The sequence below is a fragment of the Vanellus vanellus genome, assembly GCF_965231255.1.
Source record: "Vanellus vanellus genome assembly, chromosome: 7".
In the NCBI taxonomy this organism is placed as follows: domain Eukaryota; kingdom Metazoa; phylum Chordata; class Aves; order Charadriiformes; family Charadriidae; genus Vanellus; species Vanellus vanellus.
In genome coordinates this window covers 15,855,565-15,999,743 of record NC_138912.1, presented here as the reverse complement: position 1 = coordinate 15,999,743, position 144,179 = coordinate 15,855,565, and the positions used below count along the sequence as shown (strand labels likewise).

Below are 144,179 nucleotides of genomic sequence, written 5' to 3'. Positions count from 1 at the left end.
AAGCTGGGAGCGAGACAGGTTTACCATAGCGCGAGGTGTGCGTGGGGCTGTGGCACCTGGAAGGGGCACACTGCCACTGCCGCGTCCTTGTCCCCTTCCCTGGTGGACTTCTGCCACCGCTGTGCAAAGTGAAAACAAGAGAGGGCGCCAAGAGGACCCATTCCCGGCTGAAATCACCCTTCCCAGGCAGAAGATGTCCTGGGACTGTGCCGAGAGCCTCTCGCTGCATCCCAAAACTACTCATCTAGGGGGGTGTTCCTGATTTTGGGGGTGCAACCTTTGCTCTCTGAGTCACTTGTGTCCTGGCAGTTATCACCACGAACACTGTCTGTGGGTCTGGGTCTGGCCAGGCTGGTGGCAGAGAGGGAATGGTCCCAGCTCCTTGCTCCATCATTTGCCATGTCCTCCTCCTTCGCCACTTTTTCCTCTCCCCTTCTATGCTCATCTCCCAAACCACCCCTGGGGTGCCTGGGGGCAGCTCCAGTCCCTTGCTTTAAGCTTTGCCAACCTCAAAATACAACCAGGACCTCTTTAACCCCTGCCTGGGGGCACCGGGGAGGGCAGAGGGACTGGTGCAGAACAAACCCTGTATCCAAAGGGAAGATGTTCCCTTCCCTTTCCCCCCCTTCATTCTTTTACTGAAGGTCCATTTGCACACAGGGCTGTGATGGGGGTGTGTGTGGAGTGCCCCAGTGCGGGCACTGGGAGATGGAGGATCCCATCCTGCAGCCTCAGAGCCCCTGTGAGCATCGATGCTGAGCTTTGGCGGGGGATCAGCCTGCCCATCACCGTGGGTTGATGTGCTGTGCCAGATGCACTGTATCCATGCTGCCGTGTGACCCCACAACTGGGTTCCCCCTGCTCCTGAGACGAAACCGGAGAGGGCTGATGATGGAGCCACACTGGCTCCTCTGCCAGCTTTGCCCTACTCTGAATGGCCCCAAATGCATCCCGGGCCCAGGCTGCAGACACAGGGGCTGTTTACAAACTGACCTTCACCTGGGCAGTGCCCTTCGTGTCCAGTATTCTCCCGTGGCTGCAGCACTGGAAGCATGGCTGAGGAAAGTGTTCATGAACCCACCTGGATGAAAGCCAGCCTGGGCCAGGAGATGTTGTGCCGGAGGCTCAGCCCTCCACCACAACACCTCAAGTTGCTTTGTGGCCCTCAAGGCCAGGGCATGAGGCTGCGGTGCAGTTTTGTGTACCATTGAGCAGCAAACTGCCTTACGGAGCTGCTCGGCCCTGGAGCCTCTCCTCCATTGGGAAGACAAGGTGGGGACCAATCCTGTACCCACCTCCCCAGTGCAGAGGGGTGCTGCCCCAGCTCCCCTTTCTCCATGCAGACGGGGGCAGGAACAGGGGTTTCACCCTGCTCAGAGCACACAGGAACCGCATCCCACTCAAAAGTGGTCCCTGATAGAACCTCTGCCATTAGGTGAGATTGTGGGGGAACGAAGGCACCCCTGTTGGGGTGACAGGGACAATTTGCTGTTAGGGCACCTGGTGAAACCGGTCCAGGAAGGTTTCAGCCTCAGAAGCTTAGTGGGTCCCCATCATTAGCAGCATCCATCCCCCAGGACCCCATGCCTGTGGGAGCCATAGGGATCATGAACACTGGCAGAGTGCGCATGCTCCTTGGCTTATCCAGCCACAGCCTGGGGACACGTGCTGCCTCACCAGCCACCAGTGCTGGCACAGGGACACCAGGCTGTGTCCAGCAAGGTTTCATCAGCTTCCCAGTCAGCTTTCCTGTGGGATCTGGAGATATCCAGTGATGGGCCACCACCATTTCCTTGAGGAACCCACTTCTAAGTACCTGGAGAGTTCAAACTGGGGCCTTCTTTCTCATTCCAGTTTGGCTGGGGTGAGTTCCAGCCATCCGTGTGTATACCTCAATGGTTAAACTCACCCACCCTTTAGCATCGGGTACGTTACAAGAAGGCACTTACGCGTTTGGAGAAAGTCACCTTCAACTTCGTTTCTGCAAACTTTAAGAGGATCAGGAGCATTTTCAGCCATCAAAGTAGTTTCTCAGACTCTTCTTTGCACCTTCTCCAATCTTTCGAGGTCTGTTTGGACACTGCTAGAGGATACAGCCTTACCCTCACCAAACAGAACCAGTGCTTTTGGAGGCCTGAATCCAGAGAGCTGCTTTGGACATGGGGAGGCATCTTGGAGCCTACCCAGCCATATCCTTCCCAAGAAGCCTGCAGTGGAGTGGCTGGGAATGCCTCCCTGGGCAGGGCAAGCAGAGGGGAAGACCAAATTCTGCTTTTGCAAGAGTACCAGATGTGGGGGCAAGTGGGGAGAGGAGATATGCAGTTTGGACTGACAGCCCCAAACAGAGATCCTGCCCCAATATCCTAAAGGAAAAGGTGATGAGAAGCTAGTGACCCATGAGCATGGGGTTTCCGTGCTCCAACCCTTCCAGGTCCTGCCCGACAGAGGATGGACATGTCCCTTGGCACGGTACCCTCACAAGGGTCCCCAGGAGCAAATGCACCCAAAAGGTACCATAAGATTTTGCCAGTGACCTCCAGTCCTTGGAAAGAGGGGCATTCTGGCCCTGATGGTGTCTGAAGCCCTGGCAGAAATGGGTCCTGACCCCATGTTTCCCAGGTCTGCCCCATCTCCCCAGCCAGCACGAAGCAGTCCTTGGCCATAAGGCAACACTCTGGCTCCTCGGCCATGCCAGGACCCTGGGATGGGGGGGGCTGCTCCAGGGGGGCCATTGCCTCCCACATGGAGGGCAGGGGGCATCTTCCAAGCTGCCCCGCATGCTGGGTGGGAGAAAGAAATAAATACCAGAATAAATAAATACAAGTGGCAAAGAGGCCTGAAATGATGCTGTCGTTTGCTGGGAATGAGAGACACAAGTGTAATTTAGGTTTTGATATTATGAAAGTCTCGCTGCTCTAAAACAGCAGGGCACTCAGTGCCTCATTAATAAAGGATAAACTTGGAGTCTATTTACAATGCACTTTTTGGGGTTATTTACACTCCATTATACATATGTAATGCTGCACATATTTACCGCTCTGTTCTGCTGCTGAGAGCAGCCGAGTCGGGAGGGAGACAGAGTGGGAAGCGGCTGATGCTGTGGAGCCATGACCCCTGCTTTGAGTGATGTCCCTTAGGCAGCTCGAGCTGCAGGAGAACCCCAAGCCGGCTGCTGAGGATGGAGGGGCTGGGACCAGGCACTGGGGGACCCAGTATGGCCCAGTCCCTGTCCCCATTGGCCCAGCACGCACCCACCCACCCCTGGAGGCACCCCGAGGCTTTACCAAGTGATACAGAAAGGGTGAGCTCCTCGCATGGGCTGGAGCCTAGCACACCAACAAGTAACCACAAGCACCAAACGTCCAAGCTGTGGGCCCATCATGGACTGGGGAGCTGGAAAAAAAGAGGGCTAAATTACCTGCAACAAAATAAATCATGTCTGTGTTGGCACCAGAGGGTTTTGGCCACGCAGCCCTCTCCACCACCCAGCTTTTATCTCCTCCCAGAGCAAAATATTGTGGTTTCCCTGCAAATGGCAGCTCCCTGAGGAGCCCCTAATACCATGATGTTCGTGGGAGCTGCTGCGATGGTCCTGGGCCAGGAAACAGGGTAGCCCCCCACCACAGGATCCAGGGCAGAAACGTGGAAGACGTCGTGCTTGGAGAGCACCCAAGGGTCACAGCAATTCATGGAGTGCAGCAAGGGGATGTGGGTGCACCCGGAACCCCTTTGTCCTCAGCAGAGTTTGGGAGGGTGCAGGGGTCCCGTGGGAGCACTCAGCAGGGCCAACTCAGCAGGGCTGGGAAGCGCGGGGCTGCCACCAGGCTGGGGGGGAGGGCACAGTGGCTGGATGGTCACCCCCAGCTCTGAGCTGCTCCGTGGCCTTTCTGCAACTCAGTCTGTGTTTGGGTGACCAACATGGAGTGAGATGCAAGAGCCCAGGAGACACCCTGACCACCCATCCTGGGAAATGGGTGACTCTGACCTTCCCACCCAGGCACAGCAGGGAGGGGACCAAGGTCCCCATCCCATCTTGCTGCTCCCCAGTGCTCCCCAGCACTGGGGAAACACCCACCCGTGCCAGCACGTTCCAGTTCGCTGCCATCCCAGGTCATGCTTGCCAGACACCAGCTCTGGAGGCAACGGTCTTTATTAAACACCTTGTGTGGGCAGCTCTTGGCAAGTCCCTGTGCCCGGGAGTGATGTGGACACCCTGCCCCCAGGAGGTCCCCCTTTCTCTGGAAGGCATCTCTTCCAGCACGGGGGTGACGCACAGTGGTTGGTGCAACCCTGGCACATGATTGGAGTTCATCCTGGCCGCAGGCTACGGTGTGGTGAGATGTTCTGGGAGATGCTGAGCTGATCGAGTCCAAGCAAACTGGCCCTCACTTCTCTCCCCACCGCCGAGCCTCCTCCACCTCCACCTCCACCACCCCTGTCCCCCACAGCCTGCCCAGGGCAGGGGTCCCACAGTGGGACATGGGGGCAGGTCAGGGCAAGCTGGAGCCTGAGCCCTCCAGGGAGCTGCTCTCCAAGGCTCCATAGCCATTGAACTTCATCATCCCGATGAGGTCAGCTGGGATGGAGAGGAAGGAGCGGCGGCTGGCAAAGATGTGGCTGATCTCCATGAAGGTTTTATTCTTGGTCTCGGGGATGATGAGGTAGACATACAGGGCCACCAGCAAGCAGACACCACAGAAAACCAGGTAGCAAAAGGCACCAGCTGACATCTGGGGACAAGAGAGCAGGGACGGGGCAGAGACCAAGGCAATCTCAAGCTGGGCATGGCACGAGGCAGTGTCCCCTCCTGTCACTCTTCCCTGGGCTGGCTCCGGCCAGATTCGAGCTGAGCCAGGAGCATGGGCATCCCTGGGGTTAAGTCTGGCTTGGCACCCTGTCCTGGGGGAGCAACAATGCCACGTCCATGACCTCCCCACTTCCCTAGCCCCTCCGGACCTGTACCTGCAAGAAGGGGAAGATGAAGCCAATGGTGAAGTTGCAAAGCCAGTTGAGAGACCCTCCCACGATGTAGGCAGCTGGGCGGTGCGACTGCGTGAAGAGCTCGGCTGTCATCAAGAAGGGGACACCAGCTGCAGAGGGAGGGTACAGGTCAACAGGATGGGGGACAGACTGCCTCAGGCACCCCCAAGGTCAACAGGTTCTGCCTGTCTCAGCCCTGCAGCCACAGGGCTGGAGCCCAGCAGGACCCACAGGTCAAAGTGGTGGTGTTGAGAGGGCTGGAAGAGATGGGGAGCATGGGGATGGGTGGACCAGTGTCCTGCGCTCAGTCTCCCTTTGGGACCCATATCAGTTGTTGAGTGACATCACCCCGGCATACCACAGCTGCACCTAGCTGGGCGCTGAGGCCAATTTCACAAGTTACTTGATTGCAAAATTTCAGACTGAGTCAAAGTCAAGGTGGAACTTTTCATCTGGATCCTCATTTTGCAATAATTTGCTTAATACTGATATATTAAATCTCATACAGATCATAGGCACAGGGAAACATGTTTCTGGTGCCATCCATAATGCCCTTTCCAGCCTGCCTTGATCAAAATGGTTTAGAAAATTTCCTTCTGTCAAGCAGTTAAAGGCTTGGACACCGTGGCTGATTTGGACAGGAAAGAAGCAGCCACATTTCTGAGCATCAGAATTTCCCGCAGGACACAGAAATGCCATTTACCAACTGGTTCTTCCCAAGTTGTACTGTGAAAAAAACCCAGAATGACTAAAGATGATTGCCCAAGCCAACTTGGCTACTAAAAACCGAACAAGGGTTGCAGCTACTTCTCCTAGAAGGACTCAGGCCCTCCTGCCATGTGTCACTGAGCTGGCAGCCCTGGGTCCCAGGACTGCCCCTTTGCTGGAGGGCAGGATCCGAGGTCCAGAACTCATCCCAGGGCACATGGGGGTCTGGCAGGGGACTGTGTTTGACACGGTGACATGGGTTGGGTCCCACTGCCTGGGACAGGGTTGACTGGGACCTCTTTATAAAAGATGGTCCAAAGACAAACAAGAAAAAAAGTCCATAAGTGAGGGAGAAGTGGAGCCCCTGACGGACTCTTACTCACAGCTCGCCCAGAATAGAGATATATATATTTTGTTTTAAAACTCCTATTCATCATTGTTTGTGAACAATGAGCCATTAAAATCCTAATTAAAGATGTAATTACAGTGAATAAAGTCTGGGCTGAAGATGAATTATAGATCTGTTAGCAGCTCTGCTAATACATCAACTGGGTAAACCAGTCCAGGTTTCACTCCTTGCTCTTCGAGCCCACTCTCGCACCAGTGCTCGGTTAGGGGCAGGACAATGCTCATCAGCTGCCCCGTGATGGGACCAAGTGACACCTTCCGAGAGGCATGGGGATGGCTGCCAGGGCTTTCTCCTGGGCTTGGATGGGGAGCAGGGATGAGGAGGAGGAGGTGGACCATGCCCTGGGGACGTACGGCACTAGAAGGACTTGTGGTGGGGTTATGCTTGAGGGGTGCAGCACAGTAAACCAGGGTCTGGCCACAGGGAAGGGGCCAAGGCACCAGTCCTGCCACCTCCCTGCAAACGCCACTGCTCCCCCAGGACCCCGATTCCCACACCCCGCTCCCGCTGACCCCAGACCCACCTGGTCCCACGCAGAAGCCGGCGATGATGCCGACCACACAGGCGACGCTGACGTAGCGCATCCAGGGCAGGGCAGTCTGCGAGGGGACACGGGGCTGGGGGATGCTGCCGAGGTGGTGGCCCTGAGCTTCATGCCCAGCGTCCTCAGGACTGGACTTCAAGCCTGCCCCTCAGCTTGGCGGCGGCCCTTGGGGACAGTGGCCACGCAGGACACATGGGGGAGATGCAGACAAGCAATGGGTGGTTTGTGGCAAAGCTGGTGAGGGTCAGCCTTGGCAAAGCTCAGAGACTCGTGATGCTGAGATGTTCCCAGAGCTGCAGGAGCATCCCCTGGGAGCAGGCAGCAGAAGAAAGTCCCTGCGGACCTCTCCACCTCCCCTGGTATTTCACAGCCACTTCCCTGGGGACAACTAATTCTGTAGAAAAGCTACCAGAAGTAGCAGGATTTTTCTCATGTGGATTTGGGTTTTCTTTTTTTGTTGTTCTTTGCTCTGAATTTTCCTCCCCTTTAACTTTGAAGGGAAAACATTGCTTGGAAGACCCAGCTCGCCCCTCATTTCCATGCGCGCCCCCTCCCCTGGTGTGATACCCACCCCTACGTCACTCAGCCCCAGCCATGTCAGTGGCCCAGGGGGACAGCAGTGGCCAGATCCTACCTGCAGCAGCAGGGAGACAGTGATGCCAGCCGAGCAGATACCCATGGTGCAGAAGCCAGTGATGATGAGGGGCCGCCGGCCCAGCTTCTCGATGGTGAGGCACTGCCGAGGGAGAGCAGAGACTGAAGGGGTGGTGGGGCGCTCCCCACCAGGACAGTGGCACCCCCTGTACCCCAAATCCAGCTGAAGGTGGAAGGATGCTCCAGGGTTGGGGTGGGGACATGGGAAGAACCAGGACTTCGGGGTCCCAGGGTCAGCATGCACCGGATGGCAGTGGGGTCCTGCAGAGCCCTGTTAGGGTGCAGGGTTGGGGCTGGCTGGGGTGTCCCCACGGCCTCATTTGCACCGGCGCGGAGCGGAGGTGCTGGGCTGGGCTGGGCTGGGCTGTTTGCAGGGCAGCGGGCAGAGGAGGCAGGGTGCGGGCAGGCGGCGCGGAGGTGGCTGGAGCAAGCAGGGTATTGACAGCAGAACAAATGCCTGTAATTTTATAACCAATCTCGGCACGTCCGTCGGGGGCCGTTTGCGGAGCTGCTCCCGAGCAATCCGGCTGCACACCGGGAGGCTGCCGGGGGCTGGGGCGGCCCCATGGCCAGGGCAGGGGAGAATGGGGCACCCTTTGGAGGGCCAGGGCGTTGACCGAGGGGCCCCACTCTGCCGTGGGTTGAGCTATGAGGAGAGGGGAGCAGCCCCCCACTCAGCCCCAGTTTTCTGGGAGAAGCCACCCCCTCATCCATCTCTCTAATTGTCAGGGAGCGGATTTAGTGCCGAGTGCCTCGGGCTGGCCCCGGGTGACACTCGCAGATGGGACGAGGGCCATAAATCTGCCTGGCCCAGTGCTAACTCTCCAGCTAAATGAGGCCTGGCTGGGGGGGCCAGGGCTGCTAGCCCCGGGCCAGGCTGGTGCTTGGCTGGGGGGGCAGATGGGGACTCCGTGCTAACGGAGTGACCATGAAATTGGGAACCAGAAGGAACTGCTTAGCTCCCTCTATCACCCCCAACCTGCTCCTTGCCTGGCATCTCCCCCCAACCTCCCTGCTACCCACTCACCCCAAAATTCTCCAGCCCCTCCTAGATGTGACCTGACAAACTGAGACCCACTCATCCCATCTCCCCACCCCATTTTTGTGCCAAACGCTCTGCCCTGCAGAAAAGGGGCTGTGCTGTGGCATGGACAGCATTTGGGGTCCAGCCAGAACCCCCTGTTTGGTGGTGCTGGGAGCTGGGGACTCAGCTCAGGCACTGAGGGGCTGCATTTGTCTGTCCATCCATCACTCACCCCGATCAGCCCCGCGACAACTTCAATGGCACCAGTGCCCACGGTGGTGTAGGGGGTCTGGGAGACGGGGATCCCGGCGTTCTCGAAGATGGTGTTGGTATAAAACCAGATCTGCCAAGGAGGGGACGCAGTGTGAGCCGGGGGGATGGAGCCAGGGGGCACTTGGTGAAATGAGTTGCCAGGTCTCAGCTCAGCCTCTGCAAAGGCAGTTCCTGGGGGGAGGACCCTGCAGGGCTTACGGCATCGATCCCCGAGAGCTGCATGCCGGCGTTCACCACCACCACCGAGAGGGTTTGCCAGCGGACGGAGCGATCTCGCAGCAACTGCCAGACGGAGACCATGTCCACGGAGGAGAGCGACCACTGCTCCTCCTTCATCTCCTCAATCACATCCTGCACGTCACGTGTCCCCAGGAACCAGTGCAGCGCTGTGGGGAGAGTGGGGGTCACAGGCACATGTTTCCCCATCACAGGGTGGATGCTCATAGGTATGGCACCGGGCAGGGGCAGGGGCTTGGTTCTGCCCTGGCTCAGCCTCCCCAGGGGACCTCCCTGACCCATGGGGCTGAACATCCATAGGAACTGAGGAGATGCCTGACACCACGGTGATGGGCACCCTGGAAATGCTACAGCACAACTGGATAGGAGCGAAGGGCTGAACCATAAAGACTATGGTGGGCTGTTGGGTCTGGGTGTAGAAGGATGCTGTGAGGATGCACCTTGGTCTCAGAAGACCTTGGACAAGCACACAGCACCTCCCAGATCCTGTCCCCACCCCAGAACACTTTCTCACCCTCAGTGGCCCTGCAGACATCGTTCTTCTCTATCAGCAGGTACCGTGGGCTCTCAGGGAAGCAATGCAACAGCAGGAGCTGGAGGGAGGCAGGAACGACCACCACCGACAAGAAAAGAGGCCAGAACCTGTCCTGAGAGCAGTAGAAATGGGATGTGTCACAGGAAGGACAGAGCAGGGTCCAGCACACACGTGGGCCGGAGTATTGTGCTCACCTCACCCAGCAGCTCTGGGAGGCCCAGGACCTGCGCGAAGAAAATCCCCAGGCAGATGAAGATGCTGGGCATGAGGCCCAGGAAACCCCGCAGGTTCTTGGGGGCTATTTCTCCCAGGTAGAGGGGCACCACGCTGAGACAGATACCTGGGGTGGACAGGAAGGACTGGGATGGGAGAGGCAGCCCAGCCAAACCCTCAGTGCATCTCCTCCCATGCCCAGCACCATCCACAGTGGGATTCATGGCCAGGGAGGTGACCCTGTCTGTCCCATGGAGATCCTCACCACAGAACCTGTGGCCATGGGGTATATGAAGTCATCTCCAGCCCCCGGGGAATGGGCTGTAGGGGACCAAGCCATGAGGAAGGGGCCATGCACAGCCCTGCAGCGCTTACCTGAGTGAAGCCCCGTGATGGAACGGCCAATGATCACCATCTCAGGGGATCCCAGCTCCCGGCTGAAGCCCATGAAGCCACCGGCCAGGAGGACGAGGAGAGCACTGCGGCTCAGCGTGCCGTTCCTAGCAGGGCACAAGCAGCAGAGCAGCACCTCCAGCCCCATCGTACCCCTCGACCACCCTGTCCCATGCCACCCCCTTACCTGCCGTACCGCTCCACCAGCACCCCCACCAGCAAGGAGCCCACCAGCCCACCCAGGGCAAAGATGGAGACGGTCAGGGAGTAGAGGAGGGTCAGGGGGCCAGAGGCCAGCCCGTGTCCATACCGCTGGGACCATGTGGCATTGTAGAAAGCCTTTATGTGCTGCGGGGCAGAGAGAGACACACAGGCACCAAATGCGTTGGAAGAAAGGGGAAGATGGGAAGACCGGCCCCATAGGGAAAAACACTGTGGGTTTAACAGCATTGCAGGAGAAGCAGGGCAGGACATGATGACTGGGATGTGCTGGTCTGGTTGCTCAGCCACCCTCAGCACCAGAGGGCTTAAGAGATGCCACAGGCAGAGCTGGAGCTGGAGCAAGGAGGTTGTGGGGAGCTTTCCCCAGCCCCTGCCTTCCCAGGGGGACCAGTCTGAGGGGTGTACAAGAACACAGGCTCCCATGTCTCTCCCATGCCGCCCCTCTCCTCGAACTGCTCTCTGTGGGCGAGTGCCCGAGGGAAACGCCATCATTTTGATGTGGGGCAATCCCTCCACCCTCCCAGGGAGGGAAGCAGAGCCCCTTCCCCTGCTCCCAGAGAGATTGCCCCCCCCTTACCACCGCTGGCGAGTTCACCACGGCCAGGTTGTAGCCATAGAGCATGGAGGAGCCGAAGGACACCAGGAGGGTGACAGACAGCAGGGGGAAGGTGAGGTGCTGGGAGAGAGGAAGAGGGATCAGCACAGGTCACACATGGCATGAACTGTGTTGGTTCACTGCCCCTTTTCTAGTAGGGATGTCCCTGTCCCAGAGCAAAGACCCCAACGCAACGGAGCCCTGTGCTGAGCGCTGCTTCATGCCACCACCCAGCCCAGCTGATCTGGATTCCCTGTGGCTGGTCTCGTGGCTGTGGCTTGAGACTTTGCCTGGCGACAGCCCAGCTCAGGCCGCTTGTCCCCGCTGCCTGTCCCGGGGACCCCTGCCCTGGAGCTGGGAGGGGGAAGGGGGCAGGGGGCAGAAAGGGGCAGGTGGAGGAGGGAGAGACACCCATCCCCTCCTGTAGATGAGGGCACCCAGATGCCACTGCTGCGAGCTGCCCTCCCTGCCTGAGAGGCCCAGAGCTGCTGAAAGGTGCAGTTCCCCATGGCGGGTCCCAGATTCCCCCCCCCCCCCCCCAAAGGCCACATGCAGTCACTTCCTAAACTTTTGCCCCTACCTGTGCCTCCATTACCTTCTCCAGCTGCAAGGGGGGGACCTCGCTGTGGGGAGCCGATGGCTGCGGAGGGACACCCTGCAGCCCTGACCCATCCCAGGGGGTCGAGACCAGCCCACCGGGGATCAGGGCACCCAGCAGGACCCAAGAGGCATTCAGGGTATCCCACCCCATCAGCCGCAGGGGCACCCCTGGGTGCTCCACCCGGCTGTCTTCCCTGGAGCAATAAGCATCCCACAGCCCCACAGCGACAGGGCTGTGGCAGGGTGAGCCTGCGTCCCCCGGGAGCAGCCCCGCGTCCCCAGAGCCCGGCGCTCCCCGCAGCCCCCCCAGCACGGTAGCCAGATCCGTAGCACCCAGCAGCTCCCGGCTCACGCACGGCAAATCCCCGCTAATCCCATCAGGAATCCCGAGCCGGGAAAGGGAGGTGTTGGGGGGGGGATGTCAGGCCAGGGGCTGGGGGGGACGGGGACGGACACCGTGGGGCAGACGGGGAGCGGGGATGGGACAGTCTCCCTCCATCCCGTAGGGAGCTCACCCCAGTGATGTCCCCGCCGGGCTGCGGGGTCCCTTTCCCGACCGTCTGGGAGAGGCTGGAGCTGGAGCGGGGGGAAGGAGGAGGAGGAAGAGGAGAGGGGGAGGAGGAAGGCAGCCCCGGTCCGGTGGCCTGGCTCGTCTCTCCCATTTTTAGATGGAAGAAGGAGGGGGAGAGGGAAGGGAAGGGAAAGGAAGGCAGGGCAGGCAGGCAGGGCAGGGCAGGGCAGGCAGCCCGGGTGCTACCGGGGCTCATTGGAGGCGCCTGAGCGGCCGGAGGAGGAGTCCGGGGGCCTCCCCCCCTTCGCCGGGAGGGGGGTGGGGTGGGGGGTGGAGAGGCAGGCCAGCACCTCCGGGCTGCCCAGCCCGCTGAGGGGCTACGGCCAAGTCTGGGGACAGCGGGACCGACGATGTGATGCTCCGTCACCGTTGAGAGCCTTCGCGTATCCCCTCCAAACGGGGGTGGTCCCCCGTGATGCATCCCTGCATCACCCCGAGGCTGGGGGCGAAGGGGCAGCCCCACATCACCCAACACCCCCATCACCCCCCGGCCCCTCTCCAACCTTGTCAGACGTGTGGGACAGATGTGCCCCATCCCTCTGCCACTCGGGTAGGAGGGCTGGTACCCACATGGCCATGGCTAAGGGCAGCTGCCTTCCCCGGACATGGAGGGACATGGAGGGACACAGGGGCACAGCCCCCAGCTCCAGAGTAGAGAGACTCGCTCACGGCAGCTCAGAGGAATCCAATTTTGCTGCGGCCAGGAGCTGCCTCCCCTGCTGCTAATGAAGTGCCTTTAATTAGCAGCCTAATAGCAAGCTCTTAATTTGCCAAACAGCCAGTTGAAAGGATGGGGACCCCACTAAGCCACGGCTGGCAACAGCTCCAAGGACTTAAAAGGGACAGGCCCTGGCTGGCCCCACCTCGGGAGGGGTCCCACGGGGTTGGGAGCAGCGAACAGGGCTGGGAGAGCCCCACGGGCACGGGCACCTCTGGGCCTGCCGTGCCCAGCCCCAGCCGGGGCTGTCTCGGGTGAGGGAGAGCCTGGGCGCCTCATCCTCCCACACAGGGTGCTCCAGCTTCCTTCCATCTCCTCCCTCCACGAGCCTCCAGCTCTCCCCAAAAGCTCTGTGCCCTCTCCCTGAGCCACGAGCCATTCCCAGCCTGCCAGCATCCAGCTTTTCCCAGGGCGGGCACCTGCTCAAGAGCTCCCGTGTCTTGCTCAGACTCAGTTTCTCCATGTCTCAATCGGGGCATCACCTTTACCTCTATGCAGGTGTGCTGGGCAGCTGCAGAGACCTCAGTGATGGGGCCATGGTGGGGAAAGACCTGAAGGGAGCCATAGTCTTTCAGGGCACGTTCCTATTTTGTTCCCAGAGCAGCACAATGAAGATCCATTTATCAGCGATGCCCATGGGTGAGATGACCTGGCAGGAGGAGGACATGCAACCTGCAGGTACCAGCCATGCCTGCAGCAACCCCCAGGACTCACCCCAAGCCCTGTGCTAAGACAAGGCAAAGCAGCAAACCTGGGACAGGTCGGTAATCCAGGCCATGCTGTGTCCCATGTCATGGTCCCACTCTGGTAATTCAGGTATATAGCTCATCTCTGGGACCAGCAACTGGAGGGTTAAATGTGCCCGGTCCAGTGGTCTTTGTCACAGGGAGAGGAAGAAACAGCAGTAGCCATCTCTCCCCCATCCTTGCTGGGATGGCTCATCCCAGCAAGTACTCACCTAAAAATCCTCCTGGAGCTTCCCAGCCCCTCCACGCTGAAGCCCTTAGTGGTCCCCAAGCCCAGTGCTTGGCCCAGCAGCTGCGGCTCCCCTCCCACCACACAGCCTGATGCTGGGGACCGAGCCGGGATGTCCTCAGGACTGTGGTCCAAGCCAATGGGTGGCCACTGCCTTGATTTAGGGAGTAAATCTGGGTTACTGCCACCAGTTCCCAGCAGTGACGGATGCTGGGAGCAGAGGTTTAGCAGCAGATGTACAGGTGAGAAACACGTGCCAAGGGAGGAAGGAGGAGAAGGAAAGCCTGGGGTGCCAATTAAGGGCCACCAGGGAGCTGGGTTAATTGGAGACACTCCTGTGACCTGACCCGGTGACGGTGGCACATGCTAAGACAGGGATGAGTGCCGGCGAGAAACACCCACTGTTCCGTGCTGTGAGGGAACTTGTCTCCACAATTTACAGCTGTCCTTGTTACTTCCCTGCCTCAGTGCAGGGACTCCCTGGCTAAAACATCCCCCTTGGCTGGGAAAGCAGCTGTGAGCCCACAAACCACCGCTATCCCCTCCCACTGTCACTCCCAGGAGCTCCCATCCCACTCTTGCCTTGCTGCTGTCCCAGTCCCCAGATGCAGCACTGGATCTGTCCCAGTCTCAGCGGTCCACATCGTGGGATGCTCACACGCCTCTTCTCCTCAAGGCATCGCACACACAGTGCTTGGGGCTCGCAGAGAAACCCAGGCGGGCTGGAGAGGTGGAGCAGCAAGAAGAGCTGTTTCCAGCACGCATCCTGCGCAGAGCAATAACGTTTGCCAAGGCCAGGAGGACAGAGACGCTGTTGGGAGCCCCGCACTCTCCTGAGGGCTTCCCCACAGCTTATGATGTCACGGTTTCAGCTGGGATGGAGTTTTCTTGGAAGCAGCTGGCACAGTGCTATGTTTTGGATTTGGGATAAGAAAAGGTGTTGATAGCACACCGGTGGTTTTGGTTGTTGCTGAACAATCAAGGCCTTTTCTGCTCCTTACACTGCTGTGCCAGCGAGCAGGCTGGGAGGGCACAAGGACTTGGGAGGGGACATAGCCGGGACAGCTGATCCCAACTGACCAAGGGGATATCCCATACCATACGATGTCATGCTCAGAATATGAAGCTGGGGGAAGAAGGAGAGGGAGGTGTTTGGAGTTATGGTGTCTGTCTTCCCAAGTGACCGTTACGCGTGATGGAACCCCTCTTTCCTGGAGGTGGCTGAACACCTGTCTGCCCATGGGAAGCGGTGAATGCATTCCTCGTTTTGCTTTGCTTGCGTGCACGGGCTTTGCTCTACCTACTAAACTTTATCTCAACCCACAATTTTTTTCCCACTTTTACTCTTCTGATTCTCTCCCCCACCCAAACCGGGGAGATGAGCGAGCGGCTGCGTGGTCCTACCTGCTGGCTGGGGTTAAACCAAGACAGATGGTGCGGAGCTGTGCAGGGTTCCAGCAGAGCCGAGCTGCCCCCAGTGCGGGCAGAGGCAGGATCCAACCCGCCCAGAGGGGTTTGTGTGTAGGGGAAGGACAGAGCCAGCCCCGCTGCAATGGCCGAGCGCCCGGTGCCTCCCACCCCCCTGCCCAGCTCCCCAGGGCCAGGCACGAGCCAGCCATGCAGGACCCCACACCGAAGACATAAAACACTCACAAAAAAAGGGTATGAGGATTTCTGCAGGACTATAGGGAATGCAACAGCGGGGAAGATACACCGGAAGAGTCCATCCCCTTTTCCAAGATGAGCTGGAAATCCCTCGGAGAGGTCGTGGTCTTCAGTGCTGCCTCTTGGTGTTCGCCCAGCACCATCTAGTCCAAACTGGAACAAAGTCCACGAGGGAGCAATAAGCAGCTCAAATAAACGTAGGCGAAAAGATGCATTGCTCAGCAGCCACCGACCCCTTTCCCCGCGCCGGAGGAGAGGGAACTCGGGCGCACGGGCGCAGCAGGCAGAGCCGCTTGCAGACATGGCAGCAGCCTGAAAGGTCAGAGCAGTTTGCCGGTGCTGCCCTTTCGGAGTTGACACGGCAGAAATGGAGACGGTCCGGCGGCCTCTCTGTCTCGCTGCCCCCTCGGAGGAGAAGCCTTCGTTGATCTGCCTTTGTAAATGCCACCAGGGTGCTTTGGGCACGGGACAGGGAGTTTTGGACACATCAGCTGCGTGATGTTAACCAGGGGCTCGAGTTTTCTGCAAACTGCAGTGGCCTCCAGAAGAAACTTGGCAGTGTCCCTCATGAAAGCGCTGCTCAGGCTGCTGTCTCTGCCTTGTTGCACTAGAAAGCCCATCTGACCCCGTTGCCCAGCTGTGGGAAAGCTACTTACCTGTACAGGTAGGGCCTCTTCGTGCCCAGGCTTTCCTGGTCATATCCCTTATCCAATTTCTATTGTCCCCGGCAGATCAGCCCCATAGCTCACCAACCTCTCTGCTGGTTTGGAGGTTTCTAGCTGCTCCTACCAGCCAGGTCATGTCAGCAAAGCACTTGGGAGACAAAGCTCAGGATGGGAAGATAACACTGGTGAGAAACAAAGAGTATCCCTTGGGCATACAATGAATGTGTGTTCAAGCTCTGTTAGGGCAGAGCAAAGTGGCTGGTACTCACACACACGCACCGTTGGGAGCTTGCTAGAGCAGCATCACGTCCCTGTCCATCAGATGTCCTCAGCTGTTCTCACCACGGAAGGATCAGCCAGCAAAGGGGACGGACGGGCTGAAACCTCAGATTCCCACATATATTAAATTTGCATGGAATAGCTGGCAGAAGCAAGATCTTATTTTCCTCTGCTAGTCTTCTCCTCCAGCAGCGCCCTGGGACAGCGTCCTGGGCAGGGTGCGCGTTGGCAGTGAAGCAACTTGAGCACGTGGAAAGAGAGAAATCTTCTGCGGGCAGAGCTAGACAGACAGAGCATCAGGCTCTCACGCCCAGGAAGGGCACCTTATTCCCACCAAACGTTGAATCGTTTCCACACCCTCCTGGGCGCTGACAGGTCTGCCATTGCACGGGGGGAGCTCCACCACACACGGTCTTCGAACAAACAGGGCCAGGACGCTGCCGGAGCCAGGCACAGCCCGTACCCCACCGGCTGCCAGGACAAGGGGACAGGTCACCAGCAGAAATCAACGGCAGCACTGGAGCATGTCTGTCTGCTCAGGGCTTTTGTCTCCCCAGCCACGCTGCCTCCTCTGCTGGGAGCTTGCCATCCTAACCCTCCTCAAACCGGCGCAGCACCACCCAACTGCTGAATTCACCCTCGACAGTTTTTTGTAAGAATTACATTAATTCTGGCCTAGCAGGTGTAAACTGGCCAACTTCCCCTTTCCAAAACCGAGCTTACTACACTCTTGAAAGTGTGTATGCAATATAAAAAAAAAAAAAAAAAAGCCCCAACAGAAGATTTCATTTTAAAGCTGTAGGTTGATCAAATGCTGTTAATTTGAAGCTATGGTAAACATTACTTTCCTCCTTCATTTGAAGTGGAAATAAGGCACACATTTTTAAACAGAAAGGGTAATTAACCACTGAATCTATTTAAGATAAGCTGTCTGGTGTTGATTCTTTTCCAGTGGAAATTTACAATTGAAATTGCTTTTCTTTCTCAGAGCCTCTCTTTAGTACTTGAGTTTTTGGATGTGATGGCAGAATTCCTGGGAGTTTTCCAGCCCATGCCCTGCTGGAACATCAAGGAGAAGTGGGAGGACTGGCTAAGGACTGGCTAGAAATAACCCACAAGGAGAACCTGTTTCACGTAGGACTGGGTAGTATGTGTGGTGTTTGGCTACACAGAGAGACCTGGGACTGTGAGTACGAAAGGTAAGAGCTCTCGTTTGTGTGTGCTGGCAGTCACTGGTTGTTTAAATCAAGCTGCATCCTGTGTTACAGACCGATCCAAAACGATGGATGAAGTCTGTCACTGCAATCCCTCTTCCAAATCTATTAGCTGATGGGAGGAAAGAGCAGGGAGGGAACAGAAAAGGTTAAAGCGGTGTAAATATATATATATATTTATATATATATAAAGTATATATATATACTTACATAAAAACCCCAAAGCCTTGCCAAACAAAGCACACGACTGCTGGGAACGCTGTCACAAGGAGAGACAGGGATTGGAAGTGATGGGAATCCTGCTCCCAGCGCTTCAGAAAAGCAGGAGCCTTTGCAATCTCCAGTCCCCCGCTGGCTCCCAAGAATGGAGCCAGCAGGGAGAGAGATGGCGGGAGCGCGGGGTTTGTTTGTTTTCTGACCACCCCAGGAGTCAGGATCTTAAAACTGCGGTGGCCTTTGTTTTAAAAGGGGCTGTTAAGTAAAACGGAAAGATCCAAGGCTGCTATCCGAGGAGCATTTTTAAGAGAAAGGTATTCTGAGGGCAAGGGTGCTTGCGTTAAAATTCGGGCGAACCGTAAGCGTGACAGCATCCCCAGCCATGGAGCTGCGTGGCAGTGCTGCGATATGTCAATTACTCACTCATTATTGAACAGCAGGATTCTGATTAGCTTATAAAACAAATTTGTGCTTCTCCTACCAGGATCTTGCAACAGTACCCAGAAAAAACACAAAGTCTTTATAGCTTCTCCCCCCGACTTTTTTAATGGGCAGGATGGCTCCAGCTCTTCCGTGTCAGTTGCATCCATTCCCTGGCTTACGGGGCGGACTCATTTGCCCCAGCCAGAGGCTATCAGCTATGAATGGAGAGTTTGTTAATTAAAAAGTATACTGTGGTTTTAGGAATAAGTGTTTCTTCCGCCTGCCAGAGCAGTTTTTTATGCTGCATTCATCCATGAGCGGCAGCTCTGAGCTGGGACTGGCTACCGCAGCCGCTGTGTGTCCTGCGAAGCTGCATCTACCCAGACCTCGGGGCAAAGCTGTCCACCTTACGGCCGCAGCACTTCCAGGCATTCATGCTGCAAATGTCATGTACAGTGCACGTGTAGCAGAAGTGTGACTCGCGTACACGTGCCCCGAGGAAGACACAGGCTCGATATTTTGACAGTTGTCCTTCACCCCAAAAGGAAAACAGGAGAGATTCGCGGCTTAATCTTTGTATTTGTATTTAAGTTATTTTCTGAACAGTTAAAAAAAAAAAAAAACAAACAAAACCACACTGTTACCATGATCCTAGCTCAAGTGAACATTAGTACATCAACTACACATCACCGTAACATAATCACAAAATTCAAAGCACTCATTACTTAAGAATCCAGATAACAAATATAGCAGAGTAACAAACAGAAAACTCTGGAGAAACCATGTTCTTTCTCACTTCTCCCACCTCCACACCCCCCTCAGCCGGAGCGGGGAGGAGCGATGCAGCACGGGCTGGCCTGGCAGGCATGCAGCTCTCCTAAACGCAGGGACGCAAAATGACCGGGAGAAATGGGTTCTGTTACACTTTGCTGAGGTCCACATTAATTTTTTTGCCATGCTAAAACTGTGGCTAGGCTGAGCCCCGCAAGGCCTCACATGATAAAGACGAAGTAGCCGAAAGCAAAGTTTTATGCTCGAAAGCAGCTCCAGATTTTCACACTGAATTGCCAAAAAAATTTTCACAGCTAGCTCCTTGTAAAAGCCATCGCAAACAGCCCGGGACAGGCTGGCCTGCCTTCCTCCTGCACACGGAGCTTCGCTCAGACATAAACCAGTGCTTGAGTGCCAGCAGATTAAAACACTTTGCCTGCGAAGGCGACAAATTGTTACTCATCATACAGGCAGGAGCAGAGCTGCTCTGGGATGAAGACTGATATTTCATGCCGATTTTCTGGCCACAGCTGGGCTTGGCCCCTGCTTGAGCAGAAATCAGGATATCTTTAGGGTGACAGGCTATTAAAAAAAGGGACCTATTTAGGAGTTGGCTACAATATCTAAAGGGCTTGTTGTGCATCCATGTACATCAGCATCCCTCTGATTTTGAGAATATCAACTTAACATCACTAAGGATTAACCAGTGTTGCCAACTCCCATAGGATGTCCACTGGACAACAAATGTGGAAAGCCCAGCAGTCTTTGGGAACAAGCACAAAGTCACGGGAAGCATTTTCTGACAAGCCAAAGGATGATCTATTCTGGCAGTGTGCCAAGGCCTGGGAGATACTTTGGGAATTTGCTGGTAGTTTAGCTACACCTCATTTTAAAAAAAATGGGGTGAGGGGGGAAAGGAGGGGAAGCCAAACGCTCAGCCGCAGCAGGCAGCAGTTCCTCTCAACCTGCTGCTGGGGGTGTGGAGAAGGAAGGCAGCCAAGGGACCTGCTGCTTCTGTAAATCTCGGAATTAAAAGTGGGGACAGAAAGACTGTGGCCCCCTCATGTCAATCAATCTGGTACAGATTTGCTGGCAGGAGAACAGAGGGATTTCATATGGAGACCTCTTTTGGGGACACCTGGGTCACTTGCTGTTCCCCCCTCCTTCTGGGAAGCTGCTGCTTATTGCTTTGGGGGGAACAACAGTAGGGCAAGGCTCAGCATGTCAGATGCATCATGCATGCCACTTGGAGACCCTGGCAAAGTTCATTCTTCTCTTGGCAAATGTAGTTTAGACCATCCCTTTCTCCTCATGCCCCCAGCGCAACCTAAAAGTGGCATCAACTGTCAAGTTCAACAGTTGTAGGCCTTACTTGATTACCTCCTGATGACTTTTGACGTTCTCATAGGAACCCTCTATTCTTCTGAGTAAACTACACGAGCTAAGAGATCTATTTTCAGCATTGTCCCCACTTCTGTAGAGATCCATCTCCATCCCTGCACCCCTCCTAGCTTTCAACCATTTGGGTTGTCTCCTCCTTTTCCTCCCATAATTAGGAGCAAGCCTGCAGTAGGAACGCTGTCTGCTCCTTCATGTCCACTTCTCTAGCTAGGAAGAGCTGCTAGCATTTGTGATTTATCAAACAAGTATTCCCTCCAAAGCTAATTTAGCCACAAAAGGCAGATCTAAAATGGTGCTAAAGGAAGCTAACAAAGTTAGGCAAAGAGCCCAACCTGGAGATGTGCTTCCCATCAGAGCCAGGATGCCAAAAAACTCAGAACCAAGCCTGCAGTTCTGCTCAGACTGAGAAAGGAACATGTGACAGGGGCAGGAAACACATACCTGGGAGTGGAGAAATGCACATGATACTCTCCAGCTTTTTCAGTGTTCAAAAAAAAATTAAGGAAAGAAAAAAGGATCCTTTGGAGCAGGAGCAGGTGGCAGGTAGGTGGAGCATGGTGGTCCAACTCAGCTTTCAGTTTAGAAACAAGTGTAAAGCATTTCAATGTTTCCGATTACCATAGACTTCTCAACTTGTCACCTGAATCCTTCCATTGCAACAGTGGACGTGTCTGTCCCTGAACATTAACGGGGAGCAGAGAGAGCCGCTACAGAGGAGACAGCCGCAGAAGTTTTCTTGCTGCAAATTTCTTCATGCTTCTATTTGCATATTTTAAAGCAAGCTGTATTCCTCTGAGGATGAGAAATATTTGCAGCAAAACTGTGCCCTATTGCAAAGGAGTCACAAGCAGGAGATGGTGTGGCCATAATGGATTGTCCTGCTCTGAATGTCCCACACCTCCAGTACTTTCCATCCCATAGTCCAAGGGGGAAGGCTAGCGTGAGCTTCCTACTTGTGGGAGAAGTGCCGATGTCTACGCAGCAGAGGTATTTCATTTCATTTCAAAGCGATGTGCAACACTTAAAGCCCACAGACACTTCCAGCCCTTTTTAATCTCCTTTCAGCAGGCATGTTCTAGTTATTTTCATTATAGACTCTGCAATTACTCCAACCTGGCTGAGGGATTATCCATCCAGTTCATGCTGAAACGTCTCTCTCACATGCACTCATGCACTCTTGCACACTCACACACACACATATTCTTAAGGGGGGGGAAGTTTGAAAAAGCCACTTTCCTCTGACATTGGAAGATCTACTTACCAGATGGCTCCTCCCTGGGTGCACAATAAACACTACCAAATGTCAGGCTGTGGCAGTTTCAAGTTCAAGTTAGATCAGTTAACTTCAGTTTCCTTCTTAGCTATCAGAAAATTTGTACAACTCGGGGAGTGGGGTAGGAACCCTCACCCTTCAGCGGTTCTGTATGAAGTACCCAGACACAGTCCCTTCTTGAGGGTAAGACACCATTCTTACCATGTGCCAAAAATGGATTTCAGCTGTTGCTCACTAACTGTACCTTAAACAGCTCTATACAGCAGAGTTCAAACTATGGTACCAATTGAAGACCCAACAGTGCTTAGAAGTTACACAATAGCAGCATGGAGCAGCAGGGCTATGATAACCAAGGATAATCTGCAATGGTGGTGTCTCCACGTTTGGCCAGCCAGTCTTCCCGTTCTCCCAAATTCTCTCAACTAGCAAAATAAAATGCATCCTTGCAGATATTGCCCACAAAGATGCCATTAAAATATTAGGAAGTTCTGCAGCCTTCAGAGGCTGGAGTAACAAATCATTGTTTTCTACAAATAACCTAAATATAAAAGACAGAGGATGACCAAACTGAGGAAAATAACGATTAAATCTGCAGCCAAGGTCATATAAACACCTGCTGATATGCAACCACGCTGCAGACTTTGTAATACCTGAACTTAGAGGAACAGTGTTAAAATAACATTAAGACTCAGAACTTCAACTCAGCAAAGTTTGGGATGTAAACTTCGATTCTCTCTGCTCCCTTGCCGCTTTGGCTTTGGGACTGCAGTATGCCTGATATGTAGAGCTGCCTGAAATCCAAAACAGCCTTCCTAGACTTAAAAGTAGTGCCAAAATTAGTCATGGGTGAACTTACCATTGTGACTCAGAATTTTTATGACTCTGCAGAGGTAAGTCACACTGCCAGTGTTACCTGAACACAGTCAAGTTGTTAACCTGTTTGACTCTTACAGTAATAGTTCAAACAGAAAACAGGAGTGTCACCACACGCCCCGAGACGCTCTTTAGAACTGATGTAGTCTCTAGGCTTATTGAAAATACAGGGAGCTGAGTGCTCAACATTGCTGCCCACGTGCTTCAGGAACTGCACTAGGTACTCCCCAAGCACCAGCTTTCCCTTCCTCCATAACTCCATCGCCTTCTTGTCTGTCTTAGCTGTCACCAAAATGATTTAAGTCCTCTGGACTGCTCTTTGGGGACTCCTGTCCCAGCTCCTTGCAAAATTTCATTGGTGGAAAAAGCGCATCCCAAGCAATTAGAAACAATGCAACTGCTTCCCCAGCAAAGTGAAGCTGATGAGAATAGCTTAAAAAAAAATTCCCATCTGCCAAGTTCCAAGTTTAGAGGGTTTTAACAAAGCCTGTTTAAAACCCCTCCAGCCCAGAGACGAAGGGCCCTGATTTCCTACTGTGGGATTGGAGCAACTCCCCACTAAGGCAGTGGGGGTTATTCAAAACCTACAGTGGAAGATCTGGGCCCAAACTCGGAATGGCCAGGGACCGCTTTACACAGTCTTTCCTGATCCAAATGCAGGCTTGCTGCGATTCCAGCTCTGTAAAAAATGCTGTTTTCCCCCAGACCTCTCTGTCTAGTTCAGAGACATACAGAACTGTTTCTCATGTCACTCCTCTTCAGGGCTATTTTTATCTTCTAAACAATGGCAATTTGCAAAAGCCTCAGCTAGGAAGCAAAGATCCAGCCCAGCTATCAGCAAAGGGACTAATCAGCCTGTGTCCCTAAACCGCAATGCAGCATGCACGTAGGTTAGAGAAGCGCATCAAAGGCTCTCCCTCCGAAAGCTTTCCAGCAAGGCCAGCCCCAGAAATGCTGCAGGACTGACCTGGAGCCACTGCTAACTGTACTAACTGTACTCATGGCCATACCCGTTTTACCCATCTGCCATCACCAGGGGACTGTGCCCCATTGGTGCTCATGTGAGCAAAATCTTATTGTCATGGCCAGGACATTTGTGTAGTGTCTCCACTCTAGGGTGGCTCGACCTTGACAGCTCCACAAGGATTTTAGCAACTCCCTCTTCCAGCACCCAGCTACAGCCTCTCTGAGGGGAGGAGGAATGGAAAGAAAGGAGCAATGCCAGCTGTCCTCCTCACTCCAGCCTCAAACTTCCTCCAATTTACAGAATGATTCGTAAGCCATCAGCAACACACTGTCTCGAGGGAGAACAGCAGGAGGAAGATGGTACAGACAATTCCTTTGCTAGTGAAATACTGCCCTGGGCCAACGTTTCACCCAGGGTGGGGGTGGATGGGATCTCAGCCCCAGTCCATCATGCTTGGAACTTTGGCAGAAGAGAGTTTAACTTTTCACTGACTAGCGTTCCCCAGCCGAGCAGATGTTAAGGGAGACTACAATACACATCCAGCTTCCAAAGGGTTAGCAGAGCAGGCAGGAGAGGAAAGAGATGGATTTGGCTCATAATAGTCAAATTTCAAGGGTCCTCTCTCCACAAAAAATAGGTCTGCAGTCAAAACAGCCAAAAGCCGCAGGGAAGTCGGGGTGGGAGGGCAGGCTGGTCTGGCTGTTGTAAGTGTTTCTGTTGCTCTTCAGAGCTGAATGCTTTTTCAAAGGCCTAGCGATGGATATTGATTTCAGTCTGAGATTAGCAGCCTCCTTCCCACTGACCCTCCCACCCACCCTGAAGTGACTCTCTCAGCAGGGTGCACTGTGGCTATAAGTCTTCTGCTTAACAGCAAAGCAACACATTCTGGCAACATCTTAAATATATTCATAGGACATCTGTGACTGGGTTTGGAGGGGAACCAAACAGGGTAAAGGGAAGAGGAGTGAACAGGAAGAGGGGGAGAAGGGAGGCAAGGGATGGGAAAGTTTAAAAATGTTAACTGTTCATGAAAGATAAAAGTAATCTTCTGATATAGCAGCACTTCAGCAGTCAGCCGCGCTGAGTAGACCCTGTCTGAGATCAACCGCATGCCAACTTTGTTCCAGAAACAAGTCTGAGAGCCTCTCTCTTCAGCAAGTATTGGTTACGTGGATAGTTCTTTTGTCCTGGCATTGGCAGATAATTTAAATACTGCAGCTTAAATGAGTCCTGGGAACAAAAAAGAGAACAAACCAAACAAACCCCATTCGTACTAAACCTTTTAGTGATTTAGAATAACATCTGATTGACCAGAGTGTTTGAGAAAATTAAGATGGCTGATCTAACAGCTCTGGAGCATCACTGTATATTTACCAATCAAACAGGATACAGGATGTCCCCCACAATGGAGCATTTTCATGGGAAAATGTCACTGTGGACAGCCCCCTGCAGAAGCCTGTCAGCTCTTCTGCCATTTTTCTCAAGCTACTAACAGTAATGGTGCATGTACCCACCAAAGTGGGCAACCACGCTATCCCACTCCACTCATATACATCAAAACCACTCTACAACTGATCCAAATATATGAAACATTATGTCTTCCCCACACTGTGTTGGCCAAGACAAAAGGGTAATGTGATGAGCAAACCAGCCAGGCTCTGACATGAACAATTTAACACCCGTGCTGTGCTAGAGAGAACAAGGGCTAGGCTCTATCTGTAAATGATTTTGCACATTGATGCATCTCGATTTAATTTGCCTGGGCTTGTGCCTCAGTGTCTCCTCCCCTAACCACACTGTTCTCTTGAACCAGCTTGCTGCAGAGTGAGAAGAATGGTCACTACTTCAGAGGGAGGGAATAAAGCTGATGCTTCTTGGCAAAACCCTCCCGCCTGGTGACAACTGCCCAGGGTCAGGCCATCTGCATCCCCTTGTTAGGCAGCAGCTGCTCTACTCACTCTGCAGAAACCCTCTTCCTTCTGTACAGCAGTGATAGCTGATTTAATTATTGATGATGATGGACAGAGGAGGAGGAGTTCTTCAGGACAACTCACAGGCACCACACGCCACAAATGCTAAAATAAAGTCCCTACTCTAAGGTATCAAAATCATTCCTGTCCTTTTACAGGACACTGCAATTACTGTCCAACCAAGATGAGAAATATTGATAGATCCAGCTAGTTATTCAAGCAGCATGCTCACACTACATCCAGTGCCACCTTTGAGTCTCTTTCTAGTTTTTTAAATTTTTTTTTTACCTGTGCGAGTGTGAGGTACAGTGTAGTGTTATTTATCTTGAGATGTAGGTGTATGTTCTGGATGGGGAACGAGTGGATTCTGCTTGGGCAGCTGGGTCATTCAGAAAATCCCAGATGAGGATGGTGTCATCATGTGAGCTGCTGACGATCTGGAACTCATCAAACTGAAGTCGAAAGACTCTTCCAGAATGCTCCTAAATGCAAGTGGGAGACACAGCATGTTACTTCACAAACTTGCTGGCACCTGGGATGGAATGGGGAAGACAAACTTGGGCTTGGATTCTAGTGTTACAGTCTCAGTAAACCCCACATGACACACTGTGCATCACCATCACATAGCATAAATTAAGCCCTCTTTCAGTGAAAAGGGTTTGCCATATCTGAGTACTTGGCTCACAGGAAGTTTACGTTACAGTTATCCCATTACTTCTTAATCCCAATATCGGATACGCACTGCGCAGAACAAACCAAGCTCCCTCCACCACACAATTCAGTCTGCCAAGGCTGACAGGAGCACTGTCTTTCTTGCTCCATGGTGAAACTCCTTCCCGAAATCACACCATTTCCAGATCCAGCAGGTTATGGGGGAGAGATGAGAACTTTGCATTCAAGACTTGGCACCATTGCCACTGCTGAAGTGGAAAGAGCTTAATACTGGAGGACACTAAGGAGCCTGTTGTAAAGTCCAGTGACACAGTAATAATTCCTCTTAAGCAGTTCTAAAAATATGAACTAGAAAGGGCATTCTTTATAGGCAGTTTGCATTCTGCTCTGAGGCTGAGTGGAAATGGCATGATGATTTGGCAACAGTTCAGACTGTAATTAACAGGCAGTAGTGGCAAGATCGTGGATATCACAGAGCAAATCCACTAAGCTTTCCCTTTTGGGTTGCCTGTTTTTTCGTGGTGCTTACACTGCTGCAAGAGTGAGCAGTGGCCTCCGCGGTCAGAAGGGAACAAAACCCATGTACGTAGAGTGAGCATTATCTCGTCTATTAATGCATATTTCTCTTTAGTGCTCACATGTCGTAAGGGGCCTAGGGACAGGAAAAAAACATGCTTTAAAATATTTTAGTACTGAAAATACAGGTTTCTCAAATATTTAGAGAAAAGAGAGTTGTTAGCTACTAAATGGGAAGCCTCTGTGTCTTATGGCTCAGGACTACAAAAATACAGCTGTTTGCAGAGCACAACAGCTGCTTTAAAGTGAAATTGCACATTTTTTAATGAAAATTAACCAAAAATATACACACGCAAGTCAGATTCTATTTTTAAGATAAATTTTTAAAAAGGTCCAGTAATTGGAACCTTTCTGATCTTCTAACCATAACTCAGATTTGTCTTAAAAACACTTTATGGGTTTCTATCTTCCCACCTATTCCAAAGAGAAATGTTTTTCCAGAGTGTGTATTGTAGCAGTGAAATAAGTGAAGTTCTTGCTAAAAAATATCACTACAGCAGTCAGATTCACTGAGGCACTGCTCACAGAGACACCAAAACAGAAAGAGAGGTACTTCCAAAGCCTGTTTCCAAAACTCCCTATTGTCTCCCAATCACTGTAGGCTAAGTAAGGTTGCCCTAGAAGTTCCACACAGCACTTGCCCTTTGCTGTTACAGTGGCAATAAGCAGACTGCACACCCTAAGTTGAGGCCACAAGGACCTGAACCTCGTAAGGAAGGCTGAACTGTGTGCTTATTCTATGCCTGGAAAGCGTCTGTCGAATTCACGTGGCCGCTGTTGCAGCTAACGGAAGACAAAACTGGAAGGGACCTGGCATGCAGCGAGCATTTGTTATCTGTGCACTTTCCTCCTACTGTTTGAAAATTGAACACGAGCAGCAGGAGACTCACGATGTTCATTGTGCAGCCAGGTTTAATTTTGGAGGCCAAGGGAAGAGAAAAAAACCCCAAACCACGGGTACGTGGGTATAAGGACGTCCTGTTGTCATAAACATGAAAAGTCCTAAAAGCACCACGACAGCCTCCTCTGCTCCCCCTCTTCTGGCCCCCTCCATTGCTATCAAACAGGGATTTATGAGTATCCATGTGTTGAGATTCCTACAGTGTTTCCATCCCACCGCTTCTGATTTATAATATAATTAGCTGGGGCACTTTGGCTGTCCACTGCTGGAAAACGCAGAGGAAATCACACCAGTTAAATTAAGTCTACAGGTTACTAGGCACACATTTGTCTCAGGTTGGAGCAGGAACACTGCTAATACCAAGCTGAAGTCTTAGACTCTCAGGATACATGCTCATGAGCACAGAGTTGTTCCATAGTTTGCAACTGGGTGGCTGATGACAAAGGTTTTTTCTGGATTTCAGCCATGAAACTATTTGCAGTTCTATTTGGCTAACAAGAAGGTTTTTCAACATAGTACCTGCAGGCATCCAAGGCTCTCACAGACTCTTACTCTGCAGCTTATGGTCCAAATACATGATTGGAAAAGAGTTAGCATGGCTTAATGATCTAGTGCCTGTCAGCTGAGTCACAGTAACCCTCACAGCCTGCTCCAAATGTGAAGTAAAATACTTTAGCGAAATCTACAGCAACAGTAGCAATTCAGGTGGTGAATGTGCAGAAGGTCAGCTAGCACAGCTCAGCTGGAGAGAGGTAACCACACTTTTAGAGAATCGGACAGCCTCGGTACGATCTTGGTTTAGAGCACAGACTACAATCACATGCCACAGCAGGGAAAGGTCTAACATATACCAACTCCAACACTGCCCAAACATTTCTTATCTAATAAATAAATAAATTTAGTACTTCTCTTTCAATGAGAATTTGGTACTGGATTGAAATCTTCCTTTATCCCCATGGCAAGTGCTGCCAGAGCAGCAACAGAATAGGGTTTTTGGGGTGAATGTGACAGAGGAATGTTTCCCGGAACCATCCCATGGCCTTGGCTGCGCTGCCGTTTTTATCACAACTTCCTCAGAGGCACTGTTAAGCATGACTGTGAACGTTGTTAACACTCACACAATAACATTTTAACCACACCATCATCAGACCCGCACTAAATACCAATGGACAGCATGAAGGTAGTAGTTGCTGTTTAAGGATGAGGCAATTTCACTGTGTTCCAGTCCTTACCTACTTTTTCCTTAAACACCGAAAACCCAGTTAAAAGCAATCCCAAGGGTGTTTTTATTCTTGTTCCTCAAATTTGGAATGTACCACTTTTCTTTAAGAAATTTGATGACAACAGTTTAGACACCTTACTACTACACCATGAGGCATGCACAGGGTAAAGTAAACCCACTGGCACATGGATTCCAAGGACAAGTCTCAAAAATGGATTTAGTTATTAACTTCAAATCACAGAACAAAACTGTTAAAAAGTGAGTGAAAACTACACAGGTTCTAACTTTTAATGCTTCATAGCTTGCAACATTAAGAAAAAAGTTGGACACCCAAAAAAGCCAGACCCCTAGAAATGATTTCTAGATCCTGCAGACTGGGGCTAAGCTGACTTGAGTTTTCATAGCTCAAGATAGCCCTGGATCAAGCACACTTTTCTGCCCCCTCCCCCCCCCAAAAGCTCTTACCACAAGGGTTCGCAAGCAGAGGGTCCCTGCTGGAGCACGAGGGTCCAAAGCAGCCACAAGATCCCATACTTTAATTTTCCTAGTAGTGAAAAAATAGACAAACACCATGGCTCTGTTAAAGAGAAAGAGCAAGTGCTAACAGAAAAAAAAAAAAGTAACTGTTAGTACAGCTTAGCTAATACACCACTTCAAGGAAAATTACTGCAATCCTTCTGCTCTTGAGACCTCGTTCTTGCATTTCCCCTTTTTAAAGCTTATAGAGCTTAATGGGAGGGAAAAAAAAAAGCTGTCAACAAAGTAAAACATATAAAAAGCAGGTGGTAATAACTAACAGAAACACGTGGGAGTGCAGACACCTAGTCTGTAATGGCAAATGGTCCAGAAGACATAACCACAGATGGGAAAGATTGTTCTTACTAGTGGTTCGGCTAGAATAGGTTTCAGGTTGAGTTGGTCAGATACTCTTACAAGCAACTGGACCACACACATCAAACCACACTGATTTATTTCAAAAGAAGAAAAAAAGGAATACTTTGTAGCATGGTCCTCATTTACTGGTCATGAAAAGGTCCTCTTGGTATGACAGACAAGGAGTCTAATATTTATAAGGAAGATATAGAGAAGTGGGATGTGAGATACTGAGACAGGAAGATGCAAAGTATTAACTGCACTGACAGCCTCACCCATCATATGCCCCACTGACTATCCTCTTGTTATCAAAGCGTATGCATCTCACCAACTCTTCATGGCCTTCCAGTACTCGTAAACATGCCCCACACTCGATATCCCACAGCCTGGAAGAGAGTACAAAGAAGCACTAAGAATTTTTTAATATCTGATCACTGCAGCGAAACACTTGGTCTTTGCTTGTAGCTAATAGAAACTTGGAAATAAAGACTATGATGAAACACTAAAGAAGAAACAAACTACATTCACCACTCCTTTTCCTGCTGTTAAGTGGATGCATGATTTTCAACATGACCCTCATATTACAGTATCACATGGGAAATGAGTCAGAGATCCAAAAAATTTGTTGTTGTGTCTAGCATCTACTGCCCCAGTAACAAAGAGTATCTCCCAGTTACCTTCACAGTGAGCCTCATCACTTTATTTTACTGAAGTTCATTTTTCATAAAAGTGTCCTGCCTTGATTTTAAGATGTTAAGAGAGGGAGACACACCAATCCCCTCGGCAGCTTGTTCCAATGGGTATGATCACCTTCACAGGACATGCACCCCTTTCTGTACCCCTACATGCCTTTTTCTGATTTGGAGACTACCATCAGGCAAATTAAGACATCAGTACAGTGGTGAAAGGTGTAGGAATCAACAAGCCCTTTTAATTTGTCATTTCTCCCATTGAAGGCACCTTATGCATAAGCTAAAATGAGCACACTTACGTTTATTATTTAATAATGCATTTCTTTCTTGCTCTCAAATAACTCCTGTGGCTCTCTGCTAACTGTTTCTAATAATCCAATATTTTAAAAAAGTTCTGGCACCAAAATCAGTACACAGTATCCCAGTAAAAGACCCAGCAATGTGTTATTCTCTCAACTGTAAATACCCCACAGTTTTGGGCTCTGTGAAGGATTTTTAGCATTGGGAATAAATTGAAATACACTAATTTTTATACTTACACTGTACCTTAAAAAATACTTGAGAAACACTTGAAACACTTATGAAGTGAGACTATTTGCCTCCCGTACTTTTGTCAGCTCTTTGATATGACTCCCAATTAACATAGCTAAAGAAAGATTATTTGCCTACAAGAACTGACATTCTTCGACATGTTCCACCTCTGGATGAGACAAGCTCTGCTCATACAGGAATTGTTTAACAGTAGTATCTGCTGTGGCTGCCTGACATGCAGCTGAAAGAAAGCAGTCACAAATGTTCTTAAATGCTCATCGAATTAGCTTTCAGAGTGACATGAACTTCCCAATAGTGAGAAATATGGGTGGTTCGTGGAATTTCTCTGGGTGACACATCTCGAAGCAGCACAGCTGCTGAGAGGTCAGGTCACTCTTCCTTGAGAGACAGACAAAGAGAGAGATAAATTGTCCCCACATATTTTACTCCTGAGGCACCCCAGGGAATAATGCAGATCCAGTGGATGTGTGCCCAAGGTTGGTGGATAATGACTGCAGCTGTCTCTCATGACAAGCTGCTCTCACTCTGGACAACAGAGGAATGAATGGAACTTTCGTGACTGTGGAACTGGGAAAGGATTTGTCTATGCATGTGTTTGAGGCCAATGAGGAGCACAAGGTGATTCTTAGATCTGTGAAGCTGATCTTTGAGGAATCTGTGAAGATCCCAATAGCTTTCACCTGAGTACAAGAACACCAGTCAAGGTCAGAGCAAGCAACTCCATGGCAAAGGTCAGCCACAGGCACTCTGGCTGGTTAGAGAGCATTAAGTCTCTCAAGGACTGTAAACAGGATGGACAATGCCAGAAATGAACTGGTGCAGAAAGGTTTGAAGAGCAATCTTGTGCCAGGAACTTTCATGCCATGTGTTTTCATTCCTTGCCATCAATCCTGAGATTGCCAGCAGTTCTGGGAGGCTGCATCACGCTAATTCAGGCCTGTATTTTCAGGTCCCAGTTTGAGGTTTTACCTGAATCTGAATGGGATTAGAAGAGACAATCATGTCCCTAAGCCATGGGGGGAATGGCCCTTTATGAGCAAAAGGGATAACTGCTATGTAAGAGTAGAATCTCCTAGCAGAATTGGTGCCAAGGGTACCTCCCAGATTTGATAACCTCCTCAAATTTCTACTTCTTTAAATAGTCAACGGAGCAAATAGTAAGAGAACTACTCTGAAGGCTTGAGAACTAACTAAAAAAAAATCACTACAAAGTGTATGCAGTCAAAAACACTACCACTCTTCCTTCCTATAGCTTTGGGAGAATTTCTGGAAGTAGAGGGAGGTCTGCAATTATCTCAGCCTTTAATTCACTTGAAGTCCTGGCAAAGCTGGAAGATGTACAGAAGGCAGGTGTGCCTGAATCCACATCTCCTAGAGAGAATGCTGTTGTCTAAACAGTCCAATACCAGATCCCCATGTGTGCACACACTGGAAGTTGAATACATACATGCAAATCAACTGCTCATTTAAAAATTAACCCAAGATGATGTAGTCTGATCTTATTTTCTTGATTTAAGTTCTCTTTTTTCCTTCCTTTTTTCTATACCATGCTCGTCTGTAGCAATTAAGAACTTTGGCCTCAGAGACTAAGATACTGAAGTGATTGGATTAAATTTGATGGACCTTGTTTCTACCAGATGGAAATCAGCACAATTATAGTGATGCCTATGTATCTGCTATGTATACGCTCTTGAAATTTCTGGCCTAAACCAAAACCAAAATAATTTTTATACATGGATTCTCCCTACAGAAGAAAGATATTGATTTCTCAGCTGCTTCACATGTCCTTACGTTTGCTGTTGCAAAACAAGAAATCACAGTCATCTTTTGGAAAAAAGCTTCCCTGCAACTGAGGAATGTTGAACTTCAAATTCTGTATCAGGAGGCAGCCTCCACTAAAGGCCAACCCACAAAATCTGGCATTTTACAGTAGATTAAAATCAAACATACAAATCACCAAGCCACCCACAAAGATGACTTAGTAATCTGCCCTTTCTTAATCATCCTTCCACTGACTTGTGCCCTCTGCTAACGGCTGGGAGAAAACAATGTGACCAGGTAAGTCTTGTGCCTTGCCCACACAGCTGCCAAACTTGATTTCCATTAAGATTCACTGCCAAGATTCCTGAAATTTTAGCACAATTTATCTGTCAACTAGGGATTTTGTCCAATGTAAGCATAAAAGTAACTGTATTCCTCTTAAGCATTATCAGTATCTTGACATTTATTTTTATTAGCATTGCAAGTCATATTTTAGATCATTCCCTAACTGCTGTAATATTTAACTATTTCTTACTCTAATTCTGAGACCAAGTTTCATAGTACAGTTGCAGAAGGATATTTTTTTTCTATTTGAAGTGCAGCAGTTCTCACCACGTATAAGTGGTGCTACTCTTACCCAAAACTGTGTATTACTGTAATACTTTGTCCCCTGATCAAGAGACAGAAGTTCCAGCTCTCTTGGTCATGCTCTCAGACAGCCGTATACTAAAATCTGGCACAATGACCTGGTGATGTCAACCAAAGGACCACCACTTTCCTACAGAATGCAAAGCAGGGAGAGGCAGCGTGTTGCAAGCAGAATTCAGAGGCAAACAGTAGCATGAATCATTCTCACTGAGGAGAAATTATTACTGATATGCAACGTGAATGGTTTCTGCTTACACTGTCCAACTTTCAAGTTTTATCAGAAGGCAGAAGATTATTTAAAGCAATGCAAAGACAAAAGGGAGATTACTCTTACTCCTGTTTGCATGACAGAGCCATTTCACTACATCATGTACACTACTATTCAAGCTTGCTCCATACACCCGAGATTAGTGGGACATCCCTCTGCCAGCAGCTGCAGGATGTAGGGAGAAATCCTGGCTCCTGATACCAGAAGGAGTTAAATCTCAGATTGCAACCAGGGCAGCTGGAGAAGTGCAAAAGGCAGCAAACAACTTCATGCTCTAAACCAGCTGTTCCAAACTTAACCAGGTGCCAAGTACCACAAGAAGAGTTTGGCGAGAGCCCAGGAGGATTTCTGCAGAGGATTAAATGCCTCTTACTGCAAATCTGACCCCTTTAACTAGACACATAGCCCAATTAAAGTATCACAAGAGGACCTCACAGAAAGTGGTACTTGCCAGCTCTTTCATACACCAGAATTGTCACAGCAATGCAACTTGTTGATTAGTATGGGACTCTTGAGATACAGAGGATGAAAGACAACACAGTAAAACAGGTTTCTAATATCTCTTTCCAGTAGTTCCCAATGTTCTATACCAAAGAAAGCATATTTCAAAGACGACAAGGGTACAGAGCACTTCAGTTGTCTAACCTCTGCACATCCCAGGGAATCAGAGACAATGTGCTTGCACAGAACTCTGCAACGGGGAGTGTGTCTCTCACCTGATAGTATTATCTGAAGAGCCGCTCACTACTAGCCTGTCTCTGTACTGCAGACATGCAATGCCTCGTTTGTGGCCATTTAAGGTGCGCACAAATTCGCAGGTACTAGTGTTCCATACCTGTGACAGGAAGGGGGAAGGGAACCACACAGAGACAAAATTATTAAGAAGAGACTAATAAAAGCTGGTATCTGTATGATATGTAGGTGCATCTAGAATGCTCTTAATTGAAGATGCTATCATTAAGACTAGGAAAATTACCCCTCTGATGACTTGTGCCTATAGTCTGCAACTGTTAGCAGCTTGGGTCACTGTACACAGAAGATTTTTGTTACACCATATGAGCACTAGCTTCCAAAATCAGGCTTTAGGACTCTTGGGCTATGATTGGGCAAACACTACATAGAATCTCAGTTTTCCTCAGTTTTAATGCTGCAGGTTGGGATCATAGCAGTAACACTTAAGTGACTCCTACCCACTCACCTTCACTTTTGCCCCCATGCTGCCCTCTGATAACTGTTTGAAGGACTGATGCTGAAACAGATTATGGAAGTGGTCAAGTCGAAAAAGAACACAGAAAAAAAAGTCCTTTTTCAACTGCATCTGTACCTGGATCTGATTTGCCATACAGCTCTGTAAAGAAGTTGTGCAAGCTCAACAGAGGAGGGACAAATGGAAAGGAGCAGCAGGAAGAACACAGCTTCTAAAGGAAGATCTGTGTGATAGCGGCCAAGGACCATCTTCCCTGTCTGGTCACTGTTCTTGGTTATTAAATACCCCATTGCTGCAAATAAAAAGCATCTGAAACACCTCACCTTTATAGTTCTGTCACCTGATGCTGATACAATGTACTTGTCATCAAAGTCCACTACATTGACGGCAGCTCGGTGCCCTACTAGCACCCTCCTCAGGGTGATGTCTGTTGGTGAAGCCATGTCCCACACAGCAATGGATCGGTCTTTGGAACATGTCACCATCATGCCATTATTGAAGCGGAGGTGCAGTACTGCTTCACAGTGGTGAATCAGTGTATTCAGCATCTCGCCTGCATTCACATCCCACACCCTAAAGTTTCAAATTTCAAACCAGAGAGAAGAGAGTTAAAAAACTGTACAGTGCATTTTCTGCAGAGCGAGAGAGGGATGGGGAGAAGTAATTGACTCTCTAGCAACATTAGAGAAGCAAACACCACAAGTTATATCTACATCTATTAAATAGTTCATTAAAAGACGTATTATATAAACCTGTTGATTACGCATACACTGAGACAGTCCAGCAGCCAAAACCCCTGCAATGCAGTTAACACCATAAAAATAACATGGCCAGGAAAAAAGTGGTCTTTAATTAAGGAAATTTAGTGCTGAGGAAAGGTATGAGATTGATGGCCTTAAAGACTGATTGCTTCCTGGTTGTGTCAGCCTACCACACGCTCCATTTCCAGTCAATGAGTACTTAATCATGACCTGTGGAGAAGCAAGTTCAGTGACAGATTTAATTTTTGACCTCTCTCACAGGACTATCAACTCAAAGCAGAAGCAGAAGACAAGATAATACTTTTCAAACAAATATAAGTAATTGACAGAAGTTACACGATGAATTGCATTTACCCTGCAGTGCATCTGGTACACAGCTACATTCCAGGAATGTGCTGAATACCCAAAGAGTATTTACGTCAATTTAACGTTAGTAGAACCAATTGTTTCAGCTGAACGATAATTTAAGATGGAAGTTACACAAAGGCTTCACACAGAACTTCTAGGACTTCAAATGAAGATTTTAAGCCTTAAAAATATTTCTTTTGGCTATTCTGTTGGCAAACTTCTTTTACCCTCCATAAAGAGATTTCTTTTGGGACTACCACACCTGTATCCCAGATACAGTACGTGAGACCAGAAAATGGCTGTATCATCAGGCACATCAGACATTGCAGAAGTTAAAACTTTCCTCTGCCAATAAGGCAAGCAGTCAGAAAAGCCAAGATGTGAGAAAGACTTCTAATGCCTTATTTTCTAACTTATGGAGGCTGAAGTGCATCAACTTACAGACTATAAATGAAAAAGAAAACTACATTCCAATTACAAAATGCAAAGGAGAAAAACTCACAGACTAAAGACCTGAGCCATTAACATACACACAATTTGCAGACAGGGTTGCCAAACCGAACAGGAGCTGGAGACCTACTGACTTCTTTGGACAAGTGCATCCCTGAGATCTCAGAAGCATTAAGAGCCCATCTGTACTGTCTATTGGATGAAGCCCCTCTTCCTGAGGAGACCCAAGGATAAAAGTGATGCATCCTATGTGCCTCTGAGGTCTGCACAAACATTTATAGATACAGTGGGAAGCAAAGTATTTCTGGGCAAGTAGCCAGTCTGCAATTTGGCCTGCCTGGCCTGATATGGAAGATGATAGCACTTGTTACAGAAATCAGCCTCTCTTTTGCGATCTGTTTTGCACAGTGCAGTTCGCACACCGTCTCCAGGCAGGTGGTGTTGCTGGAATTCTGGATTCCTACTAACGATAGGACCCCAAAATCTAGCAGCACCACAAGACCGCATGCATCATGTCAGGAACTAAATTTAACGGTTATTAGCTTAACAGTCGTAGTTTACATGCAAGCACGGTGATAACCACAAGGAGCTTGCAGCCATAGGAACACATGCTAATAGCTTCAGAAAAGGCCACTGACACAGCTTTTTGTTGTCTGTAACTTCACTGCATGGGCACAGTTTGTACTCTGACAAGAGAATATATAACAACATGGAGAAGACAAGACTTGCTCCTTCACATCCAAGTTCATATTGCAATTCTCTAACTCCTATGTGCCTGTATTTACACTGCAGGTCTTAAGACTCTCTGGGATCCTGTCATGTCTAGTGGACTTCACATCTGCACAACATGCACCGCAAGTGCTGACTTGAGGTGTCCAGCCTTTTGCGGGAGACTGGAAGGAAAGCAAGGTTAGAAAGCCTGAATGAAAAGAAACATCATGCTGAAATTTAATTAAAAGTCACAGACCTAGTCATACATATTTTGTTAAAATTAAGTGACATTGGATGACTAAACCTTTAAACTTGCTTTGAAAGCTTCAACTTTTAAAAACTTATTCTCAGAGAGAATTTAAAACATCAGGGAGTATCAAAACATGCAAAACCTTGGTGAAATGCCAGATGGCCTTCCTAAGTCATCTTGACCTTGACTGGCCTTTGTTTAGGTTTTCATTTATCCTTGACAGCCATTTGCATGGACATCTGATAAACAAGGACAGTACACCCCTGAACAAATATGCTGAACTACTTCACAGAACTGTTTCAACAGCACATATTTAAGACAAGATCACTTCAGCAGTTGCTAGGCTAAAATCTTAAGAGGCAGACAGAAAGCTCCAAATCACAAGCACACACCTGACTGTCGAGTCCGAAGATCCAGTAATGATCACCCGTTCATCATACTGGAGGCACAGGACAGAACCCGTGTGTCCAGTGAGAATTCGCTTGCATTCCAATGTATTCTTATCCCAGATCTAAGATAGCAAACATTCAAAACCAGACAGCTCAGTAAGGTTTTCATCTTTCAGTACTTACTGGTTTGACTGGTCTTTTTTTTACTATAACACATCATCCATAGTACAGTTAGAACATCTTTAGTGGCATCTGTACTCTTCTACAGGCTCTTTGGTGCAATACATTAACATCTTTGATATTACTGGCTTTACTATGAACGTTGGTTTTACTCTACTCATCAGGGTACAGGACACAGTAATTACACAGCCCATAATTACTGATGGACAGAAACCTCTGCTAGCTACAAACCTCTGTTTGTAAGAAAACAGGGTCTTTCTTGCCAGATAAAAGCGGCATACATGCTGTGCAGGTGTGAGGTGGGGGAAGGAGAAGGCTAGGTTACTAACAAGAGATTCAGTAGGTGTCACTGAAATTAGGACATGATTATTTATGCCATACACACTGCACGCCACTAGTATGCCATTTCAGAGCATTCTCACCTTAATAGTATTGTCTCGTAGGCCACTTACTATCTTCTGATCATCATACTGTAAACAATAAACCCCTTTGCTTGTCTCACTTCGGCAGTGGATCCTCTGTAAACTGTGCCTTCCACACCGCCAGTTTGACTCTATTGTCTTGAGGACAGACAGGAGACAAAAGAGAAGTCAAAATAAATCATGGAACTATCTCTCCCTTTTATGCTTGTTTGAGAAGACAGCAGATACTTTTCTTCACATTTTTTCCTGCAATCAGGCCCAAACAATGACACACCAGCTTTCTAGAAGTAACACATGTAATAAAACTAAATAAATGGACATAAGCCTGGAAAACATATTGTGGCTAAACTCACCTGTGTTATCTGGAACGGTGAGGAAGAAGTGACCTAAAAGCTTTTTTCTGTTTCCAACCTTTAACCCCCTGTGACTCAACAACTAAACAACTGAAGAGAAATTCTCAGTTGAGCTCTAGCTAAGTGCTTGTACAAACTTGTTACAATGGTGCCTGAGCACCGCTTTTGCCACTAGGAAGCTACCAGAAGATGGCATTTTGCTCATACTAGATACAAGGCAGCGATCCTCAGTTGCTTTCTATTTCCCTGGGTCTTAGGATTGCAGTCGTTAGCAATGCACTTTCTCCCTTGCTCAGTTCCTGATATCTCCCCATAACATCTTATTAGATCTCATCTGCACTGGGTGGAGCAAAGTACTGTGGAACAGAGAAAATCAAGATGGTACAGTGCTGCTGTGATGTTCAAGGTGTAGAGACTCCATCTGCAAACAGCCCACTGAACAATCCAATTCATCCTCTGTCTAAAGAAGCAGCGAAGCCTGGGACCTTATGTAACTATCCCAGACCTACAAACTCCGGACAAACACAGATATTTCATTAAATCTGAAGTATTTCATTAGAATGAAATATTCTCAGAATTTCAGCATCATGAATAAATCAGGGAGATTAAAAAAAAAACAAAAACCACCAAACAGCACCGCATCTGGAAAATGTTTCTTACCTCTATGTCCTGTATAATTTTGGGGTAAAGTGCTCTGTAGAAGGAGTTGGGTGGTGCAGTCCCATCAGGAGGTTTATTTTTAAATAGATATTGTCCCCTGGAAGACAAAGAACACTCCCATTGAACACAAATCATGTTTCAGTATTTTGGAAAAAGGTCCTCCTGGCTTTTTACAAAAGGGTAACCACCGTTGAAAAGCACAGACAGATTCATATTCAAAGTTAATTTACTCAGTAAGATGGGGTGATTCCTTGTTTATTTGCCCCGCAACATGTCAGTGTTGCATTTTGACACCAAAATACTAATGAAAAATCTGTGCCTAGTCACTCAGGGAAGGGAAATATATTATCTATTATGGACAAGAGACCATTCAACTCTACAGGAGGTGAGAATGGCTCATGCCTGCAATACACATGCTCACCTCCTCTAGTGGGAGGTGTCCCTGCCTATGGCAGGGGGGTTGGAACTCGATGATCTTCAAGGTCCTTTCCAACCTAAACCATTCTATGATTCTATGATATCAGAGGTCACCTTTAAAATAATGTACAAGGAAAATGAAAGAAGACAAGGAACACTTAAAGTCACTATGCATTCAAGGCTAGCTTTTATCTGCATTAGCAGGCACAGTACCAGTTTTGGTACATGGACATTTTACTGCTACTACTATATTTTGGTAAGCAACACTTCATCCGTGGTGCCTCCCTGATTTGGAATACTCATATCCCAAGCTAGATTTTTGCTACAAAAAAGATCTGTAAACGGCAATCACTACCTGCTGTGTAAAAAACTTTAATTCCTCATCCTGAAGTTAAGAAGCCACCAAACACGGTGTGGAAGCTAGTAAACCCCACCATGGGCGTACTAACTGCTGTTCTGCCTGGCAACATGCCTCACAAAATGGAGAGAGGCACAAATGCCTCCGAGTGTAATCCTGGCATCAGAGGCAAAGAGTTTATACTGGGCCAGCTCTCCGCTTCCCCCTCCCTTTCTCCATTATGGCATAATTAATTGTTCAATACTTCCTTGCGCATTTCTTTCTTGTCCTTTCTATACAGTATACCTTGAAACTCATTTGAGACACTGTACATTAGCTGCCCCTGATGTACTTGAATTAGGGAAATCACAGCAATGAATTTTTAGGCTATAAGGCATCAGCAAACTATAGGACTAAACAAACAAAATAACAAATGCTCAAGAAAAGAACTTTTGATAATTCTTTAAATAAAGTACTTTAAGTATGACTTGAGAGAAAGGTGCTTTCCACTTTGGACAGAGCAATCACGTGAGTCTTCAAATACAGTGACCAGCAGCCACTCATATGGGGACAAACACCTGTGAAGAAGGGACACATGAATGCAGGCAAACCACTAACTAGATGGTTGCCTATTTACTGTGATCCAGTCTGGAAGTGCATACAAGAAAATTAAAATTATTGGCCCAGGGAGATGAAAAATGCTTTGGAGATACAAATAATACCTAGGACACATCCTGGAAGACTTGGGGTAGGTCTACGAAATCTGCATACAAGGCTATGTGCCTGTAAAGCTGTTGATGGTTTCCAACTTTACTAGCTGACCTAATACAAGGTTTTGTTGCCATCTATGAGCCCTGCTTTGCTGCATGTAGAGTTAGTTGTTTACAATTCAGCTAAAGGATTGCTTGGAATTTCCACGGCATCCCAGCGGCTGTTGTGCTGTGGCTGTGGGATAAAAGGAACTATTGTTTGCAGGTTTTGATGACTGGCCAATTCAATCAAGTATTCAGATGGACACAAAAGTGTCCAGATTTTGGGCTTCTGTTTTACATTTCTCTAAATCTGTGTAACCCTTATTGTTCCCTGACAAGCTGTCAGTGAAGGCTACCATGCTACAGAACTGGGTGTTTCTATTGTAAACCACGAGCTGCAAATGCTGAAATCAGACAGCCGATGTGCAAAGTGAGGGAGCTCTAAGCAAATAACACCAGTCATCTCTCGTTCTGAGCTGTCCAGCTAGTCACCTCCTTGTGCCATGCACAGCACTGGGGATGATTGCAAGCTATAAAGCTCTATATGGCAGAGATGCAATTACACTGGCTAGCTCTTCTCTGCCTCTCTTGACCACCACACCATGCCTGCAGTTGCATCTTCCAGAGCGAATCAGAGGGCAATCTGAAAGACAGGGCACAACTTGCTCTTGCTGTATCAAAGTAATCTCCAGGACACAGTGTAAACCTGAAGAAGAGGTGCAGTAACAAGGTGTGACTGTCCTTTGAGGTGAGACACAAGATTTTGCAACTGTTTTTTAGCAATGTCATGTGTCTGTGTGACTAGCAATCTGTGCTAATGTTATTTCTAAAATCTGGAGGAAGCAACCTGAGAACTATCAGCTGTGATCTCTCACAAGATGTAGAGAATGGCTAAAGTTCCACAGAACAGGAAAAAGTCAAATGTAGCTCGTGCATTTTAAAAAAAGGGAAGAAGGTAGACCCAAGGAAATAGTGGACCATCCAGTTCTAGAGCACACAGTCAATCTATATGAGCGCCTAGAAGATGACAAGGTGAAAAACAATAGGCAACACTGATCAATCCAGAATACACCATGTCAAACTGACCTAATTTCTTCTTGTAGCCTATTCTTGTGACTTAGCTAGAGAACTATGATCTTGGAAGAGCTCAAGGGTGGACACACAAATGGCTGGAAAACATGGTTTATCAATGGTGCACTCTCAAACAGGCAACTGGGATCTTGCATGGAGTCTGTCCTAGATGTGTCATTATTGAGCATTTTCATTAATGACAAACAATGGAACAGGCAGTGCACTTATTAACTGGCCAATGATACCAAAGCTAGGAGAAGCGACAAGCACTTTGGAGGACAAGATTAAGCTCATAATGCTCCTGACAAAATGGAGAAATACCAAGCAATAAATAGAATCTAATTCAATAAGGACAAGTGCCAAGTTCACCGCTTAGTAACAACATAAGCATGCAAGATGAGAAATAGCAGCTAAGTAGAACTTCCACAGAAAGGATAATTAAAAGTTTTCAAACAGTATTATACCACTGTTAAAAAAAAAAGCACATATTCTACTGGAAAGCATAAAATGAAGTGTCCTCCGTACAGCATGCAAAACAATGCTTCCTACATCACCAAATTCTGGTGATGCCTCGGCAGAAGTGAGACACCCAACTGATTACACCATCCTCCAAGAATGGAGTAGAGTAATTGGGGAGGGTCTAAACAGAGAAAAACAAGAATGCCAAGGGGACAAGAAAACACCAGATTACAGTTGGTTAGTGCATCTAGTATGGAGGAAACACAATCGTCTTCCAACATGCAAAAGATTAGTGCAAAAAGGAGAATGAGAAATTGTCCTGTGTGTCTGTGTAAGCTAAATATAATGTGTCGAACTGTAGCTAGGAAGACAGCCTAGATTTTAGGAATATCTTTCTAACATTAAAGTGCGTGAAACAGTGGAATTGCTTGCCCAGGCATGGCCTGGGGAACCTCCATCAGTGAAGGTTTTTAAGAACAAGTTAGACAAACATCTGGCATGACTTAAGAGAAAACTGGCTCTGCCTTTGGGAGACGGGAGGGACTAAATAACCTCTCTCAAGGTCCTCTTCGGACTTACTGTGAACTCAACAATACAGAGTGAAAAAAGAAGTCCTGGAGAGAAGGCGGCACTAAAAGGGATGCAAAAGTTATCACTGTCATGCTTGTGTTTATTTTACACTTTTTATAAACATTACAGTATTGGAAGCAGATCAACATAGTATTTGTTTTTAAAGGATGTTTCATAATCCTGATTTACTAGCCTTTACTTCCTGAGACAAACAGTATAACAAAATTAACCGCAAAACAGGAGTCTTTGTTTGCAACTCTGTATCTTTTTCTTTTTAATAGCAACCAAAATGCCTGAGCTGTCACTTTTATCTTGTTTATGAAATATTCATACCCAGCTTCCTTTCTGCCAACATCCTAGGGACACCCTTGGAAAAGAAAATTATGTATTAAAGGACATACCCCTGAGACGGAAAGTTCTAATGAAATGTTAACAGAGCAGCTTCAAACTTGAGTGAGACCTACATTGTAGTAAGGCTATTCCAGATGATTATTAACTAATCTATCTGCATTTCTAAAGTCCCCTATTCTCCGTGGTACCTACCCTCAGCTTCCAGTTTGAAAATTAAACAGATATCTAATAGTGAAAATCTGCTGAGGAAAACAAACAGACCTATCAGGAAACAACTAATTCATAGCACATTCTGCCCCACTGCCACCCCTAAAAAAGCTCTTTTGCTCTGAACTGCTGACTAGTTTAGTGTTCCCCTGGGGCGTACACAGCTTCTTAATTTGAACCGAATGACAGCTGGGTGTAAACATCTCAGTCTCTGTATCTCACTTGTCACAGTGGGATAAAAGCGCGATCAGATGAGGAAGGTGAGGAAAAAGCCCCCACATTGCCTGCATAGCCAAATGATGCCCTAACTCCCCAGCCCCTGAATTTTGATTTAAGCAACTGTCAGGTTTGGAACCAACATGATGTTTCAGGGTCCTAAATAACCCTCTTCAACTGTGGTTTGAAACACACAGCACCTACTGTCCTGAATGGGGGCAAAAGAGGTGAAGATGCGGTTCCCTCACCATCCTCTCCTCTCTGACAAGCCCCTCCACAGGGAATCTGTCCTGACCATTCTCTCGATGAGCTTCTTCCACAGCATGCCATCCGACGTCACCCGGTACCACTCCTTGCACACCAGCTCAGCAGCACACAACGATTTGGCATCCAGGTATGACAGAATGTTCTCAGCGATGTGATCCAATCCCCGAGCTGGGGGAGGGAAAAAAAAAAAAAAAAAAAAAAAGAGGATTATTCACTGGGGAGACACAGAGTTCAAAACAACTACCCTTGATAGTACAAAGATACCCTCTCTTTCCATCTACTCTTCTGCATGCAGAGCTGGACCAAATGCACAGAAGAGCATTTGCAGCTAGGTTCAGGAGTGAACAGCGTTCTCCAACTTCCTTTGGATATAACACAACAAGTCATTAAAAATAATAAAGAATCCAAGAAGTCATTCCAATCTATTTCGATGGGTTTTAGCACTAGGGGGATATTCTATGGATGGCATTTCCAACTCAGCAACGCAGCCCCCAAAATCTCTCTATATTAGGATCATTTCTCATCTCACTGCTACAGCTGTTCTCATGTTCCAACGGCTCAAAAGCTGTTTTTGCTAAAGCAGTAGCTTTTAAACGTAATGAAGAAAAAAATATATATTCCCAATGTGTGCCCTGAAGGGTAGTGGTACCTTTAGACGTGGGGGAGGGAGAGATATGCAGATGCACGGGGAAGTGGAGAGGGAAGGAGAGGCTGTGTAAGGAGAAAGTGAAGCAGGTTTGCTAGTTTCATTTATTTTAGTGGGTGGAGGAAAAATATGCACCAAAATGGTACAATTTGCAAATATTTTCCAGTGTGAATACCAGGATTGGCTTTGTTTCAACATGGCTGGAGTGAAATGTAAAGCAATTGCTTGGTTGGCACCAAGCAGCCTGATGTACAGTCTGTGTAGCTGGGGGACAGGGAAGGTTATGCTACGTTTCTTAACTGGATGGATGTATCTAGTAAAAACGTGCCCGTACCCACTCAAATTTAATCACCAGCAAAACTTCAGAAAAATGAGATGCCTTTTAAATGAGATGCTGCACAAATACAGCTTCTCTTGGAGGCTGTTTAATTCTCAAGTGAGACACACCATCAAGAGATTATCTCACTTCACCGGTCAAATTTCAGAGCCCTTGTGAAAGTTGTAGTTTAGACCCCTTCATCCCTCAGGCGCAACGTTCAGACCAACAAAAATGAAGCATGGCAGATTGGTATTTCATGCATCTTCCCTCTGGTTCACATTTGGGACAGAGTTAAATATGTCTTTTCTTGCTTTTAAAACAACAGCCTCAAAGACCGGGCCTTGCTTGTGACGGAAAGAAAAAGCAGCAAGTGCATTTTTAGTCACATGTCTGTACTTCTGCAAACCCAAACTGGGCACAATCAGCTGATTCTGATTAGAGTTCATGAGACACAAAAGGCCCAACCTTTGTTTTTGTTAACTGAAAGATCTCAAAATTATCTCCCAATGCATGAAAATGAGAAAACTCAGCATGCCTCCTCTCGCTCCTTTCAAACATGCTAAATTTATAATACACTTTGAGTGAGACATTCTGCCCAGTGTTTTATGCTTCCATTCATAGGTAGAAAAAGCACGTGAATGATACCATGAGAGAGTGCAGAAAGAGGCCTGACATTTCTTATCTTTATAGATGCAAAATTAGATGTCAACCTGCAAAATAAAAGCATCAGCAGCTTTTAGTATGTATTTAATCTGAAAAGATATATACAGCCACTATATAAAATTCTTTATAAAAAGAAAAAAAAAAGAGTGTTTGTAAATTTAGATTGAGTCTACAGCAATTTGTGGAAAGAGACATACAATGTTTTAGTGAAAGTGAACTGGAATTTGCAGGAATTCCGCAATATGGTAGGGCAGACATGGACATCATATCCCCCTGCTTCCTCACCCTGACACCTGCAGCCCTGAGCTCTCTCCACCGGGTGGAAATAGCATACTTGCTTTCCCAGTCTGTGTTGCTTCCAGCAGGCTCAAAGACATTTACAGACCAGGACATTTACAAATGCCTGCCTGTGTAGTATCCATACCACTGGCTTTATGTAAGCAGCACAACAAGGAGTTATTTTATACAGGGAACAGACTGGTGGCTTTAAGAAGCAGGGCTACACTACATCAACTGGGCACAGCAATTTTCACCCACAAGTCTGTCTCTGATCCACCGGCCCTTTCCAGATCATCAGTAGTTGCACTTTAGATCTTGCTGCAATGAGGTGCTGTAACTACTTCCATGACCGTAAGCCACCCTTTCCCGTTGATCCCAGATCCTTCACAGAGGAGTAACTGATGCTTCAGCTGCTTCTTTTCACATTTATGGTAAGTGGAAGGGCAGAGCTATTTTGGCCTGGCTGCAAACTCAATTTTATTATTATGTTTCTTAAGAACAGCACAACTCACTGAGACATGTATCTAACAAAGCATTGCTTCCTTAAAATAGAGAAATCTCTGCTCACAAAAGTTTTTGCTAAATCAATGTGAAACACGATTAGCCCTTCAGCACTCCATACCAACAAGAATGTTTCAGTTATTTCACACATTAAACCCTTTTAAAAATTACTTTCCTAATAAAAAATGTTAAACAGCTTGGAAATGCTAAGCAGAGACCTTATTTTTCAGAAACAGAATAAAGTTTGTTAAGTACACAGTTAAGCTGCATTTTTCAAACAACCTTAATTCTGTCCAAAGTACTGGGAAAATAGTCTGAGACAATTTTACTCTGTATTAGTAAAGCGTGCTCATGATCTAAAACTACTTTCAGCTCTGGTCATTCTTTGGGACAGGGCTAGGAGGACAGAGATAAGATGCCTCATGATTTTGAAGCAACTTTATTGTTTTATTTACTCGAGGGGGAGAGCAGGAGAGAGAATGAAGGAGTAAAAATGAAAACAGAATACTGAACACTTGAGAATTTCAGAAAGCTAAAAAATACTTAAAGTTTAGGCTTTTTTGGATTATGACTTAAATTGAAATTTTAGGTTCATCGCTCTATCCTAGGGAGTTTCTTACCTTGCCCTTACCCATTCTGCTCATTAGAAACCTGCCTATACTCAGGACATCCTGCACAGACTGCAGAGCCTGCGCCAGTGTAATTCCTTGCCATTAATTTTCTCCCTTAGAGCTATATTCACTAGGACATTAGCACTTTGCAAGTATGCAAATTGATGCACATACATTATTTAAGCACGCAGTTCCCACAACTCTTCAAATACTCAGATATGATTCCTATCTGTTCTGCATACTGAAGTACTAAAATTAGCTGCTTCCTGGGTAACTGAAAAGACCACTAACAAATACAGTATGGCTACAACATTTTGAGTGAGTCTGAAAATATTTATAACATTTCCCCAAAATTTTCAGAAAAAGGCCTATAGGATGCAATTAAGCAAGTGCAAATGAGATGTGTTGGCTTGCTTTGATGGAGTTTTGTAGAGAAAGACCCGGGAAAATTGTGTATGCAACTATATGTATATTTCCACTTTAAAAGTGGGGAAACCGATGGACTTTCAACATATTCTCTGTTTTTCTGAAACACAACAGCTCCACAAGTTATAATGCTGCTCTAAGTACATGAGATTATTGTCATTGGACTACTAAAAACTAACATAAAGCAGGTACTTAGCATAACTAAGATTTTTTTTTTAATGCTACAACATCCACTTGATTACTGGGCACAATCAGCTTAAAAATCCAGTGAGTCTATGTATTTAACTTCATAGCAAAACTCCTGCAGTGCCTTTATGCTTTGCACAATTCACAGTTAAACATGATTTTTTTCCATCTTTAAACCCTAGAACCTAAATTTCATGTTGAGAAATCCCTTCTGAAGAATGATCAAATGACTGAATTGAACAAATTGTCAGAGTTCAGCACTTCTCCAAAGGTACTAACAGAACAAGCTTTTGGGAAGAGACTTCTCTCTTCAACTAGTTATTTAGAGACACCACCTGTAGTACTTCTTGCTCAGGTCCCTCTGAAACCAAGGAACTATGCCATGGGAGTGCTAATCTATTAACTGTCTATCTATTTATCTAGAGAGGTACAATCTACTGGTCCAAAAAAAGACCAAAGAGCCACGAATTTCTGTCTGGCTTTGAAACTCTACTGCTGTATATATTTTATCTCCCACTGCCTCAGTTTTCCCATCTATAAGACAGGGCCAACACAAAACCGCACATACGCTATTTTTTGTGTGCATTCTGTGAGATGCACCAAATGCCACATCTCAGAACAGCTGGGATAATATTCTCAATGGAAAGCACTACAGAGGTGCAAAAAATAGGACATTTCCATCCTTTAATCTCATGTCCTCCATTATCTATTAGCAATAAACACATAAGCAAAGTGATGGCTTCAGGAAGGTATTTTACTAGGAAAGAGAGACAAAAAAATCTAAGTAAAAAAAGGGAAAACCTCAGTTGAGCAACCAAAAAGAGTAGTAGTTTTAATTTTAAAAATTTTCGTTACTCATGCATTGTTGTGGGCATTATGAGTACAACCACCTGCCCTGTGGCTTGCGATGACTGTCCTTACAACACATAATGAGCTACGATTTACTCCTAGCCAAACCGTGTTGGTATTAAGATCATGTCTTGAGAGACAGTAGGAATACAAAATAAAATATTACTACTTTTCATACAGGTATAGAGCTTTTCTTTCAAAAGCTATCATCTATTTTGCAAACTGACCCTAGAAGAGACCTCTCCTGCAAGATAGGCCAGAGCAGAATAGTTTTCTGAAACACAAGACGGAGGGGCAAGCTCTCTCCACCTGCAGAAATACCTGGCAGTGCAGTGATGAAGTCCCGCTGTAACATGGGTTTGAGGTATGAGTTTATATGTCCGTGCTGGTAGTGACACATCTGGGAGATGAGGTGCTCCACAAACTCCACCTGGTCAGACTCGGACCACTGTTCAAAATACTTGACGCAGAGTTCCTTCTCCTTCTCATAGCTTGCAGACAGTTTTCTTTGCTTGGGCACAATCATACTGGAAGTGCCATTGGCAAGTTTTGTCTGTAAACAGGAAGGAGAGAAAAACTCAAATCACACATATGAAAAGAAGATCAAGTTTTATGATTTTCTTTTTTTGGGGGGGGGAGGGGGAGAGGAATACAGAAGGAAAAAGCACTCCGATACATAAAGTTGGCTGAGGCCATGTACCCCATTTGGTGCTGTCAGTTGGAGCGCAGCCACCGCGAGCTGTAACCCCTGCAGGACAATGCCTCGGCTCATGCCAGAGCTGCACGCAAAGGACTCTGGTCAGATGGGAAACCGTGAGTGGTAATTTAACACAAACACAATTTTATTTACATCCTGCAGACAGTAAAATGTATTTGGATTCCTAATCTACAGTTACCAGTTACTTCAATACACCAACAGAAAACTGCATTTGTATTCTGTTTGGGTTTTTTTCTAAAGAATGGACTGCTGATAAAAAACATAGGAAATACATTAAATGGATGAGAAAAAAAATGATAGTACTTCTTTTGAGTATAAAATTGTACCTTGAGAGCAAAGCCAGCTAAAACACACACTGATATTTGGTACATACTTCTTTCACAGAATAAGAGATTTTCAACTTTCTGAGCACTGTTAATATCTTGTCAGAAGGAGTCAGCTCAAAGAAGAGTTTCGGGGACAAAACAAAACACTGACATTTCAATTTACTACTTGATAGCAAGATATAATTTCTGCTTTCTAAACGATTTAACTGGAAAAAAAGTGCACATTTTGCATTGCAAGGATATCCATTGCCCAAGTAAGATTAACTGTTTGCTGGGAAGTAATTTTTTTCCCGTAATGGTGAAATAGTTTGTATTAAATGCTGAAAACGTGATTTTCTCTCTTTCACTGCAATGGTTTAACACCAGACAGGATTATAACAACAGTAAATATTATGACATCATTTTTATTTACAAAATACATTTAGATGTGCTCTATTAGACATAACAAAATATATAAAACATTGACATAGGGATGCCACATTTCTTTTCTACAATGATAATTCCAGGCATCAACCTCACCAGGAAACTTTATTGACTTTAAGTGAAAAATCTAGTACCTAAATCTCTCTGCAAAGATATCTAATGATCTAAAAGAAATCCAAGGATTAACTGATTTTACAGGAAAAGAACAAACAACAAAAAAGCCCTTTATCAGCAAGCGCCAAAACGGTGAGTTATTTGGACACCACAAAACCTAGTTACCAAAACTGGGTTTAGAATTCAGGAATTCCTCATTTCTCAGGAGTAAATAATTCCTGTATTTCAATACAGTTCTCAACCCCGACAGCAATCCAGAGTTTGAAACATCAAAAGCCTCGTAATTTGAAAATTCACTCAACTTATCACCATTTACATTTCATTTTCTAAAGAAAATCCACCTAAACACTCTTTTCGGCATTTCCAGCAGAGCTGGGCAGGGTGTAGAAAAATACATTAATTAGCAGTCATTTTTAACAAGTAGTTTCTTCTATTTCTGAACTATGGTTTGCCTTCAGTTTCTTTGAGAACACAGAACATGGAAATCCCATCACCGGTGCTCAGTTTTGCAGCTCAGTGTTTTCTACCTTACATTTACCCCCACTCCTCCCTGCGAATTTCTGTGTGTCCAGTAGGATCATGCAAGACAAGGGCTATGACCGAGCTACACTATTTCATTTGGTCATCACATGGACAGCACTGACGGCAGGCAAATCACAGACCCAGTTACTGGGCAGAAGGAAAGAAATACTCTCTCTTGGGCCAGCTTTTTATGGAGAGAAATCTCTAAAGGGACTGTGCACTTGAAGTCCTAGGTGTGAAAGGCTGAAGTTATTCCAGCAAAGTCCACAGTAGGCAACAGTCTGGCAAAAAATAATTACCAATGGACTGCACTGAACATCTGTCTTAAGGGACTCTGGTCATTTTTGCTGCAGTTAAACTGCCTGCAAAACACACCCTTGTAAAAATGCTGGATTAAGACAGCAGAGAGATGTTGTACTCTACAAGCTTGATCTCATTTCATTTCATTTCTTTTTTTTTTTTTTTTTCCTTTTTTTTTTTTCTGTGCTTTATGGCTGCAAAGCATTTTTTAAAAACCTTTACTTCTGCCTTTTAATTTGAGAGACTGTGAAGTCTGACTAATATGCTGAGCTGGAGCAGAGTAGACAGCTGATGTGCAAAGACCACAAAAAGGGCAACTCTTTTCATGGGGAGCCACCATGTTCCGGCCCTCCCTTGCCTCCCGAGCAACCTTCTCCCAGCAGCCTTCAGCTCCCCAGTTACCTCTAAAACGTCGGTTTGGGGTATCAAACAGAAGCTGCAACATCTGCAAAAACAAGTAATGGCTTATGTGTGTACAAACAGATGGCTTAGATGGGGCAAAGTAACCCATTTTGCCTGGATCCCAAGTGAATACAGGCCTCTTGGGTGAGAATAATGAGTAAATTAAAGAGTCCATTGACCAACACTTTGAACAGCTCTGGAAGTCAAATTCCATGTTTATATAGTGGATCTGCTAAGAAGAGCACGATATGCGTTACAGGGTTTATGTCCAAATTAGTAGACGGGGAACACAGTATTTTTTAGGTTCACGCACATACTTTGGCCACATTCAGACAATGTCAACTCAAGACCTGGTTTGCACCCTTGCCTGCTCAGGTTTCCCATCAAAAGGAGAGAGGACAAGCCCAGAGGTAGCCATGGTATGCCCAGCAGGTTCTGTGATCTATGCAAGCAGGGGACCAGGAGGACAGGGCAAGCCACAAATATGCCAGTTCTGCACAGTAGACAGACAAATTCATAGGGCTCCCAAATCACTCAATCACAATACGTGCTCACATGCCTGCCCCAGACCGTCTGTAGCTACAGTTTAGAACAAAATTCCAGATTTTCAATTTGAAGATTCCTAAAAATCCACTGGGGGTTCAGTGAAAAAGGCCTGTTATTAAAAAAAGCCAGCAACAAACCAACATCAAGCATCTGTATTATTAAAGTGCTGGGGGGGAGGGGGTTACTATCAGTGAGAGAATTGATTTGGCTTCCTGAGAAACCCTGATGACTCAACCACTCTGATCAACTGCCTCAAGTTCACTACAAACCATCTCAGAACAGTATCAGCAACTATTTCTTGGAGCACACAATTGTCTACAACCTCTTCCCTCTCTCTCCTGGTACAATTACCAGGCTTTATCTGAAAAAGAAAGAACTGTCCCATATGCTGTTCATATTGCCAGGGTAAATATCCATCCCAACACACTGTATACGGTCATGCTTTTTATGAACTTCACTTCCAAAAGTGGCAGAGAAGAATAAGCACTGGTAGTCCATTACCCGGGACGAAGCTTGAGTATACCAGAGCAAACTACTAACTCAGAACAGATAAAGCTTTTTTGAGTCCCTTGTCACAAACCCCTGTAAGTGAGGGCTGAGCAGTGCCCCAGCTGGCTCTAGGCACAACAGCTCATCTGCAGGAACAGTAGAGGTGTCCTCCTACAACGGTGTGCCTCAGCTAGTAAGCTGTGCCAGGAAACCCAGGGGACTGAGCGCCTCAGGTTGGTACGAGCTCAGGGATCTACCTACTATGCTCCATTGCAGCCCATAATTACAAGACCATTTCTCCAAATGGCTACATTTAACACAAAGCACATTTGTATGCTCAGTGAAGTAGAAGAGGACTAATATATGAAAGGACTTTAATCTAAATAATGGCTTGCAACTATAGGAAGGTGCAATATTTTAACACAGATAAATAAAGCCTGGATAAATCTACTGCTCTGCATATAAAACAAAGCAGCCATGGTATATTACAGCTGTAGCCCATAAATGACAACCAAGGTTACTTTTGGTTTTGTCCAGTACAGGGGACCAAAGAGCCTCCCTAAAGCACAGAAAAAACAAAAGCACAATTCTCTGATTCTAACATAGATATGTGTTTCCCCACCCATATGAGTGGCCACAACTTTTATATATTTTTTTAAAAAAACCCACCATGTCCTCTAATCATTGCAAAGCACTTTGTTAAGGCACTTTCCACACGGTGGATGAATTCAGATTATATGTTTTTTAAGGTAAGAAGGCATCTCTTAAAGTAAAAAAAAAAAAAAAAAGCGAAGCTGTCTCCTAGAACATTGAGAATGGCTTAAATTATTCCAGCAAGGTTTGGGACCTCCTGAACCTTCAAGACATCTTCATGCTGGAGCTCTGAAAAGACAGAGCTTAGACCACCACTGCAAATTTCTCAGAGTTTCTCCCTAGACAAAAGAAAGGGACTTCCCTTTGACGTTCCAGTACTGACAGGTCATCGAAAGGCTTCTCCCCTCCATCCCGTACTCACTGGGACTACCAGCTCTGACACAGAGAGATGTCTTCTACTGCTTATCTACAACCACAGCATTACACCTCCAACCACAACTGGCGGTGCAAGTGGTTAAGTCACTGATCTAGACAGAGCCACCTTAACAGGAATTTTGGATGGGTCTTAGTGAAGGGGAGGAAAAAAGAGGACATAATGTTTAATTATAAGAAATGATTGAAATAGGCACAGACATACCCCGGGTGCCTCTGCACTGCAGCAAGCTCTAAACTTGTTATCGTTAATGGTTTAAATTTCACTGTGCTAATCATTTCAGGACACAAGCCTTTCTTGATAATCTAATGAATTATTCCAACATCCTTCAGCAAAAAAAATCCTCCATGACAGCACTAATTACAAGACGTTTTCCCAGTGCTTATGTAAAATATGACAGAGCAGCAGCTTAGGGAATTGCAGAAAACTGCTTCTAATTTCCACTGAGAAACTGACAAACACCTCTCTTTCATCTCTCCCAGCTCTCAAGTAAGATTTAACTTTCTCATTTAGTTAATTACCGAGTGAGGATCATCATTTTCCCGGATCGGAGCGGCACAGAGCCTTTATCGTGTTAACTTGTGAACTTGATCGATGGCTGCTGCTAAAACTTAATAACTTCACCCCCTGGCAAATTGTAAGATAAATATAATAGGAGAAACTCTGACAGTAAAAACCTGCCAGAAATGAGCGCTGTGTTTATGTTTCTTTGCAGGCAGCAAAAAAACAACCGACAGCTTATTACTGGGTGCGTGTTACTTATATTTAAAAGACTCCAGGCAGTTAACTTTCTGCGTACTGTTCAAACTTTACTCACAAGATAAAAGACGCCGGGGAAAAAAAAAACAAGCAATAGGATGACAAAGAAAGGAACCATGGAGGTGTACATCCAGAGTGTGGGGGAAGACAGGAACTTCACAATGAAAGCAAAGCCACACTTGTCTCTGTATCCTGAATATTCTTCAAGATTAACCACATTAAAAATACCCACAACTGTGAATCGTGAATCCAGACATGAAACTAGTTTCAGCAGCGGCACAAAGCTCAGGAATTTTGGCACATGTTAGAAGCTGTGTGGGAAAAGCAGAGGGATTAAAAAGTACCAGTGTGGCAGCGAGATGATTCAGTTTGATGCCTGTAAAGCTGCTCTTAGCCAGAGAACCTCAGCACTGCTGGCTTTTCCAAAGCTACTTGTGTGGCCATGGAACTGCTTGCTACTGCCCATGATGAAATACCACTCAATACCACTCCAATGTAGTAATGTAACAAAAAAGGTGAAACAGAGCTGAGAATGTATGCCAGGCCTCTGTACTAAAGGGCAGAGCCAGTATTTGAGAATCCTGTTGAAAGAGGGCCGTTTGCACAGCCTAAAGGCAGTAACAGCATAATTAAGAGGGTACAGGTTCAATTTCTATAGCTGGCTTCTTCCTATTTAGGCTTGTAATTACTAAATGCTGCAGAAGGGATTCCCAGACTGCCAAGGCTAAGCAAAAAGGGAAGAAGTCCTTTGCAGCTTCTTATCCGCAATTTCCTATTAAAGAGCTCCTTTGCTTTGAGAATCAGGGGGGTGGCGAGGGGGTGTCTCACCATAAAGAGCAGGATCTCGTGAGCTGTAGCACCTGAAAGACATGAGAAGGGTAGCCGGCTCCTCATTTTTCTCCTCTGCAGGATGAACCTGCTTTTCCAGTGTTTGACTTGACAGCAAAGCTACAATGCTAGGTCATTAAACAACTCACTCCATTTACTTTTATTTTAAAAGCTCGGTTTAGAATCTACCCATTTCTGTCCGCCTCCATCTCACATAACAGCCTCTGTGAGGTTAACCATGGGTTTAGCACATATATGGACTTACTCGCTCAGTACTGAATTAGTTTCCACGCTGCAAAGCTCACTGAAACATGCTGAAAAACGAACATAACCCAGGACTAGATGATCATCAATCACATCTGAGAGTCAAAAAGAAAGCACCATGAAAGAAACCACAGCATCTTTACTATTTATTTTCAAGAGAAAATTCAAAATACATGCTCACACTGAAATTAACAGTCCCCTAGATGCCCAAGAAACTAGCAATTTTGCCTGTTTGGGGCTTTTAGCTGCTTGTCCACATCTGGTTTCCAATCACACTGCAGAAAAACTTTGATAAGAAAGGATACATCTAGATGAAAGATCACTGGAATTATGCTGGACACAGCAGCCCAACCTGTTGCACTTTCTGAAATCCTGCGGGGCCAATAGTTTTCAGAGGTACCACCTAAGTACCCGTGACACAGTGTCAGCCTGGAGGGCACCTGGCTCAGGATATTACTTCAGTCACAGAAGAAAGGGAGAAGGCTGTTTTGGTTTAGGGCCAGAGAAAGCTGCAGACACCAGAGAAGTCACATGCTGAGTCTCTCCAGGGATTGGGGAGGCAGGACCGAGCCATGGGCACTTGCACACCGGTTATACAAAGAGCAGCAATAATACCTTGCTGGAGAAGCTGCTCCCCTCCCACACTGCTACACAGTAAACAGCAACTGGGAGAGGAGATTAAAAAACTATTCTTTTAAGCTAATACTTAATGTTTCAGACAGACTAATAAAGTTTAATTGTCTGGAATCTCGTAGCTCTTACTGTAAACTTTCCTTTGATATAGGTCTCCCATCTAGATTTTAAGTGCTGGCAAAACCTTCAAAATAAAATTTCTCTGATGCCAGCAACGGATGTGAATTGGGAGTCCCTCTCCTCCTCCTCCCTTATCTGCAAGTTGTCTTTGCAAATAACAAGCACTGATGAGAAATCTGCTTGCATCAGCACAGCACTGGCATATGTTACTTTCCCAAACTACAATCCCTGACCAAATGCATATCGAGACATATGAGGGAGAGGGCAGACACCATCACTCTTGAAGAGCTAGATTTCAGAGCACACCTTTTATTAGTTGCAAAGCGATCATACACAAATTTCAAAGCAGATCCTCCAATAACAACAAATCACTTCCAGTGGAAGTCACCAAAGGAAATGCTTTCTTCCTTGGCATGGCTACCAGAACCAGAGTTGAACTGCTGGGACCATTACATGTTATTACTGTTAATGGAGAGAAGGAATATGCACATTATCAACTTGGAGAACCAGTCTACTAAAGTCATTGGGTAATGGGCAGTAGCAGCAAAGGGCTCATTTATGGCAGGGAAAGGCATGAGCTATGCTCTAAGCAGCAGTTTCATAGTTTTCTGGAACAGTTGCTTCTGTTTTTAAAACACCCAAGCATGATATACTGCCTGAGTGAAGTTACTCTTTATGGGTGTTATTGTTGATTTTCTTCTTGCTCCAAGTACTCCCTTAACTCGGAGAGAAAAGCAGCCAGGAACAGGTAGGTGGACTCTAGTGATTCAAAACATGGCTGAACAGTGAAGACTATACACAAGTAGAGGGGGAGAATAACCCAAAAGACCTGTTATCTGCACTCAGTAACACTACTGAGATTTTCAAAACACCGTGGTTCTGTCTATGTAAAGCTTTTATCGTCAAGAAACACAGGCCCTCCAAGATAGCTTACCATGAGTTTCCTCCTTGGAGATGCATTTTTCTACCAACAACAAAGAGGGCACAAGCACACCAAACTACTTGGCCAAGGCAAAGTGAGTGATTTAGAACTGGAAGTCATGAATATACATGCTGGGTATCACGTACCGTTTCCCAACTACAGGAGCACTACATATTTCCAGGTGTGCCAGAGAGATGCAATGAACAAAACCGCAGCAGTGTTCTGAAGAACCACAAGATTCACATCCCTGCATTGCTACCACTGCAAATGTACTTCTTAGATCTGCTGGCAGAGTTGGCTACATGAACACTCCCTAACCTATTTCAGTCAAAATAAGCTTGTTAGCAAAGACCTGCTATTTAAACTGTCTAAGCTAAAACACCTCATCTTAACTGAAAGCAGGTTTGCAGTTTTGCTGACAGATCCTGGAGGGCAGCAACCTGCAGCAGCCAGACGAAGGCTGAGTGGTATTCTTTTCTACCAGCATAGCTAAATCTAGAAGAGGACATCTCAGCAGCTCACACTGACCGATACCGATACTACTGCTGTTAGCAGCCACCACAGAGGCAGCTGTAAGAGGAAAAGTCCATTAAATATTCTTGTACAGTGTCAGGTCAGAGGTGGTCAGTGGGCTGCAGCCAAAATCTTGACAGTCTTGCCTTGTTGCCTCCCATAACCCCTGCAACAGAATCCCGTAACTCTTACCCACTAATTTTCTTGAGATGAGCTGTTCTGCTAACCTTGCAGTCAAATGTTATCTTGGTGGCAAAATGGGGTGATTCCCATCAAGGACCACCAAGATTGCTAGGGAAATTGGATGTGTTTGGCCTGGAGAAGACTGGGAACTACCTACTAGTTTTCCACTACCTCAAGGGAGGTTACAGAGGAAAGTGAGACAGTGTCTTTTCAGAAGTGCATAGTGACAAGAAAAAAGGATAACAGGCACAAACTTTAGCAAGCAAAACTCTGTACATTAAGAGGGAGATTTTCAAAGTATGAGTGGACAAGGTCCCAAGCAAAACGAGCTGACTGTGAAGGTAATTCTCCTCTGAATAGGCAGTTGGGACTTCCAGTCCAACTCCAGAGGTCCATACTAAATTGAAGTTTTCTATTAATTTATATCTTAAGTTGTGTATGTCCATTCTTTCATTGGTACCTGGCATGGGATTCATGATCTGAGGAGAAGACTCCAAAAATAAAAGCTCAGAACGTTCTCTCACGAATTCTCTATCTTCAGTATTTGCATTGGGGTGGGTTAGGCCAAATGTTGTCGATATGTGGAAGTATACAACAAAAGAAAGGCAACAAATAGCACCCTCTGCAACAATCAGCAATCAGCTCTGACCATAACAGTGCTTCGGGAAGGCATACTCAGTTTCACAGCTGACCAGACCTTCTGCCTATCAGCTGATACTCAGATTGCACAACCCATAAGCACAGACTATCACACTAGGGATTCCTCCTTGACTCAGTGCTCAGCTGCCAATTATCTTTCAGAAAAAACCCTCAAACTAAAGGAGGGAGGGAGCCTTCCAGTATTCCACTCCCTATAGTAGACTCAAAGTGGAATTGTTTGAATATAACATATAAGCAATATAAAATCCCCAGTAAATTGTGGCAGAAAAGGATTGCTAGCCTCACTTGGTCCTTTAACACACTGTATTTTCCACATAATGTTCTTTCACTCAAAGGCATGATTCCACTATTCCTTTTAATGCAATTAATAAAGAATGAAAATAGTTATCAATCTACCTGCATTTGCCTTTCTACAAATCCAGGTTAAGTTTTCTTTTCTTCTTTTCATCCCACTTCTGAGAGCTACCTTCCTGTCACATCAAGAATGTAAACAGTGTGGAGCATATCATGTGAGAAATTTCTTCCATTCTCATGCACTGATGCATCCCATTGTAATTTTATCTAACAACGGCCAACCCTTTCTTTAACTTCTATTATAATAATTGGCTAAATATCTAAGAACCAATTACATGCTGAGTAAACTAGCTTTTCCTTCCAACAGTTTTAAATATATTCTCTTTTGAATACCATTAGGTCGTCTACTGTGAGAACTGCCGTCTCACTTGTTTCCTGTATTTTCAGTCATCTCACAACAGCCTGTATTAAGTCTAATATTAGTATACTCCAGAACGCACTATTTGCATCTTCTCATCTTGGAACAGCAATTTGGGATCATGCCTGGAAAAAACATATGCAACCTTCTGACACAAAATAAAATTAAACATCAAGAGAATTCAAGATTTCCTACCATAGACCAAACTAGGCAGATGCACCATTTATAGCCTGTTCCCTTGATCGAGGGGTTAGAGCTCCCTCTAGCACTCTCGAACCAGAAGAGCCATAGATGCTAAGCTGTGACTATCTGGTCTCACCCAAAGCAGTCTTGCATAGGGCTGTCCGTAATTTTTATTTGATTTACTTTTTGCTGTCACATGAATAATTAAGAATACATCCACTAGTTTATCTGAAATTCAGGAGAAGCAAGTGTCAGGAGAAATTCCCTCTCTAACCTATTATAAATACTCAGATTGCTATAATTAACTGATCTCTATTTTAAAATGTAATTTAGGACCAGCTGAAGGATCATCATGTCAGCTGTGTGTACAGTGTGAAATGTAGCAAGAAATTAAATGAAAAAGTTGTTGAAGATTTTGATTTTTCACAGCATAAAAAAAAGTCTTGCTACCTCACCCTCCCTTGCAGCTGACAAACATCCCAACGCAGCTGACAGGTCGCCTGCAGCTGTGAATTACATGTTTCTATTTCAGCATTAAATATTGAGTAACGCCGCTTAAGTAAAACTCAAAAGGTGTAACCCTGCTGAGTTCTGCACAATGCTGAAGACAGAGAAACATCTCATGACAGAAAGAGTGTCAGCCCTTTTTAATCATAGGTTATTACTTATTAATTCTTGATAAACTGAAAGCTGGCAGTACAATGTAAAAATGAGAAAGGAAAATGGGAGCCAAGCCTTTCGAGTTTTACTCCTAACTCTCCCACTGCCACATAGACAAGTCGCTCCATTTCACGAGTCTTATTGGTTTAATAGATGTATGCTAACACACTTCACGCAGAGGCAAAGCACAGCTTAATGCTGGGAACGTCTTTGGAGGCCTCTGCACGAAAGGTGCTCGGTGAGGGCAATGTCACCAGGTGACACCACACCACACTCACACAAGCGCAAACTTCCCCTCAACTACCAGCAAAAAATTTTGTCACTTAAAAACTAAACAAAACAGACCTGTTAGAAAGGGCAGGGCCTCGACTTCACCAATTAGAAAAAAAAAGCAGCTGTCCTAATTGTTTCAGCAGCCTTCCAAAGCAGGATCCAAAATCAAGAGCTTTAAGAGAAAAATTTACCTTGAGTTTTCTCAAACTGAGCCACCGCCTCCAGATACCGCTGCTGAAATCAATACAAGCATGGAAACAACTCACACACCCCTGAAGGTAAGCACCCCAGGGAGGGTGTGCTTTAGTTAAGTTCCTTCATTCATCACCGCAATTTCACTATGGAACCACCAGGGGACTTCGGAACATTGCTCGGGTTTAGAAGATCGCAATTTTAATATTAGTATGTGACAGAGACGAAGAAATACAATAGGATGTGTATCCATGGCTATGTTTTCACTTCTCTGACAAGTCCAGTAAGAAAGACTAGAAGTAACTAGACCCAAATAGATGACAGAAGCACCTGACCGAAACTTCCCAGCATGGCCTGCCGGTGTCCCTCAGTCCTGGCCGACAGCTGTCCTTGCCATTCTGGGCCCGAACTCTGTACACAGTCCTGCTGCTGCACCCAAATCCTGACACACAGACCTTTCTTCCCGCAGTACAGATGGTACTCAAGGCTGTTCCTTTTATCCCCTTAAGAGGACTTGGAGAAAAGTGCTGGCAACGACTTCTCTCTCCCCACACCTCTCGCACGTGGCAGGAGAGGATTACAGCCCGATACCTGACCTGTCCAGCAGGAGCGAAAGGACATCTGAAGTGAAAGCAAGACCTCCACATTTGCAGATCTGTTAGTGATGCTGGCAACCCTCAACTGCGTACCTCATTAGGCTGACACTGCAGTTCACCTTTCCTCCCCCATACCTCCAAATAGTTGTGGCTTGGATCCGCATCAGAGACAGGTAAGAAACAGGTTGTGCTGACCCAACTGCAGTAAGACATGGCATCAGCAGCACTTCCCCACACACGCAAGCCCAAGTACTGAAACTTTCACAATCTCAGATCACTTCAGTATAGTAGAAGCAATATACCTCCCATCTTCATTCAGGAAGCTGTTTGCAGCCGTTGTTTTTGTGCCTTTGTTACTTCCAGACTGCGTAACTTAATGAGTTCCTTGGTGCTATGTTAGGAGATAAAGGGAAGGAGCATTTACTGCCAAGTGTAGCCCTTCTCGTGCAAACACATTACGTACTTTGAGTGTTGCCTTCATTTCTGGGTGCAGTGGGAGACTTTGAATTGTAAGGTAGACGTTCTGTGTAGGTACAACTTGGGAGAAGCAGGTACCTAGCCGTGGAGGTTAATGGGGACTAATGAACTCAATATTCACCCTGCTCTGAGCGGAAGGTTGGACCTCCTGATGCATCTTTCAACCAAAGTTACTCTGTGTTAGAAACACATAGTCAAAGCTCATCTAGACTTCCCAGGCTTTCAAAGAGAAAAGCGATTTAGATTTTGACTGAAGCCAGGTTATAGTTGTCTGTTGTTTATGTACTTCACTTACCAAAAGCAAAATCTGAAATTATTTTTAAAAGATGCTGTATAGAGAATGATTTTTTTAAAGGCTTTCCAACTCGGGGCTTCACAAGCCTTTGCCATTGTATCATTCATCCTTTGCAGCAACCAAATACCAGGCTCTTAAAGACTTCTGCAAATGCGCCTGCTCTCTGGCTTAGCAACTTGAGAGCATGCAGTATTCAAGGGACCTGTTTGTACATACAGTCTTGACCTTCGATTCCATCCCTCCAACTATTTAAAATTTTTCAAAAACTGTTGATTTTGTTATGATGCATGTGTTCTTCAAGAACTACGCCTGATTCTCTCTACAAATTATCGAATTCTAAACTTATTTTCACTTACTACCTGAACCTATTTCAAAACTCAGGTCTCCAACAACAAATTAACGCCTAATCATCTGCAGTCTTCTAAATCAAATCTCAAAATACTCCCATTACAACCCACCTCAGAACTGTATGGGATTAGAAATTACGATCCAGAACAGGGCCGACACGTCTAAATGAACATGGCAGGAGAACAACTTGATTCAACTCTGTAGTTCACACAATTTTGTAAAATCCAGTGACTTGAAAGAAAACAACACATGCACAGAATTGGCATTAATTAAGCAACATTTTTATAACCTACAATCAAAGGCTTATAAGGAAGGTTTACTTGTCAGAAAGAGGGCTTTCTTTGCTGAGAAATTACAAGTCTTACTTAATTAACAATCTAGGTTTTCTTCTAGCATAGTTGTTAACTTAAGTATTTTTCACTTTTATTTTCTTCTAAATGAATGTTAGCCTAAGCACAAAAGCTATTGTTTAAACTGATAGAAGTGTGGGTCAGAAAACACAATGCTGAAATTTTTTAATCATCATGTATTTTCACTAAATTCTCAGTTTGTGGTCACTGTTACAAGGGTTTCATTTTTTGTTGAGAAGCAACAGGAGGATTTCAGACTTTATGGATATGAGAAGACAGTTAAATCTGAACCTGTGCATACCATTAGGACAGACCTATCATATTTCACAAATTCAGGGTATCGTGAAGGCAAGTTTGTCTGTTGGACACAGGACCCAAACAGCCTGGCTAAAAACAGTGCCCTTTTCATTCCCTAATTTCAAACTACTCTGTGAGCTGAGCAGGTAAGAACTACTTGCCTGTCAAGATTCACTATTACGGTACAAGTAATTGCTGCTACTTTGAATACTATTTTCAGGTCTGAGAGAGCAACTACTTAGTTGCTCGTTTTTAATTGTCCTCAACAATAAGGTTCAGTAATGTATAGAGCGAGTACTGCTGTCTGTCTCCAAGCTGCAGCCTCAACCAAACCGTCAGTCACACGCAACAAGGGACTGCCTGCCTTGTTGAAGTTATCTTGGATACGAGCTTTCACAGGCAGACTAATTCAAATCTATTTTTGTAAATTACATATTGTGTTAAATATACATGAAGGAAAATATGGAACAGTTTCTTTTACTGCACAATATGAGTTATCTCCTATTCTAGGTTCCCTCTGAGAAATTTCTTAATTTTAAAATCTGCCAATTAGTGGCAGTGACTACTGGTGAGACTTAATCCAGTCAAGCAGTAGTATTTGCTGAGTACTGCAAAGGGCAGAACACCACTCCAAGAGAATGAAGGGACCAGGATACCTAACAATAATAAGGGGGAGCATACAGGCGTTTGCCCAAGTGTCCTTTTCCTTTGAGAAGAAATGCAGGTTGTGTCACTGCCTTAATGTGACAGTTAAACCATAAGCTTTGCATCAGCCAGAAGAATGAGATCTTTGCACATACATAAGACTGAGTGTTATTAGCTGCAGAATAGTTATGGGCAATAATTTGTCAATTTCTGTGTAAGAGAGAGCTGTAAGAGAGAGTGATCAGAAAAGTAAACATAAACAAATTCTACCTAGAAAACAAGCTACTCAATCACAAATGCTCAAACACCTTCACGGTTTCTCTTCCCTCATTTCTTAAATTAAGCCACTCCCCAATGACTATTCAATTTATCCTAATAAAACAAAGAGGATATGACTGCTCTCTAAAAATATTACGGGATAAACACCAAAAAAGAAAAGAAACTATTGAAACAAAAGGAAGAAAGAAGCCGAGGAACCCATGGTAAAACCTCTCCATGAATAAGCTAGCTTAGAACAGTCATTGGAACAACTGGGTTATGGAAGTATCTTCTGATGGAAACAGAATGGAAAATAAGACCTCAGACCAACATTTAACTGGTGGTAAGATGAAACTCAGTAAGTTCATTAAAAGGACAAAGTAATATCTGCAAGAGCCAGAGGCTGGAACCAGCCACATGTGAGGTTCCAGAATGCAGAATGATACATACCAGGCAATGTCCTGTTCTGCAAGAGGACTTTCACCACCTTATAGCTCAGACTATACCTGAGAGGGCACAGATGCAAAGTTGTTGACTGGTAACTGAGCAAACTGACTTTCAATGATTAGAGAACATTGATGGGACTGTGGGCTCCATTCTTTTAAACATACAGATGTAGGGCTTCATTCCTCTATCGTGGATGACAGGGGACTGCTTCACCCAGAAAAATAGCTGTCAGTTTTCAGTCTGGCATGTGCCCAATGAGCTTGAGCGTACCTGATTTACGAAATGTACAATCTACACCTTTCCAATAGGTGCCGAACTACTGAGTTGCACATGACACACAGGAACGCTATTTATTCTGCTATGGTTTTATTCGTCTCCGCGCCAGGAGACTCATAGGTAACTTCAGACTGACCTGAGGCTATATTCACTGTGTCTGTGGTTGGTTCAACAGGATACCCCCTCATGGTCTCTGATGCATTTATAACAAGTGTATTACATGTGAACAGAGAATATCTCTTTTCATACCTTCATTGCCTCCAGGTAAACTCTCATAAGATCTGGGACAAACCTTTAACCTGTTCATTCATGTGATGTTTGCATGTTAGATGAAGATAAGATCTGGATGTTTGTAATGCAAGCGACCTTAGAGTCCCTGATATGGATGCACTTTTGCTGGAGGAGTTACCTTCAAGTCACTTACCACTAACTGGGAAGATTAGGCTGTGATCTGCTGTGCAGTCAGCTGTTGTGACCACGAACTCTACTGTCTCCAGGGACAATAGCCTACTGTCGCCATAATTAGAAGAAAAGATACATGGCTGATGTCAACACTATTGCTGTCTTCTGCTAGCTTCTACCTTTGACAAGTTATCTGGGTATAAGTTTCAATCTGCCTGTCTTGGGACTGCTAAGAGCGAAAACCTCAAGATAGGTACCATCTGGAGCCCAGTATGACTCCAAATCAATTCTTAAAACCAGCAGGATCAAAATTTGTCCTGCCAGTCAATGGTGATCTACTTTGAGAGACAGAATGACGGAGGCAAGTGTCTGATCTCCAGATAGACTACTTATGTTGAGTCACTTGAGTCCCCACATAAGATGAAGAGTTCTTTACCTGAGTATCAGGAAACTCTGAAGGTAAATGTGTCTCCACCTGAGATTTGCAGGATTTGCAGCCTGTTGATCTGGTCTTTCATATTAGAAGGGATTCTAAGTGTCAGCACTTGATTCGAAGAAGTTACTACGGTGACAAATGGTCAGAAATGAAGGTAAAGACAATTGCATATTTGGAAGTAAACCAAGGGTAAGACACCAAGTTCTCCAACAGGAACTGTTTTATTGTATTAAACACTATCGCAGGAGATGAGATTGCAGACTCAACAGCGCTTCCCCCATTTCCCAACTGATAACTTCTCTATGCAACCTATAAATTCACATTTCTCTGACCTCACCTTCATGGGAACTACGAGGTATATTTCAGGGACTAGTACTTTAATACATGTATTGATTTCATTAGTACAGCTAAGGTTTTATAATCTTTCTAAAGACAAATTACATTCTGAAATAGTTTATAAATAACCAATTAGCTATTAAAACCTTAAGAAGTAAGCTTACAACGTGATTTGTCTTTAAATAAATGTTCTCCTTGTGTTTTTATATCACTCACAAAAAGTTTAATGTACTTACATTTTATAGATCAGATACCACATTGCATTATTTGAGAAACAAAGTTCCCATGTATCGCATGTTGACTCATACTATGTATATTAAAAGGGGACAGTTAAAATCAAGTAAAAACTCTGAATCTTCCAAACTTTAAAGTGTTTCACCTATAAGAAGATACTATAGTAATTTTTAAGTGAGGAAGGATTTCTGGAGAATTGTAATATTGACTATATAGCTGGAAAAAGCATAAAAAAACCCGTGGGACTTGCTATTACTTCTTCAAACACAACAAAAATCTTCTAAGTTAAATTGAGTATGAAAATTGTGACCCAGTTTAACCCAGTTTTGGGTTGCTTTTTTTTTTTTTTTAAAAAGAGAGAAATTTTAAAGAAAATCGGGCTGGTGTTCTGGTCAACAGCTAGTAGACGGTTTGCTAGCCCTCATAAAGCAAAGAAAAAAATGGATAACTGGAATAAGCAGGAAAATTCTAACACATAATACAAACAGGCTTAGTTTTGGCTTCACCAACAGTATTCAGGAAGGTTTTTGGTGTGCTGGACAAAGCACATATATTCTAGGAAGTGTCCAGGTATCCATGGAGTCTAGCATTCTGCTTGGGGCCATTACAGGGGAAACCGTTTGGGAACTTCGGGTTACTTAAACATGGTCCGGTGTGCGCTTGGTTGCCTGAGCCTTTCTTTCTATCAATGTGGTTTTTGAGGTTGTGGGAGCTCTTTGAAAGCTACAGGGCAGAGTGAGAGGGAGGGAGGGGTTCTGGGAAAATTTCTTCCTGTATAGGCGCTAGTTACTTAATGATTTTCTTTATTAGATCCAAACTAGGCTGGCTTGTCTGTACGATTTGCCCTGCAGCAGTATGCCCTGCAGCAGTTTCTATAGGGATTCTGGGTAGCTTACTCAAAGATGAAAGCTGCCTCTCTACAGAGGAATCCTGGCTGGGTGAGCATCTCTTTAGATCCCAGAAGCCGATGTATCATCCTCCTCATGTATCTGTATCCTCTTCAGAGCACATACAACATCATCCAAGAACCTGGCTGTACATCAAAGCCTTTGTGGTGGCCTCAGGTCATTGCTAGCTTTACAGAAGTAGGTGTATTGCTCTATGGGGTTCCCTTTTATGTCAGTCCTGATGTTCAGAAAGTTACGTTCATTCTAGGAGTATTTTAGAGAGAGTTTGATGAAGAGGTGGTGGTTATTGAACTTGTGATGAAAATTGGTGGGAGTCCAGAAATCGAGCACATACCTCTGTGAAAGGAAAGATGAATTTGCAATTGAAGCAGAAGACTAGACTGTCAGTAGAGCTAGAGGACAACTTTTATTCTTTGTTCTCCTCAGGTTTTGGTCTGTGCCTGGCTAAGATGCTCCTTTTCTCCTGAGACACTATGCAGCTACTTTGCAGGGTGTTCCAGAGTTACGTTATTGTTCCCTAAGCCGACTGAGCCTCAGGGAGAAGACACTAGGTAGTAACACTCTACACACAGCTCTGATCCTGAAAGATGGTAGAGAAAAACTTCAGAGTGATCAGGCAAAAAAGGTGAAGCAAAATACCCCAGAGAATGAATTTTCCCCCAGCTTGCTGGGGAGCAAACATCCCTCAGTCTCAAAGCAGCTCTCAAACTGAAGGGGCCAGAACAGGGACAGCTGCATGTGGGGGTGGGAAGAGAAAGGCAGGAAAACTGCACTGCGAAAATGCAAAATATAGAAAATTGAATGTGAAAAATACATGAAACATTTTAAATTAAATTAACAGAAAATAGGATCCAAAAACCAACCAAGAACTTCTAACTCTGATAAAATCATCCAGTTGCAAAACAGAACCAGGAGCTAGAACAAAATTATTTTATTAGCTTAAAAAAAAATTAAGATTAGCTGTATGATCATTTTAACATGTATGTAAACATTAACAATCCTTAGGCTGCCTATTAATTCACAAGTGGCATATTTACACTATTTATGATATTATGCCCCATGCTGGGACATCCCATTACAGATTCACGGTAGTGGCTCCATACTTAAGGTGAATTCTGCAACTCATCACCTCTTTCCTGTTATTCTCTTGCAGTAAGATTACTTTGGGGCAAGAATTTACCATTTGGTTTCAGCCCACAAGGGAATCTCTTTGGGAACTGACAAACTGATTTAAGCAACTGTGGAACAATTTACTGGGTTTTGTGCTTTATTAAAGGAGAACAAAAGGCTTTCAGAGCTTTTGGTGTTTTATGCAACAACAAGAAGAAAGCTTGCCTTAGAAAGTGTACACTTTTTCTTAGACTTTCCCCTTGCCTCCCAGAAGGATCATATTTGATCGCAAATTTGACTACAACCACTGGTAAGTGCATCTTTCCCAAGATACACGTCTAACACCGCCTTTTAAAAGTGGAGACAGACCTGGGAAGAGAGAAGATGCCAGAGGAACAGAGCCCATATCAACATTAGATGTATATAAACAAAAATAATGTTTAAGTATAAAGCATGCTTCAACTGATACCATCTTTCCAGATCCCCAAATGTCTAATAAGGAAATGTTAAGCAGCATTATCCCCTTTTACAGATAGGAGAACTGAGATGGAAAAGCAGAATATGACAAAGACAAAAGATGTCACAAAATCTGGAGCCATAATTCCTAACCTAATATTCCACCTGTGAGGCATTGTTGCTTACAATAAATAAACTATTTCCTCCCTACATTTCAGTTGTAACTTTTGAACTTCTCTGTACAAAAGGGACGCTGTGAGTCCAGCCCTCGCCCCAAGAAACGCTGGAAGGATTAATTAAGGTTTGTGAAGCACTCAAACTACAGGGGAAACCCCCAGGAGGAAGTTTGTATTTACATATTCTGACCATGGCTTGAAAGGCACGCAATAAATACAGCCCAGGGCAGAGAGCAAACAACACGAATAAAATAAAATATTGAACAGCTGTTCGTTAAGTGAATACTGTTCATCTCACACACCAAACTTTATTTCTGCCTCAGGCTGCAGGGGGTGGGGGAAATCAGACTGAGGCTGAAACAAAATGTTACTTCAAAGGGTTAAATAGTAGCAAAGTTATAAAAAAATGAAACTGTTTCTTATAAAGAAAAATATTAGACAACAGGCAGAACTGCAAGCCCCACTAATGATTGTATGAGAAATACAACTGGTTTAGATAGTACAAAAGGTCTGTGACTTAACAGACTAACTTTTTTGTAGAGATGTAACATCTTACAAGTTATAAAAACTATGTGGATATCACAACTATTCATTTTTAAAGCAGGGGGAGGGAAGAGGATACATCACTCTTACACAGTAAGAAAGGTCAAAATACTAGAGTAAGCAAAGATGGTGAGATGTGCCTAGAACTAAAAAACGAAAAAACCCCAACCTTGCCCACACGAGCCTTGCTTTCCAGCTCATTTGTTTACTGCTACCTACCTAAAAGTAAGCAACGCAAAGCCGACGGGTGGGTGCGAACTTACAGTGGAGCCACACGAACAGCCTGTACAGTTTGCTGGATGCAGTGCGCTGATTTTTGGCTCCTCTGGCAAATTGATAAGATTTTACTTGCTTTTCAGTGTCAGAAAGTGGGATACCTAGAAGTGAAGAGAGCCTGTGTCCTGATTAGAAAAATGAAAGAAAAGCAGCATGGACACCGTGCGCAGAATGACAGAACCTCACTCTTCAACCGTTACAACTTCTTCGGGAATTATGGGGAAGGAGAAAAGTAATGCCTGAAAAAGACAATGCAGAGAACAAGGAAGGAAGAACAGGAACCGTGTTAATCAGAAGTAGCTGGATTCCTGTGCACTGCAAACATTAATACTATTTTGTAATATTTCTTACTATCCTTCCCAGAAATCACACCCTAATATCACTCTGTTTTTCCCCACATTATGTTTGTCCCTTTACAAAAATACCAATTTTCCTAAGACTGGTATTCAGACCTAACAGTCATTAATTCCTGTGTCTATTTTTAGAATGTACTTGAGAAAACTGCAATTTTATTAAACCTCTAGGAAAAAAAAAATCAAGTCAATCTTCTTAGCAATTACAGCAGACAATTCTTTCAAATTATAATTCCTTGTTGATAAGTGAATAAACTGAAAAATATTGGTGCAAAAAAAAAAAAAAACACCACGGACAAAAAAAAACAACAAAAAGCAGCATTAGGAAATCAACGCAGTATTTGATCTCTCTTTTTTTTTTGCTGCTGAAAGCCACATGGCATGCACAGTATTTTTAACTGAGGAGTCTCATTTCAAATATATGCCAAGGAATCTGATTTCAAACATATACTAAATAAGGAGGGGAGTAATAAAACAGGCAGTCCCTTACTCTAATTTTATCCGTCTCCCTCCTCTTCTTTCCTTGATGCAGTGAAACTTTAAATCCAACACCGAACCCTGCCTGTGTCTCTCTTTTTTCTTCGTAAACAGTGATCAACATTTTCCTAAATGACCCCCGAAAGGACCTACTTTGAAACTACTCATTAGTAACAGCCACGTTTGCAATATTAACCTGGATGCGGCTGTTTATTAAGATCTTTTAAAGGGTTTAGAATGAAGACACACTGCCGGTGTACAGGGAGCACAGAAGGGGTAATTTAAAACCCATGTTTTTCCTCCCCCTCACCGAAAACATGCCCAGCATTGTGCAGCTGTGCTGCCAGCTTCATCACTCCCTCCATCTCCACTCTTGCTAATTAAAAGGTTGATCACAGAACAATGCTCTTCTCATTAATTTCAGCTTTCTGATTGGGCAGGATTCCCACTCGCTCCGCCTGATCTTTTCCACACTGCTGAAGTTAATGTGACAGGAGCCCGAAGATGGATTACCCGCTGCCATATTGCCCATCACCTCCAATCAGCAGCTATCTGGGTAAACTGATTGTTCTAATTTGCTCTCATTATTTTTACAATATCAGGAGAAAATAACGCACACCGCTCACTGTCAAAGCCGTGAAAATCAGCCATTAGTTAAACCCAGACACTGAGTGGCTTTATTAGAAACACTGCAGTTTATTGATGCAGCTTGAGTAAACTAAGATAATACCTGCCCTCTTTAAACACACTTTTTGGGGTGTATTTACGTTGAAAGAAAATATTTATTAGGATACTTTTGGCAACACTTGCCATCTCAGCCTGTTATCTTGATACGCTGGCAGACAACGAAGATTAAGAACAATGGAGGCTTGACTTCCACATAAAGACGGGCAAAATATGCAGCACTATCGGCACAGCAGCCTGCCTGCACATCTGAGCTACTATTTTACGGTTTAAATAAAAACCACCTCAGTACTAATGACAGGTGAATATGTAAATACACCCCAAAATTGCATGAAATATGGTACTACTGTAAAGGCAAACACGGTACAGGCATAATTGTGTGAGCTGTACGTACAAAGTCAACAATTTAGTTTTGGGTTTGTTTGGTTTTTTTTTTTGCTAAGCAAAGAAGCCTGCGTAGCCCAGCATCAAAACACAGGGACCGAGAGCAGAAGCTCCAAACGATAAGGGAAACTGTTTTGTACGGCTGGGAACTATTATTTTCCCCTATGAAAAGGCATTGTGCTGCCACAACTTGGGCATGAGTCAGAGCAGAAATGTCACTCTGCACTGAAGCCTCACAGGATCCCATAGCTAAGAAATGAATAAAGTATTGTTAGCGGTATGAAGTCAGGCATTTTTACACCGCAGCAGTGGCAAGAACTACACTGAAAATCCTGGACAGTCTCTATGCTGTACATAAAGGGACCTACATCATTTTGCCTTCTGCCTATCTGAACCTTAGCAAAGGGAAACGCTAAATAGAGGGATTAACAGAAATATGATATCTTTAATCTTGCTAAACATAAAACTTAAACTGGTGTCTACGATGTTGTAACTCGCAATGCGTTCTAAGAGTGACAGGCAGAGCACAGCAGACTGATTTTACTTTTAAATAATATCTAAATTAGATTAGTTCTTTGTGTAGATCTGCATGAACCAAAGGGGACATTCATCATTGTGCCAAAAAAGTTAAATTCACTGGGGTACGCTCAAAGTGAATGGTTCTAGACCTACGTTTTATCTCTCAGACACATCATCAAGATGCTGTGCCAATACGCATGAAGCCAGCTAGGAGCTGCAAGAAAGACAACGGGAGAGTAACTGGATACCAGAAAAGGTTTATTTTTCCTTTTGTAGATTATGAATTGCTTGGGACAGGATCCGGGGCTTCTCTGTCTTGTAAGCACAGAGCATCCCTTTCAACACTTGAGCTTCTTTTTTAATATTTAACAGCTTAAATGTAAGGAAGGGTATTCTCCTCCCTCCCCCTCCAAAACAGATGTAATTCTAGTTCCCCCTCCTCCCCCTGCTGTAATTTAAAACGCCACGGTTTTCATTACTGCTTTTTAATATTTTTAAATCCTCGTCAGCTCGAGCCTTGCATTTGGGGGTTGATTCTTCCTCCCTCCTAGAAAAGCCACCTCCCAGCTTTGTTTGGTATCTCTTTTGACCCTTGTTAATGGTTTTCTCTTGGAGGGGCGTGCCATGCTTTTTCTCCTTAAAATTCCTGCACTGAAAGACTGCACCACACCACACTCCACAAAACGTGCTGATGGCACAAATTACAAGCCCCCAGCCGAACACTCCAGCCCCCACCATTCGGGCAGATTTATGTGGGCTCTTGCCGACGTTATTACAAGTCAGAGTTTATTGGGAAATTGTTACATTATGCGGAGTGTCTAACAAATTGCTTATGCTGCTATAATTGGATTACAACAGCCGCTTGCTCCCACCGGTAAGATTAGGCAAGTAGGACTCCTGCCGATCTCTGAGCGTTAGCAGTAATTTTATTTGCCTTGCCTCTCTCTTTCCTAACAACATGCCTCTTTCCCTGCCAGCTGTCTGCTGAAAAGGCACAGGCTTGTTCCTTGGCCCTAACAATGCAATTACAGCCCTGCAGATCGCACTGTTTGTGCATTAAGTACAGAGCCAAAACGAGGCGAATTGATCGTTTGACTTTTGGAGGAGCCATGTGATCTCTGCGTGCGGGTGATCCGGCATGCATCAGTGGGCAACGCTGCAGTACACGCCTGACGATGAACTCGCTCCACGCGATTTCCCCTCCCCTGGCCGCTCCGAACAGCAAGGACGGTGGAGCCTACCCCACGCTAACCCCCGTCAGTCTACAAAAACGGGCTGGTTTTCAGCAGCTCTCTTGCTAAGCTAAACTCAGAACTCAACTCTGCCTTCTGAAACGTGACACTTGCCCACACCAATGGCTTCCCTGCAGTGGGCTACACTAGGAAATGATTATTCCAGCGTTTCATACAAGCTTTAGCATGAGAATTGGATGTATTTTTCAAATAACATTTTCAGTTCTAAAACTGAAAACTGAAAACATATCTAGTTAATGTCACGTTAATGGTATCTGTATTCTCCACCATCTGAGGGTGCTGCCACTGCAGGTAACTACTTAGGAAGTGAAGCTTCTTTTCATGTTTGCCACCACTTACCACTAAAGCCACCAATGATTTGGATTCCAAACTGTTTCACATTTCCAGCACAAAAGATCCCAAAGTACTTTATAAGTGCAGGTCCAGGTTGTTTTTTTTTTCATAACTCTTATCCTGGTGAACGCTCCTTACAAGCTTAACGTGACAGGACTTGAATGAAGACCTCAAGGCTGTAATTCTCTATGCAGAGTATCAATCACCAAACCAGCAAACACTTGGGGTGGAACTAAAGCATGTGACACTCCACACAACACAGGTGCAGCAGAATTTGACCAAGGATGCCGGGTCAAGTTCAAAATTTTAAAAGATTTTTTCTATTACATCTTCACTGCCTCTACACTGAGAGGATCCCAGGATAATTCAGTTTAGAAGGGACCTCAGGAGTTCTCCAGTCCAACCTCCTGCTCAAAGCAGGGTGCGTAATGAGGTTAGACCAGGTAGCTCAGGGCTTCATCTAGCCTGGTGAAAACCTCCTGTGATGGAAGCTGCAGGGCCTCCACAAGCAACCTGTTCCAGTTGACTGTCATCACTATGAAAAAGTTTTTCCTTAGAAACTCCTCAGGTTTGACTGGTTATAAGATCTGCGTGGGAACCCTTCCAGTATTTACTTTACTCAACTTCACAGGTAACACAATTTGCTTTCTTCAGATTCCAAACCCAGGGCTCCAAAAAGTAGGAACACCTCAATCAAGTTGACCAAACTTTGGAAATAATTCTTCATACCAAGATTTTGCGTATTACCTGACTGACCATCCTTACTGCAGAGCTTTGAGAACTGATCTCCAGAACACACCTAGAGGTCCTCAGCTATAAAGCAATTCATGAGTTAACTATTATATGACTATTTCTTCAAAGTCTCTTTTGCATTTAAAAAAATCCAAGTGTAATTCTTTTTTAATTTGTGGCTTCGTTGACATGCAAAGTCATTTTGGGTGGTAAGAGAAGCAGAAATGACAACCACCCCACAGTGTTTGTGTAACTGAAGACTAAAGAAGCCTGTTTACATGTAGTTTAACACTCAAAAGAAACTCTGAACAGCTGAAATGCCTTATAAATAGCTCAGACCCAGAGGAAGTGCAAACGTCTGCATTGTGAATTGTAGATCTTAATTACAGACAATGGCTGGTACAGCAAGTAGCACGGAAAAAAAAGTGAAACAGTTGCACTGTTCATGGTTGGCAATAATTCTTCAGGAAAATATTTACTATCAATCAGTTATGAGAAAAGGGACTCTGCGCTCATAAAACAGCACGTTGCTTCTCATACCAGGACCATTTTGCTTCAGCATAATCTGAATTTAAACAGCTTGTTTCCTGCGGATATAATTTTGGAAATAAATAAAACAAGTCTATCAAAATCTGGAGAATGTGTATGGTGGGGTGGGGGGAGCAGGAATATCACATTTCTTTGTCAGTCATTTACGAAGAGATTATTAGATTGAAAGGAAGCTAAAGCATAAAGATTATCTTGACCCTTAAAAAAAAAAAAAGAGAAATCACAATTAAGATAAAAGTAAACATATTACTGAGAAAGGAAGATCACCATCGTCAAGGCTTTTAGATAAACCCCTGATGCTGTTTTCTACTTGTGCTATCTAAATTCTGAGAATTCAGTTTCAAAGCACCTTTTGAACATTAAGTAATCCCAGCAATGTCCCTGCAATACCCGCCATTCACACAACCCTCTTTTAACAGACAGAATACCTACAACAGAAGGCTAAAATGACATGCTTAAATCTCTGTAAGCCCGTGGCTGAGGCAGTGTTTCCGCAGTTTGTAACGGACTCAAGAACTGTCATCCCAGAGGAAGGTCCAAGCCACAAAAGGGGACACGGCTACCGAGGGGTTTGGAGCTGGAAGCATGTCCACCGACAGCCCCTCTGCATCATTACACAGAAGCTTAATACTAAAAATTAAGGTATGAAGGAACACACTTTCTCATTAAAACAGTGGAAGGAATATCAGGAAAATGAATGTAGCTAGACAAATAATATTTGTTCATGATTAAATTGCTCTTATTTCAATCTCAAGGACTAGAAAGGCTTCAAAAGCACTGGAAAACTATGTGTTATCTGAAGATATACCAACTCGGTGATATATCACAGCAGAACTCTGAGTTGGTTGGGCTGTTCATGCAAAGTAAATGCAGGGACACTCTCAGAAAAGAGAAGCCATCAATCTGTGACATAAAGGGACTTGAGAGTACAAGAGGGACACTCTTTAGATCAATTTGTCCTACTGCCAACTGGAACATTCAGCCTGGAACCCAAAACGTTTGTTTATTAAAGAGTACTCGCGGTTTCTCCTTTGAATTCATACAAAAATTTTGAGCTCAATGCTATTATTGTGCAGACGATTTTTATTCTAAAAATTCAGAAGTAGTGATGCAGAAAGAACTGACAAAGGAACGTAGATTTCAATTACTTCCACCACTCCTTGCTTTAGCTGAATCATCCTTGATTGTAAAATGTGTAGCTGTAGTTAAATAATACTATGCATCTTTGAAAGAAAATTTCACAGAGCATACTTAAGTGCCAAGCCCTATTCTGTGTTTCCAGAATTGAATAGAACAGAGCTCTGTCCCCCTGTATGCTATGAATAGCTTACCAAGCAGGCAGAACATCACTGCCTGCTTAAGCTGGACTTTTCATCCAAGGGTCACAAAAAGCATCATACAGTTAAATTTCCCAGCATTTCTGCAAGCAGAGTATTATTCAGTTCCCTTTCTGAAGAGGAGCAAGACAAGCCATCAAGTCCACAGAGGATAAAAACACAGTGCTAAAAATAAAGGGTATAAACCCTTTCTAGATTCCTAGTTCAATACTGTAATCATGCACATTTAAAACTATGACGAACAGCAAAGATTCCCTAGAAGACACAACATGCTTAAAAGACTCTGAGAAGTCCCTTGGTTTGCTGGGACCTTAGAAAGCAGGACCAGTTATCACATGGAGGTAGCAAGGAGTGGCCTGAAATAGCAGCCTAATTTTTCAAGGGTGGTGTGCTTGACTATTTTGCTGTCTCCAATTTCACTTATCTCAGATACAGATAGAGGCAGAGAACGTCTCCTAGCTGCTGCTGAGTTCAGAACTAAGTAGAAACCCGGAGGTGCTGTATGCCACTTAGAAGGTGTCTTTGTGCTGTCTCTGGCAGGTATGCCATAGGCTGCTTATCTCTGGCACACGTAGGAAAGAATTCAATGTGCAAAATGAAACTGAGAACATTTCTTTATATCACAGATACAGACAAACTGGAACTGACTGCAGAAATTAATAAACAGTAAAGACTTATCTAATGAATACAGGAAATGGGTACTGACTGTAGAACTGTGTTAGATCAGCTGTGCACCAGTCTCTTGCTGGGAAAGAAAAAGGCACTTTGAATCAGAAGGGCATTTCCATAATCCAGAGAACTGCAAAATCTTATGGACTCCAAGTGAACAGCAAAACTCAAACCTAATGCAGCCCACATTATGAAAGGGTGAAAAGGTAAGACCTCTGTTTGAAAACAGAAATATATATAATCTATCCAAGCAAAGGCTCAGCCAAGGTGACTGGAGACACATCAGAGCATCCCCCACTGCACAGCAAGCAGAAAGTGTGAAGGTCACCATAGAAAGTAAATGGTCCCGGATGCAGAACAGAAGAGAAACTTGTTTGCACACCCAGGAGCATCACAAGAATCCTAGTGACATACCAGATGCCAGGGGATTTTTAACTGTGCCCCTCTCTAATTGAGGATGAAGCACACACCAACACCATTATCTGGCCTGAAGATACTGGCTTACAAAATATGGAACAAACAATAGGAACAGATGCTCATTTGGCCAGATTTCAATAAGCCTCATTAAAACCAAACACCCTGTCCTTGGAGCTCAGGTTCATGCTACATTTCTACCTTATTTAAGCACCTAGCACCAATTCCTGAGAAAGCTGTCCACTTGTGGTTGCACACCAGTAGTATCATAAAAAGAAACCTTCTCAGAGACATTTTTTGATTTCTAGAGACAAACAGGAGGATTTTATATGTGTGTGTGTGCGCGCGCAGGCGTGTGTGTGTGTACACATATATAAAAACACAATTAGGGACTAACTATGTCTAAAGACATTAGGTTAAATATACATCAGACGTGTTGACCACTCAAATGCAATAGGCAAAAAGATGCCAAAAGATTAATGGAAAAACTCCTGAGGATGAAAGACAACCAATGTTACAGGTCACACAGGTGACATCTGTGCATCACAATATATAATTTTTAATTCATGATTCCACCTTTTTAGTCAAAACATGAGCACACTTAAAACAATTTCTACTGCTCCTTATTTGCTCCTACCCAAATATACCCAAGTCCTATCAATGGAGTTTCAGAGGACAAATACCAGAAAAGCACGGCTAAGAACAAAACACAAAGATTCATCAGAATGTGATATTATAGTTTTATTTTTAAATGCCTGAATAAAACTAGATAATCCATAGGTTTGCAAAAGCCACTGAGCACCTGGCTGCACAGTCAGCATAACATTGTATACAAGACCGGGCAGACAAGGTTTCCTGAAAAACAGAGTTCCTTGAGTGGTCAAAAAGACAGTAGCCCTACGCTACTCTCTATACTTGAAAATGCATATATGTTTATTATAAATCTCTTTTCCCTTCATTTTAGAGAGAACGCGAGTTGTTAGGTTAGTAAGTTACATCTGACTGTGCTATACGGAAGCATTCCTTCACAAGAGAGCTTGATGGATGGACAGTGCTTCAGTCTGAAAAAAGGTATCTCAATATTGATGTGTACAGCCTCAAGAGAAACCACGTGTCATTCTTTGAACAAACTTTAGAAACCTCAAGCGCATGATCAGCAAATGGCATTAATACAGTCTTAACAGAGCACAATTTTCTTTTTTGCACGTAGGTGCAGAATCAGAAATTCTTTTGGAAAATTTGGAAAAAACATCGTCCCTTGCAGACTGACTGACACTTCTGACATGCATGTGACAACACTTACTGCAGCTCCCAGTCAGGGCTGATACTGCATTGCAGAATCAGAAAAAGTAAATCATGATTTCCAAAGTAATCCTTTTTTGTCTTTCAATGCCAGTTTAAAAAAAATTGAAACCCCTTTTCCAAAAGTGCTGCAGATAAAGAAACCGACAGTTATAATTTCCAGTCTTCACCCTCTTGACAAAACATTTTAAAGTCCAAGGCTGTAAGACACATCAATCATGGAGGATAAAACTCGCCATGTGCATAAGGCTAGGAGAAGGCCTCTGGACTCCTTAAATCCCATTTAAGCCCTTCACCTAGGGAACATTTAACAGTTGTGCCATTTGCCTATACCATCACTGAGCCACCTGCATTTAGCTAACTGGATTTACAAATGCTTCAACACTTCTGGAATTTGAAAGACAAGCTTTCTTAGAACATATTTCATTTTGGTTTGTAGCTTGGAAGGCAAAGGAACAGAGTACAACAGCCAGGCAAGCTAGTACTAGAGGAATTGTATCCCCAGAAAAGTCCATGTTTTTTCCATATATATATATATATAAAAAAAACCCACATATATGCATGTGTGTGTATACATGTATATATGTTTTTCATATATGTGTGTGTGTGATGGCAGATTGTCCTATAGCATATACGCATATATATAGTCCTACAGCACATAGAGACTCAATATTTTAAAACATATGCTTTCTCATCTCCAGCGTGATAGTTCAAATTCATCCTCAAAAACATAAAACAAGTCTTGCAGTCCCTGTCTTGAGCCCTACCCATACCTCTTACCATGATCCCACTGAAATACATTTTTGGGAGAGTTTATTTGGGGCATTAGGGTGTTAAAGGTATGTCCTTTCAGTTAAAAGAGGCATCACAAAAACTAGCTGTAGTTCCTGCACATCCTTGCTCCTTAGTAAGATGATCAGGTCAAACAAGATGCTATAAAGCAGATGGGGTTGAATGGGTTTACTCTAGCTCGATGCTGTGAGCTGCTTCATAGGATCAGAACGATGCTGTACGCCAACATAATTCAGTCAGAGCTGCTCTGGTGCTTTTCTGAAAGAGTTTCACCTACTTTGTATCATAAAGCGCCTTAGGAAGCGGTGTGCGATACCAGTCGTCTTAAGCTAAGAATGGAGGTGTCGCAATTAAATATTAGCACTTTGTAGCAAGACTGGTAGCTTCTCTCAGAAGTGCTTCTCCACTGGAAGGTAACCTGGCATGTCAAGCACAGTTTAGGAGTGCTAAGCCACCTGCAAGCGCCATGACAAACTTTTATGATGGCAAATTCCCTGACAGGAAACAAAAGTAATGGGACATCTAAATTTCACCAGCAAAACCCCAGCAAAGATTTAGCTGGGAAATTATCTTTAAAGGTCACTACAAAAGTGGGCCCCGAAGGGGCAAGGCACCTTTAACAACCACTCAAAATATGAAAAAAAAAAGAGACTTCAAGAAGATCAAGGAATAAATGACCAAAAGAGAAAACAGGCTTTTGAGTGGTCAGGTTTGTGGTGACAGAGGAGCAACAAAACGCCAGCTGGTTTTGGTAACAGATGGCTGCGTGCACTGATCTGTCCTGCATTCCCATTCTAAACTTCCTCTCAGTGGAAATACGAAGCTTGCACAAGGCTAAATGCATCCTTCTCTCGGCCTTTCTATACATATTGCATCACGGTTCAAATGTTTTCCATACACAAACAGCCCTACATGTATGCCATTTTACTCTAGTTATGCTAAATTTTAAGAAAAGAGGGTGGCAATGGCACCTCATCTTTTCCAATCACATCATCTACTATAATTCTCAAGGAATGACTTTTCTCTGATGGGCTAATATATCTATTTTCTTACCATTTTAACTGCCGCATTTCCCTTTTCCCTTTCCCTTAAATACACCCTGCACTGTATTTTAATTGTGTATCTTTCTTTGTGCACCTTCCCTCTGGTAGCTAAAAAAGGGAACCATGATACAAAGACCTTTCATGCAGTATTTTTAGCATATATCTGGACATTTATCATTTGAAGTTGCCACAGCTAATTACATGGCAGGCATAGGTCATCCCACTGGAAAAGCCCATTACTTGTATAGCAGAATGAACCCTTCAATCCTAGATAGCTCAGGACTCAAGTAATCATTTGCAACAGAGAAAACCAGCAAGTCTGAAAACTCTACACTGAAGGACAGAAAAGCATGCCCAAAATACTTACGTTCTGTTTAAATATTTTTTTCCTAACTGTAATTTTTAACTAGAACTCTTCTTTGATTAACAATGAACAGTCTGCTAAAAAACCCTCAAAACCAAACCCGATCTTTTACTTACTTTGGCCACACAATTTTCAGTCTTCATAGCAGTGCTTCCTAGACATACTGTTTCCTGGTTTAAGCATAGTCTGGCACAGCTGTTGTAGGTCTGCAGAAAGATTAAAATGGTTATGAATAGAAGAACACGATTTTCTTTCAGGCACCACATTTTTGGCAGAGGAATCCACAACAACTCTACTACATTTCCTTTTTCCTAAGGTGTAAATATTTCGAACAACAGTAAACTAGTCTACAGCAAAAGCCTATGTTGAGGGCACGCGTGTCCTCTGAGAAGCTATGTACAATTTTATAGTTCTGAAATACAAAGGGAAAAAATTATTTTTCTCCTCTTTTCCTTTGAAAAGGAAAAAAACCCCACCCCGATCTCAGTTATTTGGTCATTCAACAAAATGCTGCATAACTGAACAACTAAAGGAAGGTGATTTCTACATGCTAGTTATCACAGTGTATGTCAAATGTTAATAAACATCCTGTCTTCATCAGGTAAAAATACATAGGCACAGTATGAAGGTTATAATCAGAAGTGAGCAAATGCAGATCACATCTCACTTGTTGTATTTAATCTTCCCAATTTCGGAAAGCTTTTTCTCTTAAAGTAGTCTTTTTTTCTTTAACTCATACACTGTCCTGCCAAAGGGACCCTCAGCTGAGGCTGCAGACTTTGGAGTCTTTGCAGAACACATTACTTATAGTCTCTCCCTTTTTCAAGGGCAGCATACGAACAGTACTTATGAAGTGTGCTTAAAATTATACTGTAGTTGATTTGGCTCTTTAAACTAAGATGCCTGAAGAACTCAGGAGTTTCTAATGGAGGCTCCCCCCCTACTTTCAACATCTTTTTAATTACCACTTGATTAAGCTCACATTTTCTAGTAGTAGGAGGAGCATAGTAGCACCAAACAGCTCCAGTATTGGATTAAAACCCCAGTGTCTGTCGCCATTTACAGAAAACTCCCAAGCAAAAGTGGCAGCCCAAAAGCAAGCACAAACTTGCTTTGTTGCAAGAGAAGTAAGTGGACCATAGAGAAGATGTTGCTACCTCAAATAGTTGTGTGGGGAAAACCCAAGAAGCACGTTGAAAGAGAACAAAATTAAACTTGCTACAAAGACATTTCCAAGAACATTAAGTAAAACATACTAATATTCATGATATTTTTAAGATTGCCTTAGGGTGAGGATACACAAAGATTTGTGGTGAACTGCCTGTCAGTTATTTCCCTGTAATATTTGCTGGCAATGTCTGAAGATCCTTCCTTCAGGGCTTGCTACAGATTTTTATTTGTTTGATCTGAAACTAATTTGACCCCAAACCTGCCACAGGTTACAAAACGCGCAGGCAACATGGGTGTGCTAAGGGCTCCTAAACCTCTCCCTCCGCTCTAAGGCTACATCAGCAGAGCCAGACTGCAGACTCAGCGCCGAGCACCAACAAATGATCTCCCCTTTTTGCCCCTCTGCCACAGGCCTGACTGTGCACAAGATGTAGTCAGTAGCAACGCAGAAACCAGCAGAGGAACATATTGCAAAGGACATCAGAGGCAAGAATGCAAAGAGATTAAAAGGGGGTTATGCCAAGCGACAGGAGATATGTCCACAAACCCAGTGTTCATAACAGTATCTAGCTCAGGAGGATGGTAAGCACCAACTGATGGGAACGGAGTGTTTACAATCAGTTTATAGCATTGTTCACCCAAGTTCTTATGAGCCTCGTTAAGCACTCCTTACTGCCCAGCATGGGAAATCAGTATACTGGCTCAGGTGGATCTGCACCGGTCCAGCACAGTACAGACACTCTTGGGGAAATTCAGGAAATCACAGCCCTTTCCATCTTACTTCTTTATAGACCCCCTTTTAAAGTTCACCATGAAACAGAAACAAAAAGGAGCACAGAAGCCCTATCTTCACCATCGCTTTAGCAGTTCATGTTTTATTCCTCAGTGAGCTCTCTAACCAGGAAACAATCAGTGACAGACAGGAATGCAGAATATCCTGGCTCCAGCAGATCTCCTTACAAGTCATAACATTGATATTTGCTACAACTAGCAGCCAGCTAGCAATTTCCAACTCTGGATCCAGAAGGAGGAACTGAAAAATTCAAACACAGAAATCCTTTCAAACTGCCGTGCAATGAACAGAGTGCATCTTTCAACAAGAGGAGGTTGAGATTCAAACTGGGATTAGGCCATGAGCAAACAGAAGTCTGATGGACTCAACTTAGCCTCTTGCAAATATTTGCCAACATCGTAAAACCATCACTCTAGTATGCACTGAACTTTCTCCTCAGAAGAAAGATCAGAATGGTATAAACTATTATAAGTTGAGGCTTAGATGTAGCAGCCCAAGTGGTGGACAGAAAGTTGACACCATCTGCTTTGCACTAACATTCAGACAAGACCATGCAAACTTCATTTTATAAGCATCATGTTAGTTAAAATCAAACAGATTCTGAAGGTGAAAAGCCATGAAGAGTTGATAAGATTCTTTGTTCAGTATTCACATTTGTGTAATTTAACCCATTTATCACAAATCTGTGATTTCTTTCATTTGCAATTTAATTCCTAAAATTCCAGCTGTGCAGTATTTCTGCACAACTTATCTGCTACATACTGTAAATTTCATGAGGAGCCCTGACTCAAAGAAAGCTACTACTAACTCTACTTTACAGATAAAAAGCTCAGCCACAAAAAACATTTACTAAAAGCAAGAAGGCAGCCTGTGGCTCCATGAACTGAACCATGAACCAAACTCGGATCTTGTCAGTCTTTTTCCTCCCAAGACAGGTATGCACAAACCTTGGTAGCCAGACAGCTTTTTAAAAGGTGAGCTTACAACAAGCTTTCTCTCACATTTACAAATGGGAAAGAGCAGACAATCCAAATATACAATGTGAAATACTAAATGCTAAATCTAAAAACCCTAGAACTTTCTGAGAAGGAAGCAAGCTCACTATGCCACTATTCCAAAGTTGCGTGTATGTCAGAAGGTAGATACAAATAATTATTCTAATGTATTGCTTAATTTTTATTATTTTCATCCACACTTTACATCTCAGTGTGAACTGCACCAACTGAACTTCCAGCATAACTTGTTCATCAAATCACACAATACCAGGACTAGTGACACTTGACAGAACTAGTATAGTATAAATTTAAAGCAGATAAAAATGAAACACTTCTTCATACAGCAGGCAGTGAACTTCCAGAGCTTGCTGGCCCAGGACACCATGGAGAGAAACAACATCAGCAAGTGGAAAAAGTGGTTAACCAAACTCATGGACAGCAGGTCCATAGAGTACTCGGCAGAGATATCCCACAGACATCCCTAGTGCAACAGCAGTAGATGCTGCAGGAGCAGAATGGAGCACAGAGAGTGGCCAGACCCATTTGCTCTCATTCAACAGCATCTTCCACTGGAGTCAGCACTGGATGGGCAGACTCTGGGTCTGACTGACCTGGGCACTCCCGCGCTATTAATATCTCTCTGCCCTTTGACAACACAACAACGATACTCAAATTCCTCTTTCCCAAACTTTTCAGCCGCAGAAGTGAGACAAGAACATACTTTTACTATGAGAATTAACTTTTACACAGTTATTTTATTATGTAAAGGTCTATGTAAGTGCCAAATTACCAGACGGCCATTTAGTCCTTCAGCAGCTCTTTGTTTGTCAATAAAAGTAGTGGGGAATTGAGAAAATTAAAAGGAGTAGGTACAATGGATTCAACCCATCAGGATATAGATTTGACAATAAAACATAGTCATCTTTAGTTCAATGTCCATTACTATGTTTGCAGAGTTACAAATTTCTTCTGTTCTTATTTTCACGTTCTCACAGAAGAATGCATTAGCAGCCTTGTGGCATGAATAAAAAGGGTAAACAAGATTCACGTGCATGTTCTACAATACGTTTTAAAAGGTTTCAAAAAAGCAGACGAAAGCCTAGTTCCCCCTTACAGTCCCGGGGAAAAAAAAAAAAAGACATAAAGTCACTCTACTTAATAGGTCTCAATAGAAACATGTTGATAATGTTGCAAAGAAGCTGCATCTGGCTTGTGAAGGCATGAGAAGCTGGGAGAATATGTTGTGAAGGTAGTACTGTATGGCTGCCCTCTTCCAGTGTTCCTTTGTAGGCAGCAGTTACCGGCTATTGTGAGACACAAGGTTACCGCCGGACACAGAGATTTGATTTCATCTGGTCTGGCTGTATTTGTGTTCATATGCTAAGAGTTACTAGTGAACAGACCTAACTGAAAGCAGAATGAATGTCATATCATCAAGTAATAATGCAGAGCCCTACATTTTAGGTGAAACATTTGATGGTGTCTCATGCTCCTTTCATTGACTCCAATGCCTGTGGGAACACTGACTAACCTAGAAGAAATCCAAGAAAATCAAAACCAGAACCAAGCCTCAGAAAAGCAAATTTCCCGTGCTCATCTTTAAAGCTCAATCCTTTTACGAATCTCATCTAATTTGCACCAAAACTGTTCAAGTTTCTCCTCACCTTTCATCAAGATACGAGGTTTCTTCACCAAGGAGAAGCAGTCTGAAATGGTAGCCTGGTTCAACACCACAGGCAGATAGCTTTGCGTTGGAGTGCTTTAATATGTTTTTATATTGCATATAAAGCATGCAAACATAAAGCAGTTTCTTGAAAACTACCTTCTTTGTGGAAGCTGGCTGTAATTCTGAACAAGTTTTCAATTTTCGTACTGCTGCTAGGGTAAAACATTTTAAAGAGTTTAATTTTTACAGTGGCTTCAATGACACGAGATTATCTAACAAAGTAATGGTTAATCAATAGAGGGTTTAGTTGTCAGGTGAAACATATAACACACTAAAAGGGATTGATTGCAAGGCTCCTCCTTATTTACTGAGAGGTATATATTTAAAATGACACAAACTTGTTACCAAGCTGCATTCCTTTAACCTTGCAAAAGCCGTTTGAGAAGAGTGTTAAACAACCCTATAGCAAAACAAGCTCTAATGAAAAAAAAAAAAAAAAAAACACTACAAATATATGGCAGCACCAAATCATGTCAGAAGCAGGGGAACCACAAAGCTGTATTCACTCTCAGCCAAAGGCTTAAAATGCCACAGAGACGCTAGACTACGGTTCACTAAAGATAGAGCTGCATCTGATCTCATTCCGTAAGTGTCTTTGGTTACATTTTTCTTTTTAAAGAAAGTACGGTCCTGCTCTTTGACATAAACACATAAACATTTCTACTCTTGTCAGTGTAGCTCTGGACAAACGCTGAATGCCAACCTGAAGCCTCCAACCCCAGGCAGAACTCTGTGTGTGTGTGTCTGTGTGTGTGTGTGTGTACCGTGCAGCTTTTCTGCCAACTGAAATCCATTTCTTTGGCCATTTATTCCGAGAATCCCCAGTCCCTGAACAAAACTCCACTTTTTAATAGAAGCTGCAACCCAAGAGTTCAATAAGGTTTACCCCCCCAATAGTTAATAATTACATGATTTATCAGAGAAAGATAACACTAATAAAAACACAGCAAAAAGACAAAACCCGTACCCTCCCTTCAAGTCATTTTCAAGGAAAAGATTATTAAACTGTTCTTTTTGAACAAGGGCTTTTGTAGCTAAGCACAAATTACCAAATGGTTAGAAAAAAAAAAGTTATTAGACTCAGAAGAATTCAGCAGAAGTGGGAAGTTATATAAACAAATCACTCCAGCAGATTTGGAAAGATCGCTTTCATCTTACTTAGAGTCTTAGGAGACTTGCATTAATTACCCTTTAAAAGTCTTTCACATGGACTATTTAAAATAAATGCAATTTATTTATTTATTTCAAATTAGGTGCTTCTTCTGAAAGAATTAAGTAATCTCAACAAATTTAAAAACGTTTTTATAAACAGGTAATTAAAAAGAAGGCTAGAATTAAGTCAAGCTGTAGAACATTACCCAGGATTCGCCGCTATTATATTCTTAAGACGAAATTTTTGTTATCCCTAGCCCAGCCTTGGGAAGGGTAGTCTCCACGGAAAGTCGTAAGACAAAATAAAGACTAGCCAAACAAAAAACTACATCATTTACAGGATTTTCCCTAAAGCACAGTTTGTCATATTGCAATTACACCTTGCCGTCTGTGAAAGCCAGAGTCCTTAATATTGCCACTAGAGGGAAGACGTGTCTCAACACATGGCAATGGTAGTTGGGGAGTGGGTTTTCTTGAGCAATTACCATAACAAAGCTCCCTTGGCTGTGTGTACCTTCTAATTACTCAGTACAATTAAAATGACTTACCTAAAACAAACAGGGAAAAAAAAAGGCCCCTAAAACAAAAAACCTCAAGACAATACAAACAAAAAGCCCTACTCCAATCTGCCTGTTATCTGAAATTACATTAAAGCTGAAGATCTTTTTTCCTCATCTATCAATGCGCAGGGGGGGAAACAAAAAAAAGAGTACGCCACAATGCTCAAACACCACGGGGTTGTTCAGCGACGTAAAAGCATTACAATAAGCAAAAACAAAGAGCAAGGAGAACTCGATCTCTTGTTAAAGAAAAGAGAAAAAAAAAGAAAAAGGAAATGTCGTGGTATTTAGCCATCTGGTAGCTGCTTGAAAACAAATTGTCCTCAAAAGAGCAGAAATACAGTATGTCTTCTCTCAGTTCACTGGCTTATGAATCAGACTCCCCCCCCCCCCCTTTTTTTTTTTTTTTTTAAATACAGGAATGGTAACGTTATACTTCTGTGCTGCTGCTGCTGTCATTTCCTTCCTGTCCCACTGTGCAAAGATAACCATGGTCATCCCAATCAGATCTGGTTATTCCAACTTGGATGCATTATTTGCAGTCTTTCGGGATACATCTTGTTGGGGCCATTGTTCAAAATCCCTCAGGATTTTTTTCTCTGACAGCTACTTGCTGATTTTTAAACCCTTAAATCTTTCATTTTTATAAGGCTCATCATTAAGGGAAGATGGCAGCCAAGTGATTTTTCTTTCCATTGACAATTTGTGACATTTTTCCAGCAGCGTGCAAGGTGTTGAAAACCTGGCAGCTGTTACCTCCCGCGATGAAGATCCTTTTTTATCCTCCCTTGACAGTTTAACTCAATGGGTCAGCACCTTTAAAGACTGCAAAGTACCACTGAAGTGGATGGAGGCTTGAATTACTGCTCCCTCCCTAATCAATGTAAACCCTCACTGCAGGTGAAACTCTTCATCTATAGAGGTGCATGGGGGAGGAAAATGTAATGCCCTGAGCCAGATGGTTTTCATCTTGTTTTTTAAAGAAGAAAGGAACAAGCTAACAAGGGGACAGCTACTTTGTTAGCTTCTTGGCCTCTCTCATGGCTTTGGATCCCCAGGGTTCCAGCCACACAAGAGAAAGAATACAGAAAAACATAAACACTTAAAGAAATATAACTAGGGGGCTGGCAACACGCTGCTTTCAAAGAGTTGAGAGCCCTGTTCAGCACTTTATTTATCACTGCCCACGTTCTTCGGATGGTAAGTGGACATGGACACAAAGGGCAGGGGGAAGCAGACAACACTTGCAATTTACTCAATTACAGAGGAATGCAGAAATGTGGCCGAGTGACAGATTCCTATTAGCACTAATGCTGAAAGAGCCCAGTGGCCTTTCCGCCACAAGGCAGCGTTCCCATTGTAACTTAGACTCCAGCACAACCCGCCTTAGCTAGTTTCTTAACATGCATTGAGTGTCACAGAGGAATGGAACTGATTTTTTTGTTGTTGAGAATAAAGAAAAAAAAATCAAACAGAAAGAATAATCTTAAAAGTAAGATTAGGGATGTTCCAGCAATTTCAGGAGGCTTTTCAGCCAGCAACTCCTACTTGCAAGCATTAATAGCATAAAGAGGTAAGCAGGATAACTTCATAGACCAGGTATGTCCTGTCTTGGCCAGCTCTCCAACAGAAGCCAAATTTGAACTGCAGCATCCTCCCTGGAGGGAGGGAGGGAAGAAGAGAAAGAGGAAAGGAGGAAAGGAGGGAGGGAGGAAAGGAGAGAGGGAGGGAGCTGAAGGACCCTCACTCTCTCCTCACCATGTAACCTTCCCCACCAGTGAAAAAGAGGGCTTCAACTTTGGACGGCAGAAATACTTCTGAGGAGGAGAAATACACCTGGAGAGGAGCCCTAAGCAGTGGGATGAGGCCGCCAACTGGAAGTAAACGGTTGAAGGTTACTACTTTTTGTCTTTTCTTTGCTCCACCTTCTTTAACCGCTTTCTGCTTCTTACTGTTTGCTTGTGTATTGGCTTTAAACTCTTAAGATCAGACTGTGCCTATTTTAACTTTGCAATAGTGTCTACCGCATGTTTTAGGTGCTACAAGTAATTTTATAAAATGATCTCAAATCTGTAAGAGTGAACTGAGATAATATTCTGTGTCAAAACAGTAAGAGGGAAAATTCTTGAAAACGCTAAGGGGCCTGTTTGAATGGGGTAACAGACAGGGACTTTTTTCCCCTAGCCTTCCATCTGGAAGCTCACAGAAAGACAGCAGAGTCCAACGTGAGGTTCGCAGGAGGCACGGTGCGGCAGCTTCGCTGCTGCCAGCACTTCCCCACAAGGCACCTTCACCCACAGACAAACCACAGCAGCAAAAGGCACTTCATTATTGCTGCACTGAAGAGAAGGGAGCGAAGGGTTTTAAACAACCTGCATTGTGCCCATCTTCTTTAAAAACCAGCGGGGTAATCAAGTTCAGGGCAGCCCCGGACAGCTGCCCTGTGACCTATTCATGTTGACCCCCACTATTCATCACTTTCCTTAGGACTATAAGGGCAAGCTCCTGGGGAGTGACCACCACAATAGACAGATACGAGCCAACAATAATACGGTTCCTGCAAAAAAAACAGATGGCACTGCAATAAATTTACAAATCTGCATTCATGGCTCTGTTAAAAACACCCAGAAGCTAAAAGGCTGGAGGGGCCCCCAGAGAGCTTCCCCTTCCCCATTTCTAAAGGCCGTCTCTCTCCCCAAGACTATTGAGCTCATGTTCTTCATAAATGAAGAATGGAGACATAGCCCTTAAAATAACAAATGCCTGACCTAATCAATCTAGTGTTTGGGTCTAACGCTAAATGATAGGCACTGAAAACTAATTATGTTTTTTGGCAAGGAAGTTGAATTAAAATGGAAACACACAGGTTAAAAAGGCACTGAAGCATTTGCGAGTCCCTTTGAAAGGGCGGCACACACACACACACGCTCACACGCAGGGCTTGAAACAGGAACCTGATTCAATAACTCATGCATTTATTTTTAAAATGAATCAGATTAGTCCCATGTGTGACCTGCCGGTCCATCTGTATGAGCTGGACTTAATGGGCACTCTTCTCACGCTTACTTCAGTTTGAAGTATGAGAGAGATAAATTTAGTTTAATTTTCAACAGATCAAGCTATCCATTTTCCAAATGGACCATCTGGATCAGCCTATTAAAATTAATTTATAACTTTGCAGTGTGAAAATTCGTTTGTTAGCTTAAATAAAGTTGCCAAAAACTTTTGCCACTTGTCATTGTTTTTTCTGAAGTCTGTTTTCATACTCTGATTTTCAGTTTGCCCCTTCAAAATTTAATTTTGTCAGATCAAGCACTCAACAAGAACTGAACATTTGCATCCTTACTTCAAAATGTCATAGCTTAGATCTCTTCACTGTTCCAGCTAACAGTGTCAAGTTCATTGCCTTTTTCTGTTTCCTTTCCCAGTGCTAATCTTCATGTCTCTTCGGTGTTGCTGCCCCTCATGCACCTAAGAGCAGCTGTGCCTCCCACTTCCAGCACGCCAAGGACACAGCTCCACTTGTTGAGACTTCTGAAGACAGCCTTTTCCAAGAACCATTTTAACCAACAGTTGACTTTATTTCTCCTAGTAAGAAGTCCATAGCACTGAGCAATGGGGGTCTTCAGCCCCTGCTTACAACTTCAGATGCTTAAGTAAACTTTACACCTTCTTATTACGTCCACCTTCTAATATGCATGTTCTACAAACCCACCTGAGAAAACATTTATGGCTAAGGCTTCATACCAGCACTGCAAAGAAGGCAAGAAAAAATAATGCACCTTTATTTAGACTTGTCAGCAGCTGAACACATCCAGACACCACATTGTGCCTGAAGTGGTCTGATGCATCGCATTAATTTTCTAAAACTAATCAAGAAGTACTAAATATGTGGATACTTTCACTAGAAAGACCATTTAAGTAAACAGACTTCTCCTCTATCCGCATCCACACACTCAATTCCTCTGTGCATGTAGGTCCACGTTCCCCAATAATAAAACTTAAATAGTGGTGTCTTAAGGGAGAGGCAGAAAATATGAAACTGTGCACTGAATATTTACCAAGTTAGCATCTTGCCACTAAGATGGAAAGCACTTTTTGTGTATTACTGCTTTGACAGTAATTTGCATGTCAGATCTTTTTGTTTTTACAAGATATGGATAGATGTAAGAGAGGATAGCCACTCTGCATACCTTCCTGTAGGAGATGCAGATCTTTCCAGTAAGTATCACTCTACTAATTTACAATGAGTATATGGGCACATGGCTTCATATATGCCTGATTTCTGCAGCTGGAGTTGGAAAACTCCCCTCTGTTTCTCATCCATCACTAGCAGAGAAGAGGAGCAATTCAAGGTTCCAAAATGCTTAGACAGCTTTATTTATGCCTACATTAAGAAGCAAAATTTCTTCTACAGCAGGCATAAAATCATGGTCAACCACCTCCTATGATCTAGACAAGAGGGCACTTGCTTTAAGACTAAGATTACATCTTGAACTTGTCCACAAACATTTCTCAACACAAAAGGCCCCAGACACCAATCAGAAGACCCAAGGGGTTTGACCTGCATCTGTCACTGTAAAGACTGGACACAAAGACGGAAACCAATACAACATCTCAACAATATCCTGAAACACAGCTAACCAGCTCTGACGTAAACAATGTCCATGTGAATTATTTCCAGTATGAGATATCTATACAGTAGGGTTTTTTAGGTGTATTCTTGATATCTAGGCACCTTGGTTACAACGAATTATGGGCCTGTGGGAAAGACAGCTTTCCCAGGATGCTAAGAATACTTCTGCAGATTGAAATATAACAGAAGGGAAACCCAAATCAAAAAACTGTACCTTCTTATTTGTATAACACTGCTCGTGAATATTTGTCTTTTGCTTAATCAATAATCATTAGGAAGAAAGTGTGATGAAAAGGCACACAACAGGTAACTCGAGTTCCTTTTGACTTAACAACTCTTAACTGTGAACGTTTTCTTGGAGAAGAGACATACACCATTTCTTGTTGAACCTGAAGGCTTGCCACCGCTAAGATAATTCTAAGATGAAAAAAAAAAAAACCAGTTATCTGTTGTGCTGGTGACAGCGTTGGCTATCCTAGTGATACACAGTATGGACCTAGTAGCTTTGCCCTCAGCCTCGAGTTCTCATTGTTTGTTGCTGAATGCCAGAAACATTTTAAGTTTGGTGTAACATATTTAATCAATTCTACAAGGCAATCTTTCTCAAGCAATTTCTGGGACCTTACTCATTATCCTAGCATATTGACTCTTGTCTAAAAGACTTACATGGACTACGTCTGTTAGTTGGACCTGTCCTAGCCACATATAGTCCTTCACATGACACCTAGTCCCACAAAATTACACACTCCTAACACAATATATTATTTAAAAACAAAACAACCCCCCCCAAAAGCAACAACTCTGAGAACAAGTACACTATATAAAAATTATATTTCTTCCTTTACTATGGTTCTGACCCACAATTTCTCTTGCAAATAGCAGAAGTGGGGCAGCGTATTACCACCCTATTCCTCTCCTGAGACTGCTGCTCCTGTAGCCAAGATGCAGAAGGAAATGTGCCAATTCCTCAGCTGTTGCAATGTGCGGCCTGGGGTATTCACTTAAGTCACGTTCATCAATGGTTTTACTCTGATATACCAGGCAGCAAACTTGGGCAGCTGAGGCACAGACATATTTTTGCTTCTGCTGCCTGAAGGTTGCAGTGGGAAGAAAGAGCAAGATGCTATGTGAAAAAGGATCTGAAATCACTAAATCCAACTTAAATACCCAAGAAATCACAAGCCAGACCCCCTTTGTTGGCCATGGTGATTAAAAAAAAAAAGTTATTTTGAATTGGTAAGAAATTTGCTTTACTACAGAATGCAAAGAGATTATGTTTTATCAGACCACTCTTTCTCCTTTGTACCCATTAGTAATTTATATGAGCGTAGAAGAAACAAGAATAGGTCATTTTTCAGGTTATTAACCTGGACACCACCTCCAAGAAAATTTACCTTCAAGAGCATGAAAAGCTTAATTGTTGTAGAACACTGAGATTCTTGATCTGAAGCAAGACAAAATATACTACAAATAAGACAGGAACAATTACAGAAGCAAGAGCTGAAGAGGTCTTGATGAACACCAAATGGAGAAAGGTAAATCTAGAGAGTCACAGCTGACTGCACTACACAGGAGTCTAGATTTCTTTAGAAAGAGTCATCAAACTCTCCTGAAAGCTAAATATCTGTGTCTGATTTCCCTGGATACAATGTGACTTGCTCAGACTTCAAAGGAGAAAAGAAAGGATTTTCATGAGCACAAGTCAGACTTCAGCTTCCAGAAGCACTTACGGATTCACATAGCTAGGAAGTTTTATTGCATTTTTAAAGAGACTGATCACATACCTGTCTAAGTGAATTCTTCTCAGGAATGATCTTCCTAGGGGGCTCATCATTATTACAGTCTTCTCTCTCAGAGGAATTCTGTGAAAGAAAGTAAGCTTTAATTCAGTTCTTATCCCTAATATCACTCTGCGAGGAAAAATGAAACAGAATATTTGTACTACACAGGCTGTAGTATTTTACACATACGTATACCAGAGGCTAACTTGTACTTTTAAGCCAAGCAGCTTGTTATGGCAGAGAAAGAATTTCTCCTCCTCAACACAACAATGCACCACTGTGCCTGTATCTATTGAAGAAGCCTGTACTTTGAGGATTTATTCTGAATCTAGCAATAATGGCTACTTTGAAAACCTGAAATGGTGGTTGGATCAGCATGGCAACACCAGTGCTCCTGAATACCCCAGAATAACCATTTAAAACAGTGGAACCTGTGGAAAACAAAAGGTTGTGAAGGGGCACAACTGTTGTTCTCTGTCCCCCTATGCTTTTAATCTGCCTAACAATTTTTAACTGCACTGAGTCTGCTTGGCTGCCAAAAATCATGGAGAAATTACGACAGACCTAAATTCTGGTAAAAAAGGTTGTCAGGAGATCCTTAAAAAAAAAAAAAAATTGTGTAGGTAGCGTATAATATCATGGCTATGTTTTTCACTCCTGCCCCCCCGACACTACATTCATGTACAATTTCTAGAAAGATTGATGCTCCAAAACTTAAGCTGCCACCTCCAAAAAAAAGAGCATCAGTAAGACAAAAGAAGGTGGACAAGAAGAAATACAAGGGCTTTTCCAGCATGAGTAATGAAGACCACCCCACCAGGAGACTTTTGTCCTGTTAACCTTATGATTAAAACCAATTATTACTTGTTTTAGAGTAAAGATAGGCTATAGTTTCTCTCAGGGAACGCACAGTCTATAGCAAACATTTGGTTAAAAACTGCTGGGTATGTGGGGGGAATCCTGCCCTCACTGCCAAAGTCAGCTACTCAGGAAGACAGTGTTCCTTTGCATGGGTTCAGCCACTGCGTTGACAGAGTAATGACAGCCAGCTTTGGGGGAATCCCACACACACATCTAAAATCAGTTTGATCACCACAGTATTCATAGCCTTAGGCCACATTCCCACGCATTCAGTAGTGAGCAACTAAACAGGTTTTAAAGAGATACAGAAAAACTGCTTAGGGAGAGCTCTGCCAGGAAAAAGGTGGTTTTCCAGTTACTTGCAGACAAGCTCAGGAGGGCATATGTTAAGGCAGAAGTTTGCATTCTGTACCTCTCCCGCCTCGTCCCCCAAATAAACTGTCCTTCGCTGAGCACGGCTCTGCCCGGCTTCTCACAGCGCCAGCTTCCAGCCCAACACCTCAGGAGACAGAAGTGGCATCTGTTGGCAAAAGGAGGAGCTGGACCCTGCAAACAGCCAGCGTGGCAGAGCAGGGCTAGCAGAAAGCAAGCAGGCTGCGGGAAGCCATCAGAGGAGCAGTGTGCTCATGTGCCCACTGCAGTGCTGCGTGATCAGGCACCATCTAGGCAGTTCAGGTTTGCTGGTCTGGTGAAGGGGAAGAAAAGGAACTGCCAGGAGGTAGGGCAAGGGTAGAGCTGTTTGCTGAGAAATGGCAGATAAGGAAAAAAAAAAAAAACCAAAACAAACAAAAAAAAAAAAACAAAAAAAAACAACCAAAACCCCCACTTGGGATGTCATAAAATGGTCGGGAGGATTCTGTGTAAATCAAGGCTTGCAGACCAACTAGTGATTTTTGAGTTTTTTTAAAAAAAAAAAAAACAAACAAAAAAAAACCCAAAACAAACAAACAAAAAAAACCAAACAAAAAAAAAACAAACCCAAAAAACAAGACATAGAACCTGCAAGGCACCAAGAGATCTGGGATGCTGTAACCAGGGTTTTATAATGGAAATCAATCCTAAACAGGCCTGATAAATCGCTGTAAGAGGCCAGCTTTTAAAAGTTTTCATATGAGGTCTCAGCCAGGACCAAGTTATTACATTAAATCCAGCTTAGAAAGGACTGTGATCATAAAAACATACAAGCTAGAATCACATATCTCCAAAAAGGAAGGTAAGGCATTAAAGCTGCTCTTTTCTGCTCATGAAATACAGTTTAGTAAGTGGTTAATTCAAGTAAGGATTTAAATTTTTGTGCCCTGGAGAAAAAGACCAAGTGCTAGAAACATAAGAACTTGAGGTGAGTTACTATACATTACCAGGGAATGTATTTTATTGGAAGGGAAAGTGAGGGGGTTGTTTACTGTTTCTGGTTCCCTTTTCAACATCCACCCCCTTCCCTACAATAAGTGCCAAAACAATTTCTCCTTCCAAATAGTCTTTCTAGGACAGTGAAATCTTGCATTCTTCTTGCCTTTCACAGCCATTAAGGATCCTCCCTCAAAAAACACTAAAAAGCAGGAAAATCAGTGCTGCTGGTGAACTGTCAGCCCTTATTTTGAAATTCCTAGTTAGTGCAAAGCATCAAGTTATCTACTTTTTCTTTAAGCCGAGCATCTAATTTTAAGAGCAAGCAGAGGACCATTTTGCATTCATTATCTTTATAGGTGGCAAGGCTAAGAGGTTGGCTGAACAAAGACCAGACAAAGACTGCCAAGTGCATATGGTGGTTCACAGCTTGGCGTCTCACCATTCTACAGCACCAACACAGCAGCTCCAATAGCAGACTATTAAAGAGGAGCGCTGCTCATGCACTTTTGTCGGCAAGTAAGTTACGCTTGGTGAAGACAGAATGACTGGAAAGCATTACACTTAAGAAAAAGCACAGATGTTTATAACTCCCGCTCATTTCTCAGGAATAGGAAACCCATCAATCCAGGTGCAGGTACAAGACCCTGCCTATTTCAGGACTAACTGTAGCTGCATGGAAGTGAATTTCACTTGATAGGGCAACACTTAGCCATGGCCATGGGAAGAGCATAACATAATCGACTGAAACAGTACATCTATATATTTCTCCTTGCTGAACAAGGTGGGAGGAGGGATAAACACGTGCGAGGTCAGAATAAGGTTTGCTTCAGCAGGACTTCAGCGATGCTCTTGGCTGCAAGAGAGGCAGACAAAGAGAGGAACCGCTCTGAGCACCCTCTCGTGGTTACTGAAATGCATATCTCAGGCACAGACCTGGAAAGAAGCATTTGGTATCCAGACGGTAAGTTGGGTGTACTCACTGGGAATATTAAAGATCTGCAGCAACTCTACTTGATACGTAGTCAAGGAATGATGGAATTTGTTAAGGTAAAAGAAGCAAAGGAAACCAGTGCATACAAGAAAGCTGAAAAGCCATACAAATTCCCTTCCATCAGAGAAAATTTTTAAACCCCACAGGTAAGTCTTCTTCCATAGACTAAAGCCAGACTGCCCCAAAGTGTTCGTGTTTGCGTGCAGGGGTCTCTCCTTTTGAATGAGAACAAGCAAGATGAAATGAGAAGTGCTGAAGTCTCCAAAGCACAAATTGATCAATTTTGGTAAGATAAATACTGTGCCCCCCCCCTCCCCCTTTCCATAGACAGGTAAAATAGGTATTTTTTTTTTTTATCTGCCCAAGGTCACACAATGACAGTGGAAGCGCTGGGAAGAGAAGCTGTGGAACACAAGCTCACGATTCTCGTAACCTTCACAATTTCTCTCTAGCAGGAGGTTCCTGTAAAGGAGCTCTGCCCTCCATAGCTCATTTTTCCTAAAATGGATACTGTCTGTAATGAGATTCTTTTAAATCTGATTTGCATTTAAAACTTAAGCCTGTAATTAACAGAATATAACTCCATGGCAGGTTGTCTTAAAGACCACTACAAAATTATTACTATTTAACTCTCCCCATGAAGCCTCCTCCACAACTAAACACAACATGCTAAAACGCATCCGAAATCCCTAGACTGAAGCATTTGACAGGAGATGACACGCAGTATTTTGTGTACACAGCCCAGCAAAACACTGCTGGGAATGAGATATAATACACAGAGAAATGCACTCCCAGGGACTACCAATTGGGCAGAGCTACCTTTAGTACCGCCTCGCTCGTCATGGTGGAAATCAAACCCCTGCCAACTGGGGGAGGCTTTCTTTGGTGCTGTTCTGCCCTGCACTAATTGTAGAAGAGTACAGACGCAGCCTTTTTCCAAGTGTGGAGAGGTGGGGGTGGGGGAGAAGCGTGTGTCTATGCGAAGAGCACAACTATTTTTTATGCTTTCAAATTCTTAATCCTGTTTGGAGCTGTCAGTGGGGGTTAATGGAAGCCTTGGATAGGAGAATTCCAATCTGGTTGGCAGATGGATAGGTTGGTTATAGCTGCATAACTATGTCTTGCCTGCAGGCACAATTCAGAACACTGTTAAAGCAATATAAAGTCTCTGTCAAGCTGAACCATTTGGATCAGTAGCAAGGAGAAATAATAATAAAAAAAGGAGTTCATTTCTGGGCCTTGCGCGTTTATGCTAGTATGCAGAAACTGATTAATTGTCATCGTGTGCTGGTCTGCTATACCTCGGATTTCTACTTCTGGAGTAGATTTTGCATGCTAATATAATCATTCTCCCTCTTGAGACATTAGCAAATAATCAAATGAAAAACAGGATCATAATTTACTGAGATTCGGGCAATTCTCTATGCAAATTTGACTTGTTATTGCTGCTGCCTCGTTAATCTGAATGCCTTTGACAAACTCCTTTGATTTATGAACTCATGACAACTCCAATGTGTATATATTTTGCTAGATTGACATTATCATTAAGAGTGGGTGGACTGAGCTCACATGAATGGCTGATTTTATTCGCTGGTGTCTGCTGCTCAACAGCTGAGCATCTCCTTCTCACAAAGCCCCTGAGCGCCAGGCTCTTCCCATCTACCCATCCATTCATCATCTCGATGTTAATTGGCCCAGGCTTTAAGCAAATTTTCAACACGATTTAAAGGCACGATGACACTGATTACTGACCCTCTGCCATACGGTGCCTATTGATTAACCTGACAGAGATGATGAGCTTGAGGGAAACTAGGTGTGTGTGGACCTCGGGGAGGGGGGGGATGATAAAAAAAAAAATATTGTTTATGCAGGCAAAACACTTGTTATTATCCCAAAGGCCAGAATTTGTGCTGCTCTGGCCCTTAAAACACACCATTGCTTTAAACACCTGCATCCAATACAGAAAATGCTTGCTTGCTGTGGAAAAATGATTACAAATTTGATGTCATGTGCAGTCTGTATTTTAATCGAGTTCCCTGATAAATAGACCCCCTCAAGCCAATCAAGTCTCACTCTAGCCATTGTGTGCGTATACATCAGCTCGAACAGAAGCCAGGGCAGGGTGCATTTTTAGTGGTATCAGCAGATCCAACCGCATGTAGGAAATCTACTTGGGTATTTCAGGTCTCTAAGCAAATAATACAGTGGGAACACAGTGTCCAAACAGTTACAGTAGAGTAAATGTTTCAAGGGCAAACTGGAAGCCAGACGTAGCTGTCTTGGTATTTCTGTTGCCACATTAAAATAGATGCTTTAACACACATCAATGAAACAGTGCATTTCCCCTTTTCCAGTGCAAACTGTTGATACCACCTGACCCTCAAGCTCCTAGGTGCATTGAGTAAACACAGCATTTTATCAGAGCTTGAAAATAACTGACATCCTCTTTCATGTTTCTTTAAGTGTCCCCACACTGCACTTGGTCCTCCTCACCAAGGACAGAGGGGTACTGTCTCAGCCAAGAGGGAGCCACTGAATAAAGTAGGTACATCAGCATTCTGCCTGCAGACTGGCGCTATATGAAAGGACAAGGAAGCAGAAGGCCTGTCTAACCCCCGCCCAGCCCCAGGTTAAGTCTGTCAGTCAATGCACACTGTTCTCTCTCCCAAATCAAGGCAGCAGCTTGCCAGCAGTCGTGATGTTTCTCTGGTATAGGAGGTGGGGGGGATTTGGAAGGGAGGGAGTGTCGCCCCAAAATGCCTCAAAGTTAGTTGTCTTCTAGTTTGCATCAATTTCTTGCAGAAAACAGGACAAGGAATCATTGGGTAAAGGTATGGAGAAATTAGCTGCAATTGCCTGATGGCCATGTCAGCCAGAGTGGACGGAAAAGGGGAGGGGGATGGAGGGAGAAGAGAAAAAGAGAAAGAGGGAGAGATGTGTGGAAATAAGTGCCAGTCTAAGACTAGAGGCACACATAAGCCTTACGTTCCCTTTCCAATAACCTTTGTAAGTGATAGATGAGTCCAAGCCCATTGTTATCGTTCAGGGACTGTCAGCATCCTGATTTTATAAATGCTGTCTGTCAGTTTATAAATATCTCAGCCATTTCAAACAGTGCTAGGATGAATCCTGGCATAGCCAATGTCAGCCTGAAAGCAGTATTACCATTAAAAAAATATGGGTCTAGCATCCACTAAGACCATTTAAGGATAGATTTTCCTTTTTTCTCCTCCTATTACCCAAAACGTTCAAATTCATGCTTATTTGGCTAGTCACTACAATATATAAAAGCAGTCCTTAACATTGGTAACGTTCTTTGAGAAAAACAAGTATGAAAGCTGCAAGTTTAAAGGCAATTCTCTGCCTGTGCAGTAGATAAAACAAAAATGACAGCTGTAACACACAGGGAGATCCACAGCAATGAAAATGCAGAGATAAGTATCAGACCCCATTCCTCTTTGGCATTTGCTGCTCTGAACATTCACCGAGATTAGATCCTTTCAGAGAACACCATAAATTGCAATGTGTAGGCACAAGGGGGTGACTTCAGCCCGGAATGAAGGCATAGACAAGTTTCCCAGCTCTTACAAGTTTAAAGTTAAATGGTACTTTTGCAAGGGGTTTACGGCTAAGCATAAGAATGCCGGAAGCAGAGGGCAGAGAAACTGCAGCCTGCCTTGCAGTGACCAATATCAGAAAGGGAAAAGGAATAAGCTAAACTGGTCTTCCAGTTCAGTGCCTGCTTTGCAGACTGGTATGCACATGTGTCTCATGATTATATACCTATTATCCTGTTAGCTGCACAGAATCCTGGCTTTTTTTCCTCCAATACATTTATAAACTCCCCATGACAGGTACTTCCCCATCCTCACCCCAAAACGTTTGCGTGGTGCCTAAAGAAATTAAGTTCAAATTCACGCCTGAGCAGCTCAGGTACCTACTATAAGCTAAATTCTTAAAACTGAAGCTTTGACAGCAGTGAAAATGGAAAAGTACAACACTGTCCCTCTAACCAGACACATACACACGCATGTTCACGCAAGTCCCAGTTTGGTCTGCATCTATGTTAACACCACCAACAATAACAAAAGTTTCAACAACCTTTTTTGCAGTTGAAACCCAGGACAAGGCTCTGGGTTTTTTTTACATCTGTAGAATGGATCCTTCATATTTTTTCTCGTTTTTCATTCAAATAAATAATTAGAAAAATACACATTTTCAAAGCAATGACACTTGATAACGGAACTTCATGACACCAAGAAAAGTTTCTTATCAAGTTATTTAACTTATTAACTATTGATTGATTATAACAGGAAAGTCAAGGGTGTGGGGAGTCTTAGCATTACTAGAAGAATAGTAAATTAAGTTTAATGTTAAAATACCGAAAGCCAGCACAAATATCAAAGATCTGATGAACAGACACATTGTGAAGAGCATGAATCTAGTTGTATTTAAAAAAATAAACAGAAATCCAGGTGCTGCAAACAAGCCATTTAGGGAAATTTTAAAAAACTAGCTTCACTTCATACACATTTCTCAAATGAGAGTGAGAGAGACAAAGAAAAAGAGAGAAAGAGAGAGAGAGAGAGAGAGAGAGAGAAAATACGGCTAATGAGAACAGTCTTTCCACGTTCCCTGGGAAGCAGCCCTGCTTAACATTTCTGTTCTGTGAATTTAAGAGAGTCAGCAGTGGTAAATTTGTTTTTAATATTCAAGCTTTCAAGCCTTGCAAGCTAGTTGGCCAATGGCCCTTTCTATTCCAATGTTTGTTGGTGCCTTATTTACACAAGCATTACATCCGGAGAGCCTTTGAATATAATTTCACGTGGATTAAGGGAAGAACATTTGCTTCTGCTAATCAGGACATCTGGTTATTTTTGTAACTCGCAGACATCTGCATTAGGCAGTTTGACTACCCCATTCCTCATAACAAGGTTAGAGCTTAAGAAGCCTCAAGGACCTCCCGTTGAATTTTATTATTTGCATTTTTTCACAGCCAGATCTGTTTCAGAATTTCTTTTCCCAAATAGCACAAATCGATCAGCACCTTCACAGGTATACATATGCTTTTATAGCTAGCACTTTGTATGCTTGATTTTATAGCGTACATCTTGTACGCCAAGATTTTATAGTAGTTCAAAGCTATCTACATCTTTTTAAGGAACAGAAAGTACATACTCCCAAAAAGCATGGATGAAAACATCCAATTAACCTTATGATACACATAATATGGGTACACTTCAAAATATCCAACCAGGCTACTTATGTAACACTAGTGTCAGGACTTGTTCTGAATCTTGTTATCACTGTGCTTTGGTTTCTTACAAGTGGCTTAGTCTGCATATCTGCTCCCCACACTGAACAAAACAGTATTCTTTCCTTTTATTCTTCAGGTCAGCCTTAAAGATTTCTCCAATCTTTTAAATTCCTGCTCAAATTCTTCTTTAAACAATTTCAGCTGAGGTTTAATTTCTCTGCCAAACTGCAGAGTTGTGCCACACATACTTGAGGAGGAAGGATTTTGCGTGCAACAGATGCCTTTTAGAGAAGAACCGAATCAATCAAGACTTGGTTCTTGCTTCTTTGTTGCTTTCATTTTGCTACATTCCTTTCACAAAAATTCATTTTCAACACTCAACCCAGGGTGTTAAAGTACTAAACTTTGAAATTATACATTCTCATTCTCAGTTCACAGGATTCTTCCCTCCCCCCACATCAGAGCTTTTACCAGTGCCTCTTGTATGCTGGAATAAGGTTTTTTGATTTTTTTTCCCCTACGTATAAGGGGCAGGGGGGCAAAAAAGCACAGGCAGCTTTTACAGGCTCTGAACACAAGCCAACAGCCAAAAAAGATGTCAAAAACATATTTCTAGTACTAACAAGAGTGAGCAAGAGCCAACGGATCCAGGGAGAGTTTTTTTAAAACTTTTTATTTATTAAAATTCTCTAGATAGAGATTAACTTTCTTTGCATAATATTTATTACGGCTTCATCTGCATAGGAGCTGCAAGTGCTCCAAGAAATGGGTTGTAAAATTGGTTAGTTTTGCTGTAGATTTCACGTCCTTCTTGAAGAATTGTTTTCTAACTCTTTATAACTATCTCCCTCAAAGGACCAATGCCTTCTCACTGGTCTCCCTACAAAACCCCTTCCCCTCCCATCCCTGGTCATTGCCTACACTTACAATTTTGACTATTCCCCCCCCCCCAACCTCTCATTCTGAGCTTTCCTGTTAAGTAGACAAAAAGATCCCCACTTCTCATCACACCCCTTCCTTAGAGCCCATGGCTTTCTCACTCCCAAACATCTAATTCAACCACAATGTCCTCATCTCACTATACCATTTTATGCTTTTCTTGTCATTTTTTCCTTCCTATTTTTCATTGTAGTAAAGGAGAAAAGGAGATACAAAACAAAGGTATGAAGCAGAAGTCGTCTGCTCAAAGTCAAAATGACAGCATAGGGGAACAAACCCCAAATTCTGTGCCCCACACTGTGTTAATTTCTTAGGCACAGTTCCTCCCCAAAATAGTGAATGAAAGCAGCTTGCTTGTTTAAAGAAATGGCTACCCAGTGATCTCACTGCGTCTTACATTGACATGAATTCACAGTATGTTGTCAACACCACAGTAGGTAGAAGCACCCATATCTTTATGTCTTAGACAATGTGAGCCAGGTGACCCTGCAAGCCAAAGCGACTTGGTTTGCAATCTAGAACAGGTTCAAAGTACCTACAGAGTCACCATGGAGCAGCAGTTCAGGTGACATAGCTCCACCTCCCCAACATGCCTCACAGTAGCAATTTGTCCATACAGGCAGGCATTGGTGCTTTTTCCAGTTTCTAAAGCTACTTTCATTACAGGAAGCATCACCCACCACTGGACTATGGGGCAAATTTAGTTATCTTCCAATACATGGTGTGTTTACTTCCATACAGTGCTGTTGAAAAACCTCATTGCCAATACAAAAAAACCCCAACAATGGTGCGAGTGTAAGCATGTCCCAAACTTCCATCACATCAAACAAACAAACAAAAAAATTATAACCTTCTAATAAAAGAATTGCAAATTACAGATTAGGCACTGCACATTATAACATTTGGCTAGCGAGCATCACAGCCTTTTAACAGCTTCTCCCCAAGAAACAAACCTCTGGGTTGTCCTGATTTGGCTACACCAAATTTGAATGTGGTACACACATTGTGGCACAACAGACACTCCTGTAACATTTCTATTTAAAAGCTCACTATTAGGTTCTGCCATTACAAAATAATTCCAACATTGACATGCCACAAGGAGTTACAAAATATTATTGCAAATCTTCCTCTGCTGGGTAAGGAAGAAGAGTTGGACCTGCTATGGAGACTACCAAATGGGGTGGGCAGTCAAGCAATCAAAGAAGGAAAGATAAAGGTGTACATAGTATCGCGCCTTCAGATGCCTTGGGGCTAGCAAACATTCTGTTCCTATAGGAAATTATACAGCTCTAGATCACTGCCTATTGAGATCCACTATTCGCAGCTTTTTGCTACAACATGAATGGCTTATTAAAGCTACAACATATCTGTTTTAGTTAACTTCTTGGTGGAGAGGGGCCAGGAAAACAAAATGTACTTAAATGCTGATTTTTTTTTTCCAGGCTGAATGCCTTTCATCCAATAAGACATTCAAAGCAGTGACCCAGCAAATGGATTGAAAAAGCAATCTTCCGTCTCAGTGCCACATTATCATTCCTATTCAGTATTCTCGGTGAGATATCTCAATCAGCTGGATGTGTGTGTAAGTGACAGCGCAGCCCATTGCTGGGTTAATTAAACATTTGACTTTAACACCCTCCCCGTCATTAAGCAAATAAAAACAGATAATTCAAACTGCACTTCATCCACGGGGTACACAACATACATGTCAAAATTAAGAGAGTCCAAGGCCCTCAGGGAGTTCTACTCGGGGAGGTAATCAGTTTAAATCTTATCTGGTTTATCAATTATTCTATTGATTAAAGCAGGGTGATTATACAAAACTCCCTCTTGCCACATGGGATACATGTCAGCAGAGCAGGACAACACAGGGAGGCTCAAAAACGATTTAAAGAAAATACAGACAGATGAATAACAGTCTATTAGTACATGCCAGCAATCCATAGATGGAAAGCCTGATTCTTCTTTTTAAGCAAGTGAATTAAGGTCTTTCCAAATTAGAGTGCCAATGTTGTTACCTCATCTGCTTTAAAATCAGATCTATATGTTGAAAGGGCAACATTTCTTCGTTTTAAGCAGATGATTTCTTGCCCAGTACTTGAAACATGGTTTATTGATACTGGTCTTGGAATATAACAAAGACACCAAACACAATCCCAGACTTTTAAAAGGCATTATACTTATCTATCAATGGCTCTCAAGAAGTGGATGAAAAGGGCATTCTCAGTACTCAAACTCTCCCACATACATATACGACATAGCCATAAGTAAAATGTTGTATTTTAATGATTAAAGTGTGACAGCTCATCTCAGACATAAAAAGGTTGTGCTTGGGAGTTTGGGAGATTTTTTTTTTGTTTTGCAGCTCTCCAAAGTGAGATATTAGCAGCTGTAGGAGCTGCCACAGCCACATTCTCCTGATTTTTGCAAGCCCTCACACAAAATCCCACCACAGCAGTCCTTACTGCAACTTTTCTCTTGCATACAGCCACAGTACACAAAGTAACTCCAGCTACTTGTCATTTTTTGTTTCCAGGCAAAGAAAGGTTCAAAGGAACTCTGTCTCTTCTGAGGTCTGTTCGTGTCTTGAGTTGGTGAGCACAGTCCCATCTCCACTATCTTCCCAGTAACATTTTGTTTCAAGTTTTACTGTCATATCCTAAACTGGATCCTAAACTGGCCTGTACAAGACATTGCCTTACACATACAAACCAGGGACCTTTAAAAATAAAACACCACAGTCTAGGAAAAAAAAAAAAAAAAAAAAAAAAATTGGAAAGTATTTCTAAAAGTTCCCTCAAAGCAAACAATTAGCAGCAGAAGAAAGATCAGCCTTAAACCAGGCACATTTTTTTTTTCCTGTAACATCTTCTACAATCTGTTTCATAATGGTCAGACCAGTAATGCAAACTATTTTCTAGTCATCTCATCACATCTCAATTTTTAACGAGGACAGAGGGCACAAACCGACAAGCTGGGGAGCCTCAATGCCTCACTGGTCAGTGCTGTTGGCGTTACAGTCGCAGAAGTGTTAAGAAATGAGGACAGCTAAAAAGCAGACCTGAGATATGTGCTTGCCCTTCACCTTCAGAAAGGGATTATATGCCAATCCATATTGGCACTGCGTGTGCATCCAACCATACTTCAGCCTCTTCGTACATCTCTTTTCTTCTTTGGATCAAACTAGAAGCCTGCATTAGCATGCTGTATTTTACTCTTACCACTAGAAATACTGAGAGTGCTATTTGTAATTGTATTCTTTTAAGAGGTTTGTTCTCTGCAGCTGTTTTCTGCTTGCAGTGTATTTTGTGTAATCAGCACATCATCATAAATACATTGGCTGTTCCCCCGAGGGAAGCTGTCACTGTTTAATTTACAGAACAACCTGGCCAATGTGAATTCTAACACTACAGCACTATGGCAAGAAGTTACCACACTCAGAAAAACAGGTTTCTATGAATTTTTATATCAAGAGCTGGTCCCAGGACAATTTAGGTTCTAGAAATAGATTGTTTTTAAAAGCACTTTATACACTGGATGGAAATGGATTCTTTCCCACTTACAGCTTCTTAAGGCAGCACCAAACTCATTCCCACATTATTTTAAAGGTGACAACCCCAATCCCCCCAACGTGACCATCTTCACTTCTTGACTTCTAGCAAAAGAAGGCACTGTATGTAGAGGTCTTATGCAACATATCAGGCTTTTTCTTTTTTTTTTTTTTAAATTAAGAACAACCCAAAACATCAATGTGTTAGTTGTCTTCATTTCAACAAGGGAATGTACTCTGTTGCAAGGTCAAATGTTATTACCTACATCAAAGGGTTGCTGCACAGTTTATTACTCTGAAGATGCGACAGAAGAACAAGGCATATTCCTGAAAGAGTAAAAACGTATGCAGCTTTATTGGCTGAATGAAGAGTTGCTTCCTTTGTTTACTGGATATATGGTTGTATTTTGAGAGAATAAATCACAAGGATTTTTGTAGAAGGCAAGAGGTGGATGGTTGATTATATACAGACACAATTTAGAAAATTCCATAATGGTACTTTTAAGAACTAACCATGAAACCTAAAGTTTATTTGGGCATCGCCAATGAGTTACTTGGATATTTCATTAGCAATGGCTACTAGAAGCAGTCTACCTGACCATTTGGAAAGGGAGTGAAGAAGGCTGACAACCTGATTTTAGTTTTTATACATATATATGTGTGTATATATATATATTAAAAATAAAAATGCTAAAAAGGAACAACTACAAATATAAATAAAATCAAAACCAATTTAATGGATAAATTATTTTGGGAATTCCCCTCCAAAAGCAACACAAAACTATTTCATACATTTAAAAAAATCTGCTTTTCATTTTGGAGGGCAGCAGGTTGTTAAACAAATTTCAGTGAAATTGAAAATTCATAAGTTCTATGTATAGCAGCACTTTGCTAATTCTCAGTGGTAATTAGAAGCCCTGTTTAACATCACCAGACACAGGGCAAGTATACAAACACAATAAAAAAGAATCATGCACATCACAGCATATTGTTTATGTATTTTGACAAGCATAGTTTCATTTTACTTAGTTTGCAGAGCATTCTAGTAAATTATTTTTGTCTATTTGAAGAGTAACAAAATCTAAGGAATAATCATTGAAGCAAAATAAATACCATCTTATCTCTGATATGGTTTATGAGAATGATATACGAAAGCTGGGTGGAAATGGCTGAAGTTTTATGGAAACCGAGTCATTTGGTTGCTATAGAAGAAAGAATACAGGAAAGAGAATACCTGACTATTTTTATGCACCATGTAAGTAGTAGCCAACAGAGAGCAGAAGAAATAAAAAATACTTTCCTACACTGTGTTGGGTGAGGTTAAGTATCTCTTCAAGCTATGAATTTTAAGATTTAGCAACTGCATTTCTATGCTAAGTGTTTGGGCTTGTCCCCCTGAAATTTGTATGCGGTCACATAAATACCTGATTTCAAAGAAGAAATATTTCATTTTGTTCTCCCTGTACATGCACGCCTTTAAAGTTATTCAGAACTACCTCTGCATGTTTTATTTCCCAAGAGTTACTGAATTCTGACTAACATTGGCTCAAATGCCAGATGATAAAGTACTTCACAACTTATCCAAATCTGTGGTAGAATTCCATATTTTAATTTTTAAATTAAAATTATTACTTAATGTGGTATTAGCTCTTTGCCCGTTCTGCAGAAATACGTAAACTGGATCTTGTGCAACCGGAACCCTTGGAAGCACTGCCCACGGACCCATCAAATTCAACACGATAACCGAGCCAAGCAATTTGCAGCGGACTACGCTGGTGCTAAACACTCAGAAACAGTTATAATTGCTGTGAGGGACTGCAGCGGGCTACGCTTAATGCCTCCTTTCTTCATATAAAGGAAGAAAGATTAAGATTAGACCTCGGAAGAGCGCGGAAAAGACACTAAAGTGTTATTTAAAAAATCGAAGCAAGAAATAGCACGTTGAGTAACACGAAGAAGCCGGTTTGTTACAGATGTCGACAGGCCCGTGGGCGATGGGCACGGCCCGGAGGAGCCGCTCGGAGCCGCCCCCCCCCCCCCCCCCCGCCCCTGCAGTACCCGGCGGGGCCGTGAGAGCGCAGCACAGTCCGCGGCATGGCATGGCCGGGCCCCCGCGCCCCCCCCCCGCGCCCCGCTCCGCTCCCGCACACATGCGCGGTGCCGTGTGCGCGCACACCCCCAGCCTGATTCTAATTCAATTAGCGCAGTCTGCAACTCCAGAAAAGAGTAATTCAATTAGTGCATTGTGGAGCTCCACAATACCTCCAAGCAGATGTTCGCCATCCTGAGGAACCCGAGCTAGCTTTAAAAATACCTGTACGCCTTCACCGTGGCGCTGGCATATGCCATTTGTCACCACGGCTTTATACACCTTTCTGACTTCTAACAAGGGAGGAAAGGAAACTCATCTGAGTTTTGTTTCATTTCTTAAACTACTCAGCCAAACTGATGCCGGTGTGCTAAAGACCTTGCTCTCTCCGTCCCAGGAAGAGCGTGTTTCATAGTAACGAGATCATTAACGCAGAGGCTGAAGGAGGGGAGGCTTTTTAGCTACGATGCAGTTTAAATTCATCGTCATGCTGGGCATACTGGGGTAGTATTTCTCAGTGACAGATAATGTCACACTTTGATACTCAGACTGACAAACTAACCAATGCATGTGCAACTTTTTACAAAGAACACACATGGAGAATAAATGCCAATTTCTAATTACTAAGTTGCAATGAACGAAAAAAGTCCAAACCGTGTCCACTGACCCGCAGAGAAGGATTTCTTTGCCATCTGAAAGGAGGGAAGTGTCTCTCATCACTGCTATCTGAGAGCTGAGATCTTGCAGCACAACCCAGGAGCTGTCAGGGTTTGGTGCGCTTCCCAGCATCACCAGCTTAACGGCACAGGTTATGCCACCAGCCAAACAAGGCCATTAGTTTTAAAGGGGGATATACCCTAAATATATTTAACAAAGCTGTTCTGTAGTCACCGGACATTTACTTTATTTTAAAAAAATCCCTGATTAGGGTAACCCTCTTCGTCCTCCTACACCAAAGCTCCAAAAGCCTGAATTGCAGATGGGGGCTGGAGTCATGTGCAAAAACTATGCAATTAACTTGGTTTCATTTCTACTCCTTCTCACATCCCCTCTCATGACTTCATAATTGCTCCTGCCAGGCGGCAAGATGAGGAGGAACAGGAGAAACTGCTGCCGAACACCTCCCACAAGAAACTTTGCTTAAGAAAACAGGTGTCACATTGTGGCAGTTCAATATTTCATAGCCAATACAAGGAATGTGCAACAACACTGCAACTTTAAATCTTTGCCTCCCGTGTCAGTCTCTCTCCTCTCATTGTAATGCCAAAGGGAACAGCAATCAGAGTGGAGATGTTCAACGTGATAGAGGTCAGGACACCGGTGGATCAACGTACCAGAAACACGACCTTGTTTATTTTTTTCCCTGGTATTATTGTTTACAGGGTGCTTTGCTCATGTACCTTGTGGTTCTTAGCTAAAAGATGAAATTACAGCCCAGGATGAAGCGCTCAGGCACACATCCAATTTGTGTTTCCATCTCAGAAAACAAAAAGCTTCTGAGGCCCTCGGGCTGCCATTCAAACTTGGAGAGGCTGACATTTTTAACAGCATGAACCAGAGACTGGCAGAGGGAATGACCTAATGCATTTCTGACTTGTCAATCAAAGATCTCACCTCTGCTGTCTTGTAAACAGTTGGGGGCCACCTAACTACATTCATAACCAGGGGAGAGCCTGCCGCCAGCCGGGGGGGTGCTGGAGCCACATGCTTTGGCTATTAGTCACCAAAATTGTGATTCCGTTCTAGCGGGCGCACCGTAAACAGCCTGCGGGCAGATTTCACAGGGCCGCTGGGAGAGCACGAGGGGGGAATACAAAGCAGGCTTGGTCGAGGGTGGCCACGTTTCCACACTGATGGAGTCTATTGACCGGACACCCCATCTATCCCCCAGTTAGAGACAGAGCTACGCACACCAGCAAACGTTTGCTCCAAAGCCAAACAATTTCCTTCAAATGCTTTTAACTTTTAAGGCAAAAATGCATGAACAGGCTGAAGGAAATTTACAGAGACAACTGTTTCTAGTAATTTACTAACAATACTTCTTTACCAAATATTCCACTTCCTAACAGGAAAATACAAACATTAGAAAAAAATAGATGTAAAAATAATTTGAGAAATTAGTTCCTCTCTTCCTCATGGGTGCAATAGGCTTCCATCACTACAGACCTTTTACATCTTTTTTACTCGCACCTTTCTCCAAGAGTCTCAGTCCAAAGGAAGGAGCACTCTACATCACGTCCATGCTGCACAACCTCAAGTGTGCTCCAGTTTACTTCAATTTGCCTAGCACAGTATGCTCATGCTTTCCTCAACCAGGACAGAGCTTTCTGCCAAGACCAAGGAAGACACACACCTTGCTTCTGCAAAACCAAGCAGAAGGTAGTCCCCTTCATCTAACAAATCCCAATGCGCAGTTCTTTATGTTCAAGAGCTTCACTTCAGGTAAAGGAAAATGGGAATTTCTGGAATTCCAGAGAGACACTTCTGCATTCAACTAGATGTTGCTACCTCCACCACAGAAGTTAATCCTCCTCTTTGACTACTAGAGCCTGGTACAGAAGTAGTTTCAGAGCTTGAAAACTAAAGCTGACAAGGCAACTCTTCACTTTTTCACTGTTGCCTACACTCCAGACAAAGAAGTAAAAGCATAACTCTTGTGCCAAAAAGTTTACAATCTAAACCGGAGCTGATCTTTGTGAGGGGTGTCAATTAGGTAAAAAGGAAGAGCTGGACTGTTCTCTGTGATCACCCTGATACATAACCTTAGGCAAGACTTTTAAATTGCTCCTTAAGTCTCCTCATTTATACAGGAGCTTACAGACATAAAATCAAGGAAATACTATGGTATTCTGCAAACCTGGAAGGATTAATACAATCACTTCTTTGGCATACTTCATGGGTGTAATTGTAAATCAGAATTTTCAGGGAACTGAGACTATTAAAAGCAACATAAATTGAGCCTTATGAGCATGCATGGAAAATATTTTAAAAGGAAAAGTAATTATCTTCAAATGAAAAACATCAAGAAAACAGACACCTGTTGGCACATCTGGAAACTTCCAAAGCACGGATTTCTAGCAAAAAGAATGTACTCCACACAATAATAATTAAAAAGACGTTATTAAGAGAATCTACATGCAACTTGGTTTTCAGTTGCTTTGCAGAATAACGGTACAGTAAAATTTGTCATCCAAGACACTGAAAATGGAAGGGCTGGCCTTTTTCTCTTGTTAAAATATCCTCTTTGATTCCTTCCTCCAGCAACTCATAGGAGTTCATGTTCCAATTTGCTGCCATCTTCCGCCATGGTCTCTATGAAATTCAGTTACACAATAGACTATCAGTTGCAAAGCCCTTTGAGACAAAAGATGTTAAGAACTGTTTCTCGCTCCTTATTCCCCCATTCCTGGGTTTAGCCTTAAAACCTTTCCCACTGTGGGAGGATTGCCAAACAGAGCTGAGGAACCAGAAGATCCTGTTTTCACACAAGTGTCTCCAATAATAAAAACACACAAAGAAGAAAAATGAAGTTATCTGATGTATTAACAGAATCATCTCTAAATCGACTATCTGCCAATGTTTCCCATGAGGAGTCAGCAGGGCTTTAACTGAGCTGTTCAAAAAGAGCCTCTTTCCACATTTCTGTCTGAGCATCTGAAAGTAAGCATGTAAATAACTAGACAAATTCAGCAGTGACTAAGTAGCCTTCCAGATGGCATCTTCTCTTTTGCCACAAGCAAAGAACATTGATATGCTTCTCCAGTTACTTCAAGCTTGCTACGGAAAAAAGAAAATAACTTAATATGAGAAAATTTGCTGGGCTACATGAAAGTCTTTAATGCTTTCCTGAAGATTCGATACCAAAAAAAGCATTAAAGAACGATGAAATATTGCAATATCACAGCTTCAACCAGGCTCCAGACCACTCCCATGTAGACTTCTGCACTGGAAAATGCACAAGCCATGCATCATAGAGGGGAGTTTTCTTCAAACCATGCCAGTTAATGGGGATCAAAGCCCATTGAAAAAAATTGACTGAAATATGGATGACTCATTGCTACAGAAGCTGTTGCTGGCAATTTAGTTTCTCTTTCAGTGGGCACTAAAAGTGTTCCTCAACACAGGAGACAGTGCTGTGAAGAGCACCAGTATACCATTTTAGACGGCAAGCGGGGCAGACTTCCCAAGTTCTCATAGTCACTAAATACACATGGAAACGTCTCTCAAAAATCACAGGAATGCAAATGTCAAAGTCCTACTGCTCTTCCAAGAAGGCAGTACATGGTGAATAGTTGTGCAGCTGACTCATTTGACCCCAAATATCAATGCACTGTATTAGCAGAAAAGTTGTTGTTCTTGTTAATAATAGATATGAACATCTTGAGCTAAAAGAAGGTAATTTCCCTTCCCCTTTGTAATACATGCTTATTCTGAGTAATCAAAAATAATTCAACTAGAAAGGAGTCCCAATTTGAGTTTATATATTGCTTTCCATATACTGCTAAGGTTCTCTAAAACCTGAGCTTAAAGAGATTTATTCAACAGCAGAAAGCCCAAAAACGAGGCCCATCCAATTTAGTCAAATTATGCAAATCAGGATTAGAAGTAGAAGTCTAAATTCTGCCTGTTGTCTCCAGAGTCCTCTTAGACGAATAAAATGTCGTCTTCCCCCCTCCCCCACGGAAAGCTCCGCTAAAAGCTTGCTTCAGCAAAGGAGGCCTGGCAGGACACCTTCCAGAGTCCATCAGTGCTACCGCTGGGTCAGCAAAAAGAGTTGCAGCAAAATGATGCAAGACACTTAAGCCTCCCCTGAGACTGTGAGGATTATTTCCACAGTACTCTCCTAGCCCTGGGAGCAAGCAGCCAAATTCAAAACAATCTTTGCATGCTGTGCTTTAGAGGCAGGTAATGAACTTTCACCAAAATGATTGAAAATTTCAAAAAGATTCTATCTTATCCATTATGTCTGGTTTTAGCACAATGCTGGTGATTATTAGGTCAGCAGCAGCATAATCCAGCAGCATAAACCTTGAAGCAAACATTCATGATACCACAAGCTCCAACGAACATGCAATCTACAGGGATACTCCTGAGGTCCCTCAGTCACTGCAGTTCACACAGAACATCTCAGAGACAGTGTATCCAACATGAATATAACATCCAACATGAATATATCTCCACAGTCCAGTCTCTGCTGCTATCCTGGTTATATCCACCTCATCATAAAATGCTTGCAATGATCTTGATAGCCTTGTCTAGGTTTCTAGAAGCTCACCCAATAGCTGCCTCACTCTCTACCCACAGCTGAGCGGCTGCATTTTGTAAGATTCACTGGCCACCCAAAGCATCTGAACGAACCTGTTTGGCAGAAAGCTGTCTTGAATCTAAAAAATTCAGAGACCAAAGAGAAAACAGGTTTCCTTTATTTGCCTTTTGATTGACAGCTTGCTTGTACAATAATTTTCTGTAGTCAAAATGTCCAGAGTACTGCTAACAAACCTGAAGTAGAGACGCAAGCATCAATTATCACTATGGCAATGAACCCGCCCCCTCAGTCCTCTAAGTGGCATACAGAAACTGTAGATAGGAGGGGAATCACTGCATGAATAGCCAGATTGGAGACTGTGTGATGGATACTGTTTGCCAAATATAATTAAGTGGTATATTTTTGACACAATTGAAAGCCAATGGAAAAGACAATGGTATCAAGCCAATTTAGACAAAATAATTCTACTACATCGAGGTAATGGAAATGTCCCAATACTGAGCTGCTGTGAATCTACACAAGAGGGGTTTAAATACCAGAGGAGATCTGAACAACATAGAAGAGGCATACAGTACAAGGCAGAATAAATGGAGGTAAAGCAAGCAAGGAAGTAAAGAAGGAGATGCACACGTACACAGATGGAGAGAAAAGGAGGAGTGGGGAGAGACAGAAAGTACCTGGAAAGCTGGGAGTGCGCCAGTCCCTGGGTTATACAGGCATCGCAGCGAGGGCATGCTGTCCGCCAGGCTGGAGCAGCCCAGCCACAGAGATCTGGGCATAGAGCACTGCAGAGAAAGGACAACTATGAGATGGGACTGTATGAGACAGGATGGCACAGATTACAGGAACTTTCAAGGCTTAGCCAAATGGCATCAACACAACTGCACCTGGCCTTAGAGACTGAGACATCTTTAAGAGAAAAACTGCTGATGACTCTTTTCCTTGGGAAAAGCTTTACAGATGTCATAGTAGCAAGAAAAAGGCACTATGGATCAAGAAAGTAAATTATGATCAATTTTCTACACCAATGTCTAAGTTTTTCCAGTAACAAAAAGTTTCTTTCCAGTTAATCAGACGACTTCTCCACACACAGCCACACTCCAGGCACAATACAAAGCAAGCAATTTTGCAAGGGAAGCAGAAAAGGAGAACTTCAAGAGTAACACTGGCAGGGAAAGAAAAGGTTTTGCATGTTCATTTTTGTCTGTAAAGGGGATAAAAGGAAAACCTTGCAATCCAAGGTGAATAGGAACTTGGTGACACTTGATAGGAGTTTCATGTTTCTGCTTGCCTTGTTATTCATTAAATACAATACAATTATAATAAATTGATTCTGTTTCTCCAAACACAAATAAGGAGTCAAAGCAGCCAATCAAGGAAAATACTAGCCATTTTGATAGTTAAAGCCATTACCTCCTGAAATATAGAGTGTTTCTTGTTCATTTTACACCACTACTATTAAATTTAGGGATGCATTATGATAGCAATTGCTTTTACCAGCCGTGGAGTTTTTGATGCCATAAGCACTGCTGCATTTGTCTAATTACTGGCAAGGCAGGAAAAAAACAAGTATATTCTAAATTGGCAGACAGCTATGAAAACTATAGGATGTGACAGATGCTGGAGATTTCAAACCCTCATACTCTTCTTTTTTGCAATCATCCCCCCCCCTCCCCCCTTTCTTTTTTTAAAGGGGGGATGGGAGGAAATTTGAGTGGAAAGGGCAGCTGGAATGGGTATGAAATGACAGCTGACTGAGTCACCCTTTCTTGCTGCTCTTACGAGGGCTAGAAAACCTAGCACAATCTTGCCCTAAATTAGTATGTAGGAGCAACGTAACCCATCCTTGAATGAGCAGAAAGGTGATCACCAACATCCATAATCTGGTACTGTGCAGACAGCCACAGAGAGATTAACCCTGTCTATCACCACATTCTTTGCTGCACTTTGCTGCCATTTACCCTGCTGTTTCAGAAATAGTATTAAAAGACTGCCGAGGAACATAATCTATACAAATGTGATTATTAGAAGTTTATGATACCTTAAAACAAATTCCTCACCTCATTTTCATTTTTAAAAAAACTCTTCTTTTTACAAAGATACTGAAACTTGAGAACTTTATATTACACATCACGTGAATTTGTAGATAATGCCCTTCATGAAGACCAAAAAAAAAAATTACAGCCATAGTATTATAACAAGCAACAAAAATCTGAGCCATACTTCCTTGTCTGCCATCCTAACCTCCCAGAAAACAAACACTCCCACATACAAAAACCTTCCAAATGCAAGCAATCTTTTCTTTATAAAGTAATATGTATCACTCCAGCTATTAAAAGCTGTTGTGACAATCAGCCTTAGGAAAAATATATATGTGAAGTAGAAATCTATGGTTCAGCATTTCACCAATTAAATACTACATTTACTTAAATCAAAGTTGTTTATCACTCTCCAAGAACATCACAGTAACAAGGGAGATGAACTACAACATGGTACCTCTGATGATGCACAGCCAATTCACCAGGTAAATATCAGCTGCTTACCATTACCTATCCTAGGATTCATAACATAATACAAAATAAATATGATTTTTTTTTTTTTGCATAAAGACTTATCAAAGTCTTGTCCCAACCATTTATTCCCTCTTCCCAGGCTTTCCCATCCCTTGTGCTGGCTCAATTTTTCATGCTGTGACAATGAACTCAAAGAACTGACTGCCATTAAAATTAGACTGACAAAAGAAGAGCGGTTACTTTAAATATTTGTACTGACCAAAGCATGGAAAGACACAGAGGCAGGAAAAATGAGGACCACCCTGTCAGTGGAAAGGCAAGCTTAAGTTGCCTCAAAGTTTATGTGAGATTACAACTCAAGTCAGTCACTACAAGCTGCAGGTATGGCACTCCATTGTGCCAGGGCACTTAAAAGGTAATGAAATGTCTTCCTCTAAAATTGCCATGATAAAAAAGGAAAACATTGGAAGTCTATTCTGCAGAACTCTCTGCACCTACAGAGGGTATTGTTACTCACCCATGCACTCTCGCTGCTTAGTATGACTCCAGAATTAGGAAGTATGAAGTAAAAAATTACCAACACCTTACATGACTTCTGAATCTGCTCTAGTATCTAACAAAATTTATATTACCAATTCAGTTCTGTTACCTATCTTAAAAAATAAGTGTGAAGTTGCACACAGTGTGGGAGAAAATGTCATTGTCATACTTGTCTTTTACCTATTGAAGGAAGCAGAGATGCTAAATTACGGTTGGTGACTGAAAGAGGCTTATTCACAAGCATGAACAAAAGGCCCCAGGTGCTTCAATAGAAACAGCTTGTGTGTAAATCAGATGAGTGACCCAACAGAACAACTTCATTTACAGCCTGATCTCTGAAAAATCTCAACAGCCTCTACCCCCATCCACCGAGCAAGCCACGTGTCAAACACTCACTTTTGTACTGTCAGCTCCACAAACAAGGGATCGGCCTCAATGTTCACTACTTGAAAGCTGACTGACAAAATCCTCTCCTGAACTCAAGTCAATCTACATTGATTCTTCAAAACAAAGATACAGAGGCAAAGCGTTTGGACTACAGCCAAATGGGAATGCTGATATTGCTTGCTAAGTACTGGGCCAGGATGCAGCAGTCTCTCTACCTTCCTGACTCCCGAGTGCATTAATAGTTGGGATGTCTGCACAACTTTCAGACCCAGAGGTGCAAAGCTTTTCGTTTATAAAAGCTAAGCATCCTGAATACACATTGAGTGGCATAAGATAGGGAATTATTTGACAAAACACACAATTTATTTTTCTAACTGATTTTTAATTCCCATTCCCTGAACTTTGAAATATATTTTCCCACTAAAGAAATACAAGGAATAGTGTTTCAAACAAGACCAGCATCTTCCTTCTGACAGAGGCTGGTACCAGCTGCTCCACTGGTGATTAAAATAGGCTTGTCTTATTTTGAATTAAAATAGGCTAGAAGCATTCACAGTCACTGGCTGAGCTGAGTGGGCAGTAACCGTGAGCTGAAGGGAAGCCATATTTTAACCTATTCAATTATTCTTGTAACTATATTGCGAGAACATTTTTGACTACATCAGATGTTCTGCCTCTAATAGCCTACCCTCTCTTCCAATTATTCGATGTCCTAAAGACAAATCTCAGTACACACTCAATGGCTAAATTTTTGCCAGTGTTAAAAATTGGTTATTTACTTTATTTGCTATTGCATTACAAGATTATACATTACCATTTCAGACTTTTGGTTTTTTTAATCAAATTTGTTCTCTCCTAGTCCTTCAGCAAATACAATATACTAGGGGTAACTAACACAGTTTTAGTAAATTGTGTTACAGGTCAGAAATACATCACCTTGTCCTGGAAAACTAAGTGGCTCTACATGGGGGGGAAAAACAGAAGTTCTTGGACTACTACAATTTACAACTATAGTGCACAGGTGTGAAAACACAAACTCACCATACTGAACTCACTGTAAAACAAGAAAAACAACAAAAAAGTCAAACAACAGCTTAAGAATATCTTCTTTATAAACACTTCAGAGAAATTAATTAGACAGTAGTACAGAATGACTGTCTTTAACTGTGGCGCATTTTAACATAATAAAGTGTAATAACCTATTATTCCTGTCTGAACCCTGCCCTCAATCTTATGACAACACGCGTGCCTAAAATGCCTTTGATTTACAGACAACCTAACATATTTTTGCTCATCTTCACAAGTTAGTGGCAAAGCCAAAAAGGAAACCAAATTTTTTTCCAAGGGCTGTTTTTCAGTCAACTGTACATAATACTAATTTCAGCTGCTAACCACATCTATTTCAATCCTTTTCTAGTTCAGAATTATTTCCCTTTTAGTACTGTGTCCAGTGCTTTATGCAGTTGAACTCTAAAGATAAACCAGTAACAATTTCTACTTCTCTTGGGAGATGGGAATTAAGATCCTGTTCACCCAATATTTTCATTAAGGAGCATAAATAGAATATAACACATGTTGACAAGAGCTGAAGAGATAAAAACTAAGAGAAATGGAGCTTTTTCTGGTTGGTCCACCTGATCATAAGACAGGGAACTGGATAAGGTTGTACAAAGAAAAACAGAAACACAAGTTGTAACTATGACAAAAAGCAGGACAGGAGAGGAAAAGAAGTGCTAGAAATTCTACTACCCAAACTGGAGTAGATGAAACATAAGGGATGGTCTGAAGAATATTAAAACTATATACACCAGACTTGAGTTTGATATGAGGAGACAGATCTTTCCCTGCATCTTTGTTTCCATCACTTTAGAAAGCAAGTATGGGATGGCTGGCAAGTACAAATCTCCCTGAAAGTCTCTTTCGCAGTACTGTTCCCTGCATGCTCTCTAAAATTTAATTCTCAGGAAACGTGTCTTAGGAATTTTGGTCCTTTACCATGCTTTATCAAACACATGCTCAGATGTTACTAGGATTCCTAATATTCACAATTATTTTTCTAAGATAATACAACAAGTAGGAGAACAAACCCCAATATATTTCAATCCCACTCATTTCCTCTTATACTTTTTTTGGCCACATATTTAACTAAGCCAGTACCAAAAAATATAACACACATCACTTTCACACTGTATCCATTCTGGATTATTCCTGTAGCCACAGAATGCAATACATTGTATGAAACATTCAGATCAGGCAGCTGCTATTTACACTACAAATTTTGGTCTCGTGAAACTTAATAACATTTCCAGAAATTTACTTCTGGCTAAAAAGTGATTTTGGTTCCTTTCTTTGGTCCACTTTTCATCCTTTCAACCTCTCACATATACACAAAAATGAAAAGGTATCTCTCATTTTTCCTCTCTACTGTTCAGAGAGGTGTTCTGTTTGATTAAATATATATGATATAGGTATAAAAAAGAAAATAAATTCCCAGTGCAACTTGTGTACTTTCACAATTAAAAAAACTGCTATACATATTTCATTTTTTAGGTTGGGTAGCACTTGATCATATAGGCTTCTTACCTGAGAAAAAGTTTTTTTTTAATTTGTAAAAATGGAATAGGGATATTCTTTTTTTATTATTATTATTTTAGTAGTTTTTTGTGGGGCTTTATTTTTTTCTTTCCCCCCCATCCCAACAGTGGATGCAAGGCATACTAAATACGTAATTACATGAGAGAGCCACCCAGCTTTCAAAGGAGTCATTCCAGTGAATTGTGTAAATAATATGCCTTTAAAAACCCTAACATATGAATACAGATTTACCAGTTGTGGAGCAGTTATATACCCGAGAGACAAGAATACCCATTTAAAAAAAAAATCCTGCCTAATTATGAACTTACCAAAGAGACTAGCATGGCTCAGAGCAAATTAATACTTTTATAACTTTCTCAAAAAGTTTTTTGTCTGTTTTCATTTGAAAATAAGAAAAATGTTAAAAGCTGTAAGTCTTAATTAAGCCAAAAACAACGTCCAAACCCCATGCAGTTAGAATTTACACCTCCTTACACCCCAGACCACTGTTCCCTGCACTTAAAACAAGATAATTCTGACTTTCCTTGTCACTGGCAGTTTTTCTTGAAAGTGTTTCCATGGTAAGAAGATGAATTTATAAAATAAAGAGGCAACTACAGTACTCCTCAGAGTGTGACCATGAGAAGCACCTCCCAGGGTTCAACTAGCCCACAAACTGTCAGGTCTTCTAACTGGCACATATTGCATCAGAATCATGAAGGGCAACATGCAGTTGCTGTCATAACCAGCGCTTTTCACAATTTCTCAGCTTCTACTCTGTTCAGACATTTTCATCACGTTTCCACAAACATGTTTGGGGATGATTAAAAGTGGTTTATGTTTCTGGTTTGCTACAACAAAAGTAATTGAGCTATCCTATTAAAGACCTGTGAAGCATTTTCACGAACTGCAAATCAAGCAACCCAATACCACTTATGGAAATCTGAGAATATGTTCCTGGGACAACTGTAGGATCTATCTTCAAAACAATTAGGTCTCACAAATCAGAGGTTGAAACATGCTACCAGGGTTCAGTTGTAACACTCTTCCTAGCTTCCAAACATAGGCAATACTGGACTTCTTACCCCAGGTACAGATCACTGACTTCTGTGCAGTGATTTTCCCCTTTGCCCTATGGCTCAGGGGGTTGCTACATTCTGCAAGCTTTGCTGTGCACACACACCTCAATCTGCTGTAAACGACTCCTTTTCCTTCAGCCTCCCACTTTTCATGTAATTGCTCAGTAAATTTTCCTTAACATACATATTATGCAAACTCTAATCTTCTGGTAACTCCCTAGCTTACAGTAACCTTTTACAAGAGATTCCAGTTCACTAGGTACTCTTAAATATCAAAGATAAAGGACATAGAAAAGGGTTTATATATTCAGATTATCCAAATAATTTCTTACCTGAGTGGGATCCGGGAGGATCAAATCATAGCTTTCAGGTAAATGTTTGTGAATAAATGTTTCCCCAAAGGGTTACTGGAGTTCAACCTCCGGGATTCCAGATCAACACAAGTTACACGCCCCAGAAAGGAGCCAACTTCCCATCCATCTATACGGTGTACAAGATCATCATTTGCCAAGTGCTTGAGGGAACTTGTGTAGATCATATCTGAACTAGACAATACTAATGTTTTCATAAATTAGAGCTCTTTAATCCATGAAGCTGATAAATCTAAAGCAGTGCACCTGCAGAGCTTTAAATTCAGATGCCATACTCTTCTTTAAGGAGTATAACATGCAGAGACTTGTATGTGCTTCTTTAAGCAACACCAAAGATAGTGGTGTTAAAAACAAGCCCTACCCAAACATACTAAAAGCAATCTCACCAAAGTCTAAATCATAAAACTATCAGAAGGCTTAAAATGGACATCTTACAAGACCAAGAGTATTAGGGTCCTTCATAAGTGAGAAAACATAGGTGCTATTAAGCTCCATCATGTCCAAAGCCTGATTCTGCAGCAATTCCAAACAATTTAAAATTTTATTATGCCATAAGAAATAAATCTAATTCTTTGACATAGGCATTCTGCATGAGTTTGGGCAGAGTTCCGCATCCGCACAGCAAGGACAACAGAACTACCCTGCTTGAGAGAGGTGTCAGAGACTGAGTGCATCCTTAATTACGAAGCTCTGACATACAAACACTAAAAACTGAAACAAGAGCAAGCCAAGAAGAGGAGAATGGCAAGTCATCACCTTTACAATAAAAAGCAGAAAGAGCAATATACCAACTGTTTAACCATTACTGAACCTGACCAACTATGAGGTATTAAAAACATACCCAACGCTACTCTAAGAAATGGGTTGAGAGCTCTTCAGCTTGGGACACTTCAACTTCAGTCTAGATTTCCACCACACAAACTGCAGAGAACAAACCTACATTGGTGGAGAGATAAAATGGAGGTTTCACTAGATCTTCCCTCATCTCTAGTTTTATTTAATTCCATAAAATCACTCAGAACTATTGTTATATTATGCACCTACCGCATGGAAGCATTTCAAGGATAACTGATATGTCTGCGTAGCACTTTGCATTCTCAAAGTGCTATATGAATGCCAACCATTAATAACAAACTGCAGAAAAAAAGCTTATTTCTACTTTCTATCCAAGGAATCAGTATCTGAATTTTAGAAAGCACATGGATGCACTGAAAATAGAATATATATTTCCAGAATCACTGCATTTTTCTCCTAGAGAAGTGCAATTCTAGTGGAAGAATCCTGTTTTCACCACAGTCCTGGTTTTTACACTCTCTTTTTCAGCTGACTTGACTGAAGTGCAGACCATTAATGTCTGAAGTGCCTTGTTTTGATTATACTGGCCTTTGTTGATACCAATCTAGTTAAGGTAGCACCAAGAATTTCCAGCATAAAACACATTTACAGGTTTATAACTTGGCTTTAAAAAATCTGCTCCAAAAGACAGTGGGAGGCAGAAAGGCTCAGATGAGTGCATTATATTACATATCCTATGTGATGCATACTTGCTCACAATGGTATAAGAAGGGGAGGGATTAGCTTTAACTCTAAATTACCACGTTTCACAAGCCACCTAAAACGATACTTTTACTTCCCTGTTTATGTAATCAAAATAATGTTTTGTAAGTGTTTCAGCTAATTAAGAGCTTAATTTGCCCAATTTCACAGTTTGGCTTAAATCACAGAAGGTGTCAATATAATATAGGAATTGGAATGTCATGTTTATTGATCATACTTATACACAAACGTTCTCCCCCCTTCCTCCCCTCAGAAGTCAATCGCAGCTTGTCTTCAAAGGGTCAAGATCTAGGTGATGGGATGTTACAGACCGCTAGCACCAACTGAAGATCAAGGTGGAGTAAATTAACTGGGGGTATTTGCCTTTTTGTAAGAGATAAAATCACAGGAAACAGCTAGAGTAAAGACAGCTTTGTGGGTACTTAAAATGCTATTCTTAAAGCAACGTGTATTTCTGGTCATTGGTATTGTATTTCCTCTAGCCCGCACAGGAACACAACACGGCTGCACAGCAATATTAAATATAAAACCCTGCCATTAAAGGGCACAGGGTAATGGCATCAGTATGGGTGACCCATGCTCAGGTAGTGTTCAACTATTATCTCCAGTTTAAGTAGGCTGAAAAGACGCAAATCCAGCCACTACTGTTTTTAGATAAAGTTGTCGGGTTTATGGATATTTATAGTATGTGTCCAGTCTTGCAGAACTCCATCTTCTTCTACCTCATCTGCAATATAAAGTGCTTTTAGCCCACATTAATACAACGTGTTACTGGGATACTCCTCATATTCTGTATAAGCCAGGCAGCAGATCAATACTCAGCTACGCTGAGAAAAAACAAAACAAAACATTAGGATCCTGTTAAAAACACAGACATCAGGAGGATGAAGCTGATGCATAGATACCATTCCATCTGGATGCATATGTAGATTATTATTTTCAAACACATCAAAAGTGGCTTTCTTTCCAAGATACGGTTTTAAAGAATCCTACAGATAGGACCTTTAGTATGTATCCTACACCAAATCAGTCTCACCTCAAAAAAATTTTACCTCTCTGCTTTTCATTAGAGCTCTTTCTTTTGATCAAAAGTTTCCACGCTTTGCATCAAGTCCCTTACCCATATACTTCCTGTGGTGAAATGACAACACTGAAATTGGAATTGCATAGCTATTTCCATGACAGCATCTGCTGATGACACAAGTTCAGGTTTATAAATTTTCCTTGGATCACGGAGGAGTAAGAAAATTTAAGATAAAGATTTTAGAACCAATAACAGCAAACTAAAAATCAGAAGGAAAGCAGCCACACGGAAAAGCATTTTTTAAAAAGTGTAAGTTCTTCTATTATTTGAGGTTGCCTAATGTGAAAGTCTCCTTGGAAAATTCACTAACTGCGCATTTTGGGGTTTTTTTCCTCCTCAGTACTTTTCCAAATCAAAAAAGCATATATCCCACCTGCATCAGAGCATTGGTAATATAACATAGCAAGAACAGATGCAGGTCTGTTTGCCTCAGAAGTAAAACAGAACAGCCACACAACCCTCTTCCTATTGTTGTCCCAACCTACCACATAAGAAACAGAAACTGATGCCATGCCTCATAGATCAACAAACTTGAGCTCTATGAGACAATAATTGCAGAGTTGAGATTCCTCTGAGACACCTTGCCTTCAGCTCAGCAAAGTTTAAATCAAGAAAACATCAGCTTCAACGTCGCAGCTGACCTTCACTACTGTGGACTTGGAGATAGAGAGAAATGGTCTCAGAGAGAAGCTCCAAAGCACGCTTCACCTTTGCAACACATCACTCATCCAAAGAAATGGTTTGCAAATGTAATACAGGACTCAATGCCCATCTTCTTACAGATGTTCAAGCTCTTCTCAGTTTCACAGAAGTCAACGGAAGTTGACAGCAGTAAGCAACTTGCACAAACGTTAAGTGCAAGTTGGAGACACGACTGGAGAGAATCAAAGCCATCCTGTTAGCACCCGCAGTGAAACTCGTGTGTTAAGGAGTTTTGCTGCTGTAGGTTTTAATTCTTTCCCACTCCACTCAAGTGACTTGGCTCTTTGTTTCTGTTGGGCTCACAGTACCATAGATCCCTTCACCACCACGTTTCATCATTCCACAACTCCAGTTGCCACGACAACAGGATGCAGCTTATCTGTACTGTTTTCATATTTCCAGTTTTTGTTGCCATAACAACACAATCATTCTGGCTTTCTACAAAAACAGCAACTTTAAGCCATGAACTCTCAAGGATGTAGGATTCATAATACATGTACCTTCATGAGAGAAGAGATTTGTACAGGCAATTTGTAAATTAAGCTATTTTTTCTGAAGGGGGATTTTTCACTCACAAAAGTGAAAAGCTGACAGCAATTGCTAGAGGCAGACTGCTGAGACATCTAAAGCCTGGCCTTTAATAACAGCCAGAGTAATATAGCACTAGGCCACTTCCGAGTGGGGACTCCCCACAGTGTCAGACTGTGTCAAACTGCACAATTGTTATGTGATGTGAGTAAGTGTCCATACTTGTTTCACCCAGGCAGATCTGAATTAGACGCTAGATGCAATCCTCTGGAGTTTTAACCCAGTGGCCTCCCCATTATTACCAGCACCACCACCATGCAGCTTGTGTTTGAAGGCCCATTTTAATTCTGTAATTCGAGCTGTTGTTGCAGATTTCTTTTCAGACTCTGACCCTTTTCGCTTTCAGGTGACTGCATTTTGAACTTTTATTTACAGGAAGTGCACATTCATAAGACTGGTGAGAAAATGTTATACAAACACAGCATGCATAAACACAAAACAGTGATGGCTATGAGGGGTATCAGCTAACATGGCACTGTAACTTCATTACACCCTCATTTATGTACTTCGCTAATGAGACAAGCACAGGTGTCCAACACGGTCCCTCACATGAGATGAATAACAATAATACAGTCCAACCTGCTTTAGCCATGCTTGGTATCCAGAAGATATAAGTTGGAATCCATCTTTTGGCATGTGTATTCGGGGCTAGGAGAGAATAGACATAAAGAGAGACCTCCTTTTACACTGGGACCTAGCTAACCTAAGTCTAAATTCTGGAGCACTTTAGACAATGCAGATTTTTTTTTTAAGCCACGTATGAAGGTTTAATCCCCAGTTTATTTCTTGTTTGCTTCTCTGATATCATCTGCTTTAAGAACACTTTTCTAATAAAGTCACCACGATTTTTACAATTTCCACCACTTCATGTTTCAACTCAGTATATATAGGTATTTCTTTAAAATTTCCACATAAATGCACTTGGAGAAGCACGGCCTCTGTGGTGGGTGCAGTAGCAGAGACTAACAGTCATTACTGGTTTTGCCACTACATAAAGCTAAATGGCGTCGAAACAGCAGCAGTCAAGCTATGAGAGTGTTTTTACAGTCACCATCCTCAACACAGTCAGACCAGACATTGGACAACATGACAAGACTAAGGAAAATCCCTGAAGAGGTGCAGCCTTAATACTGGGGTAACAGGAAACTCTGCTCTCAGCCTCAAATTATGCCTCAAACTGACAGACAAATATAATCTCTTCCCCATTTACTTTTTTCGTGCTTTATCAGGTTGAGGAAAAGGCAAGACATCCAATTGCTCTGGAAGCATAACTTACAGCTAGAAAAAAAAGTATGCAACAAAAAAATGAAATGCTGCCTGTCGCGACATTCATTTGCAGTTCAAAGATACTCTCACAATCAAGCAGATTCAACTGTGTCACCCTCCGTCCCCAAAGGAGATAGTTAGAAATTAAAATCACATCTAAGCAACAGGACCAGACAGGACATCTGCAGACACCAAGTCCAGAGATCTTTCTTACTCCTGGAAACTACTTCACAATCCCTTTCTTAATTCACTGTACTTCCCCTCCAAACCAGGCAGATGTGTGCCCCTACCATTCCTTCTGGGAGGCTGGAAAAATCTTTCTCATTTTCAGAATAGCTCTATTCAAGGTGAGTTTACCCCTATTTGTTCTTGTGTCAGCACAATATTTAGTTTGTACAAACTGTGTCCACCTTGGTACTCATAACACTAAAAAATACAATTAGTTGGAGAGGAAAAATCTGTCATCACTGAATGACAAACCTTCACAGCTACGGCAGGAAGGTAGTCCAGCCTTAGAATCTGAAACTAAAACAAGAACTAGAACAGACTAAAATCTTGTCTCTGAAGAAAAGTACACATACAAGATTTTACAATGTACTTTGAACACTAGTTATTTTCGCTTCTCTCCAGTTTGAATTGAAGGCCTCCTAAATCTTTCAAAGCAGCAGTAAGATTATGCCCTGGTGTCCTAGCCAGTAATCTCAGTTAAACATGAATTTTAATAACCACCATTGTGCTGATAACTTAAACTCAAGTATCTCTGGTTACTGCATTCACCTGCTGAGTTTGGACTTGCAATGCTTAACACATTAACAAACTATGTTTTAGGGGACTCCTCACACAGCTAGAAGCATCATGCTCTGAGACCGAATCCTTACTTCAACACTAACTTCATGGGTGGTTAGTCTCTCTACTGCTGTAAAACGAGGACAACACTCATTTAACCCACCTCACAGGTTTGCTGAGAGGAATTGCTGACATTTCTACGTGCTTTGAAAATGGAAGAAACTATATGAAGTGCTACGTATCTAGCAAGAACACTACAAAACCACACATTTTACTCCTGGCTCAAGTGTTTCAGCTGCTTTTTCCAAGTAGCCCAGCTCAGTACACTTACCAAGGGGAAAAAAAAAAAAAGCAAAGCCTTCCTAAACAAGCAGAAATAATGACCTTTTGAAATCACAGTGTCAGGAGTAAAGAGACCTGAATAGCAGTCTCGTATCTGCCCAGGTTCACGCAACAAGTCTGTGAAAAATTACTTCATTTATTTCTGTTTCTGTCACTTAACCTACAAATTAAAGGATCACAGTGAAGCTTTCTCTTAGGACCAGCAGACTGCTTAACATTTGTAAAGCCCATCAGTCCAGAGTACTTTGAGTAATTGATTTAAGACACTGGTTTAAACCATTTAATTTGAAGACCCCGGTTCTACAAATATGTAAGGGTATTAATAGGCGTGTTGCCATCAACAGGATTACTCTCACACAAAAGTGTCTCCAATATCAAAGAAAATACTGTATTTCTATTCAGACAACTCTTACCAACACAAGCTCTTTGTGACTTCAAAATAAAATTGCCTGAATATTAGCAATAAAAGTAATCAGGACTTTCAGCAGACTAGCAGCTACTGTAAATTCGATTTATTTTTCAATGCTGACAAGTTAAATATACAAATAGGAGAAACTAAGACCCATCACCCATCCCTCAGCAGCACACTTGCAAAATCCCCTCAGTGATGTGTCTCTTCTACAGTTGATAAGCCTACCTTCATCTAAGAGGAAAATAAACCATATAGAAGAGAAGCAAATTTTACCAGCACGAGGTACATCATTATCCTCATAATGCTGCTTTTACCATTGAAATCAGATATTTGCACGAGTGAGCCCCCATTCATACCAAATGCAAGCACTGATAGAAAAGTGTAATTTAATTAAAATCTCTGGAGCTCTCACTTACTAGCATTTAATGCACACAGACTCACCATGGGCTAAAATTTTACAATCAATCTCCTAAATTTTATATTTCTGTGGTTCTCCTACGCATACTGTAAATGACCCCAGGAACGTCTCCTTGAGCAAAGTCAAACCATTAAATAAATACATCTGGTTAAAACTTTCTGAATATCAGTGTCTGAATGACAGCAGACATGCAAGTACAAAATTACAAAAGACAAACTCATACATGCTTGGTAACTTAAAAAAAAAAAAAGTTGCCCCTCTTCCCCCAGCCTTTAGAAGATATGGGACATAGACAACTGCTTTGTTTGAAAGCTGTACTATTTTATCAATCCTCACTAAAATCTTGCACGATTATGATCCATTCAAGGCAGGCAATTCTATCAGCAAAACAATTAATTGCCCAACAAAATCTACTCACTTTTGTATTTTCATGAGCACATACTGTTTATGCTCATGGTTCAACATCATTCATAAGCGTAGTATTTTCTCTTAGCATCTGCTCCAGCGTTTTCCAGGACTAAAAGTCAGACTGGTAGGGTAATTTTCTTCTCTCTTTCAATAGCCACCTCAAAAAATAACTCTGAAAGCACTCTAACTGCTAACTTCTATCATGCTATTTTGTGAATATTTCACATTTTTATCTAGGTGAGTGACTAACTTGTAATACAACCCTGACAACTTCCTTTTCCAAGACATTCACGTTTATTATTGAGGACTTGCTTTAAAAATGAGCCTTCCATCACTGCAGATGGCTTATTCCATAACCATCAGCGACTTCTTCACAGTTCTGAAATGCAATTTTACCCTGTATGAAATGCCTACTTTCTCTTTAGTCTTTTTGGTGGCCACAGAACGTATCATCTATATATTACCCACATATTAAATTATATTATTATATATATTGCAATTGTCTATAAACCCATAGCTTACTTTGTTCATCTCTTTTTCTGCAATCCCTGACTTTTTTCCTTTAGTAATCTACTCTTCCATTTTTAATCCATTTGATTTCTGCAGTCCCTAGCAAGGCTCAGAACAACAGAATGATTTCTGAGAACAAGTCAGTAATTTAAAATTCAGTGGTACCCTCTTCCCTTCCCTACAAAGGCTGATTTTTAGAGGACATTTAATTACAGGCCTGAGTTCCTATTTTCTAAGCCTAAACACAACCCCTGAAGGCTTACAATATTTGAGTCACAGCTGGAGCTGTGGTTACTATACAGTTTAAATATCAGCCTCTTTACTGTGCAATTTGTTTTGAAAATCAAATCAGATGCCGTGTCATAAACAAGTGCTAATTAAGTACTGAGCGGAAATTGGGCTTTTTTGTGCAAGAAGGGTTCTTAAATATCTGCATCTTCACTTCCATAAGAAAGGATAAATATGTCAAGAGTGATAATTATAAAAGGAAACCTACTATGGTACTTGCAAGGTACTAGTGCTGCTTCTCTATTTCATCTGCTTCCATGTAAGAAGGAATGGGGGGGGGGGGGTATTGAGACCTGTATGAAATACGTATGTACTAAGGATCTTATGAATCTGATCATACAACCCATGATGCTGCCTTTTCCCTCAGAGAGAGCATTCACTCTGGGTTTCCATCATATATGATTTAAACAGGCAAGCTAAACCCATCTCTCTGTGTCACTGCCAGGCAACAGTGAAGCTACTTATATTTTCATTCCTTTTAAGTTATGATCTACACACAGTATTTATTTGATGATAACATTGCATTCATTAGATATAACACCTTGTCTGATAAATATCAAGTGAAGATCAGGAATAACGCATTTTAATATGCTGAAGGTCGCCTCTGAGTAACAATATTCACGACTCCATTAATTAACAGGCTCTCGGCTACAAAGGAGAATTAGATCTGTCAGTCACTGACCCAGGAGGGCTGGGCCAGTTGCACTGAAGATTGTCCAGTTGAGATGACTTCCACAGCAAAGGAAAATATCCCCTGTGGCCCAGAACTTGTTAATGAGTCTGTATGCATTACAGCAATAAATTTAATTCCTACTACAGAATATACAACTTCATGGTCCCAAACAGATACCTGACTCCACTGTCCAAAGCAGTACTCAAGCAGTTAGATCTGTGGAGTCTAATTCAACAAAACCAGAGACAGGATTTCAAAATCTTTCATTATTATTAGGAGGGAAAACTACAAGCTCTCAGATTCTAAAACCATAATCTGACAACATTTAAGTGTGCTCTTTGCGAGGTTTTGTAGAAGGAATGAATGAACACCAAGTCAGTTGATCATCTGATCTCACAGTTTGATACAAACTCCTTCAGAAGGACGCAACACTCCAGACAGTAGGCTCTGACTCTGCCTGCAAGCTTAACGAATTCACCACTCATGGTGAACATGGCTACTCTAGTTCTTTAGTGAATTTGTTTGGATTACATTGACCAGGATCTGCTCCAAAACAACTTCCATATTTACTGATACTCCTTGACAGACAAAAAGGCACAATTTGTTTTATATACTGCAAGAGCAGCAGCTACCAGGACAACTATTTTTGTAACATGGAATACCTGGATACCTTCTTAAGGGCTCACAAGAATACAAAGCTACAGTATTCAAAATCAAATGGAGATCTGTGACGGCACTCCATTAATCTTTGGACAAAGTAACAGCAAGCTCTGTGAATATGCTTACTATAGCAGTGTGAAAAGATCCTGTTCGTGCCCATAAGTAAAAACATGCTCTATTTCACAACCACTTGACATTTTAAGTCTGAAATTTGAGTCCTATATTTAGCCTCCTTCAAGACAGCAAGATCTGTGGCGAAGAAAAGCTACGTTTCTCACATCTGAACTTGTGCCAGGTAAGTGTCCAACAAGAACAGTTGCATCCACAGTGCAAACATTATGCATAAAACAGAATGCTGGAAGCTTGTCTAGAGATCAATAAAATTAAGTTGATGCCTTTTAAGTATCTTGCATCTTTTTAGTAAGTCCACAGAAAAGTCAGAAAGTTCACCCGGATTCTGATTTTTTTCACTGAGACTCAGAGCAACAAGAATAGAAAATTCTGTACTCAAGAGAAAAATAAATGCTAGCCAAGGTGAACAAAACTAAGAAGTTTGGAAAACTATGATCTCCATAATCAGTAAAAGAATCTACAGTGCTAACTTTCACCTTCCTGATCTCCTGCTGAATTTTAGGTAGGGACAAAAAAGTGTGCAGAAAAGATGGGCTAGAGGTCTGTGCCAGCTATCCTGGAAAGAAATCTGCAGTTCATACATTAAGCAGAGAAATTTGTAAGAGGAATATTGTTTTTTTCCTAAAGAAATAGAAATGTTTTCAAGAGCAGACTCCAGCACTCAACCACCACGTTTTCTGTTTAGCTAGTGAGCTCTCATCTTCCAAACAGACTCCAGCACTCAAGCCAAACATTCTCCTGTTCAATAAAGTAACCAAAAAACCTTCCTTTTTGCTGAACGGCCATTCTATCCCAATTAATTTCCCTCACAAAGCACTGTGCTACAATTACAATGTGGGACCTACTCACCCATCATAAATGACTTGGAATTCATAACTAATTGCCCCAAGTACTTACTAAGATATATTAAAATTTCCTTTTCTGATTTAAATGCTCCATACCGATTTCAGCTCTATGACATTTATTAACTCCTTGTGACTGGCAGAAGATGTAAATGCTCCTTTGCTTGGTTTAACCAGAGGAAACTCCTCCTTAAAACAAGAAGCACCAAAGCAGCGTGCTGTCTCGGAGGAGTATGTTGAAAGAATAAAGCAGGGGCAACAGAAGCAGCTGAAGATACCTAACAGGCAGCCTCTGGCAGCATCCCCATGCAGAACAAGTATCTGTAAGAAAACTACCCAGAATGAGCCTGAAATGTGGCAGCATTGACTGGCCAACCTTTAAAAACAAACAAACAAAAACCCCAGAACACAAACAAATAGTATGTCTTGTCTCCCAAGAAAGGAAATCTACTGAGACTGAGTACTGATAACTATTGCCAAAATGAAGCAGTTACCATGTGAGGCCTAAGTAAATCTACTCCCAATTTAGAACAAATTACAATTAGTGCTAGACTAACCCAATCTTCTTCTTTAAGAAGATCACTGAAGTCCAGACAAATTAGAAGTAGTTAAGCATTTGATAGATGACATGTAGGAAGTTACTAGTTAAAATGGAGAGGATTAGGATTAATACCAGAGTTGTAAGGAGGATAAGAAACTAAAAAGGGTAGAGGATCACAGGCTATTTTGAAAAGGGAACCATCAAACAGTACAGAGATGATCCTTCCTGAAATCCTTTATTAATCTTGAAAGTAATGATAAAATATTCTCACTAATGCCAAAAAAAAACCCCAAAAAACCAAAACCCAAACAATCAAGAATTATCAATGTGCTAATGAAACTGGCTAAAGACAAACATAAGAGACATCATAAATACAAAGGACACAGCATCTTGAAGACTTGGGTATCAGAACCAACAAAAGATGTACTTAAATTAAAAAGTAACATTATTTCCATTATAAACTAGGGACTCAGTAACTAAGAAGAGGAAAAGAGGCCCTGGGATATGTTACTCATCAGATAATGATAGTTCACCAATAACACGCAGCCATGAAGATGGCAAATATTATCATATAAAGTGAAAAAAACCCAGAAAAGAGAAATTAGGATTACTGCTTTGTACAAGCAACAAATAAAACTTTACCTGGAATATTCTGTATAGCTCTGGTTACTAATGTTCCAGGTAGATTAATCAAATTCTGCGGCTGTTTAAAAAGGTCTGCTAAGGTGATCAAGAGTTACAGGAAATGTCTTATAACAGAAAGAAAAGAAAAAAAGAAAAAAAAGAAAAAAAAAAAAAAACCAACTTGTTTAGCCTGACCAGATCCAGCTCAGAGGAGAATATGATTGCTCTACACAAATACATGCAGATGAACACAGGGGAGCAAGAACTGTTTAAACTCAAGGACAACATTGGCACAAGAGCAAGTGAGAATGAATTAGCCATGGATTAAATTAAGCTAGAAAATAAGAATGAGGATTCTAGCTTCCAAAGTCATCAAATTTGGAATAACTCTACAATGGCATAGCAAAGAAAATTCTACTCACTTAAGAACTGCTTTGAGTAGCTTGCAAAAAGGACTAGACAGTACACTGTCTACCAACATCAGACTCAAACCCATATTCCACAAGACCTGTTCCAATCCCACATGGAGATATTTCCTCCCACTGATGGGCTCTGACTGTTTTGCCACTGCATAAAGTCTTATTTTAAGATCAGTGAGATACAGATATATAGGAATATCTTCTTGTCAGTAAAACCCTTTCAGGACATTTATGCTTGTTTATAAATAACAGCCGTGACAAAGTATAAGAGCGACACACTTCACTGGAGTCATCCCAGTCAAAAGGAGAAAAAAAGGAAAAAAAAATTACAAAAAGAAAATTAACAAGGAATGTAGATTTTTTGTTCTTTTGAATCTATTAGCAACAGAAAACACTTTGTGTTATATTTGGAGAGGGTATTAACATTGTCAACATCTGTTAAGATGCTTCCAAGACCCATCTTCTAAAAGATCAATCCATCATTTCTTGAGACTACACCCACTTCTCATTGTTCTAATTTGCAGGAGATGAATGACAGCTGGCTGCATTTCTCAATCCCATCAAGAGTTTTGGCATATAAGAAGGGCATTGAGCAGACCCAATGAACTACCCCCCTGGAGAATCGCCAGCATCTTCCTAATAAACAGAATTAGGTCAACTATCCATAAACTAAAAGCAACTCCCACATAAATGCTGCTCCATTCTGCATCACTCTCACAATAAATAACAAACGATGTGTGTAGAGAGGGAGAGCGACTATATTGTATGACAGACTTTCACACTAGACCATTTTTCTCTGAAACAACTAGAGACTGATTTGGTTGCTATTTAGGCAAGCCTGGAAATATTAAAGTTTTCTTTTCTAGTCAGAATGCAGTCTAGCCCTGCTTTGTATCCAAGACAAGACTGCCATCACCTTTCTCCCAAGTATTTAATCCATCCTCCTATATTTGAAAAAAGCCTCACCGTCTCGAATAACTATGTCCATAGCTGGAAATGTCAAGAGAGAGGACTCCTACAAACAAATCGAGAGAATCCACATGTAGGCACAAAGCCAACTGATGGAAAAACCCCACCAGAGTTCTGCACTGGTTGGTATCTCCCAAAATCCCTTTCTACAATCTTCTTCAGATCTGCCTTGCTCCAGGTGCTTCTGAAGAAGATGGGCCATCTAGACTACAGTTACAAGCACACTTACTACTGTTCTGCTAACATACAACTGCACTTAACTTCTTCATTCCTTCATAGCATGTCCCTGCAACTTTTCCCTTCTTACCATGGAATGAAAGAAATTAAACCAGCACTAAGGCACTTTTCTTCTACTAGTCCAAACTGGTTACTCCAGTGGAGTCTGCCAAGAGGTTGCATGGCTCCTGCTCACAGACTGTAATCACTTCTGTCCTTCCCTCAAGAAGACTGGAGAGACCCCTTGCCGAGCTTTCCCATTCTTCCTCATTCTCTCCTTCCTGCTGCTCTCATCAAGATGAATGCACAGACCCTGTTTCAGCAGTGAGGGGAGGGAACATTAAATTGGATGTTTCTCAATTCTTAGTACAGAGGAGCACTAGAAGCAGCTAGAGAGCGCAAAATTGTGATCAATCATTTGTTTCCAAGCAAAATCACTGTGGAAAAGTGAAATAATTTAAAACTGAAAGTCTTTATTGCTGCTTCTCAAACCTTCTGCCATCACAGCTAACAAATTTGGCTGTGCACACACAGCTACAAGCAGGCTGAGCACCCATTGGTTAATGGAACTACAGAACTTGCAGATGAAAGAGAAAAAATGAATTTTAATGCAGTTTTTAGAAATACTTGTCATTGTTTCAGCATTGCCATTTGGTGAATGGGACTGATTTCTCTCTCAGTAGGGGATGATATTTTAATGATGTAACAATGTACTTCCCAGAAGAAAGACAAGCCTCATGAGGCAGATTAAAACTAAGAATATTCAGATCCCATTAAAAACAGACAGTTTCAAGCCATTTTTAAAATTAATTTTGTTTAATGATAAAATGTGTTATCTTAACAGGTGGCTAGCCAATTGTAAAATTAACCAAAACATGGTCAGAAACACAAGGCTAGCTATTAGAAGAGCTGGTTTCTTTTTATTCCGTCTGCTATTATCAGTGTACCACGTGACCCTACACAAATTCCTCCAGTCTATGACCCCTAGCGAATTTCTGAGCTTCAGCTTTCTCTTTCTGCAAAGCAGGGGTAGCATTTGCCCAACACCAGAGTTCCTCAAGACCTCAGATAAAGAGACATTAGAAAGGGCCATTGTTTAATAAGCAGGACATATTTAATGTAACTCTCAGGATGTTTATTTTTAACAGTTTCTGTGGGATAGAGAAGTTTTTCTCAGCACTAATCAGCATCCTGTCAAGAAAATAGCTTATTGCTTATTAATTGTATTTTGAGCACTTACTATTTAGCTGCAGCCACTGGACTCTGCTATGCTACAACTCATTTTCAGCTTCCACAGCTAAACACACACTGCATTCAGCCCTGCTGCAGAAAAATCACTTAAAATACATAAATAATACATCTTGTTGAGCATCTCCTGAATTGTAGGAAGGAAGAAATGAGGAAGACTCAAGGAAATATTGGCTGTTAGAAATACTAGTTAAGTTTGCCACTGAGAATGGCTAAATATTACGCAAATCTCACCAGCACACATGGAGGTTAGAGATGACACAATGTAAGCAGACAAGGAAGTGAAAAAACAGCTTATTCCATCTGCATTGTTGAATTTAGCATGAAATTTTTTATGCAACAAAATCAAGTTGCTTGGCTTGCTGGTTTTGCTGGTCTTACACGTCATCTGATCATTTATACCCTACATACTGTTGCAGCATCCACTGAGAAAACAAGCATGACAAGAAATGCACCTATACAGATGAAAAAAAGTCAGTGCAATCCCTTCACTCAATTCTTAATGAAAATTCATAATTCCCAGGTATAAATGACTCTCCTTGTAATAGAAAACTACTTTTCATTAACAAGTTTTATGATACAAACAAACTACCAGAACGCTAAAATCCAAAGAAAACAAAACAGTGTGGACGAACACATTCACTCAACAAGCATATCCAGTCAACATTTGTACATCAGGAAATACTTTCTGATGCCCACTTTAAATGTTTTTAAAGCATGAAGTGAATTTTAAATGAGACCAGACCATGAAGTTTTCTCCGACATTTAACTTCTAGTCTCCAGTCGTTCTTTCCCCTACCTCAGTATCTGCTAACACTGAAAATAAACAAGAATACAATGTAACTGTATATTTTCATCTCCTTTATGGCCCAGAGATCAGAGCTTGGTTGGCCATTGGAAATGCTCCAAAGATCACTGTTTCATTTTTTCTTTATTAGGCACCTCTTAAAGAGGTGATCGCCAAACTCTGTACATTCCTACCTTACTTCTAGAGCTAATACACAGCTACAGAATAATTTTATTTTCTTTCTCTGAAATCTTCATTAACTCTTTCAATACTACAAACGACTACAGAATATTGAGAATGTTGAGGCCACTGCGCGTGTCTTGTTTCCTAAATAATCCTTGGAAGATACCCTTTGCCTTTCCAAGGATTATTTAGGAAACCCTTTGCCTAACCAAACTTTGTGGTTAGAACAGTTGGCTTTATCTTACTAATGAGAATGATAATTTAGTACCATATACTCATGAGGAATTATAGCTCTGCTGACTGGCAAATAATTTGCCAAGGCAGATTAGTTTAGCTGCATAAAATAAATATCCACCTGCACATACTAGCACTAATCAGGGCGTGAAATTAAACTTTTTATTCAGTGGGAAATAACTGCTGCAAGGCGGCGATTTAGTCTGGGAAGCAAATATTAAGGTCAGCCTATTCTCTCTGATGTTGATAGTATATATTACAGTGAGGAGAGCATGGTGCAACAAATTCTGCTTTTTAAGTCTATGAAACTAAATACTTCAGTGATGCGATAGCAAATTTGCCATTTGCTTTTCTAATTGCATACATTTAATGGAGCAAAGTGGCTGAAACAAAACATTACCAGAGAAGCGAGGGTGAAGTTACTGAAGTACCAAAGGCCTGCACCAAGTGCAGAAAAATCTACGGCACAAAGTTTGGGGTAGAAGAAAATAAATCAACATTTTCTTTACAATATACTAGTCCCAACAAATCCTCAAACTAAGAGGATGTTATTTCAGTTCTATTGGAAAAAATTACTAAGCATATGTTTAATATTCAAGCAGGATTTGCAACTCTGCATTTAGGAGGCAACTCTCCGCTATCCCAGCTGTTCTACAAAAAATATTTTCATTGTTTTCATGCCACTTTTGCTTTGGATACCCAGGACTCTCTGCCACAATGACCGCAACACAAGTACGTCATTAAGAAGACTATAAGGTTCTAAAAGCAGAGTTTTATAACAATAGCTAACAAGTCCTAGGTCTTAAAAATCCCAGTCCTAGTGACACCATAAATCATACAGATTCAGTGGAAACAGAACCTCTTTAGAGTATCAGCTTCTGTCCATCTGTTCCATCCATAAACACACACAAATAGAAGAAAAAAAGTGGAAAAAAAAAATCCCCCAAAACAGATTCCAAGTCTATTATCCGTCAAACCTCTTATTACACTGACTATTCCTTACTATATTACCTGCTAGTTTTGTGGAAGCTCCTACAAACATGAGAATATAAAAATTAGTTAACTTCAGGATTCTCTCTCAAAGAAAAGAGATAAAAAGCCAGAAACAACAACAACAAAAAAAGCCCCACAGATGCATCTTGAAAGATAACCAAAATGTTTTGGTTCTCCTGTGAAACTGGAAGGCCATGAGGTCCTCCTAGAATCACATCACCCAGAAAGAAAAGAAAAATTGTAATTTGGGGGTGAAATAGAAAAAAGACATTCATGAAAAACGCTACTATCAACATCTTCCTATTTACAAGCCAGGAAATTAAACAAAGTACTGCAAACGGATCCCAAACTGGTCAGGTACAGCTCCAAGAACTGCTAATTAAACACAATTGAAGTTGTCACTAGTCCATTCAAGAAAACAGATGTTGCTTCATAGAGCTTTGATATTTTTCTTAAATACCTTTCAAAATGAGGAACAAAAAATATGAACTCTTATAAAAAGGGCTTTATTGTATTTTTATAGCATATTACATACCTTGTAACAATCATTCTGTTAAGTGTGAATGTCAGTTTTATTTTCTGTCCCTTTTTTCCTGGCTATTTACAAGCTTTGTAAGAATCGTTCCTTAATTAAGTCTAAACATAGTTTTATATAAATGGATTCCTGGAATTAAAAACGCTCAGACTTAAGAAATGATTGTTACAGAGACTGTAACAGGCCGTAAAAAAGAATGCCACTTTAAACAAAGATTTCTCATTTTAATTAAAAAGATAATCATCAGAACATTCGTACACTTAACAGAACCATTTCAAGCTACTTTGAAAAAATATCTACTATTCTATGCAGGCATATGTAGTTTACTTTATATGACATTTAATCAAAGTCTCAGTTGAGCCTACTGCACTCATACTTTAAACACAGTATCTACAGTTTTAAACACTTTATTCAAATATGAAAGTTACTTATTGAGCACCTCATTTCTAGTCCTTTTGTAAATGGTTATGACAAGAGAAATCCCATATTCCTGAAGGCATAAAAACAGAGCACTGTAAGGCAAGGGGTTTTGGGAGGGATTTTTGCATGGGTTTTTTTTTTAAGCTAATGGGCACATTCGCCTTTCCTTTTAGCTTGTGCATCAGTCTCTTACACACTGTACTTTACAAAGAGTGTAGTTTTATCTGCAGTATTGTAGAAATATGAAAAGGGGCTGAGGTGAACTGAGACAAGTTCCACTCTGGTAAAACCCTTGGTGTAGCTGCAGAACACTGGGCTATAGAATTTACAAGATCTTATTTTAAATCTATGAACTGTCTTTCGTTCAAAAAAAGCTTTGAAAGATGACTTGCAGAACACATGATAAAATACATTCATTCACCAGCAAAAACAGTCTTCCCTGGTGAGCAGTTGCTTAGTATTGCGTAATGCTAATTTAATATCAGAAATAAATTAGACTTCTTAAAATGTAGAGGTAAATTGAGTATGCAAATGAAGTTAAATAAATTACTTAAACATTAAAGTATTAGATTATACATATTGTAGCTGACCATGGATAACTAGAAAACTGGTAGCAGATACTAGCTAAATGTAATACTGTTTCACTGGCAAATAATGAAGCCAATACCACCCAGTAAGAAGGCAGCCTTCTCTTACTCCCATCAAAAAGTTGCATAAACATGAGCGCACAGAACAAAAAAAAGAGTTCTGTTTGTCTTTCAAAGCATCAAATATAGATACTATAAATGAAATTATCTTGCTTTAAAGTATTAGCCTTAGATGAAGTCTTCCCCTGACATTTTTTCTATTAAGACTTAGACATGAAAATAAAAAACAAATTGCCAGGTCCATCTTGTCTGATACCTTGTGACTCAAGAGAGCTGCTCAAAGTCAATGCCAAAAATTAGGTACTGACATTTTTAAGTGGAAAAAGTATTATTTTCTAGAGAAGCACAAAACCACCTACAAGGCTGTTTTTCAGCGTGAAATGAAACCTACCACAAATCCAAAAACAAAACTACCAAAAGCTGGAGAGATAATAGGTCTCGTAGATTTGAGTATTTACCTACAAAGGCACTTGAGAAACTCTCAGGGAAAATCAATAATTAATAGCAAAGCCCACCTCAACCCAAACTGTGAGTCACCTAAAAAGGAAGATGTATATGAAGCATATTGCACACTTGGATGAACAAGATAATACACTGAGTGATTCAGCATTAGCTGAGAGGATGCACGAGCTGATCTACTACCTCTACGTAGATAATTGTACCAATGCCATTACTGCAGTACCTAAGCACTTTCTGAGTGCTAAAAGACAGAAACAAGACGCGACCTAGGAGGGCCAAGCTGCTACTTGCACCTGATACCTAACATATCAAAATAACCTACCTGTGTGACACCTCCACGAATACCAAAAGACCCCACCAAGCCTGACAAAAATTTCATCAGCATAATTAAACTAAAAGCCAGTTCTAGATAGACGCACGCTAAAGCAAAAGCCTGAGATGTGTTAAACAAAAGCTTTTCTTGCTCTCAACCTGTAAGCAAAAATACCCTAAAAAGTTCAGAGGGGATGGAGGGAAGCAACTTCTTTCACTGCACTTTTTTACAAGTATTTTGCATACAAGAGGCATTTTAATAAAACATTGAGGAAAGTGGTTTAGCTTTTTAGTTCTCAGCACAGCCTGGTCTTGATAATTCATCCCTTTATCTGGTGCTCTTAACAGATGCATCTCCTGTAAGAGCAGCTCTCTCTCACGCTCAGGTCTCTCCCTAGTGTCAGGGAGCTTTATTGTTCAAGTGGAACACAGCCAACTGCAAGATGGACAGGGATTTCCTCCAGTCCCAGGCCCAATCTTATGAAAGATCTCAAACACCCAGACTAAGACCTTGGATGATAACCTTAGCACAGGGGGTCAAAAAAGCAGCATAAAGGAAGTCAGCATAACTTGTTCACTATGCTGTCTGGCAGAAGACAAAAACGTTTCAGCAGAAACTTTTCAGGATATGAAACTCACTATCTAGAGGCAGGTTGCAATTACCAAGCTTGGCCAAACACAAGCGCAACAGGATCTGGGACACTTCTTTGGCCAATCACACACCAAAGAGGGTAGTTTATTATTACTAATTGCTACCTTGCCTATTTAGGCATCCATAGCATTTTCACACTTCACCAAGCTGAGACTATAAATCTGACAAACTTGGAGACTATTAACAAAAGGGTCAAAAAGTCTCAAGAGAAACAAGTTCTACAAGACTAAAAAAACAGAAGCCAAACAAGTGTTTTGAAGCTCAATTAAAAATTAAAATTTGCAACTAGTGTTTCCTCAATTTCATTTTGGGCATATGTTCTGAAGGTTTAATAGAATTGCTTCTTCTTGATGAGCGTAGATTTAATTCTGTACCACTGGAAGCACTAATCCAAACCAAACTTTTAGCAAATGTTGCCAGCCATTTAAATGATGTCCTTAGGGAAAGAACAGTTTGGGCCACCCGAAATTTAAATTCAATTCAGTTGGCACCAGCTTGTTTTCATTTCTAAATCTTATGTTTCTGGCCAAAACACTTAGAAATACCAACAAACGAAGAAAGAGAGAATGAAACTACAGTTTAAGGGCATCATGCCTCAAATCTAAGTAAACCAGCCACATTTGAAGAGCATCTTGGATGCAAGTACCCCCCAGGGCTGTTTTCCATGCCAAAGGCCAACTCACAAACCTAAACAATGTAAGTGCTCTTCACACGCTGTCAATGATACGCTGCTGCACCAGCAGGTGAAAGATTTAAGCGTCAGTATTTACAGCTCTCATGGCAGAAAGGAAGGAAAAACAAAATAAAATTGCAGAGAGATGTACAGAAGGATAGTCTAAGGTGTATAAAGAGAGAGAAAACCCCAAGAATTACATGTGCAAGCCCTCCCGGTGCCTCTGGGCCCCTCTGCCAGCTCCTGCCTCACTCGAGTTCAACTTCTCCCGCTCCCAGGTGGCACCTGCAGCCCCCCCCCCCAGCACAGTGATACTTTTCCACGGATTTGGGGGCCCCGCTCCCGACACGCAGCCCCCCCGCACCCCACTGCGCCTCTGGGCCCCGCTCACCGCCCTCCCCCGACCGTAGGACGAGCCGCCCCCCCCCCGCCAGCCCGGCGCCCCCCGGCCCAGCAGGCCCGAGAGGCCCGGCCTCCCCCGGGGTCCCCTTCCCCATTGCCCTCAGCCCCATCTCCCCCTACCCCTATCCCCCCTCCCCCACAGCCCCACCTCATCCCTCGCCCCTCCCCCCGGCTGCCCCTCCACACACACACAGGTGCCCACTCCCGCCAACAGCCGCGGCCCCTCACCATGAACTTGAGGGCCTTCTCCTGCAGCACGGCCTCGGCCGGGTCCATAGTCCTGCGCCGAGGCCAGGGCCGGGGCCGGGGCCAGGGCCGGGGCCGGGGCCGAGGCCGCCCCTCCTCTCACTGCCAGGCCGCAGCCAGCGCAGACAGGAACCTGCGCTGCCCCGCGGTCCCCCCGCCCCGCTCCACCTCACCCCGCTGCCCGCAGAGCGCATGCGCCGCCCGCAGGCCCACGGGAAATGGAGTCCCCGGCCGCGCTACCGGCAAGGGTCCGAGCTGCAGGTAAGAACTACAGAGCCCGAAAGGCCTTAGGGTCCGGTGTACGCCGGGAGCCGGCTGGTGCATGCGCTGTGCGCGGGAGAGGGGGCTGACGGGAGTTGTAGTACCGTGGGGCCGTGACGTTGTAACTTGCGGGCAGGGGCTGGGGGAGCGTCCCTGCCCGGGCAGAGGAGGGAAGGAGGAACGTGGGGAGGGAAGCCCTTCTCCACAGGGGCCGTGTGGGCCCATTCCAGCCCCAGACGTTCCCTGGTGAGGTGGAAGGCTGGCTCCCAGGTCACAGCCCTGCGCTCCCTGCCGTTAGCATCTCGCGTGTGGCTAATGGCGGGGTGCAGGGGCGGCTGGCAGCAGGTTCCCCTCGCAGGACGCTTCACCCACGAGAGCTTGGCTGCTCCATTGTTTTGCTCCAGTGCTTGCACGCTGTCGATTTTCTAGTCAGTTGTGACTGGTACATCATCTAACATTAACCCTGTGCATTAACCAGTGTACACCTGCATGCGTAGAACGAGCACCAAAAATATCCAGTGACTTTTGTACAGAGAGAAAACCGGTCTGAAGGGGCCATTGCTGCTCCTTGGCAGGGGATATGAAACAGGCGAACTTGCATCACTGGAATAGGTCAAGCAGACATACATCATTCTTGAGGGATGCTTGTTCAAATTGGTCTCATGAAGAAGACTCCACATAAACAGACTCGCGTGGTGATTCAGTGCCCTTACACTTAGCTTTTTTTCCTAATAATGATGCTAAATCAATTTTCCCTGAAAATTGGGCCAAGTCCTCCTTGCTGTACCAAGCAGCAAACAAAAAAAGAATTGATCAGCATCCCTTTAATAGTAGCCATACATAGACTGGAGGGCATTTACCATATCCCCCTCTTTAATCTTCTCTGTTGCACACCAAACAAGACCAGCTCACTCTTTGGCAGCCATCACTTTTAATCCTCTTGGTTTTGTTAATTTTGTCTAATCTCTTTCCAATTTTTCCTACATTTTTTACAGCGTGTGCAAAAACTGAAGCCACCTCGCATGGAGCAGCAGACAGGAATTACCTCCTGTGCCTTTAGTACTAATTATAAGAGCCTGCTAAGTTTTTACTTGCTCTATAGCAAACATGACACTGATTCCTATGCAGTTTGTCATCCAGTAAAATGCTCAGATTCTTTTCCTTGCTGCATTTAAATATTTGACTCTGCGTCTTAAGCAAGTTACCCTGAACTTCTTCCTATTTAGATGCAAAGGAGCAAAGCTCTCGCTTGCTAACATGCAGCTTAAACCCATTCTTTTTATTCCTGTTTTTGACCTGTAAAGTGAAGCTTCAAGTCACAGGTGTGAAAACAGCTTCTCCTGTTCACCAGCCCCTTCCCTCATTTTCTCTAAACTCCCCATCTCATCTGGATTTTGAAATAAGATAATCAGAGAGAAAACGATGCAGAGAATGTGTCCATTACCAGACTCCTTGCAGGGACGTATGACCTGGGTGGTGCTTCATGACCCAGTGCCAGGAGTGTGTCCTCCAGCCAATGACCCAGCAGAGGTGACAGGGAACGTGAGCCCATGCAGGGTGTGATGCTGGGTTGAGCTACGCTCCCAGAGCAGTGGCTCGAGAGAAGGAGGCAGGGATAACCTTGTGTCCTCCTTCTACAATCCCAAGGCATAGAAATCTTCCAAAGAAAGCTTTCAGGTCACCAGGACATGGGCTGCTATTCTTGGACTGGCCCAGCCATGCTCTTGGTCATCACACTTTAAGCCCAGACTCTTAGCAGTGAAACACCTGAAATGCTTGGCTGTAATGGGGCTGGGCATTTTCCAGACTGCTGACAGCACTGAAAACACTTACCACAATTGTATAAATAACAGTAATTATAATAAGGGAGTCCTCTAAT

At 43.0% G+C, this 144,179-nt stretch overlaps 2 protein-coding genes across 4 annotated transcripts; both read right to left on the bottom strand.

Annotated features, from left to right (window-relative positions):
* Positions 1-4,490: 4,490 nt before the first annotated feature.
* Positions 4,491-11,296, bottom strand: LOC309674391 (solute carrier family 2, facilitated glucose transporter member 9-like; the record flags this gene model as incomplete). The annotated part of the gene is made up of 12 exons (XM_082486415.1): positions 4,491-4,730; positions 4,963-5,090; positions 6,621-6,696; positions 7,276-7,377; positions 8,552-8,662; positions 8,791-8,978; positions 9,344-9,476; positions 9,559-9,704; positions 9,953-10,077; positions 10,158-10,318; positions 10,770-10,868; positions 11,258-11,296. The coding sequence occupies 12 exons, from the start codon at positions 11,294-11,296 to the stop codon at positions 4,491-4,493; spliced, it is 1,548 nt and encodes a 515-aa protein (XP_082342541.1).
* Positions 11,297-23,355: 12,059 nt separating this feature from the next.
* BTRC (beta-transducin repeat containing E3 ubiquitin protein ligase) lies at positions 23,356-142,151 on the bottom strand. 3 transcript variants are annotated; one of them, XM_082486408.1, is made up of 16 exons: positions 142,022-142,142; positions 125,322-125,390; positions 114,025-114,132; positions 93,048-93,125; positions 80,348-80,437; positions 48,713-48,944; positions 43,893-44,079; positions 39,265-39,361; positions 38,252-38,389; positions 37,653-37,771; positions 35,064-35,313; positions 34,250-34,368; positions 29,888-29,998; positions 29,205-29,283; positions 25,657-25,850; positions 23,356-24,628 (listed from the first exon to the last, which is right to left on the bottom strand). In XM_082486408.1, the coding sequence occupies exons 1-15, from the start codon at positions 142,067-142,069 to the stop codon at positions 25,689-25,691; spliced, it is 1,887 nt and encodes a 628-aa protein (XP_082342534.1). In that variant the 5' UTR covers positions 142,070-142,142; the 3' UTR covers positions 23,356-24,628; positions 25,657-25,688. The 3 variants fall into 3 exon arrangements, with proteins under 3 accessions (XP_082342534.1, XP_082342535.1, XP_082342536.1); XM_082486409.1 differs by lacking the exon at positions 125,322-125,390; XM_082486410.1 differs by lacking the exons at positions 114,025-114,132; positions 125,322-125,390 and having other exon boundaries at positions 142,022-142,151.
* Between the last annotated feature and the right edge of the window lie 2,028 nt (positions 142,152-144,179).

What these genes read in the sequence shown, in the direction of transcription:
- BTRC (XM_082486408.1), bottom strand. Translation starts at nt 142,069, where the DNA reads ATGGACCCGGCCGAGGCCGTGCTGCAGGAGAAGGCCCTCAAGTTCATG. An exon ending in AGAAGAATTCACTTAGACAG is followed by an intron (nt 80,438 to 93,047) that starts GTATGTGATCAG and finishes ATCTTTCTGCAG; the next exon opens with ACCTACAACAGCTGTGCCAG. An exon ending in TCTGCTTGCGAACCCTTGTG is followed by an intron (nt 25,851 to 29,204) that starts GTAAGAGCTTTT and finishes ACTTGCATTTAG; the next exon opens with GAGCATTCTGGAAGAGTCTT.